At 44.6% G+C, this 142,710-nt stretch overlaps 2 protein-coding genes across 2 annotated transcripts in view; both read left to right on the top strand.

The window, feature by feature from the left end:
* Positions 1-57,302: 57,302 nt before the first annotated feature.
* PTPRE (protein tyrosine phosphatase receptor type E) lies at positions 57,303-113,036 on the top strand. Its single transcript, XM_082486596.1, has 20 exons — positions 57,303-57,361; positions 69,612-69,721; positions 80,074-80,176; positions 80,441-80,514; positions 82,227-82,363; positions 87,057-87,147; positions 87,674-87,750; positions 87,870-87,906; positions 88,708-88,805; positions 91,336-91,455; positions 93,530-93,690; positions 96,890-97,025; positions 97,446-97,595; positions 100,001-100,094; positions 100,904-100,980; positions 102,326-102,460; positions 103,260-103,385; positions 106,688-106,848; positions 111,178-111,313; positions 112,761-113,036. The coding sequence occupies exons 1-20, from the start codon at positions 57,315-57,317 to the stop codon at positions 112,833-112,835; spliced, it is 2,145 nt and encodes a 714-aa protein (XP_082342722.1). The 5' UTR covers positions 57,303-57,314; the 3' UTR covers positions 112,836-113,036.
* A 13,141-nt stretch (positions 113,037-126,177) lies between these two features.
* The window catches only part of MKI67 (marker of proliferation Ki-67), a 21,792-nt gene continuing 5,259 nt past the window's right edge, over positions 126,178-142,710 (top strand). The window contains exons 1-14 of the mRNA XM_082486737.1: positions 126,178-126,282; positions 127,788-127,869; positions 127,951-128,066; positions 128,577-128,646; positions 129,494-129,572; positions 131,495-132,994; positions 133,323-133,561; positions 134,261-134,684; positions 136,703-136,818; positions 137,017-137,188; positions 137,275-137,406; positions 139,652-140,865; positions 142,040-142,115; positions 142,672-142,710. The exon at positions 142,672-142,710 is cut by the window's right edge and continues 3,045 nt beyond it. Of these exons, the coding sequence (XP_082342863.1) occupies positions 126,191-126,282; positions 127,788-127,869; positions 127,951-128,066; positions 128,577-128,646; positions 129,494-129,572; positions 131,495-132,994; positions 133,323-133,561; positions 134,261-134,684; positions 136,703-136,818; positions 137,017-137,188; positions 137,275-137,406; positions 139,652-140,865; positions 142,040-142,115; positions 142,672-142,710 (4,351 nt within the window). The 5' untranslated portion in view covers positions 126,178-126,190. The remainder of the gene's footprint in view (positions 126,283-127,787; positions 127,870-127,950; positions 128,067-128,576; positions 128,647-129,493; positions 129,573-131,494; positions 132,995-133,322; positions 133,562-134,260; positions 134,685-136,702; positions 136,819-137,016; positions 137,189-137,274; positions 137,407-139,651; positions 140,866-142,039; positions 142,116-142,671) is intronic.

Below are 142,710 nucleotides of genomic sequence, written 5' to 3'. Positions count from 1 at the left end.
TAAGGGTTGAGAGCTGTCTTAGGGAATGATTCAGATATTGCTTTAACTGATTTGCGATGTGATGCAGCAGAACTCAAGCTGAATGAAAAGTGGCTGTAGCCACCAGGCTGCTTTGTGCAGGTTTTCTGCATCCTTTTTAACTGTAATCTTATCTTCCCCCCCCCCCGTTGCCTATGCCCTTCTGCACAAGGTTTCATTCAGGTGTAGTCTTTGTCCTCACAGATAACAATGTGTATTGTATAATCCCAAATGCTATAAGGTTTAATATTTTTTTTTTAAGTGCCTGTATTTATTCCAAACTTTTTGCTGAAATGTAGCTATCTTTTAAATATATGTACAACATACCGGAAGACTTGTGTAAGCTGGAGCTGAAATGGGATACTGATAAGACTGAGATTAGGAAGAACTCGGCAGCAGCAATTTATTGAAGTATTTGTACAGGATTTCTTTTTGAGTTATTCACAACATGGAACATATTTTTAAGGCATGTGCACAGTGTTGTGCTTTTTAATTCAGTGGACTTACTGCAGGTGTAATAATTCCATCAGTGATATCCTTTTGCCTGCCAAAATCCTCCGTGTTGTCTGCAGAGGATGCCTTTGGGAAACGGGAGAAGAGATGGGAGATCCTCTTACTGATAGGAGAGAGTGATGCTGTTGGACTGGATTTGGATTGCAGCGAGCTCAGATTTTTCTCCCTAAGCGAGCCAGCCAGTGGATTAGCTCCAGTGAAAGAGCTCCCTGAACAAGTGTAGCGTTAAGGGATGCTTTATTCTGTGCTGCTGGTGCCGGCCGCGGCAGCAGACGGACGGGAGCCCTCGTCCTGCGCGGTGCCGGGGCTGTCGGGAGCTGCCTCCGCTCAGCCCCGTCCGCTGCTCACCGCCGTACATCTCCTGCCGAAGAGCCGTGCCCTAAAAATGCCTTTTTTCCTTTGACTCCTGACTCGCTGTTGAAGTGGGAAAGTGAAAAGAGCTGCTCGCAGGGATGTAGTGTTTGCCCGGGCAGAAGCGATGTGTCTGTGCGCAAAGGTGTTTCCTGGCTAAGGGGAGAAATAAAACTGGAAAGAAATCTGTTGGGGTAGTTTGATGCACGCGATGACAGCTTATTGTCACTGGAAAATGTGGCACGCCTCAGTCGGGGGTTTTTCTATCGCTTTTTGTCCCCGCTATAAAAAGGAAAACGTGCTCAGTCCTAAAAACGTAGGTTATCAGAGATTTTCTTTTTCTAATGTAAAGTAATAATTTTCAGTAAGAATGAGAGATCCAAGCAGGTAAAACCAAAATACAAAACTGTAAATCAGGTAGAGGTGCGATGAGGTACAGATTAAAAGAAAATATATAGGAGTGATGGAAGTGGCAGGTTTGGGGTTATTGCTGTTGCGAGCGGCTGTCTCATGCAGGAGAGCAAAGATGCCCCAGCAGCGGACGAAGCCGTACCAGTCGCGCTGCGGTTCACTGAAGATAACACAGACAAAGAAGGACGCAGCAGTCTCAAGAATCAGCAGGAAGAATGCAGTCTCGAAAATGCTTTGGGTCAATACTACTATGACTTTTTTTTTTAAGAAAAAAGCAAATAAGCAACTAGCAGAAGATTTACAAGGGAAGCAAGCGGGAAGTGTGTTGCGCATGTCACTTCAAAAAGATCAGGACGAAATAATTAGATAAGCTGGAGAAGTAACTTTTCTGCCAAAGCAAGGGAGTTAGATGAACTAAGAGGTCTCCTCCTACCTGTAGGTTTTGTTGCTCCGGAGGCGTTATAAGATAATTCAGAATGAAATATGCAACTGCATATTCAGGACAAGATCTTACTCCCTTGAGACCGATGGGTGTCGGCTTTCCCGATGGCTGGGTTTTTTTTCTTTCATTGTTGTGGTTCTTGAATTTTCTTCCTCCTCAGTAAAATCAATATCTGTTGTGTGAAATAACTTTTACAGAAAGCTTAGATACAATGGAGTTCATGCCGGTGCTCCTTGCGAGGGACTGATCGAAGACTAGCGGAGTAATTTTGATTACCGGCCAGCGTAACCGTAGACTGAGATGAATGCACGATGCTTTCAAACATCGCTTTGCTGTGGATGTGGTGTAACGTGGATTGTAATGAGGACAGACCAGTTGGGTGGTTTGGATAGAGCTGGTGCTTCCCTGGCCTGTGTTCTTGCCACCTAAAGGTGACGGTGCCCCATGGTCTGCTGGTGTCCTGTCTATGTATGCCCAAGGGTGGGACTGCGCTCCATGAGGTTCACACTGTGTCTTTTAGTCTGGAGAAGCTTCAAGCTCCACCAGGGTAGGTTTAGACTGCACATTAGGAAAGAATTTTTCACAGAAAGGGTGGTCGGGCATTGGAACAGACTGCCCAGGGAGGTGGTTGAGTCCCCATCCCTGGATGTGTTTAAGAGACGTTTGGATGTGGTGTTGGGGGATATGGTGTAGGGGAGAACTTTACTGTAGAGTAGGGCAGATGGTTGGACTCGATGATCCCAAGGGTCTCTTCCAACCTCGACAATTCTATGATTCTATTAAGAGAAGACTGAGGGGGGGTCTCATCAACGCTTATCAATACTGACAGGGCGGGTGCCGGGGGGGGGGAACAGTCTGTGTGCAGTGGTGCCCCGTGACAGGACAAGAGGGAACGGGCACAAACGTGACCATGGGCAGTTCCATCTCAACCCGAGGAGGGACTTCTCTCCTGTGGGGGCGGCAGAGCACTGGCACAGCTGCCCAGAGAGGGGGGGAGTCTCCCACTCTGGAGCCATTCCAAACCCGCCTGGAGGTGTCCTGTGCCACTGCTGGAGGTGCCCCTGCTCTGGCGGGGGGTGGCACTGGGGGGGCTCCAGAGGGCCCTTCCAACCGTGACCACTCTGGGGTTCTGGGATTCTTTTATCTGGGCATTTGCTGCCATAATTTGTTCCCTTCCTTGGTTCTTTGAATGAAAATTTTTGTTAGCGACTCTGACCGAGGAGAGAAAGCCCACAGAACCACGACTCGAAGCCAACGATGAGGATTTGTGGTTGAAGACCCTTTTGTGGTCAGTGTATTTGGTAAAGGAGCCGTCAATACTTCCTTACCAAGAGCTTTAATTCTTTACCTTCGGCGCAGTTTTCACCGCTGCACAGGATGCATTTTAATTTGTTTCTTAGAGGGGCAATTCACTTTTCAACCAACCTTCCTGACTTATAATTTAGTTTTGGTACAATGTGGCAATTTGTAAGCACAGCTGTGTGTAAAATCTGTGGAGAATTTACCATAACTTAAGACGCTTTGTTGTCTGGTTTGCCTGACCAGTGCTAGCCCTGCTCTGGTTCCCAGTGTGCTTCAGCTGCAATCTTTAGACTTCCAATGCTGTCAGAGTGTGAACCTTTCAAAGTGTACTTTAGTTTTTTGGTTTTTTCCCTTAACTAATTTTATTGCTGAACATGCCAATTTCTTTTATCTGTAGCTGTTTCTCAAATGAATTCCAAACTAGTTGAGCAAATTAAAGAATAAATAAGCAAACAAAAACGATCTTCTTCCAATACAACTTTATCTATTAATCCTTCACCTTGCTTACTATTTCTTTTAGTAAATTCCGCTTTTATTGTCTTTTGCCCTTTCATGTGGTCTTCCTTGCTGTTCATCCTTTGGTCATTTATTTTCCTTTGCGTTCCCAGCCTTAGTTTCTGCTGTAATGTGCTTTATATCGCTTGAGCCATGGTGCTGTGCTCGTTCCTGAGTCATCGCTGTTGACTGAAACGAGCAATGAATGATGGTTTTCATCCTGTGTTCTATGGGTTTAGAAGTCTGGGGTACTTTTTTTTTTTTTTTTTGAGTTTTTTAATTTACATTTGGGTTTTGTGAATGCGTTTGATTGTACTGCCTAATGTCCCTTTAATAACTCAACAATATTCATTTCTCGGCTACCTGTCTTCCTACTGATCTTATACAATTGGGCAAAGTGCTACGGAGAGCAAGGCTGTGGTAAAATAGCTTTCACATCGCAGAAGAAAAGCCTTTGTAAAACCGAGTTAAAATGATATATGCTTTTCTTGTTAAATACAGGGATGGGTTTAAATGGATTCACATTATCATTTTGTTTGCAGTTGTCAAAAGCTCGTTAATTTTAAGTCAAACTACCTCGCTTGCTGCTTCAAATCGCTTTTAAATTACACATGCGCTGATCAATCTTGAAAAGCCAAATTAAAAACTCAGCTGAGGGCACATTTCAAGGCCACAGACACAACGCTTAATTCTAATCTGGTTCTCACAGGCTGACCTCCCACCTCCAGCACCTCTCCGGTTCCCGGCAGAGCTGGGAGGAGAGGAAGTTGTAGCGGCTTAAATATTTCTGGGAAGGCGGGGAGGAAAGGAAGAGGTGGGAACAGGGAACTATATTGAAATGGTGACCTGTTTGCATTACTTACTTTCAGCTGTTAGAAACAAACTTAGGAAGATGCGATGTTGCCATAATTGGTGCTGTCATAATGTGTGATTATGATGATGATTATGGGGATGATTAGGGGACTGGAACACCTCTCTTATGAAGAAAGGCTGAAGGAATTGGGTCGCTTTAGTCTGGAAAAAAGTCGGTTGTGGGGGGACCTGATCAACGCTTATAAATACTTAAAGGGTGGGTGCCAGGAGGATGGGGCCAGGCTCTTTTCGGTGGTGCCCAGTGACAGGACAAGAGGTAACGGGCACAAACTTGAGTATAGGAAGTACCACCTAAACATGAGGAGGAACTTCTTTGCCTTGAGGGTGGCAGAGCACTGGCACAGGCTGCCCAGGGAGGTGGTGGAGTCTCCATCTCTGGAGGCATTCCAAACCCGCCTGGACGCGTTCCTGTGCAACCTGCTCTAAGGTGGCCCTGCTCTGGCAGGGGGTTGGACTAGATGATCTCCAGAGGTCCCTTCCAACCCTATGATTCTGTGATTCTATTCTATGATTAGTTTTTTTTCAAGGAGACTTGTTCCGATTCCACTGTAAGTCCCTCTCTCTGTCACCTGAGCACAAGGTAGCGTGAGCTGGGATGCAGAATGACGTGCGGGAGAGCTCTTGGCAGTCAGATTCTTCACTTTTTCTAATATCTGTGACTAGCAAACTGCAGAAGTTATTTAGAAGTTATGTGTATGTGACTTCAATGAGTTGTAATTTGTACCGAAAAAGCTTGAGAGTTGCTGTACCAGATCAAACTCTTTGCCCTTGAAATTTGGCCTCATTTACCGAGATCTTCAGAGGAGGAAACTTAAATAGTTTCCTTGAGAAATTACTGTAAACAGTGTTTTACATTTCCAAAGGCCCTTGGTTAGCAGTTTATTCATTGAAATGGGAGCTCAATGCCTTCCGAAGGAGATCACTAATTCTGTCTGGTGTAGCTGTGTGTGCCGTCAACACCTCCAGTTCTGCCAGTCTGCTGCTGCCCTGCCAGCACCTCTGCACACTGGTTTTTCCTCCGGTAATGTAATATTAAATATAATTTATATTTAACTATAGTAAATTTTAGCAGGTTTATTGTGCACAATATCTTTTAGATGTTTTGGTGGTTTTTTTGGTGCTCAGTCCTTCCTCATCTACCAGGCTTTTTCACATCAGTATTAGCAGCTGTAACGTTCTCATGTTGTTTTTTTCTTAAAAAAAAAAGGGGGGGGGGCAAAATAAAAGATCCTGCAGTATCTGAGCCTCCGTGGCATATTCTGTATCTTAGAAGGAGAGAAAACCACTGTGAAGGTACTGCTGGCAAAGCTGGAAACAGCTTGCACGGTACTGTTCCCTGATAATGTCCCGACTTCTTTGGGGCGTTACGCTTCCTGACTGGTATTTCGCTGCAACTGTTATTTTTTTATCACGGTCAGCCTCTGTGGGAGACGGAGGTGCCTTCTGTTCCTCTTTGGGGATTGGGTAAAAGAGAAGTGAAACACAGAGACTGTTGGGAGAAGGAGAGCACAGAGCCTGGGAATCACTGCCGCTTTCATAGAGTGGTTTGGGTTGGAAGGGACCTTGAAGATCATCCATTTCCACCCCCTGCCCTGGGTAGGGACAGGTTGCTCCCAGCCCCGTCCAACCCGGCCTTGACCACCTCCAGGGATGGGGCAGCCACAGCTCCTCGGGGCACCCTGTGCCGGGGGCTCACCGCCCCCACAGGGAAAAACTTCTTCCTCATATCTGAGCTAAATCTCCGCTCTTCCAGTTTGAAGCCATTCCCCCTGGTCCTATCACTCCATGCCCTTGTAAACAGTCCCTCCCCAGCTCTCCTGGAGCCCCTTTAGGCACTGGAAGGGGCTCTGAGGTCTCCCCAGAGCCTTCTCTTCTCCAGGCTGACCCCCCCAACGCTCCCAGCCTGTCCCTTCTCTCCAGCCTGCCCCTGTAATCCATACTAATGTTGGGAGTAATTAAGCCTATGCAGGATGCTTTGGTGCTGAAGGTGTTCCTAAAGAACGGTTGTGCTCTGTGTACTTTACTTTTACTGAAATTGGACTTGAAGATGTTTGGTTATGAAACGCTGAAAAGAGGAAAAAAAAAAAAAAAAGATTATGTTAGAAAATTCCCCCTGGGGGAGGGCTGGGATTTTTATTTCTTTAAAAGTGAAATTATCCTGCTTGCCAAATGAGATGAAAGGTAGGCAGTGCTTGTTCTTCCCCCGATAGATTGGCAAAAGAAAACATCTTTTGGGTTTTGAGACGGTGCATTCATTTACCTTCGCCCTCGGGGCAGGGTCGGACCCGCAGGGGACTCAGTATTTTTGGAGACAAAGCTCATCTTGGACTTCTTGGAGGGCGGATAAAAAAGAATCCAATTCCCGCCCGGCCTGGCTCTGCGCTGTGCCGATCCGTCCCCTCCGCAGAGAAACTGCTCAGCCCTTTTAAGGAGGATGCGGTGGGGTTTGGGGACAGACCATCCCTGAGCTCTCGTCCCCGGGGCACCCTGTTCCGAAGGCCGGGCTGCGGCTGCCGCCCCGCGGGACGCTGCCGTCGCTGGGAGCTGTAATCGGAACCGGCTCCGGAGCGTGGGAAAGGAAGGAACTATCCTGCCGGACGGCGCTTTGCAGAAATATGCCCAGCTGTCAAGGGGCCGGAGCCGGGAGGGGGGGGGTGGGTGGAGGGAAAGCAGTGTTTTGTCAAGTTTTCAGCTAGAAATGCATTCACAGCTGCGTACCAGTTCTTGGAGGTTTGTTACACGCTTTTATTTTTTGCCTTCATACCCAAATTTATATCTATGTTGAACTCTTTAAGTTTAGTGACTTCTGCGAAACATAGTCTCCTTCTTCAAAACCTCCAGGCTGGCCGGTTCTCTTACAGCTGGACATGAAGCTGTTGTCCTCTGCTGTCCTACAGCCTCGTATCTATCCAACATATCTACCCAACGGGGCTTCGGCCGGCTTTTAACATCTTAAATAATGCTGTTATTACGCAAAGCCACGTTGAAAGGTTGGTGGATTTCTCCTTATTCCTTTCACGCGTTGCTCAACGCGCAGTAGCGTTTTTCCCGGTGTTGGTGGGAGGTTCTGCCCGTGCCCTGTCCTGCTGCTCTTGACCCTTGTTGCGTGTAAGTAATTAATATCCTCATCACTGCTTGCATGCATCAGGCTTGGTTTTTATTAAGCTGCTTGCAAAATACGTCTCTGAAGCCGTCAGTGACTCAGATACGTGACAGTTGCTTCCCCAAAATACATGTGCTCTGCCTGGAAGCGAATAGCCGCGTGCTCGTCCTCGTCCCCGGGCTTTCGCCCCTCCTGCTAAACCCCATAATAACCCCCGCCTGGCTGGTAACGGAAACGTCGTCTTTGTAGCAAACGCAAAGTTAGGGCCTGACGTGGTTCAAGTGGTTTTTCAAGTATTTGGGCTGTATTACAGACAATAGCATGTCCTCATTTACTGTGTAGATGGGTTTTATTATGGCCGAGAGCCAGAAGCTGATGAGTCGAGGTCAATGGGAGAGGCAGACCGGTGGGACATGTTAATTAGCTCTCTTAGAAAAAATTGTGGTGGGATCGCTTTTGAAGATCTTCCTTTTATAAAAAGTACATTTACGGAAAAATGTTTGTGTTGTGTTTTACTTTTTAAAAAAACACTTCAACCCTCCGCCCCCTAACCCTGAAAGGGTTGTCCTGCAAAGAATGAGATGCCCCTTTGATGGGACGTTGATGCTCAGGTTCACGTGCTGCCTGATTAAGTGGGTGGATGAGTTGAAGGTCAGTGGGGAGTGGATGCTGTATCGCAGTTCCTCGCACGTGGAGCATCAGAGTTGAAATTGGAACTGGGATGTTCTGTCTTCCTCCCAGTCGCTGCATTATTCTCCTAACAGGGAGAATGAAATATGCTCTGCGGCCCCTCAGAGAGATGGTCCTCTTACACAGCGTGCCCGTGTGAACTTGTATTATTTTTTCCGCGTTTGGGAGCAGGTCCGGGGTCCAGATGCTGCGGGGGGGGGGGAGGAGGGAGGCTGTGCCCCTGCTCCCGGGCAGAGCAGGATCGGGCCCTTGGGCTGCCTCGCCGTAGTCATTTGGTGTTTGCATACGTAGAACGCTGAATTTGTCGAGGTAAGAAATGTTTATTCACACTGGCTGTGTTTTAACACTACTGCTTTTGCCGCGATCAGAATGGAAACGTGAGGGTTGGTTGGGTAAATTTTCGAACTGTCGTATCTGCATACGAGGCGTGCTGCTCTTAATGCACTTATCAACCCCAAACCTCCTCTCTAATATTGTGGTTTTTTCCAAGATTAATTTAATGTATTCATGTGTTTTCAAAGGCAAATTATTTGTGCATGGCACAGAATCAAAGCCTCTAGAAACCTAAATACACCGCTATTTTAATATTACTGGAAATCTGAAAACGTGTCTTTCCCAGCTGATAACCCGGGGCATGTGCGCTCCCCACCACTGTGCCCCGAAACTCGCAGGCTGGTTTAATCAAGCTCTGTCTTTAACTGTTAGAGAGGATCTTCTGCAGGGCTAATTCGGACATCCTGGGGGCTTCTGCCCTGTACTGGGGGCACTTCTTGTCTTTAGACGCTTGTCCTGCCTTGTCCCTCTCTCCGATGAGGGAAGGGAGCGTGGGGAGATTTACCGGTTGACTTCCAGTGTGGAGTAATGTAGATTTTATATACTGATTTGTGTCTATACATATATAGAGATTGAGTCTTACAGCTAAAAGAAACTTATCAAAGCCAACAGAACAAGACAAATAGCCTAAAATATTTTAAATGTGTTATATCGCCACTATGCGAATAATAGTGAGAACTTGATAAAATATTAGTAGACAAAGTACACGGGCAGTTTGAATGGGAATAAAGCAAGGTGTGACTGTAAGATGTGATTTGAAGCCAGACTTCAGCCTGGTGATGTTTAGTTTCCAAGGGTGGAGGGGGCTTGTGTCAGGAAACAGAGCTGTTTGGGGAACGGCAAGATGAAGGGAACAGATCACAGAATCATAGAATGGTTTGGGTTGGAATGGACTTTGAAGATCATCTCGTTCCAGCCCCTGTGCCCTGGGCAGGGCCACCTCCCCCCAGCCCAGGTTGCTCCCAGCCCCGTCCAACCGGGCCTTGAACACCTCCAGGGATGGGGCAGACACAGCTCCTCGGGGCAACCCGCGCCGGGGGCTCACCATCCTCATAGAGAAAAATTTCTTCCTAATGTTTAATCTAAACCTACCCTCTTCCAGTTTGAAGCCATTCCCCCTGGTCCTATCACTCCATGCCCTTGTAAAAAGTCCCTCCCCAGCTCTCCTGGAGCCCCTTTAGGGACTGGAAGGGGCTCTGAGGTCTCCCCGGTGCCTTCTCTTCTCCGGGCTGAACAGCCCTAACTTGCTTCAAAATGCAAGAATGAAATGGAAGAGCTGAAATTTTTAAGAAAATATTGTATTTCTTGTGAGTATTTTTCACCGGAGGGGATACAAGCACAGCTGTTGATGCCTGGTAGGCTGCTGCTCAGCCCCGACTTGAGGAGCCACAGATACCCATTGTGTTGGGCAACACCGCTGGCTCTGGAGCGCACTCATCGTACGGCACCGAACACTGCGGCTATTCACGGCGTCCCGTTCAAGGGGCTGACAGCAATCTTTATCTCTGCATAGAAACTAGAATTTTCCTCTGGGACAGAAGCAACAAAGCTCGAGGGGGAAAAATGACCGTGTTCAGCCTCGATTTGTTTCATCCTGCCAAGGGCAAGGCAGGAGCGTAGGGAGGTCCCCTCTTCCCTGGGCCAAGGCACCCTCTAGAGTTTGGTTAGTTTTTTTTTTAAATCTCATTAGGTCAAAAGAATACAATGCTTTCCTTAAAGATTCCTTGTAGTATCAGTCTTTTTAATTGTTTTTTTTTTTTTTTTTTTTTTAAATACTGTATTGATGGCAGGTGTGTTGAATTGTACCTACGGAATATAAATGCAGCTACAAAATATTGTTGTGATCTCCGGTAGAAGGAAAGGGGAACTTTTGTGGGGAGTTTCAGCATCTAAAATCAATGGTTAGAAATCCGTGTGTAAACATCAAGTACTCCTGCACTTGCTGGGAATCGGTGGCACGTCAGAAGTCGCTGCTTGGGGATTTGCAGCAGTTGAGCAGTAGCTAATGACAGAATCTCTTTAATCCTCCTGAAAATCTAATTTTCAGGGCCAAACCCAAACAAAACTCAGAAACCGCAGAGGCTTTTGTGTAATTTCTAACTCTATGTTTAAGAACTCCCAGGGGAACCTCTTAAAACCAACAGGTGTTTTCTAGCTTTTTAGGTCTTTATTGTTTTCTAGCTTTTTTAGGTCTCCCTGGAAACATATCCACAGCTGCATCACACGCCTGCTCTTTGATCAGGGTCTTTTAAAAACTGAAGCTCTTGTTTAATTGCAACACACGCTGTTTGGTAATACGAATTTGTGAAATAGCGTATCCTTAAAATAGCTTCATACCTGGGTCGCGGTGAATACGTACTCAAATTCAAGCTGTACCAGGACAGTAAGCGGTGGCGATTGCTAACTGTTGTAATAAAATTAATTTGGGGATAGTTGCAGCAGCAATCTTGTTGTTTGTTTGTTTGGTTGGTTTGGTTTGGTTTTTTTTATGTTTAATTATGACCAAAGTTAAATAATTGAGCAAGGATGATGTTTATAGCAGCAATTCCCTAGTGTTGCTGGGCCCCAAAAATAGGAGATTTCTCCGTACCGAATGCCCGTCGCCCATGTTGCTGCTGGATTGTTTGGCAACTGTTCATTTTATTTTATATTTTTCTCCAAGGCGTGCAAGCAGGTATCGAATACGTTTGTGCTGTCATGTCCTTCTGTAGGAAGAATGGGCAAACGAGGCATTGCCTGTTGATAAAGTTTCTGGAACGCTAGAATCATCTGTGTGCTTTGTTCCCAACAAACAAAGGCGGGACAATGGAGAAAGGATATTGTTATTGGGCCTCTGGGACACTACTACTGTATTTTATTTCGAAATAGCTTTTAATATTTCTGACCTGATATCCTGAGCAATGTCAGAAATTCCAAGCCGACGGCTAGCTTTCCTTGTTTTGGAGATGTCTCTGCTTCCCCCCATTTATTATATTTTTATTTTTTTTTAAACTTACGATGCAGGTTATTTTCTTAATGCCAGAAGAGCTTATCCGCCGGTGGTGCACCACTGCAGCTGAAAAAGTTCAGCAAAAATTAATTCTCAACACAAATCAAAGCATCTAATGAAATGTCAATGTCCTGCCAGGAGGTAAAGCAGAAAGTGAAAAAGGAAAATAAAGCGCGCAAATAAATAGCGTCGCAAAAGGGAGCATTGAGTATAAGGTTAGAAGATGGGTGTTGTTTGGGACTGTCTTGAATGTCTGTCCGTGAACTTTCGGCCGGGTAGGATTAAGTCTTTCAAAAATGGTTTCAGATCTTCCACTTGCACCTGAATGAAGGAGGAACCTGTGTAGTGTTGGATCCTGGAGGGGACTACAATGATGTCATGGCCTTGTGGCTACAGATCTGAATCCAAACTATTTCTCCTTCCACCCTCGAGTGATACTAGGCGGCATTATTCCTTAGACGTCTGCTAGAACTTTATTTTTAAATGTTGTTTCATGGTAACTGCATGCCCCGGGGCGGGCAGGGATGCCTCGCTCCAGCCTGAAGGGAAGCACTTGAACCGCACTTCCACACAACAGTCCAGTTTGATGCTGTCTGGGTTTAATTTAGCAGGTTTGGGGCATTTTCTGGGGTTATTTTTACAAGAGAAGAAACAACATTCTTGCTGGGAGTGCTGCGCCGCGTGGGTGGGCTGTGTCTGGGCAACGTTACACTTCGTTTTGCTTCATCTCTCGGGGGACACCTTCTCTCCGTTTATGTCTTCAATAACACGTTTACTGTTAGCATTTCAAGAAAAAAGATTCCGCTGGTTTTCGTTTGCCTTTTACAATGTTTCTCTATAACAAACGGAACGAATTTATTGCGCGTTCTCACCGAGTTAACCTCAGTTGCCGGTAGCCCGCGGGGACCCGCCACGAGCCAACTTTGCGCAGGCTCTGTTTCAGCGATACTTCTGCTACCCTCGAAATGACGAGTTTACCGATATTGTTCACAATAACGTGTGGTGTTGGGAACATACCGAGCGTATTATTGCACGGGGTTAAGACACAAATAGGGATAGATATCTGGGCTAGCGTTGCGGCGTTCTTGTGCCGTTCCCTTTCGAGGCTTAGGCTATGTCATTTTGAGAGAACAGGAAATTACCGTTAAAAGAAGAGGGTAAGGGTTGCTGTCAAAATTCGTTTTTCAGGATCGTTATAGTATTTGCCGCCTGACTGAAGAGATCTCATTGGCAAACGCAGGCTTTGGAGAAGAGGAGCTACAGAAAGGTGCTTCTCCTTACAGTAAGCGCAGGAGGAATGAAGAGAGAAATCCTTCCTTAAACGCACAGATGTATTTGCCGCCACCAGCAAAAGCGACTCAGACGTTCTGCGTGTTGCCTCAAAAAGATTAAAAAAAAAATTGGTAATAATTAGAGGAGCTTATGATGACTTGGTAATAGTCCTCATCTTCCAGCATTCGTGTTACTTCATTTCTGAAGTCTCCGGGCTGGGCTGTGGTTCTTCTCTCTGGTTTCCCCCCAGCTGGGGTTTAACTAGCGAGGAGCTGCTGAACCGGTCAGAGCTGTGAGGTCTCGGCTTCCTGACGGCCCTGAATTTTAGGTTGAAGGATGAGAACAGTCAGAGGTATTTAAAACTAGACCCCGTCGGTTTCCATCCCCCCTGTAAAGATCTCCCTGGGGGCTGTGGTTGCAGTAGGGGCCCTTCACGCTCCACAGGGAGATGTAAGAGAGGAACATGCGTGACCCAAGAGACCGCGTCTTGATTTTCCACCACGTCCCTGGAGTGCAGACAGTCATTCTTGGTGTGGCCCGTTAGTCTTTTGAGCGGTTCCTGACGTTGTTGCTGGTTTGTGGACCTGCCTGCCAGATTCCATCGCTGTCTTTGTCCCTCTGTCCCTCCTGTAGCTTCAACCTTGGAGCCAGTGGAAGAGAAGAGCACATGGACAGAAAAGGCCTTCTAAGCGGATTGATTTCTAGCTCTGTGGTGTTTATAGTTGAATTCATCTGTGTCGGTCTGTCTGACCACCACTATTGGAGGGAAAGGCTCACCTGAAAGACAGGCTCTGTTATTTCAGCCTTTTGAAGGCAACCACGTCACAAAGGGTGTTTTCTTCATGGAAAAATAGGCAGTCTGTGCCAACAGCTGGGCATAACCCTCCGCTGTTTAAGGAGCGGAAGAGTCTGGGGCAGGAGAAGAGCCCATGGAGAGTCAGGTCTACCTCTTGACTTTAAACCCTGTCACCTGGGGGCTTCACTCTCCGGGGGAAAAAAAAAAACAAAACAAAACAACAAAACCCAAACAAAAACGTGTAATATATGCATTGGAAGTTATGGGACTCTGGAGGTGGCAGGAGTCACAGTGCTGGTGATCATCCTCAGCCTTGAGCAACTCCTGGAGATCTCAGAAAATGCATTGGTGTTCATGATGTGTTTCAGCTTAGAGCTGTAGAACTCCTTCCTCATCATATTCTTGCAAAATAGTGAGAGTCCGTATGAAATCTGGCATTTTTGAAAGGAGATTTAGCTGTTTTCATTTCACCCTCCCACCGGTAGTTTTGTTTTGCATGTGGATCTCTGGTTATTTATTCAATCTGCAAACAGGAACATCAGACGCGTTCCTGGAGCCAGTAGCAATAATGACTTAAGGAAGAATGAAGTTCGCTATTTCTGTTTGGATTATCTTATGGAAGAATAGCTGAAATAAGCAAAAACTGATCCAAGTTTGAGTTTTCATCTCCCGCATTAGGCAAATAGCGGTTCTGAGTTTCTACAGGAAGGTCTTAGGATAGCAGCGTCCAAGCAAAAAAGGTCAAGTCCCTGTAGGACATACCCAGTATAGTCAACTGAAGGAAACTTTGCATAAATGCGAACATGAAACGCTCCCAGAGGGCAACAGCTTTTATTTATCCCCTCAGTGTTACAGGAAACAAACTTGGAACCGATTTCTGGTCTTTAAAGCACGTCTGCGAGTCTCTGGAGGATGCTGTCCCCCTGCCTGCGCATTTACAGGTCTCCAAGGAAGGGTCCTCTCCGGTCAGCTCAATCTGTGAAGTTGGAAGTTTCTTCTGCACGAGGGCAGAGAAAGAGTTTATTCACATCACGTTCCTTCCTAAAGAGAAAGGAAGAAAAGGCTATAGGTTAACTTGGCATCAAAGCGCATTTATAATGAAAATTGGCAATGGCAAGGGGGGGGGGGAGGGGAGGTCGCATCTCCTGTACTGCAACGTTAGGTGACGAAGTGGTCACTTGAGTCTTCCTGATTGATCGCGGAATGGTCAGGGCTAAAGCAAGGCCGTGCCAGAGCGAAGATGAAAGCGATACTTAAACGTTTCCTGCTGTTGAGGTATGTGATTGTGCGAATCCTGTTGAGGTAAAACTTAATGCCTCAGGAACGGGAGATTGTGTGTACTTCTCTGGAAGTTACCTTTCTTTCAAGCTGATAAAATTCTGAGGAGAATAAAAATAGAAATTGCCATCCACTTGACTTGTGCCACCTCATTTGGAACAGGTTTTTTAGGCGCTCTGGCTGATGGAAAAATAAATTCTTTAAATAATATTTAATGCAATCTGTCATGCTTGTGAAGTAGAGTTGAATTATATGGGCTGTGGAAGAGGGAATCGAAGGAAATAACTCGTTAACTGCTATCAGTGATGTGACGGTGGGGATCCCGCCGGTAGGCCGCAGACGAGTGCCCGCTGCCGCAGACCCGACCTGGCAGCGCCGGTCTCCGGGTTGGGAAAGGGCTTAACGCTTCTGTTTGCCTGACACTGGAAAAAACTACTCTGAAGTCTGTGCAAATGGTTGACAGTTTACTCGAGCGCTAGGCGGAGATGTCCGCAGGACCGGCACGCGGAGGAGCTGCTTTGCTGGTGGCAGTCGGTCCTTCTGGTCCCTTTATCTTCCCTCTTGCCCACGGGGAGCCGTTGTGTGAAGGAGATTTTTGGACAGGTAGAGTTAGAAACTAAACAGAGAAGACAGACAAAGGCTGAAGTAAACGAACTAACAGTGGTTTTGTTTTGTCGATCTGAAGGAAGGCTGTTGTGGGGGTATGAACGTCCTCTTCCAGCAAAAATTTGTTAATAGGTTTCTGCCTGTCCTGGGTTACTTATTCCCGCCCCTGAGGCGCCGCTCGCGGAAGGTGTGGAGCCTTGTTATTTGGGGGCTGTAAGTCAGGTCACGGAAACGTTTCCCTCTGGAGGGCCCTTGCTTTCCTATTTTATTTATTTATTTTAACCTAGATAGATAGTTCCTCTGGCTGGCTTACAGCAGGCGGGTGTGCCAATGCCAGTGGTGGAGCGGTGCAGAGCGGCCGAGCTGGTTCTCGGCTATGGAGGGAGGGGAGAAGAGACGAAGGGGGTGTGTGGAAAGGAGCCTTTCACCTTGGACGTTGGTTTGGTTGCTGTTTGCGTTCATGCCCGTGCTGCGCGCTTGTTTTCCCGACGCTGTGAGCTGCGCTTCCTTTCAGCGTGACGTTGAAAAGAAGATCCCCTATGGCTGTACGGTGTTTTGGATGGCTACGTGGCAAGCGGTGGTCGTGTCTTAGAGACACCGCATAAAGACAAAAATAAAAAGATTGAACGGGAAGAATAATAAACTAATTATTACTAACTCCGTATGAAACTCGATGGGGAGAACTGTGTTTCCATAAAAGCCTGGATGGCTGTGAAGGAGCTGCCCTTTCCCCGGGCGGTGGCAGTAGGTGCCTTGGCCGGTCCTGCCCGTAGGGTGGAGGGAGTTGGCGTTGCCCAATAACCCCAGATTCTGACTTCGATTTGTTGGTTCCCCTGGACATCCCTGTTTGAGAGCACCCGCCTGTACCACTGAGCTTGTCATGTTTGTGCTTCGTGCGACACTTTTCTCTGATTGTCCCGGGGGGACATTGCCTCGGTCTCAGTGATCCTTTCAGAATGAGCATATTGTCAAACCCTAACGGTATTTCCGGACACTGCAAAATAAAGTTGTTCTCAAGACGTACATTGTCACATGTTGATGCAGAGCTTTGTCACCAAGTTTTTGTCCTGTTAATTTGTTAAATAACTCTTTAAAACTGTTCAATAACAAATACATCTCGGCTATTTTAAAAAGGAAAGAATCCCCTATGTGCTCTGTGTATATCTCCGATTATCTTCTTAGTAATTACAATATCTCCTCCGACACAGAGGGTAAATCCAGAGCTTCTAAGGCAGAACCCTAAAATGTTTGCTGCAAACACACATCCCTTGTTAACTAGTATTTACATAAAACATGCTGACACCACTTTGGGGAGATTGAGTAGGATGCTTTCTCAGCTGTTGAAATTTGCACATGAGATGGAAGATGTTTTGATTAAAAAAAAAAAAAAAAAAAAAGAAAAAGGGTTAGCTGAATATTTTTTCCATTTATTCCCATGTGTCAAAATCAAAGCGGTGTTTCTCCAGGCGTTTTGCCCATTTTCTTTTTTTGTTCCTCTTGTTCAGTTGTTTGGATTTTTTTTCCCCTCACGGTTGGGATTTGTGTTTGTTTTTTTTTTTTTCCCCTTTTAATGGAGGAATTCAATTGCTTAATGAGATAAATACATGTAAAAATACCTTTTAGACAAAAATGAACACAATATTACTAGTTTTAGATTCTTGTTTATTTTTAGTAGTATTTGTAAATTCATTCTTTTATGGGTATAGGCAATGGTGAACTAGCGACAGCCAGTGGGAGACCTTTGAGACTTCACCAGTAACGTCCTCCTGCTGTAAGAACCGTAAGGAAAAAGATTACAGTTATAATGTCTGTTTTACTTCTACACGTTCCTCTGCCTTGTGAGTTTTCTGATATGAAGCCCTTTCCGTGATAACATTTTAGTATGGGCTTGCTGAGTTTATTTTTGAGCTGTATTTCAAAAGGCTCCTGTCAAGGAGGAGAACTCCCAACTTTCTTAATCAGCGTTGAAACAACTTCATAAAAGCATAAAACAGAATCTTATCTTTTTTTTTTTTTTTTTTTTTTTTTTTTATCCCCTGCAGTGAGAAAAACCCATTCCCTTTCTCATTTCTTTGTTTTTATTTGCTCCGTGTGGCTGCTGGTGCTTCTGGCCACTCAGAAACTAGAGCAAAATCTTTTTTTAGAAACTAGAGCAGAATTTTCATAATAAACCTGATCTCGTGCAGATCCAGAGCCTCCTTTGGGGGGAAGCGAGGGAAGGAAGCTGGAATTAGGGAGGGCTATAAGCAATGTAATTTCAAGGATCCATGTTCTAAAAAGCCTCCACGGATTTGCTACTGCTGCCTGGATTAGGAAGCCCTTTAATTTGCTTTTAATTAAAGTGATTTTCATTTATTCTGTGCCTTCTTCAAAGGTCCCAAGGCACCTTACAAACTTGTGATTATATATATATATAAAAATGCAAAATCCATATTCATACAATGCTGAGGTTTTGCGTTGAAGTTAAGGATGAAAAAGAGTTTTACCCTCCTTTTCTCTTAGTATTTTTAGAACCTCAGTTCCCCATTACAGTGCAACTTGTAAAGCTCTCTAGTTGTACGTTTGATCTCAATGAGATTGCAGTCCAAAGTGTAAACATTGACCTTCCATAAGTATCTTATCTGTAGAATATATTTAAATAGCCAAGGCTTTATTTTTACAACCTCGTTAAGTTGGAGGAAAAAAATCATGTAAATACTTTTATTTTTTTAAGAAGAGGAAATGGACCTGCTGCAGAAAATGCCAAAACAAAACGCTATGAAAATGATGTATTAAAATGGAAACTGTTATATAGGTCGTAAGTAGAGTTAGGTTATGCTAATTTGCTTTTAAATAGTTGATCTTAGTGTAATATAAATATTCAGAAATGAAGAAAACCCTTTCCTAAAGATGACTGTACTGCACTACGTTTTACTTGTGTATTCCACAATAACTACCAAAGAACAGAAGAGATAGGGTCATCGGCTGGGAAATACCCATATCGTAAATGACTTTTGTGGTGGCTTCTTTCTTTTTGGTTATTTTCTGTGGCATTAAACCTGATGATCAGCGCAGAAATTTGAAGAAGCACGTGGAGTAGTATGGATAATACAGTCTCAGGGAGGAATTTGATGCCCCAGCAAAGGTGAGGTAACGGAGCTGGTGGTGGGAGAGAGGAGCAGCAGAGGGGGAGGCTGGAGCAAGGATGCACAACTGCTGAATTTGTCCAGAGACCGGAAAAGTTGCTTTTACGTTGGTTCTTTTTGCTTTGGAAGAAGCATGAACTGTAGTGGCAGAGATGCTAAGATACTATTTTTTTTTCATGCTCGTGAGTTTAGACAGCTCCGAATTAACATTGGGACATTTCGTAACGACCCCGCGGTGAGGTGGAGGCAGTCGTTCTCTCTGTGCTTTTGCACGACGCAGGCAGGCGTACAAATTCGTGAGTATTTAATATGCGGTAATTAAAATGGAAAAACCAGAACAAAGCCCTTAAAAGCCATTTAGACGTATTTATTTCATCGTAAAATCGTGTCTTGAAAAAAAAGTGTCTTCTACTGTCGAAGAAGAAAACCTGAAACTTTTGCTTGTTTATAGAGCGCCAGAAATTTCGCTGTCCAAGTTGGGGTAAGCAAAATGCCATTTTTGACATTACACTGTTGTTTGAGGCTATTACACCAGAATTGTGAGCAGCATACTTTCGTACAATACCAGTTTTGTTTTCTAAATGAATACAGCAGTGTTCATTCGTACGGGGGAGTTATTCGCGGGGAGTTCACAGCACTTGCTCAGGATCGGGGAGGAGGGCAGATAGCTCTGCTCAGCAGTTTGACCAAGGATGGGATTTTTTGGGGGGTTTATGGGCGTTAACTTTTGAAAGGTTAGAATCTTTGCGGGGATATCTAATGTACAATTGAAAAAAAACAACCTGATGGAATTGTCTACAGCAGGTCCCATTCTGGAGCCTGTTGGCAGACGTCTGCTGAGGCTGTCCAGGTAGGGTGGAGGTGGTGCTGGTGAAGGCATTGTGGTTGAGTAGCAAGAATGGGGTGATCCTGGGGAACAACTTCAACTTGCAAGATTTCCCTCCCTAACACTTGAATGATTCAGTTTCTGGCTTTTTCTTGTGTGTTTGGTTTTCTTCCATCATTATTTCCCAAATCTGTCCCCCATCTCCTGCTCTACAGTCAAAACCATAAAGTCTTGGAGTTATTTCCTGGTATAACTGGTCAATAAAGATGACTGAACATGTGAAGGCTTATATTTGGCGAAGCATTAGTGAAACACGTTGTAAGGCAAAGTGTCTCCTAAGGGCCGGTATGCCTCCCGTGTCCTCTTCCGTCCTCTGTGGCTTATGGTGGCAGTGAATTTCTGGTGGCTGAGCCTTTCTTCAGACCTGGAGTGGCGTGTTTCCAATGAGAAGTCACTTGCAAACTCAGGCCTGAGCATCCGTGCATTTCTGTTTTCTGGAAAGACACGTCAGGCAGTAGAAAAGTTGTATTTTTAAAAGTAAGAATGACAGTTGCAAAGTAAAGCTGCAAAGACCCTTCATTTGTCTTTTTCTTGGTTTTAGCCGACTCTTGACGTACCTAATAACCGTCTTACGAAACCACTGCGTTCTGTTGCTTTGTAAATGGGTTATAATAAACGACTGGTTTGGGAGTTTGTTCATCTGAGACCAAGAGACATGCTGCTGCAGGGCGACTTTCTTGTGAAATTGGAGGCCGTTAAAGGCGACGGACTTGGCGGCAGCTATCCACATTCAGGGCCGGTTTATGCGTTTGTGGTGGAAACCATAGCGATTATGTATTTCCAGTGACTTTGCCAGGCATCTGTATTGCATCGGCTGTGCTTCATTGTTTCATTTGGGCACAGACGTTAGAAAAATGACTGAATGGAGTTATGTAAAACTCCAGTGCAAATTGTTACGCTCTTTGAAATGAGGATGGTGTCGTCTTGTTTTGGCTCCGGGGAAGTGAGATGAAAAGGGCTTCCTAGAGGAACATCAAATACCGAGTGTGACCCCAAATGCTTTGTGAGAGCTCGCTGCTCTCCATCCCTTTAGTAGTGCTACCACCACGTGGCGTCGCCGTCAATTACGATCCCCGGGGAAGTGGCATTGGCGCTGCGTGGAGGTGCCCGTGGGAGGGCCTCAGCGTCAAATAACGTCCATCATGCCGGAAATCCAGTTGAAGAGATGTATCCTGCTGTCCTGATGTGCTGCTTCAGGACCAAAGGTTGTAGAGAAGTGTCTGTATATAATGTAGACTTCGAGGACAGCCTTACGGGCTTCCCGCAAAGCCGTATTTACCGCCCTTTAGGCAGCGCAGTTGTATTTGGAAGGCAAGGGGAAGGTGTGCGGAGGGGAGATTCCTGAGATAACCCACGTAACTGCTGAGGGTTTTGGCTGGGTCAGGTCTGATGCAACTTCACCTCTCTGCTATGGTCAGGAGTTCATCTGTGAGGTTCTCCACATCTTGGATATGCAGCAAATGCTTCAAAGTCATTGTCATCTTGTTTGTGCAGGAAAGGAAGTTCCTCAGTGAGCGCAGGGTAGAAGACGTTTTCATAATTACTGTTCTCAAATAAATTTAGGAAATACTCGTGACTTAACTTGACAATCCTTGGAAAACCTAATCTAAGGCCCGGCTTTCCACAGAAGGTTGGACCAGGTGGTCTCCAGAGCTCTTTGCCAACCTCAGCTTTCCTATGATCAATATTAAAAGCACTTGGCATATTTGTTCCAGGACTTGCAGCCTTTTCAGTGGATGCAATTAATTAATTTCAGGTGGAAAGGGGTGCTTAAAGAAGCCTTTGGGGGGCACCTATTTCAAGGTTCTTTTGGTTTTGTTGTTTTTCGGGGGTTGTTTTGGGGTTTTTTGGTTGTTTTTTTTTTTTGAGAGGTGGGGAAGGGAGGCCTTTCAACGCAGGCATTAATGCAGGGTGAGTAACCAGCATATTAGAAATAAATGGAGTTGCACACCCGCCAGTGAACATCCGAGTTGAGCTGTTTGTATTTCTGCTGCGTTGAGGTGTAGTGACATTTGCGAGTTCGTCTCTCTTGAGTGCTTGCGGCAAACGGTCAAAACATTCGTGACAGAAGTCTGCTGCAATAACTGCAGCTCTTAAAGCATTTTGTATTCATCAAGAAGCAATTTTTGTTGTGTTTTTTTTTTTTTTTTTCCTGTTGTTTTAAGATGTGGTACAGGAGTTGGATGTTAGTCAACGTAGTCCTGATTTTATATTCTGTATACATCTGAAACATCCTAACAAACATCCTTTGTACATCAAAAACATAGAAGGCATGCAAAGCCTGACCTTTGAGCACGGCGCTTTTTTCCTGTTTACCTTGGCCAAGACCCTTACAAACAAAAAAAAAAAAAAAAAAAATTTATTTATTTTGTCGTGAAGAAGACTACCCAATAAGTTTACATCTGTGGAAGCTTATGTAAGGTGGATAGTGAAACTTGGCGTGTTCTGCGTGCTCTTGGCCTTCCGGGAGCTCATTCGGGACTCTTGTGGGATATCGTCGTCTTATCGGGGGAGCCCCACGGGATCCACATGAAATGACTGCTACTGCGCTTGAGCGGGGAGCAAACTCTGAAGTCTGATTTGCTCAGCAGCTGTTCCTCGTTTGATCTGAACAAACACGAGAGCGAAGGTCTTTGTATGTATTTTTTTTTTCCCACTGGAGACTGTTCAGCCGTGTATTCCTACGTAAGATCTCTGCCAGTGACCTGGATGACGGGATGAAGCGCACACTCAGCGGGTTGGCAGATGGCCCCGGTTTGGGAGGAGGGGCTGTCGCGCTGGAGGGCAGGGATGCTGCGCAGAGGGGACATCAAAGAGCAGGAGGAACGTGGCCTGAGGAGCCTCCTGGCCTTGGCCAAATGCAAGGGCGTGAGGACGCAAAGTACAAGTCCAGAGGAGAGCGTTTGCAGGGTGCGGACTGAACATCAGCCTTCAGCTCCCCAAAGGCAGGTAATGAAGAAGACGGAGCCAGGCTCTTCCCTGAGGTGCACAGTGCAAGGACGGGAGGCTGTGGGCACAAGCAACTGGTTATATGGGGGCAAATTGCGACTGGTTATATGGGGGGAAGAAAATTCCCCGTGAGTTCAGTCCTCTGAATGACCGCGGAAAGGGAATTCGCATCTGTGTACAACTCCGACTGCACCCGGGTACACACCCCCCCCATTATTCCAAAACACTGGAGACCCTGGCACTTTTTATGATCAATTTGCTTAATTTGTTCCTTGTTGTTAATGATTATGATTAGTCTAAGAAAGTGTTTAACATGTGTGTTCGGGGTTTGTATTGACAGAATGGCGTAGGTTATCCCAGCAGGTCTTTGTGCTGTCCTGTGGGACTGCGCAGCTCTGGTTACAGTCATTCATTGAATTGTATTTTAAATTATTTTTCATGAAGTGCACGTACTGTTATTCCTCTATTTTTAGCCATGCTGTTAGCTGGCGTAATACTAGAAATCAAACCCAATTCTATTGATTCAGAGGAAAGTATAATTTTACGTTCATACAACACTTAAAATATCAATGCTTCTAACAGACCGTAGGGCAAAGTGAGAGCTCTGCTTACATCTGGCAAGGGTTGTTTTCCTGTAATGCACCTCCTATTAGTATGTTCGACTTAGTAAAGTAAAATTCTGTTGTTAAAATCATCATGAGAGTCCATAGTTAACGATTTCTTGTTTTAAAGAAACTGAGAAGGGAATCCATATTTCCATGATAAAAAGACAAGGTGTTCGAATACTGGTCACTCGCCGCCTCCCATCCTCTGGAAAGAGCTCATCTTCTTGAGCCATCCCATCACGGTAGTATTTATATTAAAAATAGTGCTGTTCCAAGCCCATTAGACCAGAAAGACTTTGCAAAGGAAATAAGATATCTACCTATCTAGGTTTGTGTGGTAGCTATTATACGTGTATGCATACGTACGTGTATCATAGCTATGCATATAGGATAGCTTACACACGGTTTTACTCCGTTTGGAATTTTCGGTCTTGAAAAATAAGTCAGTTTGGGTCAGGTTGGTACAGTTGCCTCTTGCAATACATCTACTTTTGTGTTTTTAGTGATGCATTTTGCATATGTGGATGAGAATGCACTAATTAAAAGTCACAGGGTGGTAAAAAGACATGGATCTTTTAATGATTTTCTTCGGATCTTTCTGTTGAAGCAGGGAAGGGTTCCCCTCTGCCGAACAGAAGGAGGAACCTCTGCAGGCGTCAAGTATTGAAAGAAAATTTATTTAGATTTAGATCTTCCTAGAAGGAAAAGGTTGGGAAGCTGCATGGAAGGGTACGCAGATAAGTTTCAAATTAATTCTGCTGGGGGAATCATGTTGGTTTAGAAGGGCGGATGATGAATGAATCGCTAGAAGAGCTCCTGTGGCTTCATTTGGGCAATATTTAGCGAAGTGCTTAATTGTCTGTGCTGGGAGGTGAGGGGACACAGTTAGTGGGCTACAGCGGTAGTTCTTGGCCATCGCAGCCGACTCCCATGGGTACAGCGCGTGGTTTAATGGAGCATCAAAGCCTCTGCATTTGGGTCAGAAATCACTAGATAGCTCAGGGCAGCAGCATGCCTGGGGACCTCCTTGCTCCGTAGCTGCTTCTGCAGGTGGCTTTGCAGATTGTAGCTGGACTTGTGCAAGGCGTTTGACACTGTTGCACATGGCATCCTTGTCTCTAAATTGGAAAGACATGGATTTGATGGATGGACTACTCGGTGGATAAGGAATTGGCGGGATGGCCACAATCAAACAGCTCGATGTCCAAGTGGCAACCAGTGACGAGTGGTGTTCCTCAGGGGTTGGTACTGGGACCGGTACTATTTAACATCTTTGTTGACCACATGGAAAGTGGGATTGAGTGCACCCTCAGCAAGTTGGGTGATGACACCAAGATGTGTGGTGCGGTCGATATGCTGGAGGGGAGGGATGCCATCCAGAGGGACCCAGACGGGCTGGAGAGGGGGTCCTGTGCCAACCTCATGCAGTTCCACAAGGCCAAGTGCAAGGTCCTACACGTGGGTCGGGACAATCCCAAGCACAAATCCAGGCTGGGTGGGGAATGGCTGGAGAGCCGCCCTGAGGAGAAGGACCTGGGGGTGTTGGTGGATGAGAAGCTCACCATGAGCCGGCAATGTGCGCTGGCAGCCCAGTGAGCCCCCGGCACCCCGGGCTGCGTCCCCCCCAGCGTGGCCAGTGGGGCGAGGGGGGGTTGTGCCCCTCTGCTGCGCTCTGCTCTGGGGAGACCCCCCCGCAGTGCTGCCTCCAGCTCGGGGGGTCCCCACAGCAGAAGGCCACGGAGCTGTTGGAGCGGGGCTGGAGGAGGCCCCGGAGATGCTGGGAGGGCTGGAGCCCCTCTGCTGGGAGGACGGGCTGGGAGAGGTGGGGGGGGTCAGCCTGGAGAAGAGAAGGCTCCGGGGAGACCTCAGAGCCCCTTCCAGTGCCTAAAGTGGCTCCAGGAGAGCTGGGGAGGGATGCCACAGGATGGGAGGTAGTGGTTTTAAACTGAAAGAGGAGAAATTTAGATGAGATCTGAGGAAGAAATGTTTCCCTGTGCGGGCGGTGAGCCCCCGGCGCAGGGTGCCCCGAGGAGCTGTGGCTGCCCCATCCCTGGAGGTGTTCAAGGCCGGGTTGGACGGGGCTGGGAGCAACCTGGGCTGGGGGGAGGTGGCCCTGCCCAGGGCAGAGGGGTGGAACTAGGCCATCTTTAAGGACCCTTCCAAGTCTAACCATTTTGTGATTTAATGATTGTTGGGGTTCCTGACAGCACCGTGAGCCACTGGGACCCCAGGTTGCAGTGGGTTGGTCTCCAGGGTGGGGTAGAAAGCTGGGGACCTTTTCAGACCCAGCAAGATCTTCTCTAGATCTTTTTATCTAGTGAGTTTAGAGACAACCGGTTCTGTGTATAGTCAGTATTTTCCCCATTTTACCAGTTTGCATTGCTCGTGGTTGAGTGGTATGATATCCTTCCCCGAAATCTGACCGGGAAATGTTAACATTGACCAAACTGAATGACTTTAAACCTGCAGATTTTGTCACCTCCCTGTTTATCCTTTTTCCAGATCCCTGAAGAATGGCATTTCTTTTCTTTCTGTTGTCCAGGCGCCAGCGCAGCTGCTCGTGAAACACCGTTGTGAAAACCAGTAAGTAATTAGAGCAGAAAGAGTGAAGGGCAGAAGAAGCGATTGACCTGCTAGCAGGTCTTCACCGGTGTCCTGTGGTTAAATTACAACGAAGTCGAGAACTTCAGTTTTCTGGTTTCCAAAAATGATCTTTTGGATGTGTCCTCCATCAACAACGTTATTCTTAGTGATTACTGTTTGTGAAATAAGGAGGGGAAAAAATCCGGCGTCTTTCCATTCCACCTAACTTCCCATTTTTTGTACTTACTTGTGAAGCAAAAGTTTTGCTTTATTATTGAAGAACAGAGATGTACGTTGTTTAGAAAATACTCCCTGCGGGTTCATCTTTCACTACTGCAAAGGCACTTTAAAGAAGGCATTGCCTTTTCTCAGTAACGCATCTTGGAAAGTCATTTAGGGAACAAATTGCCAGATAATTGGATTGGTGGTAATTGCATATTAAATTGATCTGCTGTTGAGAAAGATGCTGAAAATGAACTGTTCTTAATCATGATATCAAAATATTGGCTCTGTTCTATTAATTAGCGTGCTGTGAAATATGAATTTGTTTTTTTTCTTCTAAGGAAGTAACTTAAACTGATCTGGTTTGCTTTTTATTTTCACTTAATGCTTTTAGCTGGTTCCCTGAAAGAATCAGTTCTGTGCCTGTGTGCCTGAGAGGGAAAACGTTTCCAGGAGGTCGATGAATGCAAACACTGACAGTTTTTTCCAGAAAAGAAATTTTGAAGTATATCTCAGGATTTCGTGCTGCTTTGCCAAAAGATTTGTCTCCTTCTTTCAACACCGCTGTTTTCCTAAGAGTTGCCCACCAGTGACGGCACGCGCTTTGCTTTTGAACCTCTTGTTAGCAGCAAAACGTCTGCATCGGTCTGTCATTGTACGGCTGCGTTTTCTCTCGCTGACCTGGGCAGAGCAGGGGAGGGCTGAGCAGCCAGGAGATGCAGAAAGGCAAAGAGTTTGGCTCTTTCCATGGAGTTTTAAAGTTTTCTTGGTGGGTTTTGGTAAGCTTCTGTTCAGACATGGGGGGGGGTTCATCTCATAGGATGGTTATGACTTAATTTGCTCTTCTCGCACAAATGCGTTTTCCTTTATAGTCTTTACTTGACCCGTGGACAAAAGGACTCTTGGAAGCCAGTGTATTTTGATTCTATATGTTGTTGGGTTTTGGTTTTGTTCTTGTTTTGAAGTGCTTTTTTGCAGAGTTGTATTGACTTAGTATTGACCTAAGTTTAGTTACCGTCAGTTCTGTTGAGAATGAGACTTGGCTCTCTGCTCTCCAGCAACCGTCTTCAAAAAAGCAAGACAGTGAAATAGGTGCAAAATCAGTTGTGGAGCCTGGAAATGAGTTAGAATCCCATTATTTTGTCTCATTTATTTTTCAGCAACACGGCTGTGGTTCTTTGGTGGCTTTGCAGGAAAGGTGTGCGGTACATTTGAGTATGAAGGGAGAAGAAGGGATATGATTTCTTTTGAGAATTGCCACTTCTGATAAGGCTAAGTTTTATGAGACAGCTAAACTTGCGCTCAATTGTACATTAATGATTTCAGCTGGAAAAGCAGATCATAAGCACAAAATATGCATGCCACGGGGCAGGTTTTTGAAGCTAAAGCCTGACCTGATGGGAAAGGAAGGGATGTGTTTCAGACAGACTGTGGAGCTGCTGGTAAATGCAGCTTGGTTCCGTTTCTCCCATCACTGCGGTATGCCGTGTAGAGGATGTATCTATATTTATTTATTTATTTATTTATTGCTGTTGACAAGTGTGTGAGATGGGGAGAAGCCCTCAGCACCCCGTCAGCATCTCCTCTGTGGTTGAGGTCTCTGGGATAATCCTGACCACCGCAGGAGCGAGCGGTTCCGGCAGGCATGCTGCGCGCGGAGCTGTATGAGCACGTTATCCTTGTTTTCTCCTCTTGACGGAAGGGGTTGACTTGAGTCTAGCAAAATCGGAGCTACCCGTTGTCGGTTTGGCAGCTGCCGGAAAGATTTCTTAGCAAAAATTCCGTTCGGCTCTTCTATCTAATGAGGCCTCAAGTTCTTCAGCATTTTGACACTTCGTTAATTCAATTTTTTCTGTCGCCTTTCTGAATTTCCCGCAATTAGCAATTGCTAACCGTGTCTAAAGAAAAAGACTTTGTTGTTGTAGTTGTTACGTGAGACACGCAGCCCCACGAAGCACATGGATGAACTCTTCCCTCTCCTCTTCCCACCGCCCCGCTCAAAACGAGCCTGAGTTACACCCTCAGTTGGTGTGGCTTCCCAGAAAGCCCTTGCCTTGATTTTGGGCATCTAACAGGCTTTAAATTAGCTTTGTCCGCTCATGGCGCATAGAATCACAGAATCGCTGAGGTCGGAAGGGACCTTTAAGATCATCAAGTCCAACCATTACCCTCCCCTGACAAAACCACTTCTAAACCGTGTCCCCACGTACCCCCTCTGCCCTTTTTTAAACACCTCCAGGGATGGCGAATCCACCCCCTCCCTGGGCAGCCTATTCCAATGTTTAATAACCATTTCAGTGAAAAAGTGTTTCCTAATATCCAATCTAAACCTCCCCTGACATAACTTGAACCCATTTCCTCTCGTCCCATCACTTGTCACCAGGGGGAAGAGGTCAGCCCCCACCTCTCTACCCCCTCCTTTCAGGTACTTGTAGAGGGTGATAAGGTCTCCCCTCAGCCTCCTCTTCTCCAGGCATGGCTCTTGGTTCTTTCAAATTCCCGTAAAAAGACGGTCTTCTGGAGCCTGCTGAACTCTGAGAACAGAATATGGTTAAAATTACCCTGATGGGGAGATAAAAGCCTGGTTGTTTTTTCCAAAGGTACCCTCTGTCTCAGGTTTGCGCGTCTTTTTTCAAACGGGAGTTTTCTGTTCTTTTTCCTTCCCGTGAGATGTTTCCCTGCACGCGTGGAAAAAAAAAAAAAAAAAAAAAAAAAAGCGGTTGGGGATGGGCTTTGGAATTGAATCTCAGGCAAATAGGTTGCAGGAGCCCCCTTTTGGGGCTGGGGAGCCGGGGCGCGCGGGCGATGGGAGCAGTGCAGCAACGCCAGCGGGTGACGGGGTTGAAAGGAGTTGAGCCCCAGTTTCCCAAGCTTGGGTTTTCCCGCGGCAGGGGGGAGGCAGCCGGCGTGGGGGGCGCACTGACGGTCTGCTTGTAGGGAAGAGGGGAAACTGCAGCAAAAAAGTTGCCCGTAACTTCCCCTTCCCTCTTCCCCCAGTATTTGTGAGTAGAGTGGGACGAGACTGAGGGCTGTATATTGAGTATTTTGTTTACCTATAGCAGAAGTAGATTTTCTCTGTTATTTCCTGGGCCAGAAGTACATGGCCCGGTTCTCAGTAGCTGCTCTGTTAAAAAAATTTAAAAAAAAAAAAAAAAAAAAAAAAAAGAGAGAGAGGACTTGACACTGTTGTGGCTTCAACCGGTCACTGATCAGCCGGAACGTTTCCTTTTCCAGTCGCAGGAGGAAAATTTGGATGTTATCACATGGCTGGAGCCTCTCAGGTTATTCCATTGACTCCGAGGGATGAGCAGTTAGCACATGCTAAAGCCGCACGCAAGATACTCGGCAGTCGGGGTTTCCGTCACCGGGCTGGGACTATACAAAGGCACCGAGTTTATTCTATAAAAAAAGCTCACCCTTTTTTTTTTTTTCGGCTGATTATATTCCAAAAGACGAGTTTGCCAGACAGCCGCATTCAACTGATCGGGAAAAATGGATCCCGTGGGGCAGCGGCGTTTGTTCTTGGGCGTCTCTGCGTCGGTCGGAAAGCAGGTAAATAAAAGGAAAATCAAAATATTCGGGTTGTGTAATGCGATTTAACGAAGCGTGGCTGTATTTCTAGATTTGTGTCGCCTGTGGGACCGCGGGGGGGGGGGAAGTACAGGAGATGCTGTGTGTCTCTGTTCTGCCGCGCAGGGGTGAAGCTGCCCCGGTGCCGGAGGAGGAGGAGGGCACGGCTGGGGCTGCCGGGGGGCAGCCGGGGACCGGCAGGGACAGGGGACGGGACTGGGACAGTGGAAACGGGGCTAACGGGCGGCTCTTGCTGAGATGTGACACAACTAGCACATTTAGACTGAAGGACTGGAAATGAATCAAAATTACTTTTAGTGGGCTGTCCGTTGATTGTTTAAAATACCCGAAATGATCTCTGCAGGGCAAATAAATTTAAATAAATAAATAAATAAATAAATAAATCAGGAGGGGGATTACAGAACAACAAAATATGAATTACTCGGGTGAAAAGAGTTGGAAATATAATTTGGCGGGTCTCCTTCCTTAGGCCTTTTGGGCCCAAAATGTACATGCGTGACTCGTCTTTATGAAGCCGGTGCTACGGCTTGGGCTTAAAAGTACAGGGGAGTATTTGTGCTTTGAGTGATCGAGGTCCAGAATGTACGGGGGGGGGGGGAAAAAACCCCAAGAGAGTATTCCCTGGACCAGGGAACGCAGAGAAGTAGACAGGTATTTGAAGCATTCACTGCTATGAAAGTTTTCTTCTTTTAGAGAAGTTCAGTTGTTACAATGTGGTAACCGATTACTCAAAATATAAGGTGAAAATGCAAAGCAAAGAAACAAAAAAAAAAAAGTAAAAATATTAGTACCTGTGCATTTGCAAATTATACTGCTTTCGTACTGGGGATTTCGGTGATGCTATTTTAAGCCTGTTTCATCAGAAAGGGTTATTAGAAGGAAGTAAGGTTGACTAGTTTAGTTTCATATCCTCTGAAGCTAAAACTGTCATTTAAGTAATTTTTGAGTCCTCCTGTGTCTGACAGAAACTAAAATTAAGGTTTGTTTTTTTTTTTTTTTTCCTGTAGCCTAAGGGAATCTGAGCTTATCTGAAAGTTTTGGAGTTGTCTTATTAAAAAGTTACTGTTTAATTAGCTGTATCATACTGACAGTGTGTTTTCATTGTCAGAAGAAGTAATGGGAACATACTATTCCGATGCTTAAAAATCTGGCTTGAAACTTGTAAAATTGCCTTTCTCGTGAACGTTGCAAATTCTTTTCCATACGAAAAGAAAATCCATATCCTGAAATGAGCCTTGAGGTGTACGGTACCTATACGCAGGTGCTCGGGCACTCTGCGGGTAATTGGAAGTATGGAGAGGGGGTAAATTTTGGAATAACAGATTATTTCTGCCGTATTCCCTGGGAATAGCCCCAGAGCAGCCGTGCGCCACGCAAGCATCTGGGTTGGATTAGCGACCCCAGTGTGTACGTATGCACCGCGTCTGGGACCTCAGGACCCCTCAGCATCCCCGGAATCCCGTGGGGAGGGACGGAGCCGCTCCTGGGAACCTCATGTCCTGTTGGCTGATGCTCCTCCTGTGGGGTGAAACATTCTCCCCCCACAAACCAACCCCTGCTTGTATCTTATCCTCGACGTCTGATGTGGAATAAGTGACTGGAATGCCACATCGGCGGATAACGGGACGCCCAGGCTGTCTGAAGCGCAGGGGAGTGTGTGTTTGTGCATCCTCCACGTGAGGCTGGGCTACCAGCGGGTTCCCAGTAAGCAGAAGCAGATGGCTCGGGCAGACGCAGAGCTCTCGCCAGCTTCCTTTTTTTCAGAGGATGCCATAATAAACACTGGGGCGGGGAAAAAAAAAATCTTTTTTTTAATTAAAAAAAAAAATTAATTAAAAAAAAAATTAGAAAAACCCCCACGTTTTTCCAATGGGAGAAGCTTTCCTACCCTGTTATTTTGGGGGCTGCTGGTGGTGCTTGGCACCGAGGGGCAGCAAGGGCAGGATGTGTGCCTGCCAGGCGGTACCGGGTTGTAGGCTCCGCTCTCGCTGTTGTCTGCTCTTGTGGTTGCGAAAATAAAGCTGGCAGATTTGGAACTGAGTGTCCCGTACAAATGCTAAATTTCTCTTTTTTTTTTTTTTTTTTTTTTTAAAAGTTAACATACTTCTTTACTTCCAAAATAGAAATATAATTCTCTTTGATCTTAGGTCCAGAATGCAGTCTCAGCCCAAAAAGCTATTCCCATGGTAACAACCCACATTTGACCAAGGGGTGTTTTCCACCGAGTAATGTTTTTTGGATAAAGCAGGCCAGCATCTTAAACATGATGGTCAAATCTACAACTTTGTTACGTGTTTCACTCCCAGGAGGTTCCAAAACGAGACCCTCTTCTGTATTTTCTACACACGGTGTCTTAGAGAAAGCTGTCAGGGGCTGGTGGGAAAACACTCTGCCTTTTTTTATCCCTGTCCTCAAAGAAAAACATTCCTTTATGCAAGAATCCCACTTGCAGAGCGAGGAAGAGAAAGAAATGTTTTTAGAAATCCTTGCAAAATTATGTTGTAGTGAGCTGTAACAAAATCTGCTGTAAATACCCCGAGCAGCACACACAACTCGCTTGTGTTAAGTATTTCCCGAGAGTGTGCTTCTGTATTATTGCTATTCTTCTTCTTCTATTGATCTCTCACAATTTTTCTTCTGTTCCTTAGTAAATGCAGGCGAGAGTAGCAATTCTTTTTGAATACCGTGTCTTGAAAAGAATTGATAAGTATTTGAATGCTAACTGGCTGTGGCTGCTCGGTGCTTTGCCAGGGATTTGAGACACAAGTACGTGTTACCAACGCTTAACGCCATCAGGAATTCTGGTGGTGGTTTTAAAACACGTTCAATAACAAAATATCAGTTTATTCTGCAGAAAGCATGACAGTAAATGCATACTGCGGTTGACACCGGCTGTCATTGGAAAGCGGATATTATTTAGGTTGTTTATTTGTAGGCAGCAGGAGTGATGACAGCAACCCATAGGAAAATCAATAGCTGCGTTTTCCATCACTGCCTCTTGCCAAACTGCTACTCCTGAATGAAACCGCTTCAAATTAGCACCTGGTTGCGCATGTCTTTGTTAATTAATGTTGTCGCTATCTGAGCAAGAGAAAAAGTGGACTGGGGATTAACAGGGGATGGGACAAATGGCAGAGGTAGGAGGGAGGACTGCTGGTGGCTGCGTCGTGGAGCATCGGCGATTCCAACCCTGGTGTGCCGCAGCCCTGGGAATGCAGGAGGGGTCATCCTATGGGCTGAGAGAGATGGGGGGGGTCAGCCTGGGGAAGAGAAGGCTCTGGGGAGACCTCAGAGCCCCTTCCAGTATCTGAAGGGGCTCCAGGAGAGCTGGGGAGGGACTTTTTACAAGGGCATGGAGCGATAGGGTGATGGGGAATGGCTTCAAAGTGGAAGAGCGGAGATTTAGATCAGATATGAGGAAGAAGTTTTTCCCTGTGCGGCGGTGAGCCCCTGGCGCAGGGTGCCCCGAGAAGCTGTGGCTGCCCCATCCCTGGAGGTGTTCAAGGCCGGGTTGGACGGGGCTGGGAGCACCCTGGTCTGGGGGGAGGTGGCCCTGCCCAGGGCAGGGGTTGGGACTGGGTGGTCTTCAAGGTCCCTTCCAACCCAAAGCATTCCATGATTCTATGATTCCTCCCTGCCAGCCTCTGCTTGGGCTTTGGGGAAGAAGTCTCATCATCTCTTGATTTATTTCTCATCCTATTTTTCCCAGTTCCCGTGCATCTGCCAGTTCCTCTTCCTTCTAAGTGATGCTTTCACCCTTACTTTATTGCTTGAAATTTACTGCTTGAAATTATCTGCTGATTAAACACTCCATTGCTGTTTTTTGATTGAAGTCCTGCCCCTGCCAACCTCTTACTTTTCTTTTTCCAAAAAGAAAAGAAAAATGTTGGGAAGGACTTAGGAGGAGGTTCCGCATGAATAAGCAACGGCAAACTGTCACCTTTTGGCCCCTTCTGCCGATGCTGCCGTGGGGAGTTCTTGTCCAGCCTGTAATTTTTCTCCCAACCTGAGTTGAAAATGGACTTTAAACCTCTGATGCAGTGTGATGTTCGTACCTGCGAAGGTCCCAGAGGAGCCCCCAGCCTTCCTGCTGGTACCAGAGTTGCCCTGTTTTCTGCACCGAACTTTTCCTGCCATGGGTCTTCCTGATTTTGTTTAAATACACGCAATTACAGCTGTATCTCAGAAACCCTCTGGCACCCATCTGCTGCCGTGCAGTGCGAGTTTTTCCTTCTCTTAGTCTTGTTTACACGTGTTGGAAACGCGTTTTTCTCTTTTCCTTCACCCCACTCCCTTCAAACCGTATTTGAAGCCGGCGAGGCAGTGGTTTACTGCACTAAGGGTCAGGCAAAAAAAAAAAAAAAAAAGAGAGACTATAGCAAAAAGAAGGAAGAACTGTCATTAATTGTGGAAAACAAGCACTTTTTGAAGTTCATTGGGGTGTAAACGAACTTACGTCGCACACAGTAGTGGCAGTGAAACCGAAGAAGCCATTTGGTAATGGCGGCGAGGACAAGCAACTCTCGAGACCCAGACTACCTCGGATATTTTTGGTTGTTCCTTTAGTCATCAGCTTCCACTTTTGTCTGTGCCAGGCACCGGTGGGAAAATACAGCAGCTCTTTTCTCCCGAAGGGTCACGCTGTTCCGAGGAGATGTGATCTCTTTTCCTTCTTTTTTTTCACAGAGGGAAAATCCAAGTTTTTGAGCTCTTAGAATTATTCTGGCGAATACTTATTCCCACCTCAAAACTGTGAAGTTTCCTTCTTAAAGTGTCACCTTTTTGAGAGTTACGAGATAGGTGTTAAACAGGTCTGAGTTTGAGCTGAAATAGTGAACCACCGCTCATTATAGGGAGCGGAGCGGCTCCTCTAATGACTTCTCTCCTGCCTGGACCGCAACGCTGGGCAACACCTGGAGATGTGCCTCCATCTTCTAGCAATCTGCTGGGGGTTGTGTGGAATTGGGTTGCTACCAAAAGTCCCAGGGAACTAAACCGCTCTTGGCAATTTCCAGTGGACGATGGAATTGCTTTAAAATTCCTTTAAAAACTTGGCGGAATGAGGCCCGGTGTTCTATCCAGGAACCGCCTGGTTTATAGGTCTCCATGTGGTTCTGCCTTCTTGCGTGTCTCTTGAATGCGCTTAATGAAGCAATGAGATCATCAGGGGAAAGCAGATAGTGAAAATGTATAGAAAAGTTGTAAAACTCCTCCTTAACTTCTTTCTTTCAGGAAAGACATTCCGCTAATTTTTGAGGGGTCTTGTTAACTGGAGGCAAGACTGTGGTGCTTTCCTGGAGCTGGTGGTGTTGGCGTGAGCATAGAGGGGAGTATCAGGAGGAGGGAAGAGGTTCCTGAGAGCATCTGCAGACCCAAGGGAAGGTTGGGTTGACCACCTTCCTTTTCCTTCTGATGTTGATTTGGACGATGCTCATCTGTTATCGTGTTAGCGACAGTCAAAGCCGTGGTGATGGTGGTCTGAGTGAACTTCTACAGGGAATTCTGCTCATCAGAAGAGTTTGATTTAAAGAGCGGTTGTATGCAACAGCTTTTTGTAGCTCCTTCAGTCTACAGGTCAGTGTTAAGGTGATGAAGAGTAAATTCAGTATTTTAGCAGAAAGTCTCAGGAGCTTGGACCCTGATGGGGTCAATGAATCGGGGCTGAAGCTCTCCCTAGCTGAAGACCTATATTGTGCTGTGGCTTATCTGCAGTACAATAATCTCTGTAATTTTTAAAGAACTTTGCTATTTTTCTCCACGTAAAATTTTTCAAAATAGCTTGAGTTTGCTGTACCAGTTAATGAACCCGTACTGACTATAACCAGAAACGAATGGGAGCAAACACCAATCACGGCTAAACCCGCACGGGAATGGAGAGAGGAAATGGCAGAAACTCCCTATTTCTCATGGCAAGCTGCAGCAGCGACCGAATAGAGTCACCTGCGGTCCAAGACCTGAAGCAAGCTTATAGCTGGCAGGGGAAGTTGGGATGAAAAGGAGAATGTCACGCACAGAATCGCGTACCAGGTGTGTTGAAGTGGTATAAACGAGGGCTGGAGGAAGCAGAAGCTTTCATTTTCATTTGTTCTCAGTCTATGGGGTCAGAAAAGACCTCGGTATTGTAAATTAGGGAATATCGACCTTTCAGGTGGTTTGTCATGATGATAACCTTGTACGGTGTTTGTCTCCTTCGGAAAAGGGGATGTGATGTCCACATGATGTTCATCGATGGTGACACTTACCGTAACACAGCCGGTGCACGACTGAAATACAACATAAAAAAAATATTACAGTTATTCCAAAATAACCATTTGGGCTTTGCTCTCGGGATTGGTGGTATGTGAACATATGTTTGCCGTCAGCCTGGCTTGAGCGTGAAAACCTTAATGTTTCAAACAAAGCGACTCTTGTGGGCTCGAGGGGCGGCGTAGCAGCAGCTTCTTGAGTATTTTCCCAACAGCATTTGCCGTACCCCATGATTACCAGCATATATCAGGTTATCATTTAATTACGTGTGTGGCTGCTGTGTTAGCCGCTTTGCGAAGGGTGCTGCGCTGCTCCGCGTGCAGAAGTCGCTTTGCTCAGCGAGGCAAAGGGGGGGTTACGCCGAAGGTCGCTCGGGCGTCTGCGCGTGGTGCTGACGGTGCTGGATGTGCAGGATAACCTCAATACACACTTTTACGGAATCAGGGAATTTTCAGAGTTGGAAGGGACCTCTAGAGACCATCCAGCCCCACTCCCCTGCCAAAGCAGGATTGCCCGGAGCACATCACTCAGGACCGCATCCAGGCGGGTCTTGAACATCTCCAGAGAAGGGGACTCCCCCCCTCCCTGGGCAGCCTGTGCCAGTGCTCTGTCACCTGAACCGTAAAGAAGTGTTTCCGTGTATTTGAACGGAACTTCCTGTGTTCCAACTTGTGCCCATTGCCCCTCGTCCTGTCACTGGGAACCATTGAAAGAGCCTGGCTCCATCCTCCTTCAACCCACCCTTTAGATACTTGTACGCCATAATAAGGTCTCCCCTCAGCCCTCTCTTCCCCAGGCTAACGAGTCCCAGCTCTCTCAGCCTGTCCTCATACGGGAGATGCTCCAATCCCACAATCATCTTAGTTGCCCTCTTCTAGCTGACTTCCACTGCGTTGATTTGACCTCTTTTTAATTTATTTTTTAAAAGCGAGCAGAAAAAGGAAAGGAGGCAGGGTTTGTGTTTTTGTTGTTTTTTTTTTATTTTATTTTATTTTGATTTTTCAATCTGCCTGTGAAGCCCCCTCGCATTTGTATTCGGAGGATATATACATTAAACATTCCGGTTTGTTGTTACGGGGCAGATTGGTGCGAGTGACACGTTGCTGCATGGAACTGCACACGCGAAGCAGCCCATTAAGAATGCGTAATCAGGTTTAAAATCATTAGATATTCTCCCGATGACTCCACTGGTGTCATCGCATTATTATGAGAGGAAGAGAACAAAATGAAAACCGCAGCTTGTTGGGGTTTTTTTTTGCTTTGTAGGTTTGGTTTGGTTTGGGTTTTTTTTTTTTTTTTGATTTGTAAATTTGTAAGTGTGTCTTGGCACGCAATTATTTGAAGTTGGGCATCAGGAATTGTTGGAGAAGTTAGCGCTTACTCTGCCTTTTCTTAATTTAAGGAAATATTTTCTACTGAAGAGGTGTGGCCGTGGGACGTGACGTAGTTTGTGTTGTATTTTTCATTTTGGACTTTACAGCCTGAAGGATGAATGCTTTGCAGACGGTGGGGGGAAATGTCTGTGTACATATATACAGGCGCTAGGGCAGTATATACAGTACGTATATCTCGAAGCGGCCGTACCTGCCGGATGTCGCGGAGGTTTGCCCCGGCTGCGATTCGTAACCTGCGGTTTGCTGCTCTCCCCAAATAGTCCCATTTAGGAGCGGATAAACCTGTCAGTAAATCAGACTGCGGGCTGCTCGTTGCCCTTCCATGGGGGATAGAGCATCTTTGGGGAGCGCAAACCCCCTGTTTTACTCTTCCAGAAGCGAAGACAAATGTAGTGGCCCACTGATAAGAGGCTTTGCTTCTCCTGAGTAAAGCCCTATGGGTGACGGGGCTTTGTGCCTTTGTCTGCCCGAATTTATGAGTCGGAGCCTCTTGTCCTACACGAGACCTCTTAGTAATGGCGTGGGCCAAAGCCTTCTGAAAGGAGGACACGTGCTGCTTGGGGTGCACCAAGAGCAAACCTGACTGGCAGTCAGTGTAAGGCGAATAATGGGAATAAATGCGCCTCTTGTTCCGATTCAGCGGTAACTTTGCTGGACTAAATGGAGACCCTTCACAAGTAAATATTTTTAGTGTGTCCAAGTTGCACAGAACAGCAGGAGCGATGCGGACCTTGTCTTGTTGGTGGGAAACCAGAGGGTAAGAAGTGAACGGGGGTTAGTTTCCTCTCTTTAGAGGTTTAGGAAAATGTTCCTACTTGAAGCCTACGTGAAGCCGCTGGAGAGAAGTCTCCAGTCAACCCGTGCTGCAGGGGCAGAGGGCTCTGCTTGGTGGCACTTCCCTGCCGCTTCGTGTATCAGCTCCCAGCAGCGCTTGTGACACCGGCTGGTTGTGGCTCTGTGGTCCTGCCCTGGATGCCCCAGCAGAAGACGGGGCTTCGCTGGGATCCTGAGGGGACAGGAGGTGGTGGAGAACTGCACCCTGCCGGCCAAAGGGCTCCTCTCCCACTCGGTACCACGGCCAGGTGGGATGCTACAGCAGCTCTACTGCAACATTGCCATGGCAACCAGCGAAAATAAGGGCCCCTTCTGGGAAAATGAGAGATTTTCAAATTTTTGTTGCAGCCAAGAATTATTATTAGTGTCTGATTGCAGCGCGAGCACATCCCTGTTTCAAAGCCCCTCGTCAATAAAAACAAACGGCAGCGGCTATTCCTCTGATGCTCAAGTGAAGGTACTTGTAAGCCTGTACTGTTGGTTCAGGAAAAATAAATGGAATTAAGCCAAAAATATAGAAGAAATACAGCTTTAATGACACTTATAAAGCTACTAAAGGCAGGATTAAAAACTAAAAAATTCTGCCGCAGTCCTCAGTTCTGCGTGTAGCCCCCGTGAAACTGGTGCACATCCGTGTATAAGGCTGGGTGTAAAATCAGGACACCTTGGTTCGGTAAGTCAAGCTGAAGGTCCGGTTTTTTGGTTTTCGTTTAAGGCACTGGAGGAAGTAACCGTGCATCCTGTCATTTTGTGAAGGCGGGAACAACCCTGGTTTTAATATAGGGCTCCTTTGCCAGCCCTCAAGGTATCAGTTCGCTCTAGTTCTTTATACACAAAGCTCTGAAATTGTGGGGTTTTTTTAATCAGGAAGTTGCTAAATTATTTAAACTATTTAACAAAGCTCGAAAACATGTAAATAAAAATGGGGAATTTGGTAATTACAAAAGAAGTGTGCTGTTGAGTCAGAGCTTATTTTGCATAGAATTACCATTTCAGTTCAGTTTCTTAGCTAGAGAGGACATATGTAAGAAAATACCATATGATATTGCATATGGCATTTTAATAACACCTATTTCACATAGCTTCTGCTTAGCCGAACCGATAAACGTGAAATGTAACATTTCAAAGACATCTCACCACTTCTAATGAAAAGCTAGGGTAGCTTGGCAAGCTAGACCATGATTTTATTTTATTTTATTTTATTTTATTTTATTTTATTTTATTTTATTTTATTTTATTTTATTTTATTTTATTTTATTTTATTTTATTTTATTTTATTTTATTTTATTTTATTTTATTTTATTTTATTTTATTTTATTTTATTTTATTTTATTTTATTTTATTTTCCCTTTGAGCAGAGGGGTGAGTCCCGTGCAGAGGGGGGTCTATTGCCCCATGAGCACGGTTATTCGTCCATCAGTTCCTCCCAAGCTGGGTCTCCGTGCCGTGCCGTCACGTAGCAGGGCTGTGCTGGGGCAACCTCCTTCCTTCTCATCCTCCTTTAATCACAGCTAGTGACAGCTCCTTCTTAAACATGGGTTCAGATGAAGATTAGGGATCTTTTCATGTTATTTCTGGCTCCTGCATTTTAACTATTGATCGGTGTTGATGAGGGAAGGGAGAAGAAAGGAGAGTAGATGGGAGCCTGCGGCCAGCAAATGGGGAAGGCGTAGGAGATAGGAGTGATCCATGAAGACGCTGCCCTGCTTGGGTTTCTGGGTGTCTATTAGAAATGAAGGTTTAGGTATTTTAACTGATAAAAGTTGATTTTATTTTGGTTTGTAATATCGGTGTGGGGAAATACATGGGTCTTCCAATACCCACCGGGCTGGATGGTTGGAGTCTTGGGTTTGTCTTCTGGCTTTACGCAACCTGCTGGTGTGTTGGGGTTTGAAAGCCTCCATCCGTACGGGTTGAGGTACTTAAAGGCACTCAAAGTTGCCCCATGAAATTTGACGAAGTACCAAGGCAGCAGACTTCAGATCTAAGATACAGGGTTTTTACCCTTCTACAAGTACCTTCATACCTGATTTGAAGACCTGATGTGGTGTCTCACACATACGATATTTAGAAGTAAATATGAACTGTTTTTAAATTATAGATATGGATACTGTGAATTTCTCTGTGGGAAAACTACTCTTCTCATAGAAGCATTAGACTTTGAGGGAAGCTGCTGAAATATTTTTAGCCCTCTGCATAATTTGGGAAGTACTGCTTCCACTGTAATGTATAAAAAGAGTTCCCAAGATTTACTGTGAATTCGAGAAGTAACAGGCAATCGCCACTCAGAAAAACATACTAACTTTTTTTTTCCTAAGTACAATCTTAGCATTAGGTTATTTTCAAGAAATACATATTTTGGTCCATTAAATCTGCCTTTCCTAAGGTGGAGAACTTGGAGTTGGCAATAAAGACCTGACCTCTACCCCTTTACTCCCATTATTGACATTTGAAGCCTGTGCCGGTTTTCCTCTGTTTGTTTATACATGGAAAAAAGTTGACAGTGGGATCGATCAGCTCCATATGCCATTTCCTTCCTGAAAAAGTGGAATGTTTGTTTGGTTGGTTTTTTCCCTGAATGTGTAGATAGAACAAGTATTGAATATACAGAATTTTGATCATTCAAACCTATTATTTTAAAAATTATCGTTGCTACTGTGATACTAAAACCAGGCATTAAGTTGCCTTTTTTGCAAGGTAAACGGTCACTTGAAACATACATAGACAACTAAAGAATATTTAAAAATACAGAATTGGAAGTTCTCAGGTTTGATAAAACAGTGGTTTGACTGAATGATACACAACTTGTGCATCTCATGCTCAGCTGCACAGATTCAGCCTTGGCTATTACTTGGGCAAGTAATACCTAAGTAAATAAAACCTTTTCCTTTTTTAATCAAAAGTCAACATGGTTGAACCCTGCCCAGTGTTCCCATTTGCAGTCCCGTATAGTTCCCTGTCGTTAAGAGATGGAGAAGAGTCTCTGGCCACATTTCTAAAAGAAAGTTATTTAATGATTACTGTAATCTTAGGTTGTACAGCATTGGAAGAAGCAGGTCTCCAAGGACACTTCACAAGTGTGGTAGTGGTAGATATTAGACTTTGCTCGAGTGCTTAAAGTTACTTTTTTTTTTTCCAAAGAACTGTTCTCACGTTAACATCAAAATGGAACATTTTTCAGATGATCTTGAACGTCTCTGAGAACGCTCTGTCAATTTGCAGCTGAGTCCTCAGAATTATTCTGGATTATCACATTACTGGTGGGACTATATAAAATACATGTTTAAACCAGATAATTTTAATGCTTTTGGCTTAAATTTCGAGGGCTTCGCTGGGTTTGCATGAAGAATTTCAATAAATATTTATTGGCTGTATTAGTTTGAGTGGTGAGAAAAATGCGGTGATGGGAATGGATTGTAATCCTTTGGATAACAGAATGGAATAGAAAAGTATTACAGGCTTACCGCTTCCATTGTCAGGAGCGTACGCATATTAGGCTGCTTTTCCCAATACGATACAGGCTTTTCCCTAAGTCGATGTACGTGTTGCATATAGGGAATCCCTATTTTGGGGTATATCCAAGTGTATTCCAGCAGATGCGTTCAGAAATTCTGCACAGCTGCCGTTTATTCTGAAGTTATTCACAATTAAAATGATAGAATTGAAATTCAAATAACATAATTGAGTAATTTAAATGTGGTCACAGTGAAAATAATTTTTTTGTATGGTATATTTATTTATATACTGGCTGGATGGCCATGTCCAGAGAGTGGTGGTAAATGGAGTTAAATCCAGTTGGTGTCCAGTCACGAGTGGTGTCCCCCAGGGATCCGTGCTGGGGCCCGTTCTCTTTAATATCTTTATCAATGACCTGGATGAGGGGATCGAATGCCCCCTCAGTAAGTTCGCAGACGACACTAAACTGGGGGGGCATGTTGGTCTGCTTGAGGGTAGGTTGGCTCTGCAGAGGGATCTGGACAGGCTGGACAGATGGGCTGAGGGCAATGGTATGAGGTTCAACAAGGCCAAGTGTCGAGTCCTGCACTTGGGTCACACCAACCCATGCAGCGCTACAGACTGGGGGCGGAGTGGCTCGAAAGCTGCCTGGCAGAAAAGGCCCTGGGGGTGTTGGTGGGCAGCCGGCTGAGCATGAGCCAGCAGTGTGCCCAGGTGGCCAAGGCGGCCAACACCATCCTGGCCTGCATCAGGAATGGTGTGGTGAGCCGGACTGGGGAAGTGATCGTCCCCCTGTACTCGGCACTGGTGAGGCCTCACCTCGAGTACTGTGTTCAGTTTTGGGCCCCTCACTACAAGAAGGACATTGAGGTGTTGGAGCGTGTCCAGAGAAGGGCTACAAAGCTGGTGAGGGGTCTGGAGGACAAACCTTATGAGGAACAACTGAGGGATCTGGGGTTGTTTAGCCTGGAGAAGAGGAGGCTGAGGGGAGACCTTATCACCCTCTACAACTACCTGAAAGGAGGTTTTAGAGAGATGGGAGCTGACCTCTTCTCCCTGGCGACAAGTGATAGGACAAGAGGAAACGGGTTCAAGTTATGTCAGGGCGGGTTTAGATTGGATATTAGGAAGCATTTTTTCACTGAAATGGTTATTAAACATTGGAATAAGCTGCCCAGAGAGGTGGTGGATTCCCCATCCCTGGAGGTGTTTAAGAAAAGGGTAGATAAGGTGCTTAGGGACATGGTTTAGAAGTGGTGGTGTTTTTATCAGGGTAGGTTAATGGTTGGACTTGATGATCTTAAAGGTCCCTTCCAACCTCACTGATTCTATGATTCTATGACTCTATATTTATGCGGAGCTATGCTGCTGTGCAAATGAGTATTCAAGTGCCTCCTGTTCAAACGACCTGGCGATAGCCACGTACGTTCACCTGCCTTGTAAGACAACAGATTGCCCAGATCAAAGTTTTTTTGTCCTCATTTAAAATGTAATCCTCTCCCTTTTCCCCAGCTTGCTTTGGTGCCTGGCTTTTCTGGTACGTGTGATACCACCTTATTGCCGAATAAAACTTGACTTAGTTTCAGATAAACAATGTACTTTGTGTTGATTAAAAGGAATTAAAGATTATAGGTGTGTAAAGACAAATACAAATCCTGAAAATGTCTTAGAAATGAGTGTTCGTGCATCACGAAAATATTCTTTGACAGTTATTTATATATAAAGACTCATTGTTTTGACGGCAGATTTCATTTCGATGAAGAAACGAGCCACGAAGCTGTACTTTTGGACGCACATACGCGTTTTAGAAATGACATGGGAACATCCTCCTTTTTCGGGGCCCATAGCGAAGTTGGGTCCAGCACATTGCAGTTCAAAACACTGGTGTGCTAAAGTTTCCAGCTGTTACATTTCGGGGGCTCTTTAATTTCTTTGGGATTAGTTTTGTTTGTGTATTTGAAACACTAATCCTTGCCTTTTGAGGCAACGTCATAGAATTATTGAAGTGCAAAATTTTTCTTGGAACCATCTATTTAGGTAGCTCAAATGCCAAGAGAGCTAAACTGAAGATTTATCATTTAGCACTGTAGTTACTGTTGGAAAAAAAAAAAATGTTAGCACCAATTGCCACAGATACGCTTTTAGGAGGAGGATCTGAGCTTCGCTTTAGCAGGTCATTATGCCTACCGTACTGTTGTTCGGTTTTCTGAGCCAACAGGATATAAATATCCAGGAAGGAAAATAGAAGGTCAAGTGTAAACCGCTCACATCAAAGGAGGCCATCCGGCATCTTCCAGCTTTCATTCTGCACAGCTCTGATGAGGAAAACATATTATTTTTAATAATGCAAACAAAACAACCAAAAGAATTCTGAATTCGCCGGGGCTAGGAATAGGAGAAGGTGGGAGTGAGGAAGCGGGTGGATTGAGGAGTGTCGGGGATGCGGGGTGGTACAGCCCAGGGGCGAGAGCGGTGACTGACACTGGATCCTTATGCTGGATTTTCCTGGGAAGGGTTTTTTTAAGCTGTACTCTTTGATACAGCTGTTAACGTAACTGAGAATGTGCCATGTTAAAGCGTTGGGGTTTTTTTTGCTGCAGATAATGCTTATTTATCTGAGGAAGCTCAAAATGTTATGACACCCGCATGATTGTAAATGCAGTGGAAAGAGCTTATTTTCTAAATATAGAGATGATATTTAATTTATAATTCTCTCCTCTTCTTTGGGGCAAGAAAAGCTCACTCTCCTGCTCAAGTTTCGGAGTCGGTGAATGTGACTACCGAGTGCGTAGGCAGCAGTGTGTAGAAGTCATTTGTAGACACGGAGGCTATACAGAAATTTTCTATGCTGTTCTCCTGCTCCGCTTAAATGCTGTGTGGTTCTGAGGGTGGGAAATGCGGCAGGGCGCACCCGCGCCCAGTTTGGAAACAGCACCCAACTGGAAGGGTGGCGGGTAGACCTGATGGCTGTGCTGCCGTCCGGAGGGACCTGGAACCCGATGGAGACGTGGACCAGCAGGAACCTGGCGGAGCTCGACAAGGACACGCCAAGTCCTGCCCCTGGGGAGGAACGCTGCTGCAGGAAGGCAGCTGGAGGAGTGCCACTGCATATTTAAACCTGCTTTAGGATCTACTTTTTTAGAGCTGCCATTTGGTCAACTAACGCTATGCATGCTTGGCTTTAGCCCTGGGTTGCACATCAGCGTTTTAAACCCCCCTTTTTTTTTTTTTTTTTTTTTTTTAAATGGGAGGTCTTGCAAAAATGGCTGGCATTTAAAATTTGGCTCTGTGTGTGCAAATGGTCGTTGTGGCTTAATGACTTTGTGATTCTTTTTTTTTTTTTTTAGTGATATTTAAAACCTGCAGGCAGAACGCGCGCGTGCAGTGTACTGCTTGTGTTTGAGGTGGAAGTAAAACCCATGGGAAGGTCGGTGGTAATGAGCTGCGAGGTCTGCTGTTGTCCAGGGGAAACCTTCTACATCCCCCCGCCAACTCCTTTGGTTTTCTTGACGTCTCTTGGACTGAATGCTCCAGTGGTCCTGTAGGATGGCAGTCACACAAAGATGAATTAAAGGTTGACAGGTCCGCAAGTGCTATAGGTTGGCTTTGCTGAAATGTTTATGGTTGCTCTTGCGGGCTTTCTTGTTCATAGATTTATGCATTTCAGACAATTTGCGCCCTTCGGCACAATTGTGTCCTTTATGGATGCATGACGTAGTAGGCTGAAACGTTGCATAGTCAAAAGTACGAGATAACGTAGCAATCAGCACTTCGGAAGTAGGTCTAAAATAGGTGAAGTGTACTCTTTTCAGAGTATTCAGACAATATGAGCCTTGTGAAGGCTGTGCAGTTATCTTGCATATTTATGAGAAGACAGTCTGCCCTTGCTAACGCGGTGTACGGTGGGACTTCCATAGCTGTGACGTCTCTGAGACCTCATCAGATCTCACAAGCGCAAAATTTGTGGCATAAATATCTTGTTTTAAGCAGCGGTGAGTCACCTGCATTATTTTTCCTTAAGGTTTTCGAGAAGAACCTTGCGACAGAAGCTGAAGTGTCAGTAGCTCACGATAAATATAACAGTTCACCAGAAGACCTATTTCTGTATTGAAGGTTGCTATTTATATTTAGGTGGCATTGAAGGAAGAAAAATCCCAATGTAATTATTTAGTGAAGCCATCAGAGCAAAATAAATAACATGTCCCTCGTCGCCTGATCTAATGACACGTTTTATCAAAAGATGCAGCAGCTCCGCCGCAGAGAGATTCCTGTATTTTGGGTAAGTAGCACAGTTTTTGGAGAAGGCGGGGAAGCCATTGACCTAAATACGTGTTTATCTGAGAACTGTTCCATTACAGGGAGGTTTTTAAATAAAAGCCATCTTAGTCTTAGTCCTTTAAATCAGTAGAGGTTTGGAGATTTTTAAGATTACAGGACCCAGTAAATTTGCATGGACTTTTCTTGCATTATTCGGTGTTTATTACACAGTTTCTTTAATAAACTTGCAATTTGTCATTGTCTTGGATGGTCATATATTAGTAACGTGAACTTAGCGTGAAGGTGTAGAACAGGTTTAAAGTGCACCATTTTAGACTGAATGTCATACCGCATTTTCATTATTTTCTTTTTAAATGGATAATTCAGCAGAGATGTTTTTCTGCCTGTAACAATCCAAATTTCTTTAGGGCTCAGAAGCACTAGGCAGAGAAACATTTTTCTTTACTCATGAGATGCTGTCAATAATTTTTATGTACTCTGACCAGTGATTTTTATGGTGTTTGTTTTTTTTTTTTCCAACGTTCTCGCACTTGTAAGTGGTATCTCTAATGTACTAAAGAGGCTGCAAACGTACCCTCTGGTGCGTAATTATTATTATTTTTTTTTTTCCACTTGAACTCGCTTTCTGCTGCCTGCCGGCCGCTCTCCCCGGTCTGAGCTCCCCCTCCGCGACCTGCCCTGCTGGCGCGGGCTTTGGAGGAGGAGCGGTGAGCGGGGAGGTAAGGGAGGGCTGGAAAGGAGGAGGCAGAGGAGCGATGGGGGCGTTTGCGAAGACCTTCTTTCTTCTGCAAAATGACAATACGAAAAAAAAAAAAAAAAAAAATCAGAATATCAGCTGGGGGTTCCGTCGTTGCCTGCTCCTTCCCCCAGCGTGAAGAACCATTTGTCATAGGGGGCACGGCTGTAGGATGCTGTTTCTAGAATATTTATGAAGATGAAAATGAAATGAAATAATAATTTCAGCAAATTGTGCTGCCTGCAAAGACTTTTTCAGCCATCAAGGGCAGAGAGAGATATCTTGGAGGCAGAGTCACTTTTTTTTTTTTCCCTTTAAGCGTGAATTGAGCGGAAAAGGAGCAGAGGAGTGCGTAAGGCAGAGACTTGGGCTGTCAGAAGGCATCCCGTCCTGTGGATGTACGGAGAAGAGGTGGATATTTGGGGGCAGAAGTTCTGTCATGTCACTTCAAGGAGAAAAAGGGAAAACCATGCAGCCATCAGCCCTTATTTAAGGAAGTCTTTCTGTTGACTTGCGTAAGAAATCACGAACTTGAGGCTGTACTCGGTAGTGCAAAGACGAAGAGCTGCTCGCAGGTACCAGGAGTCACAACCCTGATTTTTGCAAATATGATAACCGCAGCACGCTATAGACCTCGTCTTCTACTGCCCAGCTTTGTTTCTGATTAATTACTAAGTGGTTAAGTTCTCGCCGATCAGTGCCTGAGGCTGTGTCACTGCTGGATGGAGAGCGCCAGCGCTGCTGCTGGATTTTTTCAGATAGGAAAGAAAAAAAAAAAGCTTAATAGTGTTCCAGTAATGAAATTTATATTTTCGTTCAGAAGGAAAAACTTAGAAGCCATCCAGCATTAGACCAAAGAAGTTACAGAAGAAGAATTATCTGTGTGCTTCTTGATGCATAAAGGCTTCAGCCTTAAGGTTTCGGCCTGAAGTGGGCTGCTTTGGGGCAGATTAATTATAGAAGGAAAATGGCCTTTTTTGAGTTTGACTGTATATTTTGAATTACAGTTGACGATGTAAAATAATTTCTCTAATTAACAGAGTTTAAGGTTTCCAGTCTTAAGATACTGGGTGCCCAGGTGCTCCTAAAGGGCAGGGACCTCAGTACACACTGACTTTCTGCATCTGCGAGAGCCCTAGTTCTATTTCTATTTCTAGTAAATTTGAGATGAAAAGGTAAAATATTGTTGCTGTTGTTGACCTACACGTGCTCTGCAGTTTGTCATCAGTACAGCTCAGGGGCTGACCTGTTGGAGAGCAGCTCTGTGGAAAGGGCCCTGGGAGTCCTGGGGGACAACAGGATGCCCACGAGCCAGCAATGTGCCCTGGTGGCCCAGAAGGCCAGTGGCATCCTGGGGGGCATCAAGCAGAGTGTGTCCAGCAGGTGGAGGGAGGTCATCCTCCCCCTCTGCTCTGCCCCGGGGAGGCCACATCTGGAGCACTGTGTCCAGTTCGGGGCTCCCCAGGTCAAGAAGGACAGGGAACTGCTGGAGAGGGCCCAGCAAAGGGCTACGGAGATGAGGAGGGGACTGGAGCATCTCTCTGCTGAGGAGAGGCTGAGGGCCGTGGGGCTGTTCAGTCTGGAGAGGAGAAGGCTGAGGGGGGGTCTCATCAACGCTTATCAATACTGACAGGGCGGGTGCCGGGGGGGGAACAGTCTGTGTGCAGTGGTGCCCCGTGACAGGACAAGAGGGAACGGGCACAAACGTGACCATGGGCAGTTCCATCTCAACCCGAGGAGGGACTTCTCTCCTGTGGGGGCGGCAGAGCACTGGCACAGCTGCCCAGAGAGGGGGGGAGTCTCCCCCTCTGGAGCCATTCCAAACCCGCCTGGAGGTGTCCTGTGCCACTGCTGGAGGTGCCCCTGCTCTGGCGGGGGGTGGCACTGGGGGGGCTCCAGAGGGCCCTTCCAGCCCTCACCAGTCTGGGGTTCTGTGGGGTTATATTGTAATCTGCAGGAAAAGGCTGAGCGATTTAAGCCCTTTGTTTGGGAACAGCCGGGGCTGGCCAGCTGCGAAGTTGGGTAAATCCAACTCGTACCAAATGAGATGTTCTGCTGAGCGAAGACTTCTCTTCAAAGTGAACACCAGTTGTCCGTCAGAGCGGGAGGAGGAGAACAAGGTGGGGGCGTGTGTGTTTTGAGTGAAACGCCTCTGGATGAGAAGAGCACAGTTGGGACACGTGGAAGAGGCTTTGGGAGCCCAAGAACTGCAAAAGCAAAGGACTGTTTGCTTCCTCCTGGGGCAAAGCTTCACGAGGAATCTCTGTACGTTTATACTCGGGGGGTGGTGGGGGGGGGGGGGTTGGTTTTGCTTTCCTAGCGACATTTATAGAAATGTAGTAAAAGTCAAGCTGGAATCCTGGGTCAGCTCGAGGAGAGGGAGCGTGGTTTTCCCTAGGGATAAAGCATTGCATCTCTCTCTGCTGCATCACAGAATCCCAGAATGGTCGGGGTTGGAAGGGACCTCTGGAGATCATCTAACATCCAACCCCCCTGCCCGAGCACCTACAACACGTGTCCAGGCTCTCCTTCCTTTTTCTTATATTTATTCAAAAAAAAAAAAAAAAAAAGATATTTAATTTTTTTTTAATTTTTTTTTAGGAAGTTTACTGCCGTTGCGCAGTGCTCGAACTATACTTTTTAGATGACTTATACAAAACTGAAAAAATCTCACGCCTTCCGTGCGGTCCTGGTGCGAGGGGAAGCGCTGCAGTCGTGCCTGGGCTGGGCCGGTTCCTGGGCGGCGATCAGCAAAGCCCTCGTTGCTTTTCACTTGCTGCCTGCACAGACATCATCTGTCGGTTTGGGCTTTTCTTGCTGATCATTCTTTTCTTTGAAGTGATTGATAGCTTTTTAGAGGTGTAATCTTACATTAAAAAAGTGCAGAATTTTGAGTCTTGACTGCTAGAAACGATTCATGTTAATGTGAGCAGCTGCACGCTCTGTGCTGCCCTTCAGAGATGCTGAAGTACTTTATTTATCAGATTCTGTTTTCTTTTTTTTTTTTTTGTCATAATGGGTTTTATTTTTCATTTCCTTTTAAAAGGGAGTTGACTGATTTTTGTCCAATGATCAGAACTAGGAAAATATTCTCTGAGCTCCCACTCACTGAGGTTTGGGGTTTTAAAAGAGTATGTGGCCCCCGTTAGTAATTTTGAGTGGTATGCAGGTGTCCTAAATGGAAATGTAAACAATTTAAACATTTAAATTGCGCCTTCCTGCCCTATCCCTCACTGCCTCATTTTTCTCGTTCTACGAAAGAGGTTAATTTTTGGCAGAGTGCCGGAGGGGAGCGGTGCCCGGGCTCCGAGTAAGGCACGTGTCTCAGGGAGGACATTTATCCAAAGGGATGGAAGTGATTTGGGTTTCTGTTTTAATATCTTCCAAGATCTTTCCGTTTCTCCAAATCCGGGACCAGCTTAAAGTTCAAGAAGGCTTCAGACTTTGAAAGATGCTTCAAGGACTTAGCTCAGCCCAATACTGTTTTCTTGGGTTTTCCTATATTTTCCCAGTCCAATGCCGATCTGAGCTGAGACGATGGGAAACTCAGTGCATTCCTACAAGATGGTTTCAGCGGTGGATTGCCTTCACGGTCGGCGTCGGTGTTTTGCCATCAGAGACGGTATTATGTGGAGGAGGTGGGAGTTCTTGCTGCAGCAAACCTCCCCAACTGCTGCAGAGCACAGAGCGCTAGAGAGCTTCTTACTAATGTAATTTTTCGATCTGGTGGCTTTTCCAGCCTGCATCAGCGTTTTCCTCGTGGGGTTAACTTTTTTTTTTCTAGTTGTTCCTCTTTTATGATACTGATTCTTCTTTTTTGGACTTGAGCAAAGATAAATCTTCTCCCCCCCGCCAAGAAACCTTAATCTTCTGTTGCGCCATGAGACATTGCAGATAGCTTATTCAGGAGGGATTTTATTTTCTCAGTGCAGAAGAAAAGCATGTGTTAACGCTTTCAGCACTGTTCCTGGCGATGCTGAAGCTGTGCCTGGGGGATGCAGGCACTCAGCATCCCCGGGGATGCAGGCACGCAACGTCCCGGGGATGCAGGCACTCAGCATCCCCGGGGATGCAGGCACGCAACGTCCCGGGGATGCAGGCACTCAGCATCCCCGGGGATGCAGGCACGCAACGTCCCGGGGATGCAGGCACTCAGCATCCCCGGGGATGCAGGCACGCAACGTCCCGGGGATGCAGGCACTCAGCGTCCTGGGGATGCAGGCACGCAACGTCCCGGGGATGCAGGCACTCAGCATCCCCGGGGATGCAGGCACGCAACGTCCCGGGGATGCAGGCACGCAACGTCCCGGGGATGCAGGCACGCAACGTCCCGGGGATGCAGGCACGCAACGTCCCGGGGATGCAGGCACTCAGCATCCCCGGGGATGCAGGCACGCAACGTCCCGGGGATGCAGGCACTCAGCATCCCCCGGGATGCAGGCACGCAACGTCCCGGGGATGCAGGCACTCAGCATCCCCGGGGATGCAGGCACGCAACGTCCCGGGGATGTTTCCCTGCTGTTCCTGTGGACAGGTTTGAGCACGTGCATCCCTGGGACGCAACGTGGGCTCTGAGACCTGCCTGCACAAACCGTGCTGCAGGCTTGGGTTTAACATTTCTAATAACTCCGAGGCTTGCTAGTTTAATAGTAAATGCACTTTCTATTTATTTCTTGAGACTCTAGGCAGTGAAGAACTTTACTATCCCTAGAAATTTGCATTGTTAATGATCTTTTTTTGAGATAAATGACTTATTAGCAGGCTCAGAGCTTAATAATGGATGAGAAAATCAGATGCATTTCATGTCCCAAAGCCTTATTTTGAATTAAAGCTGCTGCTGTTGATACCATAAATTTAGTTATATTAAGTAAATATATCTTCTAACTTAGTGAATGTCGCAGGAAAAGAGAAATACTGAACCCTGGTGACAGGTGCTACAATATCTGTGTACTGCAGGCACAGCTATTGCTGTAGTTCTTAGTGCAGGGGGGCTGGAAGAGCAGAGAGCTGCCATCTCTCTCCCCAGCACAGTGATGTCTTTCAAATAAATAATTGGGAGTATCGGGCTTTTGATGACTGCTCAGCAAGCAACTAAATATGAAAACAGATGTTACCCTTGAATCTCTGTGCATGTTTCCGCACGATGTTAGTAAGATACGACACCAGTCACAAAGCAGGTGTTACATGAAATTATCTGGGGCGTAAGTTCAACATCTGGCGTAGCTTGCTTCATTAGTTTTGTAATTGTTTCTCACGCATTTAATTTGCCGCGGAGCCTGGCTGGTCAATGGGAAGTGCTTTTGGTTGGAAGCTGCAAATTTTCCCAAGTAGCACGTGGCCGTCTATTTCCTTGACCTTTGGGTTGGTTGCTGTTCTGCTGCGACTGCTGTCGGTCGCAGGAGACTATTAGATTGTATGAAGGATAAATATTGCGGGGTAACTTTTAGTAGTTAAAGTTTTAGTGCTTCTTTGTAATCCATGAACACCTGGAATGCTGTGTTCAGTTTTGGTCCCCGCTATACAAAAAGATGTGGACAGGCTGGAGAGGGTCCAGAGAAGGGCCACCAAGATGAGGAAAGGTTGAAAGACCTTGTTCAGCCTTGAGAAAGAAGGCGTAGGGGAGACCTTATCACCACGTTCCAGTAGTTAAAGGGTGGCTACAAAGGAGATGGAGACCCCCTTTTTACGAGGAGTCACGCAGAAAAGAGGGGGGGTTACGGGTACAAGTTACTCCTGAGGACATTCTGATTGGACCCAAGAGGAAAATTTTTCACAATGAGAACAATCAGCCATGGGAATAATCTCCCCGGGGAAGTGGTGGTTTCCCCAACACTGGACACTCTTAGGATCCAGCTGGGCAGGGTGCTGGGCATCTCATCCAGACCGTGCTCGTGCCAAGAAAGGTTGAACCAGATGATCCTTGAGGTGCCTTCCAACCTGGTATGCTATGATCCTATGAAAACTGGATATATAGAGAGAGAGATATAAATTTACACACACACATTTCCTAAGTGGAAGCTGCAGAGGAAAAAAAAAAAAAAAAATGCTACAAAGAATATGGATTTTTGCCTGTTGTCAACTGCAGTGTGTGCTGTTTTGAAGTTGATGTTTTCTGTGAGCCCCTGGGATGTACAGAGGGAGCGTGGTCCTCCGCTTGCCTCGCGTGATGAGTGGCTTAGTTTGAAGATCAAGAACTCCTGTTACTTTAGCTTTAAAAAAATAATCCCCAAAGTGCTATTTACGGTGCTGCTCTCTTGTATTTTGAAAGACTGGGGTTCATGCTGTTGTCGATGTTTAGATAGAGCTGACTCGGCGTGAGGAAGCTGTATCCAAACACCCCTGGGGAGGGGTGTTCTCCCGGGGCTGTTTGGGTTCCTGGGGGTGGGCAATGCCCAGTGGCTTGGCGGTGGTCGCTCTTTCATGGCTGGCAGAGGGGGTGTGGATGGTGCATCCTTGCTGTTGACATGGGGGCCCACGTTGGCCAGCTCGGAGATACGGACGTAGGTCTTAGAATCATAGAATTGTTGAGGTCGGAAGGGACCTTTAAGATCGTCAAGTCCAACCATTAACCTACCCTGACAAAACCACTTCATAACAGGAGCTGCGAGGTTTGGGCATGGTTATAGAAAATACTCTGCGCTTAAAGAAAGGGGGGAGCCTGGGGTCGTGCCTTGGGGAGTGATGTCTGTTTAGGCGTTATTTCAGCTTGAAGAGCAGATACCTGTCTGTAGGACAGCGAGGTCCGGAGCTGCGCGAGCTCTGCCGAGGAGGCTGCGAAGAAACAGTCCTTCTAAGCAAAGAGAGGTGTGGGAACCCACCTGCAGTGTGTGTGTGTGTCACCTGCAGGCATGGCCCAGCTCCTCCTGGCCAGGCTGGGTCGGGTACCGTTCCCAGCCGGAGGTGCTCTGCCCTGTGTTTACTGTCCGCTCTGCGGTCCCTTGCCTGTGCCTGCTTTGCAGGACGTGGGCACCTCAGTTTCACCGAGGTTGGGCTCTGCCTGTGAGTTTGACCGTTAAACTGGTTCAGATTTACTTAAAAAATAAGCTTTCCTTCCTTCTCCCTCTGTTTTTACCCTGATCGGTGCGCAGTATGATGTATGGTTGTGTTGGCGTAAGTAGGAACAAGCGGGGCGGTAGGAAGACAAAAGGTATAAGAAAGTGTAGAGCCGTGTGCTATCAAACCCTTTGTGTTTTGAGCAGCAGTCAGAGGCTGATACAGCCCCTCCGGCATTGCCTCCGGGCTGTGCCTGCGTGTGCTGGGAGGAGGAGGTTTCATAGGGTCACAGAATAATTTGGGCTGGAAGGGACCTTTAAAGACCATCTAGTCCAACCCCCCTGCCATGAGCGGGGACATCTTCAACCAGACCAGGTTGCTCAGAGCCCCGTCCAACCTGACCTGGAATGTCTCCAGGGATGGGGCATCCGCCACCTCTCTGGGCAACCTGGGCCAGGGGCTCACCACCCTCAGTGTAAAACAATTTCTTCCTTTCGGTTTTGGCAGCTCCGTGCCCCGGTGAACGGCTGGCGGAGGGTGTCAGCCGCGTTCAGATGTGGTGCAGAGCAGACAGTAGTTGTAAGCCTTGAATCGCGTTCGTACCATTTCTATTTCTCCGGTTATACAGTTGCTAAAAATTGATATTGCTGTACGTGGGAAGCAGCTGAAGGCTTAAAACCAAGAACTCGTTCTGCTCATGGTACGTGTCAGACACGTTAACTGCAGGGCAGGGGAGTCCTGGGAAGGATGCTGAGCAGGGAGGAGGACAAGTAGGTTACCTGAGGCAGCTGGTCTGAGCAGCTCTGGAGCTATCTCCAGCGGTAAATCAGGGGAAGGAGCAGTTCCGAGCTCTCTTCAGCCGTGCCAGCTTTGTGGTGGGGCTGGAGCTCCTGACCCGTCTCACCAGTGAGCTGACCTCCCACACCAGCCAAGGAGAACCTTTACTATTAACTGTAGTGTTGACAGTGTCCATTTCAATTGTCAGCTTTGAAAAAATACTTCTATTTTAAATTTTGCCAAGTGATGGAGGTGACCCTGAACAATACGCCCAAGGCTTGGCTGCTTACCTCTTCTTCAGCGGTCACAACTGGTTGGCCAGGTCAGCTCTGAAGAGCGTCTCTGGTGCTGCCTCCTGCCTGGAGGGGCTGAGGGTTCACAGTGGGACGTCGTAGGGCTCTCAGCCACTGAGATCCATGGACCTGGAGTGGTGGGAGCTCAGGTGGACGTCGAGAAGTGGAAGAAGGATGAGGAGCGAGCTAGTGCACCGGTCACGCACTATGGCCAAGACTAACAACGGCACTGAAAACAGTCTCTGAGTTTCCCATGTCCGGACACACCATGAAATCCACCTTTCATCTTGGGAGCCGGAGCGTCGCTTTCACTGCGGGGACGTTGTTTGGGGTTGAATTTCTGCAGTGCGAAGCCGCGCCGGGCTTTGGGTGTAGGCAGAAGGTTTCCCGGCCCTGCCGGGCTGAACAGCTTGAAGCCGTAACACCGCTACCTTCCTTTCGGTGTTACACCTGCTTGATGTGTTAGGAATGAATCCTCAAACATCCAGATGTCATTTTCTGCTTTCTCTGAATATGTAGACGGGGCACGCACTTGGGCTTTTGTTTTTCCCCTTCCTCCCCTACTCTCCTCCAAAATGAAATACTTTGCTGCTGAAAACACAAGCGTTTAATCTGGCCATTATGCCATATATAATTCTTCCGTATGTATTTTCCATCATATATAATTAGCTTTCGTTTTCAAGAAGCAATTTTAAATATTCATATAGATCTATTACAAGGGAGCATCTGTATGATAATATGTTTTCTGCGGCAGAAGAATAAAAGGACCACTGGGACGGAACAAAAGGCAACTTCTCAAGTTAATTGTAAGATTTTATTGGTGTTTCACTCCGTTGCTCGAGGGTTTCTCCTGCGAATCAATCGCAGGCTGCCTAATTTATGTATGAGCCCCGGTTGAAAGGCACTGCAGATTGATTTGCTGACAATGCACGGGGAAAGGTGACCCTAATTTGTGGCTTCGGTCTCCAGCACAGGCCTGTCGGGAGGGAGGGATGCTGGAAACCTGCAAAAATGTAAATGCAAATTTTTGCGTTTGCTTGAAAGGTTCTCCATACCTATTCAGTAAAACGCAATTAATTTGGGCTATGGGTAGCAATTGTTTAGTGTTATAGAGGATGTTAATGAGACTTTAAAATCAGTCGAGGTGTTTTTCCTGTAATGATTTTTCCTGTAAGGTTTTATAAGGAAGTCCTGGAACTTTTGTGTTGGTCGATGCTGATTTGTTGGATTAGTGCCCTGAAAGCACTGGTCTGTTTGATAAGTCTCTTCTCCTCCTCCGCGTTTCTGCGTTAATGAATTCACTCCTTTGGTGAGCTCGCAGGTAAAACAGTAAATAATTCAAAATAGAGCCTTGCTGCGGAGATATTTATTTACCGAAAGTGAGACCAAGAAGGATGGACAATGAATATTTATGCAGCGAGAGACAAATTTCGATATGAATTAGGAAAGTAAAATGGCTGTGGCGTAGACCTAATGGCAGACAACGTGCGCTTTTAAAATAAGCCAATGCCTCTTCTTTCCTTTTCGCCGCAATAATGTTCTGTGCTTTAATCTCAACTCAGTCTTTCATGGCTCCGCTTGGCTGATGGGCAGCTGTCAGTGTTGGGGCTGCTGTGAGCATCCCCTGGGGACCGTGGCGGTGGTGGGGCGGGCTGGGGCCTGGGTGTGTGGTTGTGGCACTGGTGGTCAGGAGTCACAACTGCCCTGCCAGGTGGGCCACCACCAACCCAGGAGTGACAACTGCTTCCTTTCTGCATGCTGCTCTGGGCCACCGTGCCACGAGGATGGTGACGGTGGCCTGAGGGTGGGCTTCCTGCTGACTCAGCACGGGCGTCCTGCCTGCGCTGCCCGTGCCACCACTGCCCCTCTCCTTCACAATGCGCTGGAGCTCATCCTCGTGACAGGACGAGGACGTGCCACCACTGCCCCATCCCTGGAAACATTCAAGGTCAGGTTGGATGGGGCTCTGAGCAACCTGGTTGGGTTGAAGATGTCCCTGCTCAGGGCAGGGGGGTTGGACTAGATGGCACTTAAAGGTCCCTTCCAGCCCAAACCATTCTATGATTCTATGACAGATTTGCCCAGGCTTTTCAGTTTAAAGTTGTATCTCATTATCTGGATGTAATTTCTTCTGGCTAAGTATCTCTCTCTAAACTTCAAAGCATCTTTTAGGATTTAGCCTCTGATGTAGAATTTCTAGCGATCTGGAGTAGGAAAGGGATTGACGGAGCAAGTCGAGGTTAGCAGTGAGAGCCCAGGCAATTTATAAACCTCCCCCGCCAAAAAAAGGACGAGGCCTTTTCGCCTGCGCTGTCTTTGGGTAGATTGGCTCCCCTCCGTACACTCCAATAGCTGGGGTTATTCCGATGCTCGTGAAAACGCTCTCCTGTGCCGGGGCAGGGCTGGCCCCTCGCTGATTATATGCTTTTCTATATATAAAATTGCGTGGCTGGCTCGTGATACTAATAACTATTTCATAAATTCTGCGATCGGCGGTAGTTAAAGCATATGTTGCTCGCTTTCTGGAGGTAGTTCCGCTAATGACTAAGAGCAAGGTGTAGTTCTTAATTTTCCTGCACGCAGCCCGGCGCTGCGGAAACCGCTGCTGCGACCGGGCACGTTAGCAAAAAGGAAATGGTGAAAGTGGTCATAAAAAAAGGGAATAAGCCCGAGCTCAACGGCACGGTAGAAGTCAGAAAATGGGCGATCGTACGATGGAGGTTCACGCTGGAGGATGATCTGACGAGCCCGCAGAGATACTGCGATTTAGATGCTGCAGACGACTAGTTCAGCTCTTCCCGTAGCTCAAGGAAGACTTTTACGGCACCTTTTGTGCTTTGTGGGGAAGCAGTGGGTCGAGAATCGCGCCTGCCTATGGAGTCACCGGCTGGCGCGCGACGCGAGCACGGACCGCGGGTAAGGTGAGGTTATCGGGGCGGTGACACCGGGACGCGCGCAGGTGGAGCGATGGTGGCATCGCGCTCCAGGATTTGCTGTTCTGGTTTGCGGTTTCTATCTCTTCTGCTCCGGCTGAAGCTGTCGTGCGGTGGAATTTGGGCTCCGACCTGGCATTGCAGGGCAAGGTCGTTAGCGCAACGAGGAGCTCTCTTCCCCAGAGCTGCACGGTGCTGTTTGGGGGAAGGACCGGGCGCTGCAGTTAAGACGTGAGGGAGAGAGTTTTTTTTTTTTTTTCCCCTGGAACCAAAAAGAGAAGAATCAACTTCTCGTGAATTTTCTGGTTTCTGAAAAGACTTCTGTTTTTGCGGAGTCGATGTCGTTGTGCTCCTTTGCAGCTTGTTCCTTCACGAGGTGGCTGCGAGTGGCTGGGCTTAAGTGTCACCGATGGAAGCGGTCCTTCAGGGGCTGCCTACGTGAATGCTTGAAGGTAGGTGGAAAAAGGTATGGAAGAGCGGTGGCTTAGCTCTCCTCCCCGGCCGAGGACGCTCAGTGCCTGCCCTGCCTGGGGACAAGCGGGGAACGGGCAACCCAGCCCAGCAGGAGCCACGCCGCGTGGTCCCAGGGGTGCAGGGAGGGGAACCCGGGCTGCGACACGGGAAGGGCAAATTCGCCTTTGGATGAGGGTTAGGTGGGTGGCCTGTGGGAAATCCTCATCTGAGAACAGGCTGGAGCAATCTCCAGGTTTGCGTTTGGGAGCTCGCAGGGGCCAGGAGGCGTCGTGAGAGCGGGCGGAGGGCATTACGTGAGCCCACTGTGGGAAGGAGACGAGGAGACGCTGGAGGTTTCCCAGGCAGGTCAGCTTAACTCCGTTTCCAGGAAGAATACCGAAACAATTAAATACCAGTAACCCCCTGGAAACTGTTGGAAAGATGTGTAGGGAGTGACATGTCCTGTCAAACCGGGCTTTTCCCGTGAGAGTGTAACGCGCTTTATGGGTTTCAGCAGAACCCGTAGATGTTGTAGTGGGGTTTCGCCCCTGTCTCAGAGACGATGCTTTCTCAGAAGCACATTAGGAAAAGATGGATGCGATGAAACCAGTGCTTTCAGAGCAGCTGTTAAGTGGAAAAACTCTACCCTGAAGAGTGCAGGTGTGTGGCCTTCACAGCAGCCTGGATGTTGTTATGTATTGTGTCTATTAATGGCTCGGCTTGCCTGGGAAGGATGGGATTATGGCACTCAAAGCAATTTTGACTAATTAGGGCAACGTTGTGGAGGGGACGGCATGCAGATACGGAGCAGTTGCAGAGGCTGAAGCAGGAGTCATCAGCGGCACCGTGAGAGTGGCTGTAGTTTGTCTCCATAGGAGAACTTGGGAAAGGACCTGTCTGATCCATCCCATGTCACGATGCGTAAAATATATGACCCTATGAGATAGTGAACTGACGGTCCCTCTGCCTTTTGGGCTGGTGAGGGCTTACTCGGAGCATCAGGACTTCGGGAAGGATCTTGGGCTGAGAGAGTCCAGAAGAGAGTCATGAGAATTGCTGGGGTTTGGGAGCGAGGTGTTTGGAGAGGCTGAAAGAATTGCTGCTGTTAATGAGTTTGCAGAAGAGGTGATTCAAGGGAGACGCCTGTCTCCAAGCGTAGGAAGCTCCAACGGGAATAGTTTGTAATCCGTCTCTCTGGGTGGGCGGAGAAGGAGCAGTGGGCTGACTCTACACAGGGAAAATAAATTAAAAAAATAAATAAATAAATAAAAAGAAAAAGTGAAGGACTGGAACAGAGAGCTGAGGGATGCTGAAGAGGAGGAGATTTGGATACGCGCTTCCGACTGAGGTGCCAAGAACAGGGTGGGTATAGTCGGTCCGGCCCGTGGGGAGGGAACGGCCTCGGGGACTTGTCAAGAACATTTTTGCTCCGCCGTATTATTGAGCGCTTTACAGCTGTATTGGTTGTATTTAGGATTAATCCTCTTGTAGTTCCGTAAACACCTAAATAAAACATGACTCATTTAATTTATAACACTGAAATCATGGGAGTTGTTCTAACTTCCTCCTTAATGATTTAAGCCTCAGTTTATAACATAAGAGGTAGGAATCTTTTAAAAATATTATTATTAGGGGATTTTTTTAGTTAACATAGGTTAACTACGTGGGCAGGTGGGTTTTTTTTTTGTTTGTTGTTTTTTTTAATGGAAGGAACTACTGGAATTTTGTTTATTTTTTCAGGAATATTTAAACACTTTTCTGTACATTAGGTAAGAAAATTGCAAAATAGTCTCCTCAGTGCATTGACTTTGGAACTATAGCTCCTGGTTATGGCAGTCTGAGCTTCACAGACAGACATCCATAATGGTGCTCATCACATCTGAAAATAATGCTGCATCTACCAATAGGGCCAGTCGTTGCATCGTCAGGTGGGCAGCTGTTTTATAAATTATAATTTGCTTGCTGGCTTCATTGAATCATGGAATGGTTTGGGTTGGAAGGGACCTTGAAGACCATCCAGTCCCCCCCCCCTGCCCTGGGCAGGGCCACCTCCCCCCAGCCCAGGTTGCTCCCAGCCCCGTCCAACCCGGCCTTGACCACCTCCAGGGATGGGGCAGCCACAGCTTCTCGGGGCACCCTGCGCCGGGGGCTCACCGCCCCCACAGGGAAACATTTCTTCCTAATATGTCATCTCAATCTCCCCTCTCCCAGTTTAAAGCCGTTCCCCCTCATCCTATAACTCCATGCCCTTGTAAAAAGTCCCTCCCAGCTCTCCTGGAGCCTCCTTAGGGACTGGAAGGCCACAATAAGGTCTCCCCAGAGCCTTCTCTTCCCCAGGCTGACCCCCCCCACCTCTCCCAGCCCGTCCTCCCAGCAGAGGGGCTCCAGCCCTCCCAGCATCTCCGGGGCCTCCTCTGGCCCCGCTCCAACAGCTCCGTGTCCTTCTGCTTTGGGGACCTCCCGAGCTGGAGGCAGCACTGTGGGGGGGTCTCATTGATTAATTATACTTTATTTATTCCCGTTAGTGTGGACTGGCTCACCCTGGCTCAGTTTAAATCAGTGCTGGTCTCAGCCATAGCCAGGGCAGGCGGATTGTGACTGCTTCAGAGGTGCACCCGCTGAGCCTGTTGGTCCCTGCAGAAGCTGGTCACGTAACTGCAAACACTGGCAAAAAAAGTTCTTTAAAAAGTGTTGGTGAGTAAATGTACATCTGTGAGAGAGAGCATGTATCAGTCATCCTAACCTTTTTTATCGCAGCATGGAAATACCATTCTGAATTCGAAAATAATTTTCATATCTCTGTCTCTCTGAAGTTGTGGTTCCTGCTCTCTCTTATATCCCCTGTGCCCTTTTCCTGATTTTGAATTTCTGCGATATGCAAACTGACTGTTCCAAGTCTGACCTGTGCAGTTTTAAATATGATGTCCCAAAAATCTTCACAGCCTTTTTATTGCTTCGTTGAAAGCCACTCAGCACAGCCTGAAAAAGAAGTTTCTCTTTTTTTTTTTTTTTTTTTTTTTTTTTCCCCTTCATTTCCAGAACAATGAGGCTGCAGATAAACCAGATATGTAATACACGAGCAGAATACGCGTAGTTTTCCAAAATGAAGGCTGCAGGCAAAGTTCGTTATGTTCCTGGTTTTAAACACATCTAGATGTGTTTAAATACAATTTATCACATCGCGTATCTTTGTAACTGCTTTGAGTCTAATCCTGGCCAGCGATAGGACCAAAAAACCCCAAGCAAATCGGAGAAAACAGATCACCGTCATTCCCAGCGCCGCCGCCTCCTGCGCTGGGGTGCGCTTGTAGAACCCGATTGATTGAAAACTTTCTCACCGTTTTTAACGCGGCAAATGTCACTTGGGTAATGGTGGCACGTCAACCCCGCCCCGGGTTCTGAGACCGGCTCATAAGACCCACAAAGGCAGGTAGGAGCAGCTATCCCGGGTCAGTACAATTTAAAAAATTATTACTACAGAAGCGGTGTGTTTTGTCTGTGGGGTTATGTATCTTTAAGCATAACTGTTTTGAACAGATAACGTGGTTTTCTCTATAAAACCTCATTAAGCCGTGTGTGGTCCATGAACGCGCGTGCCCTGCAGATCGCGAGCGTGCTGGCCTGAGAAACTGGCCTCGGCCACGTCAGAAATCGTCATTTCTCCACTGTCCGCCGTGTATTTTTGTCATACGCGTACTCTGTGCTGCATGTGCTGACCTCTTCTTACATGAAAATGAAAGCAAATGCAATAATTTGTCTACCTGAATTAGAGATGAGGTGACGAAGCAAGTAAGACAGTCTATCAAGCCTGATTACTCTAAATGGGAAATCATTTTTGTTCAGTTTAATTGGTCCTTTGCCTCACTCAATCTCTTGCGTGTAAGTGATTATTCTAATTTGTATTTTTGTAATCTAATTATTTCCATCTCCTTTAAATGATCTTTGTTGCAGGTATCCGTATAGAATACAGGAGGAATTGTTATTGTCAGATAGAATTTTTTGAGCAGTCATATTAAATTACACATGATTTTGAATGCTAGATATTTATCCATAAATTCTCTTGCTGTTGCTGAAGAGGTCAGAAAGCAAGCTTTTATTTATTCGTACAAAAAACCCCCAACAGCGAGCGTGCTGCAGACAGTCCCCTAAAAAATACGTTTTTGTGATGAAATTTAACTTTTCATCGCAGGGTGGTGGTTTCTGCCGTGCCTCTGAGGGACAGCCACGCGGCACCGCGCGCAGCTGAGTTTCGAGTGACGTTTCCCAGGCAGAGCGGTCCCTGCCCGAGTTTCTGGCCGCTCGCTGGGCTGCGCTGAGCGTCCTTGTCTTTTTTTTTTTTTTCCTCTGGATTTTAGGACGTTGTCAATCTCTGAGGCAGAATTACAGGGATTTGAAGAAAGAAAAGGGGAAAGATACCTGATTTTTTTTTTTTTTTTTTTTTTTTTTTTTTTCCTAAAGCTTCATTTTAAAGCAGGGCAAAACATGGGACTTTTACCAAACTCCTGGAAATTGGATTTGGGGCTTAAGGTATAACTCCAAGAAACAAATCGTTATCGGGTGGTTACCCCAAACAAGAGGAATACTGAAAAGCTGTTTCCAGCTGATGGCCCGTGCCCGAGGTCCTGCTGCTCCACAGGCTTTGATGCCAACCGCCCAAGGTGGGGACGGCGACGGAGAACATGACCTTTTGGTCGGGGGGTGCCGGGACTCAGCGCTACCCTCCGCTGTTATATTGAGTTATCTTAGAATCACAGAATCGCTGAGGTCGGAAGGGACCTTTAAGATCATCAAGTCCAACCATTACCCTCCCCTGACAAAACCACTTCTAAACCGTGTCCCCACGTACCCCCTCTGCCCTTTTTTAAACACCTCCAGGGATGGCGAACCCACCCCCTCCCTGGGCAGCCTGTTCCAATGTTTAATAACCATTTCAGTGAAAAAGTGTTTCCTAATATCCAATCTAAACCTCCCCTGACATAACGTGAACCCATTTCCTCTTGTCCTATCACTTGTCGCCAGGGAGAAGAGGTCAGCTCCCATCTCTCTAAAACCTCCTTTCAGGTAGTTGTAGAGGGTGATAAGGTCTCCCCTCAGCCTCCTCTTCTCCAGGCTGAACAACCCCAGTTCCCTCAGTCGTTCCTCATAAGATTGTCCTCCAGACCCCTCACCAGCTTTGTAGCCCTTTTCTGGACACGCTCCAACACCTCAATGTCCTTCTTGTAGTGAGGGGCCCAAAACTGAACGCAGTACTTGAGGTGGGGCCTCACCAGTGCCGAGTACAGGGGGACGATCACTTCCCCAGTCCGGCTCCCCACACCATTCCTGATGCAGGCCTGGATGCCGTTGGCCGCCTTGGCCACCTGGGCACACTGCTGGCTCATGCTCAGCCGGCTGTCCACCAACAGCCCCAGGTCCTTTTCTGCCAGGCAGCTTTCCAGCCACTCCACCCCAGTCCTGTAGTGCTGCATGGGGTTGGTGTGACCCAAGTGGAGGACCCGGCACTTGGCCTTGTTGAACCTCATACCATTGGCCTCAGCCCATTGATCCAGTCTGTCCAGATCCCTCTGCAGAGCCAACTCACCCTCAAGCACACCAACACGCCCCCCTAGCCTAGTGTCATCTGCGAACTTACTGAGGGTGTACTCGGTCCCCTCATCCAGGTCATTGATAAAGGTATTGAAGAGAACAGGCCCCAGCACGGAGCCCTGGGGGACACCACTTGTGACCGGACACCAACTGGATTTAACTCCATTCACCACCACTCTCTGGGCACGGCCATCCAGCCAGTTTTTTACCCAGCGAAGAGTACACCTGTCCAGGCCACCTGTCTTGAAGTCCATCTTTCTGCAAGCTCCCGCTTTCCCCCCGTTCCTTTGGGGTGGAAAGGAGCACTTCTTTTTCCACTTATTTCCTAGAAACAGAATTCAGAGCAATAATTTTGTCTGAAATGCCACAGTAACGCTTTCTTACCCGCCTTGTGACGTCACGCCGCAATAAAGTCCCAACCAAAACCGAACTCATGAAAGAGCTATTCCAGTTAAACTGTAACTGGGCGCTGCCGGGTGTGCTAAGGTTGGTCGGCGGAGACGCCGTGGGAATGGCAGAGCTTCAGGAAAGAGAAAGTCGCTGTGGTCAGCCCAATGGGAGCCGAGAGCTGCTCCCGGTGCCCGGGGTTCCCGGCCGGGGGGGACACGGCACCGTGCCGGCTCGTCTGCTCCAGGTAGGACAACCTCGGCACGCTGTAGGACACGGACTCCGGGGATCAAGGCGCTCTCCAGTGGGACCAGCTGTGTTTGTGGGGGGGAGGTTTCGGGTGAAAACAGGCGGAGCAAAAGGAGAAAAGGTAGAGAAAGGGGAGAGGGTGGCCTCCCCCCTTCCCTTTTTTTGGAGACATTTTTTGCTTGGTTTTTATAAACTTCTTGGGCGGGGGCTTGCTCTTGGCATGGCCAACGTCCCGGGTGCCAACGCCTTTGTCAGCCTACAGTGACAATGCTCTCATGCCTCTCATTTTTAATTATTCTTTTTTTTTTTTTTTTTTTCTGAATTGATAACGCTTGCCCTTTAGGAAATTACTTTTTTAGCACTACAAATCTGGGCCATGACCTGAGCTACATGATACTACAGCCTGGGGGGGGGGGAGGAACCCAAAACCCAACAGCCAACATCCTCTCCACCATCCTGTGCGTTAGTTGGGATGTTCCGCTGTTTTATTCCTGCTTTGGGAGGATGCGGGGAAGGGGTACCCGTTTCACCCTTTGGGAAGCACCTTGTGCCTCAGCCTCCTTGAAAGAAGCCACACGGCCGTAGCGATGCCACGCAGCGCGGCAAAGGTTTTATTAGCCTGTTTTCTTAAACCCCAGGTTTTACTCTTCAGGGCCAGATGAGAATTCAGTTCTGCAGCCGGCAGAGAAAATTGAGCGTGCGTACTAATCTCAGAATCCCCGAAAATCACGCCGTTTTCTCCCCTTTTGGGGAGCTGGGGCTGCGCGAGCGGCGGTGGCGGCGCTCCCGCTGCCGGGCAGAGCTGTGCGCGGGCTCCACGCGCGCCCCTGCAGCACATCCTTCCGCCGTTGCGTCGGATTTGAAGTGCTCTGCCTCTTTGCCGGGATTTGAGTTTGCTCGGCAATTTTGCGGTGAATCATTTTGTGTTTGTTTGCGTTGGGGTGTCAAGTTGGCTGTTGGACAGAGAAGCGTTTATCTGTAACAATGCCGTCTGTTAAAACTGGTTGTAACAGGAATCTCTGGCACCTTTTTGAGGCTTCAGATAATCAGAAATAGGTAAGAATCCTTCACTACAAAAAAAATATTGTTCCGCAGAGTTAAACTTTAAGGTCCCGAGCCGTTCACCCACGTATATCCATGAAATAAAGGCCGGAGGTAGTAGGATATAAGTAAATAAAAATGTGTTTTATCCCATACGGTTATGAGAGCAGTTCCTATTTCTTTTTCCAGGCGGGCAGCAGCGCCCTTACAGCAGAGCTGTGTAACAACAACAGTATATGTCTTTACCTGGCTCTTGTCCTTTCTGATTATTTTTTTTTTTTTTTTTAATAGACTGTATCATGACACTGTCCCTACAGGAGGGTGGAAAATGCTGCTGTGCCTGTGGCGGTGGGATTTTTTATTTAAAAAAAAAAAATAAAAAAAATAAAAATCAGGTAGTTGAAGTCCTGTATGCCATGTACGTAAATATAAATACAGAGGAAAGTTTGCAGTGGTTTTATGGTATTGCAACTTGCTCGCCTCCCCATCCACCCCGGTGTGAAGAGCAGTGTTTACTACTGGGTCGTGCTGAGCTCCGTCTGCCTGAGCATCCTTGCGTCTGCTGCCGTGCTGCGGCACCTAAGGCTGCCGGAAGGCTTAATCCTTCTTTCTTTAGCAAGCAGAAATAAAGTGCTGCGGCCAAAAATGAGATGCCGGAATTTGCTTAATCTTTGTCGATGTGTTCATTTCTGGTTAAATTCCGGGGCATCCACTGTATCCTCCAAGTTATCCTTTACACGTTCAGGAGAACAGACGCGGGAAGGATGATCTGGTGTGGGTTTTGTACCTATAAAACCCCCATAGCGGTAACTTTGTGAGAAGTGTTGACGTTCTTTGCGCTTTCCAGTCTTTTGGAAACCTGCCAGCACTTCAATTACCATTTTATTTATTTTATTTTATTTTATTTTATTTTATTTTATTTTATTTTATTTTATTTTATTTTATTTTATTTTATTTTATTTTATTTTATTTTATTTTATTTTATTTTATTTTATTTTATTTTATTTTTAACGAGCTGGCTGTGTTTTCATGGTGAGCGCCGCAGTACCCTTCGGCGAAGCCGCCGGGATTGACTACCCCACCGGCCGGCGGATTTCAGCCGCCTTTGCCGAGGGTGTTAAAGCATTAAAGTTGGCGAAGTGCAGCGTTCAGCACCTCGTCCCTGGCAACGCCAGCCCTTTCCCTGTTGATTCCGCTTGTGGTCTGGCTTTATTCCATATTTCCGAACCCTTCTTCCTTCTTTTCCCCTCCCCTCGGTTTACGTGAACTGCCGCTGCGTCCTTTGAGCTTCCAGCACACACCAGTGCTTTAGAATGGCAACTTGTTAAATTTTGGAAGGTTATAGATCATGCTAAATACAATGTACCTTTGCTGGATTTTTATAATATGGATCGTTTCCAAAATTATACCAAATTCCACTGGGGGTGTTTGTTTTGCTGACCAGAAAAATTCCCAATGACTTGTAGGTTTTTAGGGCCGGTGATGGTCTTAAATTTGGGGGGTCGTTTGTTTTTTTTTAAATACAGCTTGGTTTTTTTTTTTCCCTACTACATCTAAATATTAATTTCATACTTGGCCCTTACAATGTTGACAAAGTAGACAAGACTGAGAAAATACATTTGTTTAACTCAGCCCAAGTAGTTATAAAACTTCACATACAAACTTCACGTATAAAACTTTATAGCCCAGCTATAAAACTTCATATAGTTGATAGCAGTATGGTCCCTTGCTGTGGTGACTGTCATAGCAAACCAAAAATGGGTTTGATTTTATTGCGTTAGACCTGGCTAAAGTGATTTCTTGAAGCTGGAGCGTTTCGGGGTGAGGGGATGGGTCTGGTGCCGACAAAGCTGGGGGGCAGTTGTCAGAGCAGGTCTGCATGCGCTGGTAACGCCCATACGTTTTGCAATAAGCTGTTGGGCATAATTAGTCGTCTGCTCCTAAGAATGACTAGTTCAGGGTTAACCTGGCTGTCGACTGAGCCTGTTAGTGTCAGACAGGGAGGCTGCTTAAACGACAAACAGTAGTAGAAGGAATTGAACGAGTCAATCTGTCAGTAGGAAGCTGGACTGGAAGAAAAAAAAAAAAAAAGGTATTTAAAAAAAATAGTTTGATGCTAATAATATTTTTTTCTTATTCTTTCTTCGCTCATTATTAAAGAGGAAATTTTTAGTGCAGCCCGGCTTGAGACTATTTGTAATTATTGACTAAGTATGTGAGACTGACATTTCCAGCTTTGTACAGGTATCTAATGGGATCGCATGGCAGTTATTGCAAAAGCCTGTTTGATTAAAAAATCAAAGAATTAAGATTCTTCATGATTGTGTTTTCTCTAACGCTGTTTTGAATTTTCAAGTGTCTGAGGCATCGCTGGGTAACTATGAAATTAAGATTTTGATTTAGTTTGCCAGGTACTTCTTGCAGAAATGAGGAATTTGAACCTTTGTCCAGTGCTGATCAAGAGTGGAAAGCAATCTAATTTAATTTCTTTCAATGGAACAGAACCAAACCAGATGGCTTATTTGTTTTTTCTTGATGCTATATGTAAAAACGAGCACGGGTTTTTTTATCTAGATCCATTGAGCTTCCAAACTGTAAGAAGGGGAGCAGGAATAAAGAAATGCTGTTGAGTGTGTGCTCCCCTGTAAAAAAAAAAAGTTTTTTTTCTCAAATATATTTTGTCTTCTTACTTTATGTTCATTTTTCTTTCTTACTCCTACTTTCTCATAGCACTTAGAATTTAAAATCGCATCCGAGGGGTAACTCATAGAAGGCATCCTGCAGTTTCTTCGGGAAGGGGTTACCCACAGCGTGCTTTAACCGCTCTCCGCGGGCAGAAGGGCTGCTCCCTATCGAACAGAGCCTTGAAAAAAGAAAACAAATAAGGAGCTGTAAGAGCAGCTGAGATTACTCCCTGCCCTTCCTCTAAGGGTCTGTGTGCTCCCGAAGGCAGCAGCAGTTTCTGGTGCCCTCGCTGGCAGCTCCCGTGCCCGGCTCGGCGAGAGCCTTCCTGCTGCTCACATCCCTTCAAAGCACCAGAGAATTCCTTTTTAAGTCTCCTTTTTTTAAAGATTCCGGGTGTGTGCTGAATTTGAATTTAGTCCCAGGTATCACGGCAAGGCTGGGAATAAGGTTCGCTTCTGAGTACCGCACGTGAGGGTGGCAAAAAGGTGGTGTGAAAGTTGCTGTTAGAGAAGTTTTGTATACGTTCGAGCTTATCCAGAGATTATTTCTGGTGGATTCTCCCAATTTACATTGAAAGGAAGGATTTTTCTACTGGTTATTCTAATGGCCGCCAAGATCCTGGATTTTTTTGTCTGTTTTCATGCAGTAGTATAAAATGCCCTGTGGAAATTGCAGTATTAAATACATTGTACTGAAACATCGGGGAGCTTTGTTGTGCAGTATTACGATGGTTATAATTTTAGCAATGGGTGTAGAGCCACCGTCTGGATGCGTTCTGCCATTTGCGAAATACAGGGAGTAATGTTTGCGTGTTACGCCGAAGAAAATATATTTAAATCAAGCAAGACTGGCTAATGGCTGAGATGGCAGCCTCTTACAATTAATATGTTCATTAGAGCCTGGATAAATGCACCGCAAATTAATAACAAGGTTTATTTTTTCCACATAAATCTTGATTTAGAAGGACTAGAGTATTTCCAGACGAGCTCATTTATCTACAACTATTAATTTCCCTGAATTTCTCTATAGTCTTCGAAGCAGCAGCATGTTCTCATCACGCCTTTTATCTAACCGTCTCTACGCTGGAAATTATTTTCTGGTCTCACGAAACCTGAAATGCTCTGTTTGGAAGGCTTTGGTGAAATGCGTTATAGCTGGCAGACTGGGAGCACACGTGTTCCTCCAAAGGAACGTGTCTCTGAAGCGCCGTGCGTATGTCTCCAGGAAAGCCAGGTGGGGTAAGGAAACTCCAACAAGGGTTCGTGACAGTTAATTTAAACTTTGTGGTTGTTACTGGTGGTAAAAGCCCACCTGGTCACCGGTCGGAGCCCCGCTGCTCCTCCTCGGGCTCTTTGCAGAAGGTATAATACGTGCAGCTATGGCAGCAACCGCCAAAAATATGTGCCCGATTTCTGATGTGCATTTATTCTCAAGATTCCATCTACTGGTACTTACGGTTTTTCGTCTTATATATCAATATAAGTGCCGCCCAGACTCCATGCCTCGGTGTCCTCAGCTGCTGTGTTTTACTGATGCAGAGTAGTTTTTCTGGCCTGATTTCTGTTGTTGTCTTTGAACGATGGCTGAGCGTTATCCTCCTGTTCTTGGATTTAAAACGTTCTTGATGAATTCTTAATGCGCACAACTGGCATCTTCCTTTTCCCTCTGCGTCAAAACTGAAAGTTAAATAAGGTAATGGGAGAGTATAAAATAAGTTTTAAAACTTTCGTCATCTAAAGTAAACATTGCTTTTTCTTTTAGCTTCGTTCTGACATGAGGAAAAAACGTAATGGGAATTTGACCTGAGAATTGATCTTTCGCTTTTGTTTTCCTTTAGGTCCAGGATGGAACATTCCTGCTCGCTCCTGCTGCTCTGTGTTAGTTTTGTGTTTGCGCAAGCTTTGCCGCCCAACGGAACCGCATTACCACAACCAACAACAACAACAAGTAAGGACATCGCTTAATTTGCGGGAATGGGAGTGGGTGTGGAAAGGAACTTCGGGTGAGGTCACCCTGGTGACATAGTCCTGGATGTGTTTCCAGGACTTTAACCCCACTAATGAGCTGCTGATCGTGCCACGCGACCTCTGTATTTGATCTGGGTAGGACTGGTAGGACTGGTGCTGTACTCGTTACTTTCTCTTTCCCACGTACGGGAAACGCGCAGACAGCCTGGGGAGAGGTGGAGAAGCACAGGGCATCTCCTCCTGCCTGGGCTGCCAGCTCTCCACCCCCCAGCAGCTGCCAGCGCCGAGCTCCAACGTGATGGGATGGGGTCTCAGATCGTACGAAATAAAGACATTATCAATTAGACGGCAGGATGAACATCATGAGGATCTATGGTCTTTATATGTGTTCTGGGCTTTCTAATGATACGAGCTAAGGCAGGACTTGAGGAGTTGGACAACAGTGCAGGTGTCCTGCGTAAGGTTAGGTCAGGTGAAAAATGGAAAAGCCTTTTTCAAAGGCCTGAGAGCAATCTTCTGCTCGCCGGTCCACTGCAGCATCTTTTATTCATCCTCATTTCTATTTTTGGAATTTCTTCCTCTTGCTTCATGCCCTCCTACAACTACATCCTAACACATTACGGTCCTGGAGAGGGGCTCGTTCAGGTCAAAGAAGGGTTTGTTGGGCTTTTTTAAGATATGGATTCTACCGGTATGTGATGGGATGATACATTTTACTTGCACACGTCCTTATCCTTCCTAACCCTAGCTAGCCGCCTGCGATAGCGCGCGGTGTTTGTCAGGCAGTGGTTCCCCCTCTAAGGTGGTGGCAGTGCATGAGGCCACGCTCATGTCAGAGGGGGATTTCTGAAGGGATAGCTGCTCCTTCCACTCGGTTGAAGGGAAATAAAACTGATCATGTTCCGCATAAACAGCGTGGTGAAATCCGGCCAAGTTTTTAGGTGACTATTATTGACACCCAGTCTTTAGAGGGGGGTGTTTTTGTGGGTGGGTTGGTTGGTTTTTAAACTGCCTGTGAACTTTATACCTCTATGGAAGAAGAGCCAAGCAACAATCGAATGCCAGGCCTGCCTGATGGCCGCTTTGATTGGTTTGGTCCTTAGTTGTAGGAATTTAGGTGTTAGGCGTTCGCTTTCAGAAAAAAAAAGGGGGGGGAGGGGATGCCATCCAGAGGGACCCGGATGGGCTGGAGAGGTGGGCCCATACTGAACCTCGTGAAGTTCCACAAGGCCAAGTGCGAGGTGCTGCACGTGGGTTGCAGCAATCCCAAGCACAACTCCAGGCTGGGCGGAGAACGGCTGGAGAGCCGCCCTGAGGAGAAGGACCTGGGGGTGTCGGTGGATGAGAAGCTCACCATGAGCCGGCAGTGTGCGCTGGCAGCCCAGCGAGCCCCCGGCACCCCGGACTGCATCCCCCCAGGGTGGCCAGCGGGGCGAGGGGGGGTTGTGCCCCTCTGCTGCGCTCTGCTCTGGGGAGACCCCCCCGCAGTGCTGCCTCCAGCTCGGGGGGTCCCCACAGCAGAAGGACACGGAGCTGTTGGAGCGGGGCCAGAGGAGGCCCCGGAGATGCTGGGAGGGCTGGAGCCCCTCTGCTGGGAGGACAGGCTGGGAGAGGTGGGGGGGTCAGCCTGGGGAAGAGAAGGCTCCGGGGAGACCTCAGAGCCCCTTCCAGTGCCTAAAGGGGCTCCAGGAGAGCTGGGGGGGGCTCTGGATCAGGGAGGGGAGTGATGGGACGAGGGGGAATGGCTTTAAACTGGAAGAGGGGAGATTTCGATGAGATATGAGGAAGAAATGTTTCCCTGTGATGATGGTGAGCCCCCGGCGCAGGGTGCCCCGAGAAGCTGTGGCTGCCCCATCCCTGGAGGTGTTCAAGGCCGGGTTGGACGGGGCTGGGAGCAACCTGGGCTGGGGGGAGGTGGCCCTGCCAGGGCAGGGGGGTGGAATGAGGTGATGTTCAAGGTCCCTTCCAACACAAACCATTCCATGGTTCTATGCAAATCTGAGGCTGGAGAGCAGTGGAGGTGCAGCTCAGCGCTGCTCTGTCTGGGCACTGACAGACCAGGGTTAGGGGAGGTCTGTGTGGCATTAGTGATGACAATCTTAATGTTGTTTTGTTTAGGCCTTTTGAAATAAATAACATAAATAAAAATTTAGATAAGTAAAAAATTACTAAGAAATGGCTCTGCTGAAATAACATCAAGTAGTTCCAGTGCCCTACTCCTGTCTGGCACCTGGAGCAGTAGAAGAGCAAGTTATTAATATGGGTCTGAATATGTAAGAATATGGGAACTGGGAAAGGGAAGTAACTTGTTAGTTTTATCACTTCCCAGAATTTTAATAAGATTAGTAAAAAGGGAGTTTCTCCACAGATGCTGTTCATCTTCAAAGCTTAATTCAAAACTGTGTTGAATTTAAGTATGGTAATATGGAGAAGAGCAATCTTATCATCCGTCTTTTAATTAAATCTTAATTTCAGTGATACGATTTAGAAATGATTAGTACGACTAAACTGTTTTTTTTTCCTAAATATCAAAGCCTTCATTACTTTGCAGTGAGAAGCAAAGAGTTTCATCTGATAGACAAGTACGTGCACGCCGAAAATGTATCGCTATATAGAAAGTTCGAAGATAATAGGATTATCAAATATGTGTGATAGCTGTTGAACTAATACAGTATTTTTGAATACAAAAATAAAGATTGTTTTGATTAAAATATCAAGAAAACTCCATTTAAAAGAATACAGAAAGAACTGAAGAATACCAAAAAAAATTCAGCTTTCCTTTTGCATGCTGATTTGATGAAGGATCCAAACCGATAAGACGCTTTTGATTCTGAAAAGAGCAGTTATAAGTTATTGCATGTCGTTATTTTGGCTGACTTGATTTTTAAAACATTTGTTGAATTAAAATGTTGGGTTTATTCTTATTTTAAGCATGGATACCTAATCTGTATGGCTCAGCTTTTCAGCACTAGAGCCATTTTGCTTCCTACAAGAGTACCACAAAACTGCTACCATAAAATTTCCCTTTCATTAAAATCAGCATATTCTGGGGTTTATTGCGCTGTCGTTTACTGGAGAAATTGCACCGCCATTTACTCGGAGTATTCAACTGTATTAAATAAATTTTGAGCCAGCAATGTGCCCTGGTGGCCCAGAAGGCCAATGGCATCCTGGGGGGCATCAAGCTGAGTGTGGCCAGCAGGTGGAGGGAGGTCATCCTCCCCCTCTGCTCTGCCCCGGGGAGGCCACATCTGGAGCACTGTGTCCAGTTCGGGGCTCCCCGGGTCAAGAAGGACAGGGAACTGCTGGAGAGGGTCCAGCAAAGGGCTATGGAGATGAGGAGGGGACTGGAACACCTCTCTTATGAAGAAAGGCTGAAGGAATGGGGTCTCTTTAGTCTGGAAAAAAGTCGGTTGAGGGGGGACCATGCTTATAAATACTTAAAGGGTGGGTGCCAGGAGGATGGGGCCAGGCTCTTTTCGGTGGTGCCCAGTGACAGGACAAGAGGTAACGGGCACAAACTTGAGTATAGGAAGTTCCACCTAAACATGAGGAGGAACTTCTTTACCTTGAGGGTGGTAGAGCACTGGAACAGGCTGCCCAGGGAGGTGGTGGAGTCTCCATCTCTGGAGACATTCCAAACCCGCCTGGACGCGTTCCTGTGCAACCTGCTCTAAGGTGGCCCTGCTCTGGCGGGGGGGTTGGACTAGATGATCTCCAGAGGTCCCTTCCAACCCTATGATTCTGTGATTCTATGATTCTATAAATACAAACCAGTATTTATTTATTTGGATTTGCATAAATAAATGTGTATTTCACGTCGATTAGAATTTTATGCTATCAAATATTTGTGACAGACTATTTATAGATGGTACTGTCCATAGCATTCCAATAATTCCTGGTTACTCAATTATTAATTAGTTAGCCAGTATTAATCACAGTCAGGATTCTTTTACTTCCTCTTGTATTTTCACTTGTTACGTAGTTTAAATGTGGTGGAAGCACCCTGGCAGTTGCAGTAGTTAAAGCTTTTAAGCCCTTTCCAAATGTTTAAATTTCTTTTAGTGTTTACTCGATGAATATTTCATGGCTTTCATGCCCATCGTTACAGTTTCTTTCCACTACCGATGTATTAACGTGCGGAGGTAATGAATTTATCAGATGAGCGGGAGGTTGAAAGGCGGCACATGGTGCGGCTTTTGATGCCCTACTTCTTGCTGGTTTAAACTTTCAAGAAGTTAGTGGGTGTCTTTGAGGATAACTGAAGCAATGCATAGAAAGAATGAAGTCTTGCTATACGATAGCCAGGACGGGACCCAGAGATGGAGACTTTCACGCTAGACTCGGGGTGCTGCTTTCATGTAGAAAGTGGGGCATCATAAGAAAATCGAGTTTTGAGGAAGGATGCTGCCTCGTTTTACTTAGTATTTAAAAGCCAAAGGGATGCTTTGCTGGTAGATACTCAATTTCAAGAAGTAGTTTGAAAAGCAGAACTTCGTAAATAGGTGGGTTTGGATTAGGAGTTGGACCAAATGACCCTTAAAGGTCCCTTCCAACCCACCCCATGCTGGCATCGCGGTGGCAAGCGGGGCTGTGCTCGGTCGGGCTGTGCGGCGTTCGGCTCCAGGATAGCAAACGCAGGCGCGATTCTTGCATTTGCTGCTGCTTGCCTTCTCGTGTACTGCAGGCTGTGGGCACTGGGTTCTCCTCCTTACCTGTCTTTGCCCTTTGCCCTTTGTTTATTTATTTTTTTTATTTAATTTGGGTTCGTTTTTCATATGTCCCGAACACATCTCCCGGTTATCAGCTGTGTATCTCCTTCCCCTCCGCAGTCAAGGCAGAGGGAAGCACAGCGATTCTCTGCAGGGTTGGGGTTTTCTCTTCCAAAAACAGCGTGAGAGGGCTTAGTCTGGACTTTTGGGATATCCCTGTTGGCAAGGGTGGACTTCTCCTGCCCAGTCATCGCAGCACAAGTTCAGCCGGGCCCCAAGGGGACAGGGTGGCTGAATGAAAACTGAGAAAAGAGGAGAGTTCTCCTTTTGTTGAGTTAACTTGGAGGGTTTCGGTGTATAGAAGGCACACACTGATGTGCAGGAGGCTTAATTATTATAAATCAAGCGCTGTTAAATCTGAACAGAAAGTTCAGCGAACAGAAGTTAAGCACTTGCAGAAGTTTTCACAACAACAAAAAATAATCTAAATGCTGTGCGACTCGCCCAATCCAGAAATTTCAAAACTGCCTACGTCCACGAGAAGTGCTAAGGACTACTCAAAATGCATCACTTGAGTGTGTCTTCACCTCAGCATCAGTCCATCCAAATGCTGGCATGAGGACAGCCTGTGCCACACGCGCATCTGCACTGTGAGTAGCATCCCGGTCCCCCCAGCGAGGTGGTGACTCGAGCGGGTCTCTGTCCCGCGGCTGTGTGTGCTTTGGTGAGCTCTGCCGCTCCTTCCAGTTGTTCTCGGTGGACTTGGAGAGAGTTACCTGCTCGGTGGGGCACGGGAGGAGCCTGGAAGGACTACAGTAAAAACTGAAGATGCTTTGTTGCCTTTCGAAACATGAACAGGTGAAGGAGTAATATGGAAGATAGTCAACACTCATGCATGATAGATTACCCAGTCTGAAGTATCCCCTAAATGACTGTCTGAGGTCTTGCATGGCCACCAGGCAGGCTGGCTGCAGAAGCTGATGCAAGCTGGACTGAGCTCTTCAGTAGAGACGTGCCTAAGAGCTCCTGAATCCCGCACGGGGGGATGCGTTACTCTGATAGAAGTTGGGTATAAGTAGCAACGTTACGGTGAACTGGGAAGCGTTGGGTTTTGCGCCTGCAGGTGACAAAACAGCTCTATTAAAATTTGACCAGAATTCTATTCATATCTGTATATTTTATAAGGTGGCACTATTTAAGGTTGCGTGCGCTGTGTTTGCCATGTGACGGATAAGGTCCGCGTCAAGATGTCGTGATAGCCGCTCTTCGTGTGAAACAGGTGCCGGAGGAGGTCGGGGTCCTTTGCACGGCTGGATGTCAGAAACAACAGGTCTGACCCAAAACAGAGGCACATGTCGCTGCCCAGAAGCCTCTGTGGTCAGATTTGACTGAGGACTGTTTAAGGGACGTTTGTGTGTCTGCTGAAGGGACAGCAGCGACGAAGCAACCAATGATAGGACAAGGGGTAATGGATTCAAGCTGGAACACAAGAGGTTCCACTTAAATCTGAGAAGAAACTTCTTCTCAGTGAGGGTGACAGAGCACTGGCACAGGCTGCCCAGGGAGGTTGTGGAGTCTCCTTCTCTGGAGACATTCAAAACTCACCTGGACGCCTTCCTGTGCAACCTCATCTAGGTGTTCCTGCTCCGACAGGGGGATTGGACTAGATGATCTTTTGAGGTCCCTTCCAATCCCTAGCATACTGTGATACTGTGAAGATGCACCCTGAAAAAGCCCCACTTGTCATCTAACCCAAATAATGGGTGAGAGCAGCTTAGTTTTACTTTTGGAGAGGTGGACTGTTAAGTTCTCTGTTTTTTGAAAAGAAGTTCAGACCTGTGAATAAATAGAGCCTATTTTGGGACTTCTGTGCTCAGACAAGCAATATCTCGTCTGTTCCTTGTCGATCGCCAGAATAATTTCGGGTACCTGACCTGCTGTGTAGGGCAAACCACGCACCTCGCCTTCTCAGCTTGCTTTTGTGGAAGGAGAAAAAAGTTGTTTAATCACACTTTTATGCATGAGACGTTTTACAGTTCAGGTCCTACTTGCAAAGGAGCCGATCCAGGGCTGAAGAAACTCAAAGTTTGGGAGAGAGTGTGGAGGGAGGATCACGGGGCAGTTACTGGTGTGCACACACTGCTGTTAGTTCCCTTTTTTTTTTTTTTTTTTTTCTTTTTTTTTCTTGTGGGTGGTTTTGTTTTTGACACATACGGAAAGTGGGAACATCGTAACCCCGAAGGAAATGGTGATACGTTGCCAGAAAGAGCCCTTCGAACGGCTGGGCCAGCGGGACGGGGAAAGGAGCTGGGAAGAACCTGTGAGTCAGCCTCAGCGGGTGGCAGGGGAAGCACGAGGGGTTGCCACCAGCCTCCTGGCGATAATCCTCCTCTCTTGACAAGATGAAAGTCACTATTTCATTGTATTTCTAAAAAAAAAAAAAAAAAATATACCCTCGGGATGATCTTTTTTGCTTGGCTGCGAATGGAAAGCCCTGTGGTTTTGGACCGCAGCACTCGTTCTGTTGGAGCAGTGGAAAATATTCCCTGGCAGTGGCTGCAGTAGAGATGTGCTTTAGAGGACATCTGCCTCTTCTGTGTGCTTTTGCTCATATGTTTCAGTTGTCAATTTTTGAATCAACGCTGATTAAAAAAAAAACAAAACAAAACAAAACAATATTTCAGGTCTGTCTTCCAGTCTCTTAAAATCCCACTTAATATTTAGGTGGTTGTGTTGGCCAAAGATCCTTCAGCCTACGAGTCTGCCGTGGCCTCAGCCCGGTCACAACTTTTGCTTAGAATTTTTGGGCTCCATTAATAAAATTATTGATGCAGGTGCTGAAGAAAATGCAGGTAATCAATGAAACTGTTTAAAATCACAGCGTGCCCTCCACGCAGGCTCTGCAGAGGTGGAGCCATTGATGTGCTGCTGCAAGGCTTCGAAAACAGATGTGCCCGTGTACAAGGAAGAAGGGACTGTTTGTGGTTTTTGACCTAATTTCCTTGTGAAATGGTAGGAGGAGAGGCGAGAACTCGATGCAGAGAGTTGCATGAGTCATTGCAGGGGTGTCCTCTCCTTAACTAAAGAAATGTGGACAGTAGTCTGGCAGGAGGTGGAACTTCTCCTGGGTTGGATTGAGGCTTTCTGTGGTCGTCCGGGAATCAGTTTTCCAAAGACACCCCAAAAACATCGGTTCTTCTGAAAGGAAGAGACGGGTGATTTTTGTATTGTGTAATGAACTGAGGGAAATTTTTATTCCCTCGTGACTCAGACTTGCTGTTTTCCTCCCCTTGTGTCATGGCTCTTGACACAGAGCCAATGACGAGAACTGACACAAAACCCCCGAATCCCGGAGGATTCCGAGACATTCAGTCTGAAATTTCTCAGCTTCAGAAGTGGGCTGAAGTGGCTTGTGTGAAATGTATACGTATATTCTTGGTTTGTTTCTTCGTCGTACCTCGGTTTCCCCGCAGAGCGCAGTGTTTCTAAATACCGCGCAGAAATTGTTACGCTCTTTCTGGTGATGCGCGTTCAGCCAGACGCTCCTTCCAGCAGTGATTTTTCTGAACCCGCCAAGTGATGGTTTCTGATTATAATTTTATCGTGCCCGGCACTTTGCTCTTTATATACCGCTTGAACGTCAAATTTCAGGTATTTTGTTGCCTTCCCTTTCTTTTGTACTGTTATGTTGACTTGAGATAACGTTCTTCCCTCGGATGCCCCTGGTGCCCCTGTGCCCCTAAAGGAAGTTTTTCTGTGCCCTGATACCCTGTTTGAGCATCCAGAGAGTTTCCAGCTGCTCGCAAGATACAAACCAGCACTCAAATGGTTTTGCAGCGATCAGTTCCGGGCGGTCGGTTTATCCATTTGAGCTCCTCTGGAATACTGCAGGTGTTATGTACTCCTGTATATTTACCGTAATCTTGTGCTTTCCTGGCGATTTAGGTCGAGGCGTGTGGCAAGATCTCGCCAAAAAGCCTTTGCTGCAAATAAGCAAAACGAAAGAGTTGAGGGAAGTGTGAATGCAAGAGGTGTTCGGAGAAATCACTACTGCGCTTCTCGGAGACTGCTGTAGGAACGGCGAAGAACTCCTTAAAAGTGTGTAAATGTAGTTTAAAAAGAAAAAAAAAAACCCAACGCACCACCAGCAACAAAATTTGCTTCAGTTTTTTACGAGTGTACGTTGGTGGAAGACTTATAAAAAGTGCAAATGAAGGAGGCTGAGGAAGGCTGGTGTGGTGGTGGGAGAAACTGGGAGGGGACCCGACCCCCAAGGGACGGTCCCGGTAGATGCCCTAAGTGTTGGCTGCTGCCTCGGGTGGCTCCTTTGGCTGTAACTGGGGAAAGATCTGCTTCTTTCAGTATCCTGTGGCATGGGCAATTAATTCCGGGTGTGAAGGCCTCATCCTTCCCTCTTCGCAAGGTCTCTCCCACCGCTGTTACGCTAACCCGGATTTATTCCTCCGGTTGGACAGAGGAACAGGTAGCGGGGTTGTGCTTTGCTTGCTGAAGGCTAAGGCCGAGAGTTTTGCTTTTGTAAATAAAACATGGTTTTTTTTTAATGATTTCAGTGTGTTACATATTGAATTGTTCAGTAGAATTAAAAGGTTACAGAGGCATAATGAAACTAAAATATAGAGTGACATACATAAAACCACTATTAACAGAAGGATGAGACTCGCAGTTTATACTAGATATAGGAAAGAGGTATTTTTTAATTTCCATTCTGAGTATTTGTTAAAAGTCTCATTATTCCTACGTGTTCTTATACATATATAATGTGATATAATATAATGTGATATAATATAATGTGATATAATATAATGTGATATAATATAATGTGATATAATATAATGTGATATAATATAATGTGATATAATATAATGTGATATAATATAATGTGATATAATATAATGTGATATAATATAATGTGATATAATATAATGTGATATAATATAATGTGAAATAATATAATGTGAAATAATATAATGTGAAATAATATAATGTGATATAATATAATGTGATATAATATAATGTGATATAATATAAGCCATAGAAGACAGTGCAGAAGACTGTCCCCTTCCCCCTCCATCACGTGTGCTCTCCTGCCTGGGCCAGCCAGCAGCAGTGCTTCGGGCTGGTAAATGAGATGTGTTTAAAACACCGGTTGTATCTCTGAGGTCAATAAAGTCTCTACAAGGGGTGGCTTTCTTGGGCGATGGCTGTCTGGCTGAGAAACGGCTGATGCGTATGAGGGTACTGCGGCAAACCTTTTGAAGGGGCTTCAAATTTAGCTTAATACCTTGTAGCCTTTAAATTTACTCTAACTACAGGCAAGTTCTTTGCTGAACCAGTCCCTCCAAAAAAATACCCGTGATGTTCTCAGCAGCGGGTAGTTTGGTTGTGTTTTTGAAGGGGGGGGGGGGGAAGAGAAAGAAAAAGAAAAAAGAACTTTCAATTTCAGCTTTGCATATAATTCAATAATTTGTGATGCTTTTAGTAAGTAGAAGCAGATCATTGCCTAGAACCGCGGGGGTTTTGCCACACCGAGCGCAGTTTCTGCACCACATTAGGCAATCCGTGTCTAAGATGTCTCACGGCGGCTGCGTTCAATCCACAGACTCCACAGAGGAGAACAATTTACACAAGGACCTGCTGACTTCGATGCTCATTCTGCTCCTGGTCTTCATCATTTTCATTCTGTTGGCTGGCTATTTTTTCAGGTAGGTCTGTGTGGAGCTGCTCGTGCAGAACTAGCTCGGTCTTGTTTCGATATGATCTAACGAGGAAATGAAACGCGTACTTATGGTGAGGCAGGAGCCTCCGTCGCAGCGTGGGAGGAGGGTGCCGCGGCGGTGGTGGCTCTCGCCGTGAAGATGAACAGAAAGAGTTTCTCCCGAATTACATGGTCGGTAAAGACTGCTTTGGGAAAATGCTTCTTGCCTTTCGACACGGTTCCACAGATTAACGTGGGGTGTGCGTTTCAGGTTCAGAAGACATAGGAAAGCTGTGGTGACCTCCGGGGACAAAAAGATGCCGAATGGGATCTTAGAAGAACAAGGTATGGAGGGGTTGGCTTTCCTTCTCGGTGTGAATTTTGTTTCTGTATGCACACGCTTGTTTGCTAATTAAGAATTATTCAGTCATGTTTGCTTTTTATTTATAAGTTATAGGATTGTTATTAAAGAGAAAATAGGGTTGGTTTGTTTTTTTTTTTAAAAAAGGTCCATATTTATGTGTATATATAATCTTAACTTTCAGTTGTTGGTTTGAAACGATTTTCACTTTAAGTTGCGATACAGCAAATGTTTCTCGTGCTCTTTATCTATGCTTTATTAGGAATGCCAGCCGAGATCTAGGTTTGGGGCGCCGTGACCTTTGTATTTAGAGAAAGATTTGCAATATTTCTACCTAAAAGGGGAAACAAAAGGTCCTAAACTCTTGGTGAAATTACGGGCTGGTTCCTGAGCGTAAAGCAAAACAAGCAAGGGGATGAGTCGGGGCGGCATTGTAAGCCTGCGGCACGAAAATAAAACCCTCTCAGGAGCTGGAAATGTTTTCCACTGACTTTTTCAACCTGCTGGGTTTATTTCTGTTGGCGGGGAGCCCTTCGGGTGGGTTGCTCTGTGGGGCTCAGCTCAAACCCAGCAAATGTGGAGGGGCCGTTCGTTTCTTGCTTATATTTTAGCCGTAACAAAGAGGGGAAAAAAAAAAAATTAACGACAGAAAGAATTACATCTTTGTGCGGGTTCCGCATGGCTACGCGTGAACCGGAGAGCGGGTTAGCGAACACGGTGGCAGTCAGAGAGAAAGTCCGACCTCTAAATATACCCGTCACCTTCCTGTTCGGTCGGGGCTGGAGCACAGGGACGCCGGCGAGCGCGGTTTGGTGGCCCGGCCCCACGTAGTGCCCGCGGGCCACGACCGGTTAATGCAGCCCCCCAGGGGGCTCTCCTTTGCGAGTGGGAACCGTCGTTATCGGCGTGATGGGAAGTGGTCTGCCCTTCTGGTTGCCTTCGGTTGTACATAAAGCTTGTCTCCACCAAGCCGCGGGCTTAATCCCTCCGCTTCTTCCAGCCCCTCCTGCCGGGCAGCCCGCGGGGATGCTCATTTCGGTTCTGAGGTGGCCGGTTGTATTCCTGAAGGGCCACGGAGGCAGCGGGTGAAGGTGTCCTGGGGCTTTATTTCCCTACGCCAGCCGAGGTCTCGGTGGCAAGAAGCGCCCGCAGCCGTCCCCGTACCAAACTGTGCCGGGACTGGGCTGATGCTGGGGTGATGGGGGCAATGGAGAGCGACGGCGACAGCTCGTCTTAGCGCGGGGTTTTCTGTTGTCTGCCAAGTTAAAGATATTTTTTTATTGTGATTAATATTCCCCCTGCACAAGCGAAATAATCTAGCAGCATCTCTTTGGTGACAGATGCTAAAAGCCGTCCCTGCGGTCCCTGCCCCCTGGTACGCTCTCCGTCAGCAGGAGGAACCTTCTCCTTTCCTAAATAAAACTTGGTCACATTTTAATCCGGTGACAATACAGAAATCATTAATTTTACCCACAGTGGCTCTACTTGAATTTATTATATTCTCAAAGCGACTACATGGCCTGTGGTTTTATTTTTTTGGTATGACTTAAATCAGCTTCAGCACCGATTGAAGTCTTATGCGAGAAGTACGTTTTGCCATCTTCCAGCATAAAAATTAATTTGTCGTTGGAAATTGTTGGCTTGTTATCTGCTGCTCTTGACCTGCCTTTAACACGTACTTTCCTTGTACTGACAGAACAGCAACGGGTGATGCTGCTGAGCAGGTCTCCCTCGGGCCCGAAGAAGTATTTCCCTATTCCAGTAGAAAATCTCGAAGAGGAGATACGGATGCGATCAGCGGATGAAGGGAAGCTCTTCCGGGAGGAGTTCAACGTAAGTTCTCACGCGTGGAGCGGACGGCTGCCCGGCAAATGAGAATGCTGGCAAATATTCCCAGTTCTTTCGAAAACATTTGGTGGGCGATGGTGGTATCTCGGAGCCTTGTGCGAGCGGGCTGGTGCTGTTCGTACACGCTGGGTCGTGCGTGGGGAACCCTTTATCTGGACAAAATCTGGAACGTTAACTGCTTTAGGATATGGTGAGGCCAAATTGGTAATATATAACCTGTTTGACACATGCAGACATTTAAAGAAGGTCTTAAGTGTTTGCCTGAATGCTGGAGGAGAGGAAAATTGAATATGAATCTCTTTCGCGTTGATTTTCGTGGCGGTGGTGGTGGGTTTTTTTGGGAGTCTGAGTGTCTCACCTCTATGGGAAGTACTTAGAGGAGCAGACACGCTGTGGCCTTTAATATTGCCCTAGTGAGGTTTCACTTTTTTTTTTTTTTTTTTTTGGTAATCTGACCTTTTGCTCTTTGCTGTCAATCCACCTCTTCCCGTTCCGCAGCACCCTGTGCCCTAGCACATATATTTCTATGAAGTACCTCAACTTTAAGGGTTTTTCGTTAAAGCGTTGCCTTGGTCAGAAAGGAGATTTTCTTTTCTACCCATAAGCCACGCTGCAGTCACGAGTGGTCGTATGGATGAGTCTTAACTGGAGTCTGTGGTGAGCTGCTACAAAGCCGGTTTCTATGGAGAAACCCGGTGCGATGAGTCTGCTCTCGCCCGTCTGCGTTTGGGGCCTTTTCCATACTTTTATTATTTCTTTTCACTTCCCTTAACAGCAGAAGCGAGCTGCACGGAGCCGCAGCTGAAATGTCAAATAGGGAGTTGTCAAAGCCGATGCACGCATTGATTAGACAGTCTGTTGAGTTACCTTCTTAATTGGTGGCATATTTATATCTGCAATTTGTTTGATGGTATATTTAAAACACGTAATTTCTTTGCCTTATCAGGGAGGGGGCATTGGGGAGATATTTATCAAAGTCGACAAAATGAATGTGAAAACTAATTTGACGAGATGCGCGCTTGTGAATTTTGACTCTCTTGATTAATTTGTCCCGTGGTTAAGGAGCACAACGAGCCCATCTATTTTTATTTTTAAAACCTGCTGTGTTGGGATCATTTTCTGCCCCACGCTGCGAGCGGGTGAGTTTCTGCCTGCACACAAGCGCTGAGTCTGAAAACTGGGGTCCGGTCCCCATAAGTGACCAGTCTGAGCAGTGACGGGGGTGGTGGCGCAGAAAGTCTGCTGGATGCTTTATGTGGTTTGGGGTGGGTTTTTTTTCCTCGCTGTGTCTCCTGAGGCTGCTTGCGTGGATGAATGAGCTGTTTGCTCAAGCCTGAGAGGGAAGGAGAGGGTGAAAGACGGCTGAGAATCAGAGTGATGGATATTGTAGCATAAAGCAGGCGAGCTGACTAGCGGCAGTCTCTTACTGCAGCTCTGGAAGGAAAGGGGTTGAGAAATCGGGACCCTTCAGCACAAAGACACCCGTGTGACAACCTCACCTTTAGAGCATCCTCAGCTCCATCCTCCCACCGGCTGTACCTGCCCCTCCAAGCCAGAGCTGCCAAATCCTGCGGGTTTTTGGATGGGTCCGAAGCCGCCCCCTTTGCGCAAGCTGTTGGATTTGAGCAACCTGGGCTGGTGGGAGGTGTCCCTGCCCAGGGCAGGGGGTGGAACTGGATCATCTTTAAGGTCCCTTCCAACCCAAACCATTCTATGATTGTATAGACGGGAGGTGCTGAGCCGTGGTGGAGCCCGCCTGCAGCCCGGGGCTGGGGATGCTCAGCTGGTGGGATCTCTGCCCACTGCGGTGTTTGCTTCGCACAGCCTGGTCTAACGTGTCAGGGGTCAGGCACCGCCGGGAACGCAGATACAGGGTCTCCATTGCGTACTTGAAAGAGTTTTAGGCCAAAAATGGTGAGTCCTGTGAGCCCGCGGTGGCCAGGCACGTGCACCAGCCAAAGAATCATAGAATGGTTTGGGTTGGAAGGAACCTTTAAAGATCTTCTAGTTCCACCCCCCTGCCATGGCGGGGCAGAAGAAGTTAGGTCCCAACTGATTTTTGTGGTGAAAAGGAAAACAAGCAAGCGCTGCTAGATGAAGACATGCAGCGGATAGAAAGGATTTTTGAGGATAGTTCTCATAGATTTGTGTGCCTAACGGGTGTTCTTCAATACTTTTGATTCTGTCTTTAAAGCCCAAATTACCCTTCAGAAGTACTGTGCGCTTGTTGCACTTGTACACTAACCAGGATAGCAGAGGCTCCTAGAGTCTCAGAATAGATTCTCACGTGCTTCATTTTTTTTTATTATTTGATTTCTTTGTGAGCACAGAGCACCAGGAAGAATGCGTTCTTTCTTCCCAGGAAAAAAAGACAAAAATTAAAAAAAAAAAAACCAAAAAACAAAAAACCAACAAAACCAAACATACTCCTTTCTGTATGGTGCCTCCAAATAAATCTTATCTCTCTTTGTCATCTGTAATGCAAGATGAGCTGGATGTTTGAAGTTCGTGGTGGCTAGCTTATTGCCTTGATCCTCAGAGTAATGCCTGAAAACCGTCCTGTAAGAATTCGCTTTTGGCATTTTAATTTTTGACTTTCACTTTTGAAGTTTTAATTTTGACTTTTGCTTTTGAAATTTTAATTTTGGCTTGAGATGTCCCTGCAGTTCGTTCAGTGGGAAGAAAAAAAAAAAAAAAAAAAAAAAAAAAAAAGAGAGAAAACGCGCCCATGGCGGGGTAGGTGGAGCCCCTCGGAAGCGTCAGAGAGATGTTAGCATCCCTGCGAAGCGGGAGCAGATAAGGCTGCGGTGGCAGCGCATGACCCGGTGCCACCAAGACTCATGGGCTCCTCGTGATTCGCGGGGTGCCGGAGAGGACGTGATGAAGCGCGTCCTCGATGAATCGCATCCTCGATGAATCACATCCTCCCGTCTGAAGATGGGTGGGAGCGGCGAAACGGGCCATGTCCTTGCACCGGGGCTCAAAACCTGCTTCACGCCGGGCAGTGGGACATTAGGAGGTTTCTGGGGAGACGTCGGGGCCTGGCAGGAGGAAGGAGCAGGGACCGGAGAGATTATTTTGCCAGAGATAATTACTTTTCATGCGTTTTTCACATGAAGATGCAGAATTTATATGACTATTTATTGGGAATTGGTTGCCTGACTTTTGAAGTTTGACGAAATCGCGTTTGAAGTGCTAATTATTTCTTCTTATGCAAAACATAAATTAAGTTTCTGTGTTTCCTAAATTGTAAATGCATTTAAATTACAAAAACACGGTCTTCATTCAAATAAGGAATTAAGCAGCTTTCTTCTTCGACTCTTTTTTTTTTTTTTAACCTTCTCTCTCCTTTTACTTACATTCACAACTTTAAGTGAGATTAAAAAAAAAACAAAACAACCGACAACCAAACCCACAAATGCACAGTGCTGTTTCCTCTGTGGTGGAGGAGAAGTCCTCCCCGCACCATCCCCCCTTTTATCCTGTGTCACCCTGACGACAGGGATTGCTGCTTTTTGGGGGAAATTCCAAGCCCTGCTCTCTGCCCGGCTCGCGGGGATAGTTGCTTTAAGCTGTACAGTCGATTACCGTTTTTTTCCCTTCCCCTCCGTGATTCAGACCGGGCTGTGGGAGGTAGAAGAAGGGTGGGAGAAGGTGGTTGTGCGTTCCCAAACCGCTGGGATTTTACCTCCGTGGGATCCAGCCTGCTGACACTGGGGGTTTTGAGGAGTTCAGTATAAGAAATTGAATGAAATTTGGTTCTCGCTTACACCATTTGCAGTGAGGGGGCTGCTGAAAGCGGAGGGCAGGAGCCTCGTGCCATGTCTTTTGATGGACAGTGCCTTTCCCGACTCTTCCCTTGTCCCGAGCTCTCCGCACAGCCCGAGCGCGGCGGTGGTGGCATCTCAGCAGCTTCTGCCGTGTCGCTGGAGGGCCTCCACCTCGAGCACCTCCTTGTTTTCATCTTCACCCTCTTCTTCTCTGTTTTTTCCTTTCCTTTGATTGCTCTGCAAGACTTTTTTTTTTTTTTAAAGCTTGACTAAATTTATCTGCAATCTCAGATCTTGCTGATTACTTGCAAAATTTGACTTGTGCTCGTACAGCGACTTCAGAATTGGGATTTATTTTTTTTTCTTCCTCCCTTTCCGCCAGCACTGGGCCCTCACCTGTGGATCTCGGCAAGATGTTTGGTATTTAATGGTCTTAGCCGTGAGCTGTTAACAATCAAACTCCTATTTATGTTATTGAACCAACTGTGTTTGCTAAAAGTAGCTGCCGGAGCCGAGCTCGCGGGAGCGGCGCATCCTGGCGGCTGGGTCACGGCGCTGTGAATCACCGCGGCAGATGGCAGCTCAAAGCAGCAGCGCAGAGTTTAACAATTTTCTAAATAACTGTGATCTCGGGTGGAAAAATTACTTATTTTTCCAAAACTGCTGAACTCCCGTTTTCTGTAGTGAAATCTGCCAAGACGTGGTTTCCTGTTATAGAGTAATGAAAGTTATTGCGGGGGAAAAAAAAACAAAACCTAAAATATGTTTAATTCTGTTGGATGCAAGGCAGTATGTATAAAGGCAGTATGTATAAATGCAGATTTTCCCCGAGCCACGCGCAGTCAGGGATTAGCTGTTTTGTAACACATTAACTTTTATATCTCTTTTTTTTTTTTTTTTTTTTTTAGTCATTAACACCTGGATACGTGCAGGGAACATTTGAAATGGCAAATAAGGAAGAAAACCGGGAGAAAAACAGATATCCTAACATCTTGCCGTGTAAGACATTACCTTTTCTTTTAAATCAGATAATTAACTCTGGCACTGAGCGTGTGGGTAACAGTGTTGATTTGCTGAAAATACTCAAGTGGTATAATTTCACTGGTCACAAATGTTCTTCATACGTTGTACGTACAACACCGCTCTGTTCCGTGACACGTCTCTGGTATTGATCATCTCCTCTTAGGTTTTTCTGTAGCGGTTATCAGGTTCCCTTAGCTCTTACGGGGTTCTACCAAATTACAGGTATGTCAAGTGGATATTTCAGTGTCTCAGGTTAGTTTTGGGCAATCAAATACGGCAGATTTGGGGTTGCCGGTGTTGTCGGGCTGTGGTCCCGGTGACCTCCAGGTGTGGGAGCAAAGCGAGAGGTTTGCGGAGAGTTTTTTGATGAGAATGAGGAGCGACGCAGGAGAGCGCTGGGTTGGGAAGTGCCCGTTCAGCCTGGCCTCCCGCTTGCGAGGACGCCTAACGTTATTTCAGACTGATTAACGTGCAAATGCGTTTGTAATGTATTTTCTTCCAGATGATCATTCCAGAGTGATTTTGACCCAAATCGATGGAGTCCCACCTTCAGACTACATTAACGCGTCGTATATAGATGTAAGTCGACAGTTGGCCATTGTTGGCCAAACTGCAAACTTTGTGAATTAAATAAGTGGGTTTTTTGCTTGTGTGCGTTGCATTTCATCTTTTAACTGCTATGATATTTATTTCCATAGGGCTATAAAGAAAAGAATAAATTCATAGCAGCACAAGGTAATTTATTCTCATTTCTCTATTCTGTACATCTGATGGCTGAACGCCTTTAATTTTAGATGTGTTTTAAAGGTTATTTTCAGCTGCAGATGGTCGCCAAATGCGAGGTGGGATTTAGAGGTTACGGTTTAAATGGAATTTAAGTGAGCCTGAGGTAACCCACTGCCTTTAGACCCACAAATAGTGCTCTGAGCAGAGAGACGCACCTTCCCCCTTCCACCCCCGCTTTGCTTCTCGTTTTTCTTTTTCATCTATTTACTGGGGAGATTGAAAAATGATGTCTCCTGATGATACAGTCAGTCTACGTGATCTTAGTATTTTCACGTGAATTCTTACGGTGTATTTAGTCACAAATTCGGGGCACTTTGTCACTGCCATCCCGGGCACAAAGCGATAGCTGCCCCCGCCCTTCAAAAATACCCCTGTCCTGCCCGGCGCGACGAGCAGCTCTCCGGCAGCCGTTCCCTGTGGGCACAGGTACTGTTGGACCTCGCCGTGGGGGAGACCTGCAAAGGAGAAATCCCGAACGATGCTCCTGCCATATTCCGCTTAAAAGGGCATTAGTAATATTTCAAGAGAGGAGGTATCTGCTAGAAATGGAGATTTGAGTGCGTATGATTCTGTATAAGAAATTATGATTTTTTTAATTTTTTTTTTTTTTTGAGAAATAACGTGGTATATTCAAAACCTGAGCAGTCTGTAGTAAACATGGATCTGGGTGGGCACCCAGTGCTTAGGGCCTGGGGTGTTCCTGCTGGTCTCCATCACCCCTCTTTGAGCAAAGCTGTCTGCTGTCTGCAGGACCGAAGCAAGAAACAGTTAATGATTTCTGGAGGATGATATGGGAGCAGAAGTCGGCCATTATCGTCATGTTAACCAACCTGAAAGAAAGAAAAGAGGTAAAGAGCTTTCAGTTTGCTCTGGGATGCTGCGACGAGAGCGTGCTCCAAAAGTAGTTGTGGCTGCTCAGCATCTGGTCACCTCTCTGACCACTTCCTTCTCCAGCCCCTCTCAGCACAGCTGAGTTTCTGCTCATAAATGTAGTTTGAATTTCCAGAATACAAAGTAATATGCGTAGATCTCAAGGAAGAAAATTCTGATGGTTAATTTTGTCCTGCATAGCCCATAGCTGAAGGCAACTTTTCACGACTTGGTTTTTGTCGCAGCGTAAGGCTGTGCTCGTGGGTGGGTTTGGTTAGAAATTAAGATAAAAACTTTATTCATTTTTCTGAGAGTTAGGTTTCAAAATTCCTTCTGGCATATAGAATCATAGAATCATCTAGGTTGGAAGGGACCTTTAAGCTCATCGAGTCCAACCATCAACCCAACACTGCCCAAACCACCACTAACCCACGTCCCTCAGCACCACGTCTACTCAGCTTTTAAATACTTCCAGTGATGGTGACTCCACCACTGCCCTGGGCAGCCTGTGCCAGTGCTGGACAACCCTTTTGGGGAAGAAATTTTTCCTAATATCCACCCTAAGCCTCCCCTGGCACAACTTGAGGCCATTTCATCGTGTCCCATCGCCTATTCTGGGGAGCAGAGACTGACCCCCCCCCTCGCTACCCCCTCTTTTCAGGGAGCTGTAGGGAGCAAGCAGGTCTCCCCTCAGCCTCCTCTTCTCCAGCCTCAACACCCCCAGGTCCCTCAGCCGCTCCTCATCAGACGTGTGCTCCAGACCCCTAAACAGCTCCATTGCCCTCCTCTGGACACGCTCCAGCGCCTCAGTGTCTTTTTGGGGCCCAAAACTGAACACAGCACTCAAGGTGGGGCCTCACCAGCGCCGGGTACAGGGGGACAATCACTGCCCTAGTGCTTCTCCCCACACCATTCCTGATACAGACCAGGATGTTGTTGGCCGCCTTGGCCACCTGGGCACACTGCTGGCTCATGTTCAGCTGGCTGCCCACCAACACCCCCAGGTCCTTCTCCGCCGGGCAGCTTTCCAGCCACTCTGCCCCAGTCCTGTAGTGCTGCATGGGGTTGGTGTGACCCAAGTGCAGGACCCAGCGCTCGGCCTCGTTGACCCTCATACCATTGGCCTCAGCCCATCGATCCAGTCTGTCCAAATCCCTCTGCAGAGCCAACCTACCCTCAGTCAGACCAACGCTCCCACCCAACTTGGTGGCATCTGCAAACATATGCACGTAACAATGAAAAAAAACCCCAACACTTCTTTCTTGTGAGACTGATGCTGTTCCTTCCTGTCCCCCCATTCTGTTGTGCGAGACTGTCTGTGCGTACTGGCTGAATGCTGAGACGCGCGCGACAAGCATGAAACATTGAACTTCATTCCTGTTAAAACATTAAGGAAATGTACCATCAGAAACGTAAAAGATGCTTTTTAAATATTTTCTTATCCCCCGAGGGGACAGTTTGCCACGCTGAGCATGTTACATCCTTATTTGAAATACATATAAAGTCCTCAAAAACTTACGCCCAATAAAAAAAACCTTGTTTCCCTAGTGGTTGTGGAGGTGAGGAGAGAGAGAGAGGAGGCAGAAGCCACCCAGTGCCAGAGAGCTGGGCTTTTTTTGCCCCTCCAAGGGCAACGTCTCCTGTCAAGAGAAATATGGGGGTAAGCAGCAGGAGTTGGCCTTGGGAAGGAGATGAGGACACACTGGTGAGACGTGATGTGCTGTATTGCTGTGAGAAAGTTGACCTTCATAGCTATTTTGTGCATTGTGCCCAGAGAGGCTGTTGAGGCCCCATCCCTGGAGGTGTTCAAGGCCAGGCTGGAGGTGGCCTTGGGCAACCTGGGCTGGTGGGAGGTACCCCTGCCTATGGCAGGGGGGTTGGAACTCGATGATCTTCAAGGTCCCTTCCAACCTAAACCATTCTATGATTCTATGATTTTTAACAATAACGGAAAGATAGTTCAGATACTGTCAGCTCACTGCAAGTATGAGAACGGACATTCCTTGTCCGCCTCTTCACGGGGGTACTTCTGCTTTGTCTTACTGCAATTGTAGAATTGCTTGATGAAGCTCAAAAAGCAAAGGCAGTCCATAAGAAGAGCCCATTCCCAGTACGAGAAGCCAGAACTGTTAAATCTGGATGTTCCTGATGGCTCAAATGAGGACTGCCTCGCATTTCTCACTGACGACGCCCAAAGCTTTAAAAATAAAGAGTCAAGACATCACAGTCCCCACAGTTAGGCACCCACTAACAAAAAAAAACAAAAACAAAAAAAAAAAACGAAAGCTGTTTAGGTCTGGCTAGGTTAAAAAACAACTTCAAAGCTTTTCTCACCTTCCCTGCATAAAATTAAGCATCAATAGCACAAGCAAAGTGTTAAAGCTGTGTTGTGCCAGATGAGAAACTCTGCATACTCATATGCATACTTATGTACGCAATTTTTCAAATAACCTCACTGTTTTATGAGTGACCGACAAGTGTTAGAAAACTCACTGTATGTTTGCGCAGGAAAAATGTCATCAGTATTGGCCTGACCAAGGGTGCTGGACTTACGGAAATATCCGCGTGTCAGTGGAAGACTGCATAGTTCTGGTGGACTACACCATCCGCAAGTTCTGCGTCCAGTCGGTAAGTAACAGTAATGCTCGTGCTGGGTCTTCGTTTTAATTTTTAAAGCGAATTGTCACGATGTCAAATATTTGCTTAAAAGAAATTCAGGATATGAGTTAAACGTATTTGCAAATGGAGAAAGGTGTGGCACCTCCCCTGGGCAGGGGAGAAGCTCTGCAGGTCCGCTACAGTTCAATGGATTGCCAGAGGTTCTGCTCCATCTCTTCTTGCCTATAGCCAGGGGCCGCGGGAAGTCATTCCTTGTGACTGCCAGGGAGGGAGCACACGAGCAGTGTCTTCACCTTTTTGGGGGGGAGATTTGGGAGAAATGAGTGTATTTGGATATATTTGGACATTGAGATTCTGGAGCATGTCCAGAGAAGGGCAACGGAGCCGGTGAGGGGTCTGGAGCACACGTCTGATGAGGAGCGGCTGAGGGAATGGGGGTGTTGAGGCTGGAGAAAAGGAGGCTGAGGGGAGACCTTGTCGCTCTCTACAGCTCCCTGAAAGGAGGGGGTAGCAAGGGGGGTTGGTCTCTTCTCCCAAGGAACAGGCGATGGGACAAGATGAAATGGCCTCAAGTTGTGCCAGGGGAGGTTTAGGGTGGATATTAGGAAGAATTTCTTCCCCCAAAGGGTTGTCAAGCACTGGAAGAGGCTGCCCAGGGCAGTGGTGGAGTCACCATCCCTGGAGAGATTTAAAAGCCGGATAGACGTGGTGCTGAGGGACATGGGTTAGTGGTGGGTTTGGCAGTGTTGGGTTGATGGTTGCAGTCGATGAGCTTAAAAGTCCCTTCCAACCTAGATGATTCTATGATTTGGAGTAGCCTGTGGATAATAGCTGGCCAATGGCAGCCGGCGTTACAGCTTGGTTTCTGTCGTGTCCTTGGTCTCTGGCACAAGTTAAAGCTTTAGATCACAAGAGAGGTGGTGGGGATGACTTTGCTCTTGTCCACAGTGTGTAGCCTCGCATGGGCGCAAATTGCTAGAGGTCCTCACCCCCTAAAGGGGAGGGGGGCTGCTGTGTGTGTGGTGCGGCGACTGTCTAATTCAGGTTGAAAACTGAAGACAGTTCAGGCTCGTGTGAGGTGATAAACCACGTATGGCTGTGTAGAACTACATGGAGAGCTCAGAACCCCTCCAATTGTGGGTGGATTTGTTCAGCACTAGTTACAGATCCCGAACTGCGAAGCAGACTCCGGTGATCGAGCGTGCAGATCTCTTTGGTAGGACTATGACGCTGATAAGGCATCGCTGATAAGAATGCTCAGAGAAGCTGTGCTCGGAAAGCGTAGCGGGAAAGAAGGAACGGTACAGAGATGTACGTGCGGTGGACAAGCTGAAGGGCTGGGACGTTTATGAGTGGACCCAGCTGCCTTTCACTTCTTGATCTCTGCTGAGTATGTGTTTGTAGGGCTTGGTTAGCCATTGGCAAGGCGACCTCACCGAAGCACTTGGCTTTCTCCAGTTTGAAAGAAACGGCCTCGACGCTGGCTAACAGGCTGAAAGCTTGGGAGACATACGCTTTCTAACCTCAAGGATAGCTTGAGGTGCTCAGCGAAGTCAGGTGAAACGATGCTGAGCGCTGCTGTCCTTGCTTCTGTCGCCTCTTCTCTTGTATTCTTGAAGAGATCACGGGCCCGTGGGCAGCTGGCCAGGGGTGGCACAGCCCCTCTATCGTTATTCACTCAGGATACGGCAAAAGCTCCCATTTGGCATCTCATAGCGATGCAGGCCCGGAATCTTTGGACTGAATTTTGTGAGCGTCATCTGAAGCCTCTAAAAGAAGTATCACGAGGATTTTATGAGTGAAAAAGGATTTAGGATTGAATCCGTTATTGACATAAACAGAGAGTCTTACTTTTTGCAGTCCAATCCTGGGATTATTCCAGTTTTCCCTGCAAAGATGCATGTTAATAATACCTAGTCATTTTGCTCCGTGATTGTATTCTATGTACACTGTAAACTACTAATCCTTGAGTCAGGCCTTAAGTGTTGCAGGAATTAAAGTCAAACACAACCAGAGCAGTTCGTTTATAAGTCTTTGCATGAAAAATGAGATGTCAAACCCGGAGTCTGTGTGTTCTCTGCAGCTTCATGATGGTTGTAAAGCTCCGAGGCTCGTTACGCAGCTTCACTTTACCAGCTGGCCTGATTTCGGGGTGCCTTTCACGCCTATCGGGATGCTGAAATTCCTGAAAAAAGTCAAAACGTTGAATACTGCCCACGCTGGACCAGTTGTGGTTCACTGTAGGTATGTACGTGCTCTTCAAACCGTTCTCTTAGCTTAGCCTGGAGTTACATGTATAATATCAAGGCTTAATGTTAATTTTCTCTTCATAGGCTACGAAGTCTTTGTGTGTGTTTATGTGTGTATATATATGTGTACACACACACACACACACACACATATATATATAAAGGGCAATAATATGCTAAGCTTTTTGAACTCCCAGGGTAAAAACAGTTGGAAAAGATCCACTTTAATACTCAAACAGAAGTCGTTGTTTTGTTGTGTTGTTTTTATTTTTTAATCCATGAGTGATATCCAGTGTTTGGTAGAAATATGTTCTTTGTCAGAAAAACAGACTCGTAATACAAATCTGTGACCTTTGCCACAAAATGCCCCTCTGAGAATTCACACCCCCCCTCCCGCTTCTCCCACAATAAAATTGCGGTTTGCTATGTAAATTATCCATTAAATGCCTAGAAAGTTTTGAATAAAGACTTGCATTTAAGAGATTTAAATGCTGCAATTTTAAAAATGCGCCGCAGACCAATACAGAACATATTCCCACTCCTTCGGTCACCCCCTCCCCAACTTCCCGCTATTAAAGCCTTCTGCTATGAACTGTTTGAAATCTTACGATAATGAAAGCACAAACAAACTCCAAATCAGTTTTAAAAGAATAATTATGATCTCTATAGCAACCGTAAGCTCAGAACTGAGCAAGAAATGTCTTTTCAGGAGCAATTATCAGAGCGAGGGTAGAATGAAAAGGAAAAATAGCAGCTTTGTCTTTCTGGGTCTTGTTTTTAAGGAAATAGTTGTAGATTCGTGTGTTTGTTTCTTTTTCTCGTGCTTGTGTCAGACATCCAGAAATACCCTCTGAGAGCCCTCGAAGTGCATGCCGTTGAAAAAGAGCCTGTTTGTCCTGAGCAAGCCAGCCTTTTTGTGCCTTTGTTGCCATCCGGACCTTGCCTTGCTAGGCTTCATCTGCTCTCCCAGGTGTCACACATAAGAGGCTTAAAGAAAAGCATTAAACAGAAAAAAAAAAAAAAAAAAATTATTTTAGTAGTCTCACGTAGTCTTTCCTTCGCGAAACCCACAATATTTTTATAGCCCTTTGCCGTATGTTCTGCGGAGACTCGTACTGCGCTTGAGCTGTATATTTTGCCCCGACAGGAAATTCTGTACTGAGTTTAATCAGCAGAAGTAGAGACAAATTAGAGGAAAATATAAAATATCTTAATAACGGATCTGCGGAGATTTAAAAGTAATGGTCCAACGGAACGCGGTAACACCGTTATGTGTCAGTGCTGGGGGCCAGAGCAGTACTTCAGCTGCGCTAGAAATAAAGAACGAGAGAGGTGACACTTAATTTCCGTTACAGTTCAGGATATGACACTATTGAACTGTTGAAAAAAAGGAAAGGGAAACTCATCGATAGTGTGTAACCATCCGTTTTTAGCGAGCTTTTATAAAAACATCACCCAGTCATTCTGAGCAAAAACTGCTCCATCGGAATCTTTTGGAAGTTAGTAAAAGGCGAATTTAGCATTTGGCAGTAAAGGATTGCAGATAATAAAAGGAGGAGGGGAATTTCTGCCTAATATTTTTTTTTTCCAGAAGTTTTCAGAAATACGTTTTTTCAGTGAGCAGAGAGCTACGTCGAGGAATAGCTGAGTAAGGGCAACCCTGGAGGAGGATAAGGATGGATAAAGTCAGGGAATTTCCAAGGCAAATGTCAAGGTTGGTGCAGTCATCAGCTTTAGCAGGAGCGTGCGGGGATAGAGGTGAGCACTGATCTGAAGAAGGTGACCTTTCAGAGGCACGGGGCGGGAACAAGGATGTGTAAGAAGGGATTGTGTCTGCAAAGGGAAGAGAAGTGGGGAAGCGAGGGACAGGCTGAGCGCGGGGTCGGTGGGTAAAAGCTCACAGGACTGAGCAATGAAGGACAAGAGTGAATGGGCGATGAGCGACCCATGCTCAGGGGTGGCTTCCAGGACGTGTCAGGAAAAGGAAATTCCCTGTAAACCGAGAGTCAGGGCAGTATGACTCGAGGTGGACTCGTCCACGGTGGCAGAGGTCAAGCATGAATGAAAGGAAGCGAGAGGGCAGGATGCCTCGGTCACCGTGGGGTGGAAGCTGCGGTGGTGGCCCGTGGTCAATGGCCACAGAGGGGCCAAGGGGACCGGTGGGTGGGAGCGCCGGACCGGGACGTGACTGGGCGAGGAGAGAGGAGAGCCTGCCAAACCGATGACTGAATGCAAAGGAATTTGGAGGCAGAAGGTTATAGTGGGCTTGTTGACTGTGAAGAAGTTGTATGACATTTCGGTGGAGGGCCATGGTGCTCCATGGGTCTGCTCGTCTCCGCTGTCCCTCCGGACCTCTACAATAGGAGGGCTCCGGGGCTTTGGTTTCACATGGTGTTTGTTGTTCAAAGCGTGTGCGTGTGTACACATGAACTAAGTCATATTATGCATGCGATAATTTTTTTTTTTTTCCGGTGTTATTTAAAGCCTGATGTCCCCTGGCTGAAAATTGATGCGTGTCTTTGGGCACCCTGCGAGGGAGGAGAGATTTTTGTCGTGTTTCAGGAGGTGTTTGTGGACACTACAGCAGGTGCTGTACAAAGCAAGCTAAGAGAAGGTTAAAGGAGAGCTATTAATGCCTAGCACAGGATGCCATGCCCTTTTCCTCTGAAAGGAAGAGCCCGAAGTCGCAGCGTTGTGTAATTTATAATGATCGTGCTCCCTCTCGTGGCTGTTGAAGGAGATAGATATATAGATATATATTTTAAAAAAAAAAAAAAGTTTTTTGGCATGGCAGTGTTAGGAAGTGTAGAACTTGCAACAAGTAACTATTATCTAATTGGCATGTGACAGCAACCATGCAGAAAAGAGCTAAAAAATAAGAAAAAAATCCTTAAAATTTCGTCTTAGACTGAATTCTTATAGTTGGTCAGCACAATTTTTTTCCAAAGGTCTTTTCTAATATGATTTTGATCTCATCATTGTCGAGCGGTTAAGAGGTGACTTTTCACGTTAGCGACAAAAAATGGTCAAAGTTTTTATCGTTGCTAATATAAAAAAGGCAATTTGGTTTTTCACAGTGAGTATTTCAGTCCAGCATAAACAGCGTAAGTTCGACCTGTGTCATTGCTGTGGCGATTCCTGCAGACGTGGTAATTCCATCAAGGTTTTTTGTTTGTTTTTGTTTCCTTTTCAAGCGCTGGTGTGGGTCGCACGGGCACGTTCATCGTTATAGATGCCATAATAGACATGATGCACGCGGAACAGAAAGTGGATGTTTTTGAGTTTGTTTCAAGAATCCGTAATCAGCGTCCACAGATGGTTCAGACTGACGTAAGTGGACTTCAATCGGTTGAAATGACAACTTTTCACTGTCAAAGAAGCATATGCTCCTGTATTTCCACTCTGATATGCATCCCAGTGTGTCCCATTCGGTTGCACACCTGGATAACTGGAAAACGCACAAAGCCCAGTAGATGGACGGGGGTTGGGGAAGACGATAGAGGCATGTTAGGGCTGGGAAGACCACCATAAGGCACGGTATCTTCGGGTATCGTGTCCGGGTTTCCCCATGCACAAGAGAGCGGAATTTTAGAGAATGTGAGTGATACAACAGGAAAACTCTGATTTAGCTTAAGGTATATTTTGGTAATTAGTAGATTCTACCCCAAATGGGCTAGATGAAAGGGCCAGAATTCATCGTTTCTCTTCCTTGCTTTGTAGTACGCTTATCCACCTCTTTCTTTGTTCCAGATGCAATACTCCTTCATTTATCAAGCCTTACTTGAATACTACCTCTACGGTGACACCGAGCTAGATGTGTCATCCTTAGAAAAACATCTACAGACATCACACAACGCGGCGCCAAACCTTGTCAAAATAGGGCTCGAAGAAGAATTTAAAGTAAGTATGAAAGGCCTGCGCCGTAGGATTTCGAAGTGCGGAAATACTTGAGCCAAACAGACCCTTCAAAAGCAGGAAGAGCGTAACCTTAAAAGAAAAGGTCCATCAATACGGAACAACTTGTTTTATTTTGCGGTAGCTGTGAATGGGTCCTGCGGAGTCGGTGAATGGGGCCTTGCCTAACATCCTGTTCCGCAAGTGCTCGTTCAAAGCTACGTCGTCTTACGGACCCTTTCCTATATGCTTTCTGTTTGTTTATCAAAGAAAAATGGAATTATTCTTTCGGTCTGGTAGGAGATGCCAGATCAGATAATGCTGGAGGAGGGAGCTGGCTTATGTGCACCTAATTTGCATCTCAGCGGGATTGTTAACTCAGTCGTGGCTGATGGCAGAGAGAATTGCAGAGAATTGCCCCATCTTGTGTGCAATATCCAGACCTGTCAAGGAAAAACAAGCATTTCCGTGTGATGGAGAAACCCCAAATGCAGAAAGCAACCCCACTGGCAGATCAGTGTTCTAGTGGGAGGTGTCCCTGCCCGGGGCAGGGGGGTTGGAACTCGATGATCTTCAAGGTCCCTTCCAACCCAAACCATTCTGTGATTCTATGAAAATAGACTTTATTGTCCCGAGGAGATAGTTAGAACTTTTCTATGACTTTTGCTATGCTAAAATGTTTATTCTATATATAGGTCTAAAGCATTAAATGACATATAGGTGTTAAGTGGACTTCTCCCTTTCCTTTAAAGGATTAATTTAATCAGAATTTAGGAGCTGGGAAAAGAAAACGATGTGAAAATAAGTCTGATGATACAGCAACAAGTTCAAAAATCAAAAGGGAATGAAAATGTCGAGTATTGTACTTTTTCCAGCATTTCTAAGTTTGGGTTTGCTGTCCTTGTGGCAGCAAGGCCCTGCGTTACAGCGCAGGGAGCATCGGTTCGTTCTGCCGTGTGTTCCGCGAGGCATTTACAGGGGCCAGCAGCACTGAGCCCACCTACAGCGAAAGGGAGTGGGGCCGTTGTACCCGGTATGAGTCTCCGACACGATGTCTGTTGAAGACGGTATCACAGAGCAGCTGAGAAGTGATGTCTCAGAGGTCGGGGTTTCTTTTTAATAGTTTGTTGCCAGTACTAGAGATGTTGCTGGAATTGAGATACGCTGCTGACGCTCAGTACCTGGCAAATACAGCAGAGTGCCCGAAGATCTGCTTGTCGGTTGAAAACTAAATTAATTTTAATGTAAATTGACTTTATATTAAATAGTTGCTGAAATGCAACTGTGTAACTGTGATCGTTATCAGGTAAGTCCCACCCCAGCAGAAGCAGCTTAGTGTTGTTGTGTTATCCTGTGTGTAATCTATACTATAAATAGCACTGTTGGGGCAAGAGCAGTGTCTGTCTTCTGTGTCCCGGGAATGCTGTCAGCACAAACTCAATAAATAATAAGGAATTTCGGTCTCTTCACTTGCAAAAGTTTGAAAACGTGTGGAGCCGAGTAGGAGGGTTTGGTGCGGGGCAATCGGTACACTCGTGCAACCTCCTTACGCCAGGAAGAGGGCGGTGCGCCGCGGGGGAGGCACTAAAGGGCCAGAGCTTTCATACGCGGAACAGGGTTGTAATAATAGTAACATGAATGAAATGAGTACGAATACACATTAATTCGGTTTGCGTTTTGACCGTAAAGGAAGTGAAGTCCGTAAAAGCGAATTTTTTTCGCTCCTTGAGAACAACGTGGGAACGAAAAGGCTGTCGGCGCAGCGCCCGGCTGGCCGGAGAGCCTGTTGGCAGCGCGGCGGCTGCTGGGGCTGGAGAGAAACCGGGGGGGGGTGGGGGGTTGGAGGGGGGGGGTTGGAGGGGGGTGTGGGTGTGCCGGTCACTCTGCCTCTGCTTACCCAAGGGCTGGAAAGAAAAAACTAAAATTAACACGAGAAAAAGGTGTGCAGAGCTTTTTCTCAAAAGGCGTTTTCAAAAGTGGCTAATTTTATGAAATTAAATTTCCGATGGTCAAATTTAAGGAACTCAGATCTTTCCAAAGGGAACAGATACTCTGTGCTTCTGAAAGCCACCCTCAGACAGTCCAAAAACTGCCTTGAAAAACAAACAAACAAACAAACAAACCCCAAATGTCAAAATCTGCTGTCATTTTACAGCCCTTAATCTTTATTGATATGCTCTGGTCATGTGTTCCGATTCTTAAATATTTATCAGTATGAAAAAATTACGTGACTGTTACTCTTAATGACATTTTACAGACAGGACAATGTCATGGCTTTTGCCTTGCTTTGACCGTGTTACTGTTTTGTACCCGATAAAGACACTTAGGAACCCGCTGAGTGCGGGATATGGTGAGCGAGAACCGCTTCGGGTCCAGGGAGTTCTCATCCTCGCTTGTGTGTTTCATTACAGAAGTTAACGAATGTTCGAATAATGAAAGAAAACATGAGAACTGGCAATCTTCCAGCAAATATGAAGAAAGCTCGAGTCATCCAGATTATCCCATGTAAGAGATCTGGTTTTTATACGGAGAAACAAGCGCTATAAGTACAGGATTATCCTGAGGTTGTCATATCTATAGGTTGACAACCCCACACCGCGTATCGGGACACAGCTCTGTTGGGATAATTCAAGAATAGAGGTCCTGCCCAGATTTGGAAATTAGAATTCTGCAAAGTTTTAACTTCTCTGCCTGTGAAATTCAAATATTTTCAAAAGCAGTCATACTGTCTAAAGTGGTAGGTTTGGGTTTTGCTTCCTTTTTAGCTAGAACGCATTTTTTGGGGTGTTTCCTTTAGCCCTCCCTTTGGTTTTGTCGTCCTTTTCGTGAGCATCTCTGCTCTAAAGTTTCTAGCGAACGTGATGATGCAAACAGCGGTATCCTCTCCTTAGGAAGTGTAAGGCCGTTATAAAGTGTCTGCAGGCGATTTAAGGAATTGTTTTTTACTTTATCGATGTAAAATGCGTTACGATCAGATATTTGGGGAGACTGAATTAAATAATTCGGCAGTTTCACCTTTTAAACCAACCTATTTTCTGCGTGTTTCCGTGCATAGTCTGGAGCAGCACTGTAAGATCTGCACCCGAAAATGAAAGTTTCAGACCTTGCTGGGCATATCCTGTGTCAATGGAAAAAAAAAAAAACAGCGGGGAAAACTGGGGCCCTCCTCCACACGCTTACTAAATTCCGGATAAGGTCTCTGAGACACTTTCAGAGAACAGATTTTGTTGGTTTTGTTCTTGCACAAGTGTAACAGTGGCGCAGTCAACGTCCACTTAGCAAAAGTAAGACTAGACTTTTTTTTTTCCCCCCAGATGATTTTAACAGAGTGATTCTGTCAATGAAAAGAGGGCAAGAGTATACAGACTACATCAATGCTTCCTTCATAGATGTACGTATACAAATTTTTCATGTATTTAAATTGCGGGTCAAATATTTTGCTGTTGCTGATAAGTCTTTTTAAAGAGACAATCAACTCGGTTTACAAAGAATATCAGAACATAGAACATTTCTTTGGGTTTGGCTTATGAGTTTCCAAATACATTACTTTTCTGGTGTTTTCAATTTCAGTTTAAATGCTTGTGTAATTTGAACACTCTTGTTGTGAGATTTATAAACTAAGGTTTTTATTAAATTGTAACAAACAAGCAGCGAAACAAATTAGCTGAACAACTACCATCCCAGAGTTCCATTGCCTGTGTTCAGGTTAATGGATATGAGTATGTGCTCTCGCGACTTAAAAGGGAAAAAAACCTCCATCTTTAGCATGGGGAAAGGCTGCCATAGTGTTTGGGAGCCAGGGTTTACCTGGGCAGACCTGCCTTAATTCCTAACGTTGTTCCCGGCTTCTTCTTGGAACCTGGGCAATACCTTCCACTGTGCATTATTTTTATCTAAATATGAGAATTAATTATATCCTTAAGCAGTAAAACCTCATTAGTGGTTGAGGATTGTGGATACTACCGCCGTGAAGATCCCATCAGTATGGAGATAGAAGCGTAGCTCAAAAACTGAGTTAAATGTTATCAACTGCAACTATTTGCTTTACTCTAGAATGACAATCTCGTCGTGAAATCCTTTCCGTTACCTGTTACCGCAGAATTTCATCCCTCCAGCCATGACTGTAAAAAGTTGTAAAATAAAGCTCAGGATTGACAGCCTGAGAGAGGTGGGGGGGGTCAGCCTGGAGAAGAGAAGGCTCCGGGGAGACCTCAGAGCCCCTTCCAGTGCCTAAAGGGGCTCCAGGAGAGCTGGGGGGGGACTCTGGGTCAGGGAGGGGAGTGATGGGATGAGGGGGAATGGCTTCAAACTGGAAGAGGGGAGATTTCGATGAGATGTTAGGAAGAAATTCTCTCCTGTGGGGGCGGTGAGCCCCTGGCGCAGGGTGCCCCGAGAAGCTGTGGCTGCCCCATCCCTGGAGGTGTTCAAGGCCGGGTTGGACGGGGCTGGGAGCACCCTGGGCTGGGGGGAGGTGTCTCTGCCCCAGGCAGCAGGTTGGAACTAGGTGATCTTCAAGGTCCCTTCCAACCCAAACCGTTCTGTGATTGTGAACCTGGGGGACTTTTTTCCTGCGTTTCTGGCAACAAGCAAGTGCTCAGTGTCACCACATCTGCAGTGTGCATCACATTGTCAAGCAGCGATCTCCTCTCCGGCCATCACCTTCCCTCCCGCTTCGCTTGTGCTCACATATGGAATCATAGAATCATGACAAAAGGCGTCCTGGGCTTTCTCCGCAGGGCTATCGGCAGAAGGATTACTTCATTGCCACCCAGGGACCGCTCCCGCACACGGTGGAGGATTTCTGGCGGATGGTGTGGGAGTGGAAGTGCCACACCATCGTTATGCTCACAGAAGTTCAAGAGAGGGAGCAGGTACGTGTCCCACAGCTCCAGAGCAAAGCAGTTGCCGTTGACGCCTGTAAAATATGAGCATTAATATCAGATAAACGATTTGTTGCCTACACTTTCTGATGATACGAGATTATTTTTTTTTTTTTTGCCTTTCCTAAAATGAGCTCTTGCTTCACTATTCGGTGTGGGCCAATGGTGCTGCTTTTGCTTGAATTGTTAGAAAACCCCCCAAAACTACTGAAAGTTGTGGTTCCTGAAAGGGCTCCGGTCGCATTAAAATCACCAAATTTATAGGGATGCCTGACGTGGAACAGCGGGTTGGGATTTGGGAACAGCTGGATAAAGCTTTTGTGAAAACTTCCCTCCCTGTTCTGCCCATGTAAGCACCAGTGGCTTATTCTGAACCTCTCCTGGTACGTCGTTAATTAATGAAGAGAGTCCTTTATACCCTCCATGTGCTGCAGTTTGAAGATCCAGGGTTCAACGCTGCGACCGGGGTGTTTTAGTGCTGTGGAATAGTTTTGTTGTTGGGTTTGGGAGGCTCTTTAACAACATTGCATTGCTCTCAGGAGTTACTTATTTTATTCAACTCTGGTTTAAAGCAGTATTTCCCATCTCTGACTCCTAAGCCCTTTTCATCTTAATAGTTTGTATTATATAAATATCAGTGTATTCTTGGTTATTAACCTTTTCATTGCAAAGTGTTTAGAACGCATTTCTTGCGCTGTATGTCACCGCCTATAGCAGGGATTTCTGACGCCGTAGATAACTGGGAAAAAAAAATTCAAGGAACGTTTACCATTCTCCCTCAATTTTGCAGGAAAAATGCTGCCAGTACTGGCCATCAGAGGGCTCTGTAACTCACGGAGAGATAACCGTGGAAATAAAGAATGACAGTCTGTTAGATGCCATAAGTGTAAGGGACTTCCTAGTTACATACAGTCAGGTAATGTTTTTAAATTACGTGAGTTTTTTTTCATTTGAAGGCATTTACTACTATGGTTATTATAACTTAAATGCTGGAATTTCTATCTGAAGATAAATGCGGTTAATCAACATTCAATGTTATGTCAATCAAGATGAAGCTTATATGAAGCATTTTTGCTTAAAGCCCTACGAAAATTCTGGTCAGTAAAAGGTGTCCTAGATCAGAGTGGGCTGTGGGTTTTTTTTTCCTGTTTTATTTTATTTTATTTTATTTTATTTTGGGGCTTTGGGGTTTTTTTTTTTTAATGTTTTGTTGTTGCTGTTATTCTTCTATTTTCTCCCATCTTCCACATATTTATTAAAGAACGTTTGATTCAATATTTTTAAATCCTATGAAGCATTTTAGGAGCACGTGTACTTGCCTCTGCCTACCAGCTCCTCCCTTATGTTGCTCTGCTGCAGGCACGATCTGCTCCGAACCTGGGTTTGATCTTCTGGGCGTGCATCTCTTCACCCACTGCGTAGTTTCTTTAGGATCTGATTTGCACTGCTCTTTTTGAAAACCAACCAAAAAAATTACTTGCAGTTAAGAATATAATGTATTTAACTACTTCTTGCATTGCACAGAATTTATGCACTTAAATACTTGGCACATGCAAAGCGAAAGGACTTTAGATTTAAAGGACTCTGTGGTTCCTGAAGGAGGAGGGTGGTGGATTAGGCGTGAGAACACATTGTGCTTCACAAAGCAGAGAGTCCACGTCAATGTGTTGACTTCTGTGACTTTGGAACGTATTTAAAACTCAAGTAGCAGTGTTGTAGGTAATATCCAAACACTGGCACTGCAATCCAGCATCGTTAGAACTGTTTGCTGCTGCAGATCTAAGAAATCCAAGTAACTTCTGCGTTGTGCCTGAGTCCAGCTGGACTACATCAGTGATATTTGAAGCAATATTACGTTAAAAGATCTGCTGCAGAGCTGGGAGGAAGGAGGACCGACCAAGCCTTTTTCTTCATAAGGCTGACATCTTCCAGGCTTCCACTACAAACAGTGTCCTGAAACTTCGCATCAAACTTGTTTACCAGATGTCCCCTATGGTGGACACGGTGAAAGCCCCTCGCATCAGCAGAGACCTCGTGTTTTCAACTCTCTGTGGCTTGCAAGACGAGATATAGATATAGATACATATATACGCTACATATCATAGAATCATAGAATGGTTTAGGTTGGAAAGGACCTTGAAGATCATCGAGTTCCAACCCCCCTGCCATGGGCAGGGACACCTCCCACCAGCCCAGGTTGCCCAAGGCCACCTCCAGCCTGGCCTTGAACACCTCCAGGGATGGGGCCTCAACAGCCTCTCTGGGCAACCTGTCCCAGTGCCTCACCACCCTCACAGGGAAAAACTTCCTAATGTTCAGTCTGAACCTGCCCTCTTCCAGTTTAAAGCCACTCCCCCTCGCCCTATCGCTACATACCCCAGTAAAAAGCCCTTCCCCAGCTCTCCTGTAGGCCCCCTTTAGGGACTGGAAGGCCGCAGTAAGACCTCCCCGGAGCCTTCTCTTCTCCAGGGTGAACAGCCCCAACTCTTTCAGCCTCTCCTCATAGGAGAGATGGTCCAGCCCTCGGATCATCCTCGTGGCTCTCCTCTGGACACGCTCCAGCAGGTCCATGTCCTTCTTATGCTGGGGACTCCATAGCTGGATGCAGTACTCCAGGTGGGGTCTCACCAGAGTGGAGTAGAGGGGCAGAATCACCTCCTTTGACCTGCTGGCCACACTTCTGATGCAGCCCAGGATACGGTTGGCCTTCTGGGCTGTGATTGCACACTGCTGGCTCATGTTGAGCTTCTCGTCAGTTGGCACCCCCAGGGCCTTCTCCTCAGGGCTGCTCTCCAGCCATTCCCTGCCGAGCCTGGATTTGTGCTTGGGATTGCCCCGACCCAGATGTAGGACCTTGCATCATCATGTAGTAAAATTGCCAGAGCATTAAGGTTGCATCCTTTATAACAGAATCATACAATCGTTTGGGTTGGAAGAGACCTTTAAGATCATTGAGTCCAACTGTTAACTGAACGCTGCCGAGTTACCAGTAAACCACATCCCATAGTGCAGTAACCATGATGCAGCCATGGGAAAGAACAAGCAAAAATCTCGGGGTAGTTAAACTAAAGAGTGCATCCAAACTCTGTGCATCCAAATCTGTCTGGAGCTAACTGCTGGAGCGTGGTATTAATACCTATTTGAGCTTTTAGGGGTGCTTTTAATCAGCAAGCGTAAAGATAAGGCAAATAACGGTTAATGTTTCAAAGTAGCAGGTGGTGGTGTGCAAAGATGGGTGCGTTTCGGGAGCTGGGTTGTTTTAACGGCATTTTGGATTTGGCCTGTGCATTTGGCCTGTTCGCAGCCCAGCGAGCCCCCGGCACCCCGGGCTGCGTCCCCCGCAGCGTGGCCAGCGGGGCGAGGGGGGGTTGTGCCCCTCTGCTGCGCTCTGCTCTGGGGAGACCCCCCCGCAGTGCTGCCTCCAGCTCGGGGGGTCCCCACAGCAGAAGGACACGGAGCTGTTGGAGCGGGGCCAGAGGAGGCCCCGGAGATGCTGGGAGGGCTGGAGCCCCTCTGCTGGGAGGACGGGCTGGGAGAGGTGGGGGGGTCAGCCTGGAGAAGAGAAGGCTCCGGGGAGACCTCAGAGCCCCTTCCAGTGCCTAACGGGGCTCCAGGAGAGCTGGGGAGGGACTCTGGGTCAGGGAGGGGAGTGATGGGACGAGGGGGAATGGCTTTAAACTGGAAGAGGGGAGATTTAGATGAGATCTGAGGAAGAAATGTTTCCCTGTGGGGGCAGTGAGCCCCTGGCGCAGGGTGCCCCGAGGAGCTGTGGCTGCCCCATCCCTGGAGGTGTTCAAGGCCGGGTTGGACGGGGCTGGGAGCAACCTGGGCTGGGGGGAGGTGGCCCTGCCCGGGGCAGGGGGGTTGGAACGAGATGATCTTCAAGGTCCCTTCCAACCCAAACCTTTCTATGATTCCATGAGGAAAGCTTTAACCATTGCTACTCAGGAGAAATCATCTTTGAGTGTATCCTTAGTACTGCCCAGAGGAAACAGCTTTGCCAATCAAAAGGAACATTGTAGGGGGAAATCATCAGCAGAGTGGATGGGGAAGTTTAGAAACCAAACTACCAGCTCTGCATGACCAATATATTACGGGCCAGGTTGAAACCAGCCCCCTCTACTATAGCGGTGCAAAAGTTCTGCTAGGAACGGTGAAAGACGAGTGTTTCCATCCTGAAGTAAGCACTGGATAACCGTAGTGTCTGCGTGCACACAGGGTAACCAGGAGAAGCAAAGCAGGCTCGTTCGGCAGTTCCATTTCCATGGGTGGCCAGAAATCGGGATTCCTGCGGAAGGAAAAGGGATGATCGACCTGATCGCAGCTGTCCAGAAGCAGCAGCAGCAAACGGGCAATCACCCGATTACGGTGCACTGCAGGTAGGACTCGCTTCTTCTTCCCACCATTAGCTGAGGAACCGGCGTGCGTTTTCTCCAGTCTGGTTTCTTTTACGGCAGTTTTTCTTCGTGAAAAGCAGTTTTTCCTTGTGTAAAAAAATAAATGAAAATTAAGAAATACAAGAAAAAGATTGACAAAAGGCAAAACTAGGGTTACATAAAGGATTTGTGACTCGGCTTTTGCTAAATTACCCAAACACTTTATGGCTGACAGGAAACAAGTGCATTATTAACTTGCCGTGTTATAATTTTGCACCTGAGTTTTGCTAAACGCTGTGATTGGGAAGGTAACGCTGTCGGTTTATTGTTGTGATGTGTAACACACCCCACCAATATGGTGCTCAAATATTCTCTTGGGAACAAAACGCTGTTGGTTCATACAAACTATCAGGAGAATAAAATATATTCCTAATATAAGCAGGAGGCAAAATGAATCCCTGTCCTTGAAAGCAGAAAGAAAACAGTATTTACATTGATGCAAAGAGTGTATGACTTGAGACATGATAACTAGAATATCTCTTTGTCCTATGCCAGGTTTTTTTGAACAGTACTTTTTTTTATTGCAGCATCTTTTTTTTTTCTTTTTAAGAGGTAAAAATAGGTTTTTTCCTCTGTTTTTTCAATGATACTTTTCAGAGCGAGTTTGTTTTAATCAGTCTTTTAAATTTGTCTTTTCCCTTTACGTAATACACGATGATTTTTAAAAAAGCAGCCATAAAGCTAATATTCTGCCTTTGGCTAATTCAGAACTCATACCTTGCTTTTTAAATATTTTAACCTTTATAAATCAATAAAGCCTTTTCTGTTTTTCGGTCAATACAAAGCCAAGCTGACGGTATGCAGGGACAGGGTCAGGAGGGTTCCCCATCCCCGAGAAGAGAAGTTCCTATGGTTTGGTTTGGTTTCTTAAATAAGTTATTAACGCACTCGAGGGCGATGATGACATTTTGTGTTTGATGCTGCGATTTGATGAATTTTAACAGCCACTTCTTTGGAATTGCTAGGGAGTTAAAATTCTGAATGATAATTGAAGTGGGTAAAACATCCAGGAGTTCTAGCTAATAAAATAAGAGGTAAAAGTAACTAATGTCTTTGATATGTACAAATTAGATGCGTAACAACGATCTGAGGTACACATTGCTTCTGCTTTTCCAAGTTTTCAGACCTGCAGACTCTCCAAAGCCTTAGCTTAATCATTTGGCGTGTATTTAGAATCACAGAATGGTTTGGGTTGGAAGGGACCTTGAAGATCATCTCGTTCCAACCCCCTGCCCTGGGCAGGGACACCTCCCACTACACCAGGACCATTTGTACTAGATTTTTTCTTTTTTTTTTTTTTTTTTTTTTTCAAAAATCACTGCAATCATTATAAAAAGGATTAAACAAGAAAATAACCCCCAAACCACACAACGTATTCCAGGATTTTTAATGTGGAGAATTCTCTCCTGCCCTACTTGGCACAGCCCGTCCATCACAGCTTTTGCGTTGCCTGAACTTCTCCCTGAAGTCACACTTGAGTCCTCAAATAGCAGTGAATGGAACTTTATGAAAAATGAAACACATATCAGGTCTAAGACTGATTGTTTCCAGAGTGTTCACATGAACTTGTGAAAACTTCTGTTCATCTTTTCCAACTATTAACAAACAGTTTAAGGAGCTTCTAGAAAAGATCATTCTTGAGTAGAGTCAAGACATAAACCTAAATGGTTTGGAAGGGTTTTGCTAACTGTGTTGCCAACAGAATCCAAAGCCAAGCTGTTTAAATTCCCAACTCCCATCTCTTCCAGTATGAGTCTGCAGCTGCCTTCTCTTCAGCTCACGGCTCCCCGCGCTTTTTCTCTCTCCGCCGTCCCCTCCTTTCGGCACGCTAACAGACCGTGCCAGACTGCTGTGTGAGTTAGAGATCCCTTCCTACTGTCTTTTGCCCAATCTTTGCCCATTCTGCGCGTCCTTTGCCTTTGAACTTTCTGTCTCAAGAAACGAAGTTTGGGTCAAATTTAAAACTTATCTTTTTTTTTTTTTTTTTTTTTTTTTTCCTAAGGGAGTTGCAGAAAGAGAAGCAAGTATGCACAGACAAGTGCTGTGGTACCATGAGACAATACATATGTTTCTCTTGCATTTCGAATGCAGTTTAGTTTTCCATGCATCCATTCTAAAAATTCTTAAAGTAATTTAAAAAAAAACCAAACAAACAAAAACTTGTACGGGCTTTTCAGGATTTGCTAAAAGCATGTTTTTGGCAGAAAGGAGAGTGAGTGTAGCACAAAGAGCATTAAAAATGCAGTGCAGAGCAATGTATACCTACATCTTTTAGGCATAAATGAATAAGCGACGTGTGTGATGATGTGTGTGCGCAGATTTACTTTATGGCTTCATGCCCTCATCTTTTGATAGTCGTTGACCTGTTCTGAAACGCATCGCTCATGGGTTACTCCAGAAACCACAGATGGCTGCAGGAGATTAGCTAATTACAAATACTTCTGAACCCTTTTAGATTTTGCATTTGTCTTTAATCTGATAAAAGTAATTGTCTAAAGGGAATAACACATCTAATGCATCGTACCTGTTCGTTTTTCCTCCAAGACCTTTACTGTATCCAGCTGAGGATACGTGCGTTTCCACTTAATCTTTTCCTAAGGCTTGTGCCTGTCATATGTTTTTGTATTTGATAGAGTAGAAGCAGTGACTTGTGTTTACAATTCACCTATTTATGGTTAAAACACCTGAAAACTTAAAGTTTCATAAAATCTGTGTTTGTCTTATCTAGCAGTCCAGTGAACCTTCCACTCCGTCTTACCACTGATTGCCCATTTCCCAGTCCTGTTCTGGTTTCCGTAACTATTCCCTACCAAACCTATTGGCCTTCCAGTGCACAGCCACTGTTTCGTTGGGGTCAAATAGTCCCTAATTAGTGTGATTAGGAGAGAGAAAGAAAGCTCTTTTGTTAATTTTATTTTTTTTATCTCTAGTGTTAGGCATAATAAAACAGATAATGACTGAAATGTATTTCAGTTCCACGGAACTGTGATCTGAAGCAGATACAAGGACAAAATATACTCAGTGAAACACTCTGAAACAAAAGAACCTACAGTTACCCTGGAGCCCATTAGGTTGCTTATTGTCGTCAAGATAGAAACAGAACAGTTGATTTTAGTTCCTTGTATGTGCTATGGCCTCATGTAGTCTTGCTTTAGTCTGTCCTTATATGGATACACCTGTTTCAGAATTGGCTTGGATCCGAAGAGCTATTCAAATCATTACAGTTGGATAGAATCATGGAATGGTTTGGGTTGGAAGGGACCTTGAAGATCATCCAGTGCCACCCCCTGCCATGGGCAGGGACACCTCCCCCCAGCCCAGGTTGCTCCCGGCCCCACCCTCACAGGGAAAAACTTCTTCCTAATATCCCATCTAAATCTCCCCTCTTTCAGTGTAAAATCATTCCCCCTCGTCCCATCACTCCCCTCCTTGATCCAGAGTCCCTCCCCAGCTCTCCTGGAGCCCCTTTAGGCACTGGAAGGGGCTCTGAGGTCTCTTCGCAGCCTTCTCTTCTCCAGGCTGACCCCCCCACCTCTCCCAGCCTGTCCTCCCAGCAGAGGGGCTCCAGCCCTCCCAGCATCTTTGTGTCCCTCCTCTGGCCCTGCTCCAACAGGTCCATGTCTTTCCTATGTTGGGGGCTCCAGAGCTGGAGGCAGCACTCCAGGTGGGCTCTCCCCAGAGTGGAGCAGAGGGGCAGAATCCCCTCCCTAGGACATTGTCCATCAAATTGTCCAGAGGAGGAGTAGGAGTAATAATAATAATAATGATGATGATGATTATGATGATAATGATGCTTTCATATCTGTCCACCACGCAGAAGTATAAATCACACCCTAATAGAAAAAAGTGGGTTTGGTGGCACAGTGCTTCTTTGCATCATCACCAAGTTTCGCAACTCAAAGGTGAAAGGTGGTGTCCTCCCCCATGACGAACACAACGGCAAGCAGGGTGTGGGAGCACCAAAAGTTGTCTTTGGGGGAAGATGACCGCAGCTCTGAGTAAGCAGCTTTGCCAGTGCGTTCTTTGGGTCTCAGGCTTTGGCTGAGGGCGTTAGCGGAGCTGTCGCTAACGAGCCTTTATGGGTCCCAGCCTGGCTCCCGGTTAATTTCCGTTAATTCTGGCTCCCTTCTGGCATAGCTGAGGTGCCAAACTAAGCGTAAAAAAATGAGTAGAAGTTGGTTAATAATAATATTTGCCTATTCTATGTCACTGCTATTTCTCTTTTAAGATTTTTATCCTGCTGTACGCTAAGCAAACGTGTTTCCGTTGCAGCGCCGGCGCTGGAAGAACAGGTACATTCATCGCACTCAGCAATATTCTGGAACGAGTGAAGGCTGAAGGGCTCTTAGATGTGTTTCAAGCTGTGAAGAGCTTAAGACTGCAAAGGCCACATATGGTGCAAACACTGGTATGATATTTAACAATCCGGATCCTTGTCAAGGGATGTATGTTTGTAAATATTCTTGTGGGAGGAGAACAAAGGGGTTTTTTTTGCAGGTTGAAATAAATTATGTATGACGGCTCTGTATGTAGAAGGTATTACCAGAAATCTGGGTTTTTTACAGTTTTTTTTTTTTATAGTATTTCTAAAAATACAACTTGGCTAAACATTCGGCGTCTTTTAGGAACTAGAGACGGTTAAAGCAAAATCTTTTGAGTGTTGCAGGTGACACAACATGAAGCAAATGCCTTTTAAGCTGTTTATCGGTTGTTCTTTCTTACTTTAAAATGTCTGGGCTTAAATTGGCTTGGAGTTAGAGGGAGAAATGGCTTTGACTGGTTTAAAGTCATCTACAAGTAATATGTGAAGCTTTCTCCAGACATTCTTCCCTGTTGAGTAAGCTCTGAAAAAAATTGTTGAGAGGTATATATTTGGAAAACTATATAAAAAAGCTGATATTTTGTATTTTGATAGCAGCTTCCACTCTGTGATTTGAAACTTCTTTAGAAACGGTTACCTCAAAACACCTTTTTTCGGGTAGATGTTTTCTCCATACTACAGCTGGGAAGAAAGGGGCTGCAGAAGTAGAATTGGCTTATCCGCAGTCACACTGAGACAGGGATGAAGTATTTCTGTCAGGGTTCTGGTGCTGTGATTGAATAGAGTTAGTTAAGGCTGTAGCTGCCCCAGACGTTCCCAGCTGAGCCTGCGGAAGGGCTTCTGCTGAACTCGGCTTTCCAGCACGAGGGAATGCAGATGCCAATTCCGGTTATCACCAGTGTTGTTACAGTTTTGGTACCGCAGCAAATCGTGTCAAAGGCGTTATCAGCACGCCGAGAAGATCGGGATGCGTCCCAGCATCGGGATGCAGAGGAGCATCCCGGCAGGCTGGCGTGGGCAGCGCGCGAATCCACTGCGGGGAGCCGTGCCGAGGGCAGCTCCGGTTCACAGGCGGGAACATAGACGTTTTTTAATGTTCTATACAGCTATAGTTACACCGTCAGAAGTTCTATTGTCCCCTAGTTTCTGCTGTAAAGCTCCTAAGAGGGAGTTAAAGAGCCAGGCTCCCCGGGAAGGCGCGGGAGGACAGCCGGGGAACAGCCAGGTACAGTAAGCTGCTTAACTGAAATGAGAAGAAACATCTAAGAATTGATTCAGTTTAAGAAGTATCGCCTAGAAAGCTTAAAGAAATCTCTTTAACTGGGCAACAATCAGCCCGTATTTGACAAAAGAGCAAGGTACCGTTGCTTTGATTTAAAAGATAAGTAGAAATCAGAACAGGCTCATCCTCAGGTGCTGGGGCAAGGCATGGTCCAAGTTAGAACATGTCACATTTACTTGCAGAATGATTTTCTCCAATGTAGTCGTATGATGCAACCAAAGCACATTTTGGTATCTTTTTATTGTTTTTCAGGAACAGTATGAATTCTGCTACAGAGTGGTACAAGATTTCATCGACATATTTTCGGATTATGCTAATTTCAAATGAAAACTCCTGCCTTATTTTTTAATTTGTCTGTATAAATAGCTGTATATTCTGTTAATTTATTCCATGTCATTTTGATTGTTGACTTTACTGTAAATAGGACCTTGTGTTTGCCCTAAAAGTTGCATTCGTTGTACAAAGTTATTTCTTAAATATAAATATCTTCTAAAGCGAAGTATAATGTTCATATACAATATATCACTATAAGACGGTATAGAAATCTTTATTCTAAATAACAGTAAATTAATTCTTGAGGGTCTATTTCTTTGAATTTTTCCACTTATAAATATTTATCAATAATGTTATCTCCCCATTCTTGAAACCTTACACAGGTGATTTATATTTAATTCCAAAAAAAAAAAAAAGTTAATTGTGGTACATATGTTTAAACTAAACATGTTTTGTAGCTCAATCTTTCTTGACTATGAAAATAGATGTTTATTTGGGGACGCATTCTGGTAACCCGCTCATGCTTATCTGTAATTTATGTCACAGATAGTCTCGCTGAAGGCAGAGGCTGTTTGAGCAAAGTGCTGTTAATGATAAAGGTACCAGAATATGGCACTTCATGTGTAATAATGTACAGCCCAACTGAAAAATAGAACTGCTTTTAAAGTCTGTTTTTAAGAACCTCCAGGTTGGTGGCAGTTCTATTTGGAGTCTTACTGTCAATAAGATAAAAATCAGTATAAATACAGATTTGAATTTTTGATTTAATGTAGCATTCCAAGTCCATTTTTTTTTTCTTTCCTAAATATTACACCAGCTTATATCAATTTAGAAAGACTATAGTGCGAGTTTACCGCTATTTTGCGTATCAGAAGAGTCTATTTTGCAGCACATGAACTTGTCTACTTGAAGAGGCTTTATAGCCATTGTCAGAAATGGATATAAAGCTTCTCTGTACGCATGGCAGAATGTCCCACGTCTTTGAGAAGAGGCAAAGGAGGTGAACTCTTCTTTGATTCAACTCAACAGAATAATTAACCGTATTTGCTAAAATTTTGAAAAAAAAAAAAAAATTTTACTAACAGTGTAATGCTAGCAACATTAAGCATTGTAGCAAAAAGCTCCTCTGCGTTCTTACCCTCCCAAATACATTATCGAAAAGGGAACGATTCCTTTATCTAAAAGGGGTATATGATTGTGTATATAGATATATTTTTAATGAAAGTACTAGTGATAATATAATTGGTGAAATAAAGGTTAAAAGTCTCTATTGTAGCCCTGAACAGGATATGCTTGGGGGTTAAAAAATCCAAAAATCACAGGGCATCCGAATGTTGAATAATTAAAAAGTATATCTTTTCCACTCTTTAAAATGCATCTATGAATTAATGAGCACAAAGTATGTGAATATGTACTTTAATTACATACCTAATATGCAATAGTTCTGTCTTGTCCACTTGGTTGGGGTTTTTCAATGCAAACATAAAAGCCTTATTTAAAATAAGCAACTTACACTGATCGTTTCACTATTGCTCTTGCACTATTTTATCCCGTGACCGTTCTTCATTTCCGATGAGAAATAGCATTATACTTTGTAACAGGGTGAGGAGAGGGGACGGCGTCCGTACCTCTCCTCTCATTTCATACTGAGCGGAAAAGGCGCCGTTTAGAAGTTTCTAAGCCCACTCTTCTGCACACTGCCGTTTACTGCTTCTTGTCTTCCCATCGATGCGCTTCTGTATTTATTTGTACAGTAAATTATGCACTTAAAAAAGATTGTTTAAAGTCTAAACCTTTGTTGTGAGTTGCTATTAGAAGATATGCTCGAGGCGCAGAAAGTGCTGAGCAAGGGGAACAAATGCTAAGTACGTTTATGTTCCTGCTGCGCGCTAAGATTTTACCAAATTTCCAAAAGCCATCAAATAAATTCGCTATGGAAACCACTGCAGTGAGGTTTGCAGTATGATCGTTTGTAGCACAGGGAGACTCTGAGGGGTGAAATCACGACAGAAAATAACGCACAGGAATTCCCACCGTTTTCCAAAGAAACACGTTTCCTGGTCCCATTCGGTCCCAACGTCGGGATCTTTAGCCTACATTTGAAAAAGAATTTGTCTGTGGGACAGCCTTTCGGGTCCCTGAAATAAAAGGTTGGATTAAGAGGTAGCTCCTCAGCGCCGTGGCAATGGTGTGTGACGTTCGGGGGTCCCATGGCCCCCCGGGGTAAACCCCGCCTGCCCGCGGGGCAGAGGCAGCGCTCCGCGGCTACAGCAGGCGGTAGGATGGAGCTAAGCTGAAACACCAGATACTAAGTGGGTACTCAGATTTTACTTGCTAACTATGTAAAGATATCTAGGAGGAAACAGAAGTACCTATAATATATTTCAGAAGTCACAGATATAGCTACATAATGACTTTTTTTTATAATTTGAAAAGCTCGCTTTCCGGTTCTTGCGTTGGGTCAATAGGCTGCTCGTCGCAGCAGCCTGGTAACTGGGGAGCTGTATCTTGATACAGATATATATGAATTTTCTTTTAGATTTTCCTATGTTGCATGGAATGACTTTAAAATGCCAAATAGTCGATTGGAAGTTGTACATTCTGATCTGTATGTGGTTTTGGTCACTGTGTGACTCGACTGTCTGTTCTCGCGTGTTAAAGACAGGTTCCAGTTCACCCAAGCATTTAAGCGTTCGCTTTACAGCATCTCTACGCCACAAAACAATGGAGTACCGCAGGTTCTGTGTTCCCGAAGCAATCCCTTAAGTGCTTTGCTGAATTGGGCCTTAATGAAGAATGCATACTGTAATTACCAGTGTTTTTTAGGGTATTTTTACGTATCGGTTTTTTAAACTTTTCAAACGAGCCCGACCGCCTGTGTTCAGTATTTTGAAATGTTTTCATTTCCCTCGTACCATTTTTAATGTAAAGTTATTGAAACTTTTCTGTATAACCAAATTGTATTTAATTTGTCAAATCTTTATAATATATGTATGTATTATACAGTTTCACTATTATTATTTTCTTTTATTACATTTATAATTTGATCTTGCTGTGTTTTTAATGCCGGTGAATGTTGCTGAATTATTTGTATATGCAAATTGCAAGATCTAATACATTCTGATGCAAGAACAAAGCTTCTTTTTTATTCTCAAACTGCATTACTTTCTTTAAATCTTTTAATTTCATTCCTGTACCGTGTGTTCATTTAAATTAAGTATTCTAAAGGAGTTGGAATCCATTGTCTGGATAAATAATTTTGCAGTACTTATCCGCAGCTATTTGGAAGTGATATTCAGATTCAGGTCGTAACTGAAGCATTGCGCCTACAAAACGCATATAAACTCACGACGGCGATCAAAAGGCCACGTCTGCCCGACGCTGTATTAATAGGTAAGACCTGACAATGCCGAGCTTTGACGTGACTCGGCCCATTGCAGCCTTCCCTTTTGAGTAGAAACGTGCTGATTCAAAGTCCGTCCCTGCAATGCCTCGGCAGCGGTTATTCCTCGGGTCTATTCGCGCAGCGCCTGGCACGACGGTGCTTTGCTCTTCGCTCCAGCCCTTCCTTCCAGCGAGGAGCCGGGGCTGTGCATCCTTGGAGAGAGGCGGGGAGGAGCGGGGAGCCCGGCACCGTTCTGCGTGGCAGGCGGCTCGGCGGGGAGGGGGAGAGGGTCTCGGTCCCCGAGGCAGACGGGCTTTCACGAAACGGGCGGATAGCGAGAGGGGAGAGCGCTCGCTCAGCACGTGAAACCTTCTTTTGTATGTGAGTTTTAGTAGCACTGGGGTATACTGTGGTATCATACCAAGATAAAAATAGCAGCTTAACGTTCAACTCTGTCGCCCATCGTTAATTGAAAGCCCACCCTACTTAACGGCAGTTCCTTCATTAATTTCAGCAGGCTTTATATTGGACCTCACGTGCCAAAAATAATCAAGGTGGCCCAGTCTCATAACAAGTGTCAGGAGATATTTGTGTAAACCAGGAGTAAGTATGCCGAAAGATTCCAGTCTGATGTCAAGCTAATATCACTGAGATTTGAAAAGACTGAACTTTATTTGTCAAGTACGATTTAATGAAGCAATATTACTGCGTTTGACCCCTTTCCCCCTGTTTCATCTGGTACACCTGACACCTAAGATTTGGGAGGTACCTTTTCAGGGCGGATAATTATCTGATTATTTTTTCCGAACTTGTTTGGGAGAACTTCTGGTTTGCCTGTCCTCCCTGTGCACTGTGCTAACGTTCAAGTATCGGTGCTTGGCAATCGCGCTGCTCTCAGCACAAACGGAACCACCCAGGAATAACCACGGCAACGTGTTTGCCAGTAGTAACTTCACTGAAGTGATGCTTTCTAAAGATATCAAGCATGTGCATCCTGAAGAGATGTCTTTGCTTCATCAAAACCATCGATTTACTAATCAGGAACTTGCCTGCAGAGTTTTAAAAACAGGGATATAGCACACTGAAATACAGAGCCTCTAGGAAATTAGCGTGTGGGAAAATATTGCTGTTTCTTACTGTGACACTAAGTGGTACCATGTTAAGAGTCATCTTTTTCATTACATGTAAAAGCTATTAATTTTGTTTTTTATAATTCCGGATGAGCGGATAAAATATTTTGTGTGACTGGATTGCATACTTTTAGCAGACATCAAGAAGCACAGCTTGTTGAGCCCACTGGGAGTTAACTTTGTGCGAGGACAGATGCCTTCGTGTGGTTTCAGAAAATAGAAGCATCTCAAGTGTTAATCGGTTATTAATTTATCATTGGTTAATTTAAATAATTATTGATAACCATAATTGTTGATTACTACAGATCTGCACAATTTCTAGTATAATGAGGTTCTGCCTAGCAGTATAGTAGAATCACCATTTTTAGGTTATTCAAGGTAAATAATGGGGATTACAAACTGAGACGAAGAGTGACTTTCTTCCCATGTTCACCTTAGTGCACTTCTGTTGGTCTGTTTCTGTATTGAAGATCAACAATAAAAAGCATCTTTGTTACCATACAGCCAACCGTGGTGTTTTTGTTAACAACAAATCCGAAGTTGCAGAAAGGACTTGGGATCACTCGATCCTCACCTCCGTAAAGCAGGTAACGTGGCTGTTTAGATACCTCCCTGATGATAAAGTTTTCACGTGTACCTCCAACATCCCATAAAAGAGATTTCGGTGAGGAGGTGACAGTATAATTAAGATCCAATGAGTGGAAGTGTTTTTCTCACAACAGATACCATCTCTTCTCTACTATGTCCCATTTTAATGACAAATCTGTAACCAACAGAAGAATCATAAGACTCTGGTGGAATACAGAAATAATACAACTATACAGAAAGTATGAAACCTGTATCTTTTGCAGTCTTGTTTATATATACAGATTCTATTTAATTACCTGTAAGAACTAAATTTTATCATTGTGCACTTCTCCAGCGATTAATTTTTCTTGGCTCATCTGATGAGAATGTCCACATGTTTTTTGCGGCTTCTAAACATTCCTAAGAAATACCATAAATAGAAATACCATTTTGCTTCTTTATCGAGTTTTTGCATTTTATGTCTTGTGATGCTGAAGATGGTTATGGTTTTAGAAACTCAGCTTTTAGAAAAAACACACTTTCATTGTAAACTGACCAAGAAATATATTTATTTTAATGAGTTATTTAAACAATAGAAACTACGCGAGATCAAGAATGTGTTTGTTCTGGCTAGGGCATATATGTCAAGTCTAAGCTATGTTTTCCTTAACATAGAAATTGTTTGGTGTGTCTGAGAATTTTTCAAGCAGTTGAACTTCACCGTGAATGTTCTTCATCTTGGATATTAAAGGATTATGTTGTAATTTAGATATTTTAATAAGAGCTTTCTTCTAATGGCTTTTTATATATTTTCTGTGCTACTTTGCACAGCATAGGAGAATTACTAAATTATTAATCAAGTTGGGACTTTGCCAAGGAAGTTCTTTCACAAATAACCATTTTTTTCTTTCACCTGTTTCCATCGCGTTCGGAACTGTTCCAGTGTTTTCATCAATGTCCCACACAAACTATTTATAAACATCGAAGAAAAGATCTGGGATGTGACTTCATGCCAGTTGGGGAGACACAAAGAAAGCGAAACTCAACCAGTCTGGAAGAGCTCGAGAAGGAATTATTTAGCACAGTTGCAGTAGTATCAGACTATGAAGCTGAGTTTGTGCTCGTGGTGATCTGAGGCCAGCAGACAGGGTGCAGCAGAATGGGCCGCGGGCCACATCTTTTATGTTTCGGTACAACAGGCAGTGAGTGAGCAGCCAAAGGGCTGTCCCGGTCCTGCTCATGCTCTCTGTGAGAGAAGATTACGTTCCTGTCTTCTTGGAGACACCAGTACTGTCTTAGTCTCTGTGAAATATATATATTTAAATTTTTTTTTCATTTTATTTTGTTACTCTGCTTCAAAATTTTATACAAGTATTTTCTATTTGAGATTTTTATGGTAACCATGTAGTAGCCTGTGGATCAAGTACAAGCCGTTTCCCAGGAAGCAGCGTGTGGAATAGCTTTCCTCCCTTATTAAGAGTACTGCGTACTGTAATAGAGGTGGATGTTATTTGCTGAATACAGCGGAACCTTGCCCCGGTCATAATAAATAAGGATACAAATCACGAACTCTTACACAAATAGGAGATGAGCAGAAGGACTGAATGGGCAACACAAAATCCCTCTTATGGGTTTCTTTAGGATTAAAAGTGATCCGTTGAAGTTAATGGCAAAATTGCCTGGAGTAAGAATTTTGTTCCCAGGTGAGAGGGTTTTCACTATTTTGGTGTCCAGAGTGGTCACTGATACGTTTCTTGGCGAGCAGTACGCTTACGTGTTGTTTGAGCAGGTCTGTAACTTTGTAATTGGCAAGTCTGTTATAAAGATATGCCTGGTTTCAGATACGGACTACAAAGAATTAATTTACATTTAAAACCCAGTGTATTTCACCATGACATTGTGTAGCTTTCCTGTCATCTTTCCGGGCTTTGAAGGCTTTATGTGAAAACTGCCTATTAGAAAGCTGGTTTTCAAGATGAACTTTGATTTTTGTGAAATGCAGAAGATTTTGCTTAAAAATATTAGTGCTTCACATCATATACAGAAGTTTTATCCTTTTCAATTTCTTTCCCGTATTAGTTTGTTATACTGTGTTCTTTCACCACTTAAAAGAGAGAGAACTGTATTATTTCAAAGTATTTATTAAATGTGAATAGAAACCATTTTGGAAAACATATCCCATTTGTTCATAAACTCATAGAGCTTCCTCACACATAAAATAATTTGTCAAAATGAGGTTCTGGGTATGAATACAAGCATTCAAAAAAATCTTAGGTGCAACAATGTGTCAGTGCAGTACATCATTTTAAGGGAGGACATCTATTGCAAAACATTAAATTTTCAGAGATTCATCATGCAATAACTTACTAATCTCTAGGCTTTGCTTTACACAGTGTGAATAGCCTGAAGTATGTATTTTTTTCAGTGCCCAATAAAAAATCATAAATTAAACCAAATTGATAATTCATCATGACAGTGCGACTGAATTCACGCTAATCTACATTAACACTGTTTTGTTAGAAGTTAGCAGTTTAGTCATCGTTTGCCAGGTATAATTCTGTCTGAACTGTTTCAGTTTTGGCAATTCTAGAAGTCTTATTGCGATTGTTCTGTTTGTACCTCTTCATTTCCCTGCTGTGTCTTCTGGATCCACTGGCCAACTTACAACCGCACTGAGAGGGTGCTCATCTATACTCAAAGGTAACACTGTTTTCTAAAAAATGGGGGCCGGTTAGCGGTGATGGCCTTTCACTAATACTGAAGTTGCTGCCTGAATTTAGTGCCTTATTTACCTAATACCTATATGCCTTATAAAAGCCCTAATCCAGTAAAAGCTTTAACTGGAACTTGTGCTTTCTTAGACTATCAGTTAAAAAACAGTAGTAGTACAAATCTGTGAGAAATAAGCTTCGTTCATTCAAGTGCTTCCAAACCACCTGCTCAGAAACTAGAACAAATGACCTTTATAAGGATCTTCATGTGAGGAATTAAGATGCCGTTTTTTCTAATTCTCTTTATTTTGTTGTTGCTCTTGTGCTCTTGGCTCAAGATTTCAGCCTCTGTACACTTTACTGATTAGGGGCCTTTTTCTATTATTGGGCCATCGTATTCTACTGATAAGCCTGATCATTAAGTTGACAGTTTTACTTCAACGCGCACGCAGATGTATTTGTCAGCTTGTACTCCTAGTAAATTAACTGTTCACAGATACAAATTAACCTAACAGAAAATTTAAACCTTCAAGAAAATGTCATTTTTCCCTCCTATAGATCTACCTTTGCAAATATTTGTGTGTCTACAATTTGAGAGCACTGCTACTCTTGAAGACAGATTTAAAGGCATGCCGAAACCCTTTATAATAACTTGCATTTTCCTGTAAGTATTGCTGTGTTTGCAGAGACATTTATCACAAAGGATGTGACAGGATTCTGTGCGGTAAGTGCGCTAATAAACCACTGTATGTCATGCCAGAATATATAATTATTGGCACACTGCAATTTTTTTTTTTTTGTAAACTCACCAAAGCCCCTGTCAGCATGACAATGCCCATATAACAATAGCAGTAAAGTTGCTCTTTTGCTGTCCAGCTCAGTTTGATCAGATGTGGGCTAATAGAGACTGTAATGAATTAAGCTTTCAAAGAGTTTTACTGGTATAAAGTGTTTGGTTGAGATACATTGTTCAGGTATAAATAGATTTATAAAGAACCCCAGGAAGGATCTAACTTTAATCTGTTTGTTGGCAATGATACCTAGTGTTAGAACTCTGATTTTTCTGAATGTTTGCATCTAAATACAGGTGTCCAGTAGCAAAAAGCTATCGTGACAAGCTGAAGCTATGATACTGAGGTCATGACTTAATATGCTGAACTAAATTAAAACCCCACCAAAGTTTATAAAATAGACTTCAGAGTAATTCAATTCAAAGAAAAAAAAAAAAAACACACAACAAAACACCAAACCATTTAAAAAGCTGCTTACATCTAACTGTGTCACATCTAAAGTACCTTAAAGTCACCAAACCACATAAAATAGCATTTGAGGCAAACTAGATAATTAAATAAAATAGTAGTAATATCAAGGGATATTACTCACAAAGGAGTTCTGCTTTGTGAAAGATGTGAATAGTACAATTTTATCCCTTGAAGCACAAAAGACTGGATGACCTTGTAAAAGGCCTTTCTCCCTTTGTACCTCTTCCCTCCACCCATGCACGCATAAAACTTTAACTTGGAATTAAGGTCACCAGGTTCCATATCTCAGTAATGCATACTTATTATAAAAATAATAATAAAAAAAATCAGGCATCACTCAACAACCTGTTTATTTTCCCTTGGAGTTTCCTCAGCCATCCGGGGGGCAACCTTAAAAGTGTGATGTTGGTTGAAAGAAAGGAATTCAGTGAAGCTGTTTTTGCTGTAGATTAGTTATGGTAAAAATAAGGTTTGCTTTTTGAAGAAGTCTGGTTACTGAAATGTTTTAGCTTTATATGTCTTTGATAATATAGTGTGTATCAAAAATACCATGCAAGTTGGAACCCACTCTGCTCCTTCAGGATGTTTTTCTGTGGTCACCTTAAAAGACAAAAACCAGGTTTAAGTGTTAATTACCAGTTTATTTTTGGTGGCTAGGAAATAGAGGGAAAGAGTATCAGAAATTCAAATTTACTTATGTAAGTTACGCAGGGTATATTTTAAATATGATCTGTAAGAGTAAATTGCTTCCCCCCCCCCCCTTTTTTTTTTTTTCAAATTGTTCAGAATTTCTGGAAGTACTTTGGTTTTGTGCTTTTTTTAAAATTTCTTTTCTGTTTACATCTCCAGCAACAGAGGTTAATTTGGCTTAGATCTTTGTGAAAACACAGCTTGAAAATGAGATTTTAGATAGTCTGAGCAAACTGATGCCAAAAGAACAGTCTTGCTCCCTGTGCCCCTCATTATTAGCCTTCCAGGGAGGGAAAGCGTGTTGTCACCTGAATCTTCATGCGCTGTCTGGCAAATCTCTGTTCCCTTGGTTTTTAAGCCCTTTCCTATACCGTTTCATGGTGATGAAAACAGCACCTTCCAATCTCTTTTCTAGAAGTCCAAAAGCGTTCGTGACTGCCTTGGGCATCAAAAAGAATGAGAAAGCGAATAAGTAGCTTGCTTTTAAAACTTAATATTGTGCATCACATAGAGGAGACTCTGGAGAATAAAATGAGGTGGTTTGGGCCTCTATTTTGTAATTTCAGATCACCGGTACAAATGTTCAAACTACAGGAAGAACTGAACATAGTGATGGAAGTTGCATAGTCTCGCAGCATAATCTGCTTTTTTTTTCACAAATTTTTAAAAGCATTTTTAAAAGATGTCCTGTGTATTCTGGAGAGGGCTATGGTTAAAAGCCTTTCCAACGTGAGAAATGTTTCTGATCTGAGATTATACTCAAAGGTACCTTCCTCTCCTTGGCTATTTTCAAATGACGGCTTCTTATTTTTAATACCATGAGATTAACTCACTGATTTGAGATTATTTTAAATTTATACAAACACATGATAGCAATATCAAAAACATAAGCCCGATCAAGGATGAGGAGGACGATGATATTGGATTTGTCTAGGAACAGCACTTTCTATCTTTGTGTGACTGAGCTAAATGCTGGTTACTTGCCAGTTGTTTTCTTTTTTTTTCTTTTTTTTTTTTTTTTTTTTGGTTTTCCTCAGTCTTCAAATACAGAGCAGCACAGTGTTTGTTGTGATTGTCTTAGTGATTCTCAAATTTAAGTCTGGACGCAGTCCTGAGGGATGTGCTCCGGGCAATCCTGCTGTAGCAGGGGAGTGGGACTGGATGATCTCTAGAGGTCCCTTCCAACTCTGAAAATTCTGTGATTCTGTCTTAGTAATGGATTCCTGTCAGGGAGCGGAAATGGAAATCAGGTTTTGTAGATAAATGAAGGTAACTAAATGGCTGATTAAAATTGACTTAAAATTCTAGTTTCGTTTTTACGGCTGCTTCCTCCCTCCCATCCTTGCTTCTTTTTTTTTTTCTCTCTCTTTTAAAACCCTTTATGTTTAAGAATATTTTAACCTAATTACCAAAGGACTAGTGCAGAAAGCAGGTAAGAGATTCCTAAATTCCTTTAGAAAACAGTCACATAAATTACGCTGAAGTGATATAAAACTGACTCTGGACCTTTTTTTACTGACTTAAGGTGTTCTGTTAAGGTTCAAACACCGTTCGTAACTACAGAGGAGCATATTTGGGACCCAGCTGACTCCCCTCCCTCACAGAGGCGCTGAAGAAACCCGCCTAGGCCCAAACCTACACCTCTCGGGGGAAACTCTTGTGCGGGCGGGCGGCAGGTTGAGGCTGAGGAGAAGGGTTTAACCCGGCGGCGCTCACGGGCAGAGCCGCCCCGGAGGCGGGAACGGCGGCGCCTCTATTTGAAATCAAACCGCCTCCGCGCTCCCCCATTGGGTGCTCCGCGCGCTCACGTGATCTCCCTTCTACCAATGGCCGGCCGCCGCGCGCCTTTTCGAAAAAAACAAAAAAAAAAAATCCGGTCCGTGAGTTTCGGCGGCAATCTTCTCCTTCCGCCAAGCCGGTATCGGTTAAGGCGAAAAGAGTCCGGCCGCCGACGGGCGCTTCTCCCGGTCGGCCGGGCTCGGTGTGTCACCTCAGCCATGGCGGCTGTCAGCGGGTGAGGTCGGCGGCCGTTCCGGGGCTGTCCTTACCGCACCCGTGCTCTGTTTCGGCGCGGCGCAGGGATACGGTCCGGGGTGGTGCGAGGGTGCGCCGCGCGCGGGAAGACTCAGTCGGCGCCGCGCACTGACAGGAGGGGCCGGCCAGGCCGTGCCGCTACCGCCATTTCGGCCCCTCAGCGGGCTGCCAGCGCTCCGCCTGAGGTAGGAGGCGTCCAGGCCGCCGCTGCGCTCGGGGATGTGGCGGTGGGGGAGCGCGGATTCGTGGGGGTGAAAGGGCCGCATCCGCCCGGCCCGATCCCCCCTCGCCCCAAAGCGGGGATCGGGCCGGGCGGACGCGGCTCTGGGGGGACTTGGGCCGAGCTGCTCCCCTCAGTGGCCGTCTGCTTCCCGGCAGCCATTCTGTCCTAATAGCGGGAGCCAGGGAAGCACTGGCCCCGGCCGCCTGGGCGGCTGTGGGCCATCCCGCTTGCAGACGCGGCCGCACGGAGCTTGGGGTCGGCCTTCGGCTTCCGCAGCTCGTGTGGTGTTTTTCGCTGGTAGGAGGTGGTGGCAGCTGTGTACAGGGCACTTTAGGTAAGGAAAACTGAAGATTGTCGTTTCCCCGTAACGTACAGGTAAAGGCTTTTCTTAAGGATGCTGTCAAGTTTGTCCTAGGGTGTGTTTTCTTTTTCCAACAGGTATTACCTCGTATGAAAGTCAGCAAAAAAAAAAGTTCAGAAGGATCGTTCTTAACTACATTAGGTGCCTTGGTTTTAGCTTGCTGCTTTGAAACGTATAATATTTGATAGCGTAGTTCATATATGCTTTTTTGAGAGTTGTTTATATTTCGTGGCACGCTCCTATTTATATATGAAAGGAGTAGTGTATCTGGCTGTGCGAGCGCTGTGGGCTTGGGCTTTGTTTTATTTTGCAAGCTAAACGCCGTTGCTTCTCCTTTCCCTGTACGTGCAAGCACGAATGCACTTGCCACCCTCTCAGCTGTACCTGCAGCCTATCACCAGTTCCTAGCAACCGTTAAACTTTCAGCCTTCTTTTCAAGCTGTCTTCCTGCGAGTGCCCCATCGTGGTAATGCCATATCCTCCTTCTTCAGGACTCAATCAGTGACTTTGTCTTTGTTTACTTTAAAATCCAGTCTGAGGACTGCTCTGGCGGGGGGTTTGGACTAGATGATCTCAAGGGCTCCCTTCCAACCCTGACCATTCTGTGATTTCCGTGTAGGTAAGGGAATGTGCAATATCTAAATTTAGGTGAGGAGGAGTGACTATTTACGTGAAAATAGTTCTAAGTTGCTTATGGGATGTGGTATACGTTGTCCCTGAATCTTTGCAGAGGTGCTGATGGGTAGCAAATACCTATTACGTATGTAAAAGTAGTATAATTGAGTTTACGTGAACATGTGATGACTGCTTTTGCCACCCTGTATAAGCATCAGTTTTTCCAAATATGCAGTGCCTTCAGCTTCCCGTGTATGATTACAGTGGCTGCTCATGGTAAATACTTCCCAGTTTTCTACACAGGCAACAAGTAAATGGCACTGAGATTCTTCTGCTGCATTGATGTACTTTGATAAATATATAAAGCATTATTTGGATGAGTAATTTTGACAGTCTTTTATAGGTAAGTTTCCTGAGATTTGAATTTGAAGATGCCGCTCTTTGGGAACATTATTGTAATTAAACGGAATGGGACTGATGGAATTAGTTTTCCACTTACTGCAAGTTCTTGTTTATTTGGAAGGTGAGAATTTGAGTACTTGCATACATCAAAGTAATGTTTGGGATAATTTTCCTGCAAATTATATATTTTAATACTTATTTGCAAAAATAAATGTTTGTTGATTTGTGAGTGATGTTCAGGGGAGGGAAGGCGATACTGGACTAAGGTTAATTGTAAGACTAGAAAGATGAACTTCATTTTTGTTACCTCTTTTTGTCCTCTCCTTGCCAGAACTGCTATTTTTTGTTAAAGTTTCTGGCCAAAGGATATCTAGGGAAGGGATTCAAAGTAATACACAGTTGCCAAGCAAGTGATGGTATTCTTTTATCCAGAAGCAGTTTCCAGATAATTGACTAGTGAAGAGAAGCATGGTACATGGCTTGTATTTGACTGTCTTCATTACAGTAGTGTTCATCTCAATTTTAAATTTTTTTGGTTCTCCAAAACCTCAGTAATGGAATACATCAGCCAATATACAGAATTAATATTAAAAATTAATAAGAACTTACACCTTCTTCTCCAATCTTGAAACTCGCTTTGACTTACACAGTTGAGTGATAGTGGGTTTTGAGCTTGATCCAGCTATTTTACATTAAAAGACAAAATTAATATATCTGAACGGTATATGTTAAGATTTGACTAGGTGATCTTACTACAAATAGGCTTCAAACAAAATGTTTTTACTTCTCTTAACTAGGTCTGTTCAGCACTTTACTGGCTGATAGATTTATTCTATAACTGTAATTATTCAGTCCAGAATCAGATTCCATAGTGAAAGTCTATAGGAGGCACTCCAGTGTCAATAATACTGTTCTTTGGCTTCAGCAGAGGTGCCCAGACAGGTGGTACAAACATTAATTTATGTCAGCTACATCAGTGAGAGGTGTCAGGTACTTCTGTGAACACTACCTCTAGTATGACAGCTGATATGTTTGCTGCCTAAGACCCAACAGCATGTCAAAAGCGTAATGAGATTAGCTTGGGGAAAAAAAAAAAAAAAAGACAAAGTCTATACTCTCAAAAACACAGCTTTCACTTACTAACAACTTCTAAGAAGGTAGAAGTGGCTATCCAGGTGAGACCAAAAGTCCATCTACCCAGTATTCTGTCGCTGAGAGGGATTAGTAATGAACACGTAAGAGCAAGCTTAAGAGCGCCTGCTACTATATTCTAAAAATATTGCACAGGTCTTTGGCAGCTTGCAAGTCAGGAAACAGGTAATCTCAAACCACCAGATATCTGGTGTAGACACATCTCTTGACTCGTGAACTGCTTTTTTCAGAATTTTGGTATTTCATGTGTTTTTCTGGTATGGATTCTCTAAGGTAGAAGTGTGAGCTCCTGTTATTTTTTGCCACAGTTGAAAGACTTAGGTAGTTCATTGTCTTCATATTACTGAATTTAAGAGAGTAGTGTGATGCTGTACAATTATTAGCTGAAAAGTTGGGAAATGACCTAATTGTATAACAGTCAGATTTTTCCATCTATTGTGTGTCTTGAAACTCAAATTGTATTTTTACCCGCAGGAGAACAGAATGTGATATTCGCATCCAGTTGCCTCAGGTCTCAAAAGAACATTGTAAAATTGAAGTAAATGAAAACAAGGAGGTAAGATATACATATTTTAATGATATACGCATTGCATCTTTGCATCTCAGCAGGCTACTGAAATGTTTGTTTTATTTTTAGGCAATATTGACTAATTTAAGTACAGTAAATCCTACGCAGCTGAATGGTGCTTGTTTTCAGCAGCCTGTACCTCTGAAGCATGGAGATGTGTTAACTATTATTGATCGTTCTTTCAGGTAAGTGGCAATGACAAACTGTTAACGCCTCGATCCTAGAATGTGTTCTGTGGGCAAACAATGCAGAGAGCTTTGTGGACGCCTGCTCTTATTGGTGGCTGAAGATACAGAAGATGAATGTAGATTAATGGGAAAAATTAAAATGTCATTTTACCATCTTGAGAAACAGAAGTTAATCTAGTTTATTTCATATTTCTTTACAAAGTATTAGAGACCTTTTTCAGAAGGCAGCATTGCTTAAAGATATATTTGTTCCCACCACTTTTATGTTACATTAAGCTAAACCAGTAAAGATAGAATTGTCTAGAGAGATCATTTTGATTTTGTTTCAAGGGTAGTCAGTTTTAGGGGAAAACTTAGAAGTATTTTGATGTAGTTAAAGCCTTTAAAAGTGTTATCTGTGTATTGTTGGGAGTGGACAACTGTTGCTAGGCTTATCTTAATAATGGGAATTCAGTCATCAGCTATTTGACAAAAATGGTAGTCTTAATTTTTAATTGTTTCTTCCAGATTTGAATATCCTCTCCAATCAACTCCAAGAAAGAGGCGTTCTAGGACTATAAAAGATGAAACGCTGCAGGTAATTTTGTGGCAATTTGTTGCAAGTACGTTGGTATTAGTAGTGATACGATATTCTGTTTCCTTGGCCTGTTTTCTTATTAGGAATAATTTTTCAGCCACAGACTGTCTTTCTGTCTGAAAGTACAAGTAAACTCCTTCAGATAAATACTTTTTAAAAAATTAATAATTTATTAATTTTAGACTTGCAGTTGCTGGTAGCAGGTAATTAATAATCTATGATGTTACTAATACAGGTAAGCTATTAAAAATTAATCCTTAGTTTTTTCAAAGAGAGGGCGGGATGCAGGAAATACAGAGTACGGACATTGGATATTCTTGTACTTTAAATGAGGAAGTTTACCCTAGAGAATAAGCATTCATTTTTTTGAAAATAATAAGTTGTTCTATGAGCTAGTACACTAATGTAACGTTGGAATTGATAAATATCAAACTAAACCTATCTTTTAATAATTTATTTTCATTAGTTTCTTTTTTTTTTTTTTCTCAGCAAAACTTGGGTGTGTGTGTTATGTTATAGTTCTCTTATTTAAATAAAGATCATCCAGTAGGTCTGGTAGGAAGGCAAGATTCAAATATGCTTGTATATTTTCTTATGTACAGCTGCATTTAGAGCTAATAATTTCAATGATAAAACAGGACTTAAACTCTTGCCTTCTAGGGCCTCAAATGTGTATTGATGAATGTTCTTAAACTTTGAAATATTCTAGGATTTCATTTGAATACTCTTAAGGCTCTTTAGTAAACAATGCATATGTTTTTATAAATCTAGTGGTTTTTCAATGTCCAGTTGAAAGTTAAACTGTAAAATATTTGTTGCTCTGCTGTAATATTGTACAAATTTACAGGTTCTTCATGTTCAGCAGGTGGCAGAAGAGGAATCATTACACAAACAAACTTCAAGACCTAAAAGTCTTCGTGCTTCAGGTTGGTACCTGGTTTATGGGGAATTTTTTTCTTCCCCCTTAACTGCATTTATTCCTAGCATAAGAGGAAAAACAAGGTTGGAAAAAGGAAAAGAAATGTATTTTGAGACTTTTCAATCTGAGTACAATACATCTTGTTATGTCAGTCTACTATCTTACCATACTTAGATGCTGTGATTTACCAAAGCTAAGTCCTGCCAGGAGAAATCCGCTTAATTGCATCCTGACAAATGGGCAGTAACAGTTAGCCTGGAATTGCCAAAATCCAAATGTATTGCTTTAAGTGAGTTGTGCAAATTCAGTTTATGAAGATTGTGGCTGAGAAAGGAGTTCAGTACACCAGCTTTGCAAATGCAATACAAATGTTACTTCAAACTGATATGTTGCCTATTACATTTTACTTTTCAGCAGTATCAAATATAACATGGCAATTTCACCTTTGTGATTAAAATTTGCCTTGCAGTTCTCTGTTGACCTAGAAAATATCTAGATCCCTTTTGAGCAAATAAAGCATTATCTCATGTATTCTTTCCCAGTAAGAAATTGAAACCGGTATAGTTTTAGACATATATAAGAAGGGTTAATTTTGCTGATTGAGATAATAGTTCACAATAGCTGTTTTGTGTAGGCCCAGTAAAAAATCTTCTAAGTCTGGGTAGTTATAGGCCATGGACTGGTTAAATGGCAGGACTTCAACTTCGCATCCTTCTTGTTTTGAGTAATGCTACTTTCATGGGAAGATACAAGGTTTCTTAGATGGAGACTATTTATCTACAGACAGGATTGGTTTTTGTGGAGAATGTTTGTTCCAGTGCAAAAAACCCATGGTATTTCAAAGTGTTCCATTTCAGTGTGTTGTTGTAAGCGCATGTAAGTTGTATTCACAGGATTTGGGTAATAGGTTCCCCAACACTGTCCTACAATACAACAGTCTTTGCTTCGTTGTTCTATCAACTTTAATGGAACAACTTGTCAGCTCAGTAAAGAAAATACTGACGTACTTGTCTGCAATTGGGTAAAAGTTTTCATAGAAAGATCTGATTTCCTGTTCTTTCCTATGTCTCTCTTCTCCCTCTCACTCCTTTTCTGGGAAGATAATTGTCAGTCTTTTCCTTGTATGTCAGAGTTTTTACCTTCATCTTTTCATGGGCTATTTCCCATCACAATTAAGAAAAATCAACATGTATCAGCATTTGTTTCAGCAGATGTTCATGCTGACATAAAGTCATATTGAGAAATACGCTTTGTAGGTGTATAGAAGTACACAAGGTCTCAGCTTCTTGCGGCTGAGAAGGACACCTCTTATCAGATGAACTCTGTTAGCTTGCATACACCCCTCGGTCATGGAAAATGCAAAGTGAAGCATTCCTTGGATGCACTTCAGAGATGGCAGTAGAAAGGCCGCACACATGCAGTCACTTGCTTTGTCTCATCTGGAAAGTGGCGGCTATGCTTTATTGCCTTGCTTTACCCTAAAGAAGGATTGCCACAGCTCAAGCAATACAGCACATCTGTAAGCGCAGGACAGAGAGCAGACTGAATTGTGGTAAGCCAGTATCAATGGTGGTTTAATTCTATGCTCATACATTTGTCTCATGGCAGCCCTGAAAGATGTATATGAGCCATTGATTCTGAAGAAAAGCAAAAGCATGAAATACCAAGTGCCTTACCTGAATATGGGTTAAATTCCAGATTACAACTTTAAATTTTATGTTAAATGTTTCAATACTAATGCTTCTGTTATGAGAGAAGTTGTTATTGTTAAGAGCTTTATTTACAGTACTGTATCCTGGACCCTGGTTGACTGTCTTGGGAGAGGAAAGGAAGGAATTTTTATCTGTGTTTATGGAACTCTTATTTGTAATGCTGCAGTTCTTAGGTAACTCTGCATCGTATTTTTGTTTTGTTTTGCTTACTTTGTAGATAATGCTGAGTGGGAAGAAAAAAATGCCAATGAAAATAAACAAAGTACAGAGGAAAATATTTCCAAAGCTTTACCCTTCAAACTACAAACACCCAAATCTGCACACAGAATACATCAATCTATTAAAAAGCAAAATGAAATGTCTCCCTTTAGTAAACTTTATGAAAAACTGAAACAAGATATGAAAGTGAAAAAATCTCTGCAGGAGGGAAATGTATCTCAACAGGCTGCAAAAGAAGATGGTAGGAGTGTTCTGCTAGAAACAAGTGCTCATATTTCATCATCAGATTGTGTTTACAATCTGGGAAGCCCGACTAAAGAAAAAGAAATAGGGAAAAGTGAAAATATCGAAGAAGGTAAAATAAAAGTAAAGCAAGAATTAATCAGTTCAGAATTTAACCAGATGTCAGCTATAGGAAGTGCTACCAAGAAGAGTTTTGCCAGAAGTCCTCGAACTTCTGTTTCAAAGGAGGTGTCAAGAGATACTGGTAAAAGAAGTCACTTGCAGGATCATAAGGAGCTAAGTACACCAGGCAAATCTGAAGGTACTGAAATTACAACCACACCCAGTAAGGAGGATGATGGAAATGGAAATGCAGCATTTTTACTGAAGCAGTGCTCTATAGAATGTTTGGATTATGCAGATAAAAGTGAAATATACAGCTCTGCAATAGCATTAGGTAAATTAGCACAAACAACTAACACAACAAATGTTCTGTCTACACCAACACGTAGAAGGAAGAGTCCTCGGTCTCATTTCATATCACCTACCAAAGAAACTAGTGGAGTGAATCCTGCAAATACTGATGCTCCAACAACTCCACAACGTGTGTCATTGAAACGTAAGTCTTTTTCAGAAATTGCAGCTGAAACTCAAAGGGAAGATTCAGTGTGCAGAAATGATAGCCTCAAACAACTGCCTTTGGCAGAAAATAAATGCTTAAAACAAAGACGGAATAGTAAACAACACACACCAGGAAAACCTGTAAAAGAAGTAGTGCCGAAAGAAATTTGTGATCAGGCAAGTTTTGTTAACTCAACAGAGGGACATTGTGAAACTCCTGCCTCTCTCTCTAATTCCAAGAGTCCCAGAAGAAATAAGAGGCAAAGTAAAGAATTATCAAACAAAAGTGTCCGTTCAGAGACACTGGCTTCAGAAGAGTTAATGTCAGAACTGGCATCTCCTGCTAGTCAGAAATCTGATTCTGGAAGAAGAAGAGGTGGGCCAAGGACCTCTGGACTGCTAACTGAAAAATCTTTGGAGACAAATGCTGTTCAAGAACATTGCGATAACACTACAGACAGAAAAGAGAGTGGAATTAAAGAAGAGCTGGCCACGAAGGGGTATCATCAGAAACGAGATTTGGAAGATGCCAGTGTTATGAGACCTCGTAGACTGTCATCAAAGAGAAGGTCTTCTGGAAGTGCTACTGTACTGAAAGACAATGAGGCTGTCTCGGAACTGAATATTTCTGGCGTGTTGGCTGAAGAAGAATCAGGTAAATACGTTTAATTCCCTGCCTCATTGTTTTTGTACTTGACAAATTCTCATAGCGTTTTTATGAGAAATTTTCCACTTACATAAAATGTAGAACTTGTTGCTGACTTTAGTTCTACAATATTTATTATGTAGTCATATTTGACTAAAATAATACACAATAATATGTATAAAAGTTTACTCAATTGAATCTATTTCTCTTTAAAGTAAGTTACCTTCTGGTATGTTTCCAACTTTAAAATGCGAGAGTAAGCACTGTTTTCTATGTAGGTTAACATGTTGACTTGAATTCTTGGATATATAGAAATATTTTCAATTGTTATTTTTAGGCAAGACAAAGAGAGTATCTCAGAAGAGGAAAAGTGGTGACTTGTTACTTCAGCCTTTAGGAAAAAAGAAGAGAGTATCTTTTGGTGGTCATCTAAGTCCAGAACTTTTTGATAAAAGTTTGCCTCCCAACTCGCCCCTTAAAAAAGGTGCGATTCCTGCCAGACTGAGCTTGCCGTTTGGAAACTCGCCACGTGCTGTTCTGAAAAAGGCTCAGGGATTGAAGCACTTTGCAGTTCAGGTAAACATTAAGAGTAATGAAGTTGTTAAGACAGTTAATGTGAACAGTATTTATAACTTCTAAGACTTCTAAAAATTAAAAATTAGTAGTGAACCTTGTTAGATGTATGTTGGGAAGTGGAAATTTTAATTGCAAATTTGAAATCAGCATTTTTTTAACTTCTCCATTGTAGGAGAGGGCTTAGTTTGCCCTTTATATCTACTTGTCTTTATACAGGAAGTGTGTTTTTATTCACCTCACACTCTACTGCTCATTCTCAGGCACATGTAGGAATATATTTCTGTTGGTGCTTAGCAGCAGTGTCTACAACCTCCAGTTTACCATAAATAACAGAAAACAGAACAGTAGTTTGTTGGCAGACTGTGCAAGCTACTGCCACGTAGTTTGGCTAGAAGTTTGAAAACATTTGCTGTTGATTTAAACTAATTAAAATAAGTGTAGTGTAATTGATGTGAACAAAAGTTTTGAATAAAGTGCAATTATAAAATCAGTTAATTCAATTGAATTTGCATGTGTTTTGTGAGACTTGAAATTTAAAACTTGTTACAATTTTGTTTTCAGAGAATAACATTTAAAGCTTTTTCAAATGATCTGATGAAATTTTATACTATTGTATTTACTTGTCAGAGATGTTAATGAGTGTTTGCAGTTCAGGTATGAGCAGTAACACTTTAACTTTATGTATTTTTTTTCTAGCAGGAACTTTCTGAACATTTGCCAAAAGAAAAAATGTCACCAAAAAATTCGCCAGCCCGGAAGTCCCCAGCTGCCTTATCCCCTGCCTCTGGGAAGGCAATGCCTAAATTTATTTCAGGCTCTCCAGCCCCTTACATAAAAGGACGTTTCTCTGTTTCTCACATCACGACACCATTACCGATTGCAGAAGAGAAGGTTGCTGTTGCAGAAGACGTGAATACCAATGAGAAAAATGGTGCCCGAGTGAAAACACCTAAATCTTCTCACATTAACCACGATGGTAAAACCTTTTTAACAGCCACACCTGACAAATTAACGAGAAGTGCACAACTTGCTTTGAAGGTCACGCCCATGAAGAGGAGAAGTGGGGCTGTAGCAGTTATCAATGCAAAAAGAAGAAGTGGTGCTTCTAGTGCCAATTTACTAGGTTTGTTTCAGCAGTTAATTTTTAATATTAATTTTAATTCTTTAAAATACAGGAACAAAACTGAAGTAGGCCTGTTATTTCCTTACTCAGAGGCCACCAAAGGATTGGCATATTTTCTGATGGTTGTTGGACTTGTTGGAAACAACAACAATTCCCATTGCAAAGTGTTATTCTCTCATTCATAAAGCAAATTACTAAAGCATATGTAAAACTATTTAGAACACAAATCTTAATGGTCAGAAGTTGAAAAATTATAAATAGAATTAAGTTTCGTCTTGCAAATTTAGTTGCAATAGTGATCCTTTAAGTCCTTCAAGTTCAAGTAGTATTGACCTAAATCAAATTGTATCAATTATACCAATTTTGATTTGAAAACATGCACTTTATAGCCTTCCTCAAACCAGGACATAGCTTCAGTTTGTTTTCTTTGTGCCTGCACAGTACACAACCTTTGTCCATGGACTGGACTGACTTAACTGTTTACAGTGGTATATAACAGATATAATTAAAAAATAAGATAATAACTGGGTGTTAATTTGAATATTTTGAAATTGAACTTCTGAATTTGAATGTTGAACACTAGTTTGAAATAGTTTTAACAGCATTGGAAACATTAAGATAGGGGAGCTCTGGTTCTTGAAAATTTTATTGTCGAAGAAACTTACAGATAAGGTATCTTTGTCATCTGTTTTTGTAAATTAAATCAATTTGACTTTTTCCAAATCAAATTTAAAGCTTGCCACCAGAACCACCATTCACCCAGGAATTTTTATTGCTCTTTACTATCTCCATTCTTTGTGGTGTCATTTGAAAATTTTGAACAACATACTACATGCAATGTCCCAATGATGGTCTCATCATTATCATTACACAATGAGATAAAATCACAAGCCTTCACAATACATCCTGGTTAATATAGCTGAATGTGGTATTAGTCTTTTAGCGAAATAAGTGGGGTTTTTTTTCAGTGGCTTTGGTTGGTCCATTGATTTTAATATCTGCAGAGTGCTTCACAAATATTAATGACATACTGGTTTTCACCAACCATTTGTAATGTCTAAGTGGTTTAATATCAGTGCATCGGTTTCTTCAGTAATATGAAAAGAACACCACAGTTCTTAAAAAATTTTGGATATCTACTTTGTATCCAAAATAAAATTTGCATTTCCAATGCTTTTTCAGATAATTTCCTGTATGTTTGGCATTTTTCTGTGTATCCTGAACACCCTAGCAATGACATTCCCCTTTTTACATCTGCTTAAAAACAAGTAATTGTTTCTTGTATATGATCCTTATCTTCTCATAGCCTATTTCTGAAGTAAACAAAGTAGATCTCCTACCAACTTACAGCTTCATTTATTACACAGCTGTAACTAATTCCCCGATTCCTCTACTGTGTAGAGAATGATGCTGTGATAAAGGTAACCTTGCTTTGGGAGTTTTCAGAGTATGTTATAATGATAACACGATGTAAGAAAAAAATATGGAAGGTCTGTGTCGGTCTAAATGCTGTAAGCAATATAAATAAATAATTTCCTGATTATGAAATTCCTTAGGAAGGTGGTGAAAGAAAAGCTTGATATGTTTCACTTGTAGCATCAGAGAAATGACTTCTATCTCATGTCCCACCAGGGAAAAATTTAGGTATATTAATGAATAAGACTGAAAGTTCCTATTGGGAAAAATTATTTCCTTACAAAAAAGTGAGGTCAGAATTGGGTCAGCATTCAGCTCTAGGATCTAGCATCTATTTGACACTTTATGAAGCTTTTTGTTGTTGTTGTTTTCTTGTGGAAAGCCGTACTGGGTACTTGGACACTTGCTAAACTTTAGCTGAAATTGGGTCTTCCAATTCAAAGCATTTCACAGAGCACTTTAGTATAGGTGTTGTCAGGTGACACAACAACCGCTTTCCTATGCCTGACTGCAGCAAATCCATTGGAATCATAAAGAAATAATTGTGAACTTCCATTTATACAGCTGAAGATTAAAGTGGTTATTTCTCTTTTGCTTTCTAGTTGCAAAATCTTGGGCAGAAGTGGTAAAATCGGGTGTTGCAAGACCACAGCCAAAGACCGTTAAAAAAAGTGTCCGAAAAGGAAGATCCCTAAAGAAGATAACCCAATCACCAAAGGTATTGTTTTTCTTTTTTTGTGTGTTTCTTTTTTTTGTTTGTTTTTCCATAACCACAAAACAGCTTGTAGGTATTTTGCTATAGTATGATGTTAAATGAGCGTTGATGTCTTTGTCGCAACATATAAGAAATGGAGATTTTTATATAAAAGGAATCTTTGTTTACTAACTTATTTTTATTGTTTTTTCCCCTCTGCAGACTCCAGAAAGAAAAATAAAAGGTCATTTTAGTACAGGTCATGCAGCGTCACCTGCTACAATAGTTGTAGGTAGAGCTTATTCCACCACAGTCAGAACAGCTGGACAGGTCCCTAAAGTGGTAAAAAATCCTATTTTGAAGGTAAACATGAACATGGATGAAAGCTTCACAGGTAAGTTTTTAAAATCTGTTGCTCACTTTTCCAACTGCAGTTCTTTTGTCAAAGCATATGCTCATTTCTCTGAATGTAATTTATAGGAATGACTGAAATGTTTCAAACTCCAGAAAATAAGAGTGGAAAATCATTACCTTTGGCCACTGTTCAGAATGATTTTACACCGACATGTACTGCAATGGAAATTTCTGAATTGCACACCCCTGAAGAATCTGGTATGTTTGTTATTTAAAACGAAAGGAAACGTTTCGGTAAAATTAGGGGTAGTTGTGTGTCTGCTACTTCAGACAGTGAGTAGTCTCAGCCTACGCAGACTTGATGTATTGAGATGAAGCATCTGGCAACCCCTAAAAGGAAGGAACCACTGATTTTTATCATGTATTAAAAGACATTTTTGTAGTTCCAGTTAATTTTGGGGTAGGTGTTATTCTCTTATTTGTTCTATTTGGTATGAAACGTCAAGGTGTTAAAGTGTTGTTTCAGGCAAGTCTTGCACTGAAGCACTGTACTTCCTTAATCAGTTGTCTGTGGATACATTTAAGTCCAGTGATAAAGTTTCATAGCAGGGAGAGGTTATTGTGTAGTCTTGCAGAAAAAGTATTTAAAATTCTATTAAATTTAAAAGTCTATTTAAAATAAAAAGTGTCAGGTTAGGAAGATTTGTATTAAGATGGTACTTTGTTGTACATCTTTTGCTAATAACCTTGCATACCCGTCATTGTGTCCCTGTATAACTCAGAATTCTTGAGATTAAAGTTCTGTTTTCTTGAGAATTTTACAAAACTGAGCATCTACTGAAACACCAAGAAAAATCAAGGGTTAATCCTCCAATATTTAAAATAGTAATAGTTGAAATGTGTTTTGGTTTATTTTGGATGTTGTGGAAGATAGGCTTAGGTATAACAAACCTTGTTATAACTTCAGAAGGAAGTCTAGTAAAAAGTGTTTTCTTTGAAAAGAAGAAAGAGTATAGTGAGCTTCATCCACTTGAAAATGTCCATTATCGGCTGTCGTTTATCCTGTTATTTAGCGCTTTCCTTAAATCGGTGGGCAAGCAGGCTGGGTGAGCAATTGGCTATCAGGTTGGGTTCAAAGAGTTAATAGCAAATGTGGTTACATCAGGCTGGTGGCCAGTCACCAGTGGGGTCCCCCAGGGCTCAATTTTAGGGCCAGTGCTCTTTAATATTTTTATAAATGATCTGGAGGCAGGAATCAAAAGTACATTAAGTTAAGTTTGCTGATGATACTAAACTAGGAGGAGCTGCAGACTTCCTTGAGGGTAGAGGATTTAAAGAGAGATCTTGATAGACGAGAGAGCTGAGCAATCAGCTAATGTATGAAATTTAACAAGAGCAAGTGCCAGATTCTCCACCTGGGATGGGGTACTCCTGGTTATACATACAAATTAGGGGATGAGATGCTGGAGAGCAGCCCTGTGGAAAGAGATCTGGGGGTTCGGGTTGATAGTAAGCTCAACATGAGTCAACAGTGTGCCCTGGCAGCCAAAAGGGCCAGCCATGTCCTGGAGTGCAACAAGCACAGCATAGCTAGCTGGTTGAGGGAAGTGATTGTCCCACTCTGCACTACACTGCTGCACACAGCACTTGAGGGGGGGGCTGCAGTTTTGGACAGCTCAATATAAGAAGGACATCAAACTATTAGAGCATGTCCAGAGGTTTCTTCAGCTTGGAGAAGAGAAGGCTGAGGGCTGACCTTATCACAGTCTACAACTTCCTCAAGGGGGGGCAGTGGAAGGGGAGGTGGTGATCTCTCTGAGCATCGAGAGGACACAAGGAAATGGAATGAAGCTGCATCAGGGGAAGTCCAGGTTGGACATTAGGAAAAGGTTCTTCAGTGAGAGGGTGGTCAGTCACTGCAACCAGGCTCCCTAGGGAAGTGGTCACAGCACCCAGCCTGTCCGAGTTCAAGAAGTGTCTAGGTGACACTCTTAGTCACGTGGTTTAGTTTTAGGTAGTCCTGCGAGGAGCAGGTGGTTGGAGTCAATGATACTTGTGGGTCCTTTCCAACTCGAGGTATTCTAGGAAACAAAGTTTACAAAAATCTCTTGTCATTTTTTATTTTGTTGGTGTCAGAAAGGTCAAAGGTGTGTTCTTTAATGTAAAAATTTCTGATCTATGTCTGGTATTGCTTAAAAACACAAAGGAAATTGCAGTAAAAAACTAGCACCACTAGAAATTTTAGGGACAACAGAGAACATTAATTTTATATCATTAAATAAGAAAAAAAAAGTAAAATTTTCTTATGGTCAGTTTTTTAAATGCATGCTGTGCCTTATCAAAGCTAATTACCAAATCAATTGTCGATGCACACTTTTGGATTTTGGTTTGTAGAAGGCTCAAGGTGTTTGAATACATTTTACTTATTTATACAGCAGTTAGAATGCTTGTATTTTCTGCTTAATGTTTTTTCCAAATTACATAAATCTACTACTTATTGCAGGAGAGATGATGGTTTCCCCGTTAAATAGTTCAGATGCTTCAGAACAGAAACAAGACAGTCCAGGCATTTGTCACTTGCTGAGAAAGGAGTCTCTAAACTCTGTGTTTGATGCAATATCCACAAAAACTCCTGAAAAAAGAAAAGCTATACTGGAAGAAGATAGTAGTGTGGATTGTTTGTCAATAATTCCAGCAAAAGAAGCATGTCGAGTGAAATCAGGAAGTAAAAGGAATACTCCAAAGCAGAAGTTGGAGCCAGCTGAGGTCATGTCAGGCATCAAGCAGCTTTTAAGGACCCCAGAGGAAAGGTCAGAACCAGTAGAGGCCTTGTCAGGCATCAAGCAGCTCATGAAGACTCCAAAGCGTAAGCTGGAGCCTGTAGAAGTTTTGTCGGGCATCAAGCAGCTCATGAAGACCCCGAAGCAGAAGCCAGAGCCTGTAGAGGCTTTGTCAGGCATCAAGCAGCTCATGAAGACCCCGAAGCAGAAGCCGGAGCCTGTAGAGGCTTTGTCAGGCATCAAGCAGCTCATGAAGACCCCGAAGCAGAAGCCGGAGCCTGTAGAGGCTTTGTCAGGCATCAAGCAGCTCATGAAGACCCCGAAGCAGAAGCCGGAGCCTGTAGAGGCTTTGTCAGGCATCAAGCAGCTCATGAAGACTCCAAAGCGTAAGCTGGAGCCTGTAGAAGTTTTGTCAGGCATCAAGCAGCTCATGAAGACCCCGAAGCAGAAGCCAGAACCAGTCGAGGTCCTGTCGGGCATCAAGCAGCTCATGAAGACCCCGAAGCAGAAGCCAGAACCAGTCGAGGTCCTGTCGGGCATCAAGCAGCTCTTGAGAACCCCTCAGCAAGAGTTGGATCCTATCACAGATGAAACTGCCTTTAAAAGATTGCTGAAGACTCCAGTAGAAAAAAGGGAAGCAGTGAAAGATGTGGCAGGTGTTACTTTAATCAAGAAAAATCCAAAGCTGAAGTATCAACCAGTAGAAGACATGATTGGTGTCAGCCGTATTTTCAAGACACCAAAGGAAAAAGTTGAACCCATAGAAGATGTGTTTGGTATTAGTAGACTAGTGAAGACTCCGAGAGAGAAGTATCAACCAGTTGATGATTTTGTGGGTCTGCAAAGGCTGATGGCAGAACCCAGGCAGAAATGTTCTGATTTTGAAGTGGACTACGTTGGAGTTGCAGAAATGTTTGATATACCAGAGGAAATTAAGGTAAAATACTGTCTTTAGCTTTTGGAAGGAATGTATTTAGACCTTGAAGCCTGTGGTTGAAATGAATTCTTAGGCTTCCAAGTATATCATCTCGTATGTAACAACACCTCAAATATGTCATGCCCGTAACCTGTTGAGGAAAAGATACCGTCTAGAAAAACATCTCCTGTTGATTTGAAAACTGTAAAGATGACAGTCTTTTTTTTTTTCTTGGTAGCTTTGTCCAGGTGAATGCCCCTCTGCTAGAAGACATAGCTTATTACAAATTTGAATCTGAGCACTTTCTTTTTTCTGGTCACTTGTGCCTGTTATGTTTAAAACAGCCTTTAAATTGCTTACAAACTATAGTGAAATTCTTTCTTAGCCTTCCTTTTCACAACCAAAGCTTTTTTTTTTTTTTTGTACAGCTGCTTCATACACTGTAGATTAAATTTTAAGCTCTCTTTTTGTCTGCACATCCAAAAGTGTTGAGCATTTGACAAAATAGGTTACCATGTGATCAGTTGATTGATCACTATGCCCCTACGTCTTTCATTCATTGCTTCCTGAATGGATGGCTATTTTATAGCGATAGCTTTATCGCTGTACATTTGCCTATGTTAATATGTATTTTCTTTGAAGGAACCTTCCCTAAGTAGTTACTGAGGTTGCTCTGGATGACTATTCTGACCTTATAATTCACAGCTTCATCATTCTTGTAATTTGTGAATTTTATTAGTATTGATTTTTATGTTCATTCCCAAATCCATATGTAAAATGTTGAGTATCACTGGGCTTAGTGTGTTCATCAGTGTAGAACTACAATAGACCACTACAAAATACTCAAATGATTCAGCTTCCATACCGCAGATTCCTTTTGAGCACTCATTTAAACACTTTTCAGCCAATTTAGTTAATACTTTTTTAAAATCTATGCAGTGTTTGTTATCTTTCAATCTAAAAACTGCTACACTAGCTCAGATGGCAAATATTAGGTTTGATTTATTTTTTTTTTTTATGTGTGCCAATTTAAAATAATGGATGCAGTTACAAAACTAAGTTGATTTCATTTTTAGAAGAAAGTATTTGACAAGACTTTCTTCAACTATTACTATACGTTAATTTTGTATTGACTGGCTCCATTATTTCTTGTCCTGTCAGATCTGTATTTATTGATTATTGTTTATTCCCTCAGGTCAGATCAGTAAATGTTATGGATTCTAAGCAAGAAGATACTGCACCTCCTTGGACTAATTCCAGCCATAAATTTGGTAAGTACAAATATGTTTTCTTTAACTAGAGGAATAATGAATATACAAGGTAATGTATGTTGTTATAAAGTTTGACACATAAACACGTGTTTTAAAAATTTCAAAAATATACGGTGCAAAGCATGCATAGCTCATGGTATTTGGTGTTCATCCCTAATGAACGCTGGACTCTGGAATTCTACTGGTGTAGAAGCAGCAGTGTAGTAGTTTGCTAGTGTGGTAATGTTGACATCTCCAAACATGCTAGTGTAAAAACCTGATATTAAGGTCTCCATTTAAAAATTTTTAAGAACATAGCTTAAAACTATTAATACTGCCTACCAAATAAGCCAAACATCTTTGGTCAGAAGCCTGGCCTTTAATTTAGGAGTTGGTTAAAATAATTATTTATTTATTTGTTTTTAAATTAAGAATATTAAGCGTGATTTGTTCGACCAAGATGACTTTGTCAGGAAAATGGAAACTCACAGATATTTTGATCAGCCATAATAATATGTAACTTTTGTTTGTGTTCTTTTCTATGTAAAAACTTTGGGGTAAAAAACCCATATTTTAGAAGACAAAGGAAATATTTCACATGGTGAAGATTCTCAAC

This window comes from Vanellus vanellus (genome assembly GCF_965231255.1).
Source record: "Vanellus vanellus genome assembly, chromosome: 7".
In the NCBI taxonomy this organism is placed as follows: Eukaryota; Metazoa; Chordata; class Aves; order Charadriiformes; family Charadriidae; genus Vanellus; species Vanellus vanellus.
The sequence above is the reverse complement of the archived record's forward strand: the minus strand, read 5'-3'. Positions and strand labels throughout refer to the sequence as shown.

What these genes read in the sequence shown, in the direction of transcription:
- PTPRE (XM_082486596.1), top strand. Translation starts at nt 57,315, where the DNA reads ATGGAGTCACCGGCTGGCGCGCGACGCGAGCACGGACCGCGGGTAAG. An exon ending in TCCTAGTTACATACAGTCAG is followed by an intron (nt 103,386 to 106,687) that starts GTAATGTTTTTA and finishes GCGTGCACACAG; the next exon opens with GGTAACCAGGAGAAGCAAAG. An exon ending in CCGATTACGGTGCACTGCAG is followed by an intron (nt 106,849 to 111,177) that starts GTAGGACTCGCT and finishes TTTCCGTTGCAG; the next exon opens with CGCCGGCGCTGGAAGAACAG.